General features: G+C 37.9%; 1 long non-coding RNA gene across 3 annotated transcripts; it reads right to left on the bottom strand.

Moving 5' to 3' along the window:
- Window positions 1-27,824: 27,824 nt before the first annotated feature.
- On the bottom strand, window positions 27,825-115,041 carry LOC149169981 (uncharacterized). 3 transcript variants are annotated; one of them, XR_016259434.1, is made up of 3 exons: window positions 114,656-115,040; window positions 114,461-114,559; window positions 27,825-28,080 (listed from the first exon to the last, which is right to left on the bottom strand). It is a non-coding gene; the product is annotated as an uncharacterized LOC149169981 (long non-coding RNA). The 3 variants fall into 3 exon arrangements; XR_016259436.1 differs by lacking the exon at window positions 27,825-28,080 and adding an exon at window positions 39,399-39,421 and having other exon boundaries at window positions 114,656-115,041; XR_016259435.1 differs by lacking the exon at window positions 27,825-28,080 and adding an exon at window positions 62,627-62,742 and having other exon boundaries at window positions 114,656-115,041.
- Window positions 115,042-144,179: the final 29,138 nt, after the last annotated feature.

Genomic DNA, 144,179 nt, shown 5'->3' with positions numbered 1-144,179 from the left:
AGAGCTATTAACATTTGTTTATATGTTTTCCACTCTCTCATGAAGAACATGTTACTTCTAGTCCATGACACATCAATGGAAAATTCGTATTGTTCGAAGTGAACCTTGGTGAAAACACAACGCTTGCGTGCTAACTAGCGTCACCTACTCTAGTCAGTTGTTTTTGGGTTAACCCTTTTCATCTCAGTCAAGTAGAGTAAGGTGAGGGGGAAAACCTTAACAAGAACGTCAGAGGTATATAACATTAAAGATATTGTTACTTCTAAGTTCAAAGAAAAAATGTGGTGTGAGAAAGACTTAGCGGCTAAAAGAAAATTAAGTTATTATAAGAAGGTCATCAACCCACCCTAGAAGATCAAAAGTATCTCTCTATTTTAACTAGCTCAAAGAAGAAAATTAATATAGCAAAGATTAGAACGAATTCTCATGAGCTCCATAGTGAAACAGGTCGTTGGGCAGTTCCTAAAACGCCATGGATGGAAAGGATCTGCCATATATGTGAGAATAGGAACATCGAGGATGAAAACCACTTCCTCTTAGAGTGCCCCGCGTATAACCACATTAGATCTCAGTTTCAAAATCTTTGTTACAATACTGACCTTCCTAGCCTTTTACAATGTCAAAATTATAGTGAGCTCGGGAGGCTTCTCTCCAAGCTTTTTGAGCATAGGAATAAAATCTTAAATCAAAATAGATAATTTGTTTATTTAGGTCCGATAGACCATTATTTGGTCTCAGCGGACGTTAACCATCATCATCATCATCATAATAAAATACCTCTTTGAAGGAACAACCTCTTCTGCTCTCAATAAGTCGGGATCCCTCTTCCACCTGTGAAATGAATAAGTGTTATGCATAGTAAAAATAAAAAATGAAAAAGTGAAAAAATTCAAAAAAAATGAAAAATGAATAAGGTGAAAGAAGAGAAAGGCTTTCTGTGCAGAGAGGTGATGCAAGTAACTTTGTCGGGGTACTGACCTAGCTTGCTGGTAGTGGAGTGATGCTTGTGTTCCTGCGTGATTCTGTTGGGGTATTTTCCATGCCTGCTAGCAGCAGAGCAACACCAGAGATGAAACTAAAACTCTGACGACTATACTACTAGTGCACTAATATACCCCTCATCCCCAATCGAAACAACTGTGTTCGCTTGGCTTGGAATGTGTGTCGACTGACCAAGATTTTGGAAAATGCTACATCTTACAATCAAGCAAGTGTGGAAACCAAGACGAATAGAGAACTGAACAATACTTCTGGAGGTGTTAGACTTGCTTTTCACAAACAAGGTCCATTCAGAGAGTTGGAGTTCTACTAGTGTGTCGCCAAGTGTTGTAGCGGCTACAACCACCCTCCAAAAAAAAAAATAGCTTCATTTTGGAGCCTCCCTACCAACCATCCTCAAAATCATGTCTTGCACTATCAAGCACATCAGCTTCAGTTGTTTCATAGAGTCTTGTCAGCCTATGCATGCAAATTTGTTCCACCTCCTTCATAGGCTGATTTCTGAACTTAGTATCAGTTGTTGGTTGAGCAGCTCCCTCTAGGAATTGCACAATTATGGAGGGGAACCAGCCTTCCCTCCATAAATTGTGCAAACCCAGCTGGGCTCCAGAATTGCGCAATTCTTCTTGTCAGTCTTCCTCTCAAAAATTGCACAATTCATCCCAGGACAACTGCTCAGCCCAAAAATTGCACAGTTTTGGGTAGTAGTCACTTGCCGATCCCAGAAATTATGCAATTCCTCTGGGATAGCCAACCCAGTAGCTAGAAAAAATTGTGCAAATTGGGCTCAGAAATTGCGCAATACAATCAGACAGGATTCCTTGAGAAAATTGAGAGGTCTGACCCAGGATAATTGCTCATCTCAAAAATTGCGCAATCCTGGGAGACAGTCACATGTTCCTCCCATAAATTGTGCAATCCCTATGGGAAAACCATCTTTGCTCAGCCCAAAAACTACGCATATTTTCATCCCAAGCTCGCAGACCGATGCATGTCCCTTCAGGTTGACCGGTTCCCTCTGGGACCGAGAAAAATTGATTTGCATGCATATACTACTTCTCCCAAGGAAACATGCAAAGGCATCCTTTGGTAGGGATCTATTTTCAGCAACTAGAGATTACATGCAAGGATCATTTCAGAAACCTCCCGCTAAGTATCGCTTTTCCTATATTTGTGGCATGCACATCACAACCTCGATTTTATCAAAACTCATCAACCGGACGTTGTAGAGCTCATTACTCACATCAACCTTGTAGCTCTGACATCCCACATTGCATCTAGGAGTCATCGGCACATTTAGCTCAACATTTTCGGGGTAACCCTGCTTTTCATGTCTTGCGCAGTGTTTCTGTCGCTTTTTGTGTTTCGCTTTGTGTGAGTGTTGTTTGCTTGATTTCAGTGAGAGCTTTTTGTCATTTGATGTATGTTAGCTTCTAGAATCACCTTTTTAGTTTTCGTTTGCATCTCATTGATGTCGCATGCATGACACTATTTTTGCACAGACGGTCGTCGTTGCATAGACTTGCTTCACACACATGCATGCTTTCCCATTTCCTGAATCCTGCACCTGATGTTTGCATGTATGATTGCTCACTCTTGTTTGCACTCATCTCATCATGCATTCAAACTTCTCATGTTTTCAGTCACCCGTCGACCGATCTAGGTTGCCTTGGCCAGGACCGTGCCTTGCCTAGCTAGCATTGCGCATTTCTGGAAGTGAAGGCTCTGCCTTCCCTCCAAAAATTGTGCAAGTCTGGCCCAACACTGACCTCCAAGCTTGCATTTTTCAATTCTTGGAGGCAATCTCATGCTTGCCCCGGAAACCGCGCAATGCAGTTTATTGGTTGCCTGTCACTCCTGACTGAAATTGCGCATTGCGCAGTTTCAGTCCTCAGCGGGCTAGCCTGGACTATGTGTTACACAGTTCCAACAGTTAATCAGCCTCCTAATAGCCCGAACTGTGCCCTGCGCAGTTTTGGCAGTCAGTCTCCCGACCTCCTGGCGGAAATTGTGCAATCTTCACGAACAGTCACACAGGTATGTTGCATGTCATTCCTCCATTTTTTTGTGGCTTTCAACTGACCGTTTTCTTTCCATGAGTGTTTCTATGTCTCCAGGTATCACAGGTGTCGTTTTCCTCCCAGCAGCACAAGTATAATGGCTTCCAGGAGAGCAGAGTTGAAGACACTGTTCCGAGCATACTTGGGGATGCAGTCAAGCAAGTGTCTATGAACTTTCCTATCCACAAAGACATCAAGTTGTTCATGGAGAAGGATATCAAGATGAATTCCAACGGAATCACAACGAACAGCACCATCATTAGCAACAGAAGGCAACACACCTTCACATGAAGAATCCAAGAGGAAAGTTGTTGACAGCATAGAGACGGAGCAAAGCTGCAAGTTCAAAGCAGTTCCACTCATGACGAAAATAGCTTTGGATATTTAGGCTATGAGGAGACAGCGCGACACGAATATGGCACGAATTCAGAGAGAGAAATAGCAAAGGACTTGCATGTGCTGAAGTAGCAACTCAAGGAAGAACAAGAGTTGCACAGATGAGAGAATGAGTTGCAGTAGGAACAGGTACAGTAGGGAGTGCAACATGCACAGACGAATGAAACTCTGCACTTACAAGTTATATATCCATGCCAGCAGCTGGCACGGAGTAGACAAGTTGAGCAGTGTTGTTGATCACATGCAAGGAAATTCAACAACATGCATGTCATTGTGCGCATGCATGCAATCCCACCCATTTGACACACTCACCGAGGCGAAGACAAGAAGAAATTCTGACTGGAGCCGAATATGTATTCTGACAAGTTGATGTGCATGGCCACCAGCACATGCTTGGAGATCAGCGCAGACACTATGCAGCAACATGTCGCAGGTTCGATCACACCTAGGACGACCATGCACATGTTATCAGACGAGTTGGATGGAGGAGCCATATTAGTGTACCCCGATGCAATGGAGGCAAGAGTTCGCTTTCAATAGGATGTCACCATTGAGTGCACAGACACCATCATAGACAACCAAGCTTGGCATCACTTCGCCACCATCGACCATCACAAGGGTGTCAAAGAGTTGGTCTCACCACAACGGTCTGGGTGTTAGTGATGTCTTGCATGGCTTGCTCAAGCCATTTTGTCTCACATTGGTACATATGCAAATTGTATGTAACGTCTTGTCAAGTGGAAGTTCAAGTGTCGATAGTTGAATGTAACAGTCATAGAGTAGTTGAAGAGTCATGAGGATAGATGAATGGTCACAAAGGGGAATGTTGAGGGTCACCCCACCCTTTGCTATAAAGAGTCCCTCGTAACTCATTGTAGAGGTTTTCGGTCATCCATGCTTCCAATAGGAGTATCTTAGAGAAAGCTTGGACAGGATTGTAACGAGCCTTGGCTTCTCCACTACGTAGAGCTAGTATATCTCTTTGGAGGAGCAGGCAGCAGTGACTATAACGTTTTGCTATCGGAACTAGTGGTTGGACATGGTTGTATTGTATGACTGGAACTTACACTTCTTAATATAATAGAGCCAACACATTTCATGCATATGTCGTATTGTATTTCAGATATCTGTTTACTCTAAATGATATATGTATCTATTTGCTTACACATGCATGTGTGGCTATTTTCCGTACATGTATGTATGAATCTTACTAAAATGTGTTGTTGGTTTAACCATCACTTTGGATTGCTAGCTAACTTGCCTTCCATGTTGTGATGCATCTTTGCTCATGTATTCCCTTCTTAACGTCGTGCTATCATAGGCTTCCAAGGGGCACACTCACCTCACCCTCCATGTGTTAAAACCGCTCATGCACCTTCCTTGATTTGTCGCAACTATCACACCCTTGCTACCAACAGGGACATCTTACATGCCTATGTGCAAAATTGCGGTCAAGGCGATACCGTACGACCCACTGCTGGGACTCCTACACCAAACGGTTTGAGGTCCAATTGGGACTTCCTACCGGGGAGATCCCCTGACATGTTGGTTGGTCTAGCACCTTCAACCAGCACATATCACTTTTCTCAAAGGCCTTGGTTGGAAGGGAGGAATGGAAACTCATTATTGAGAGAGAGATATGACAAGAAATATTGATCAAGAAATGCATATACTCGAGAATGGATCGGAATTTGTAACAAATCACATAAAGGAGCATTGGAAACTTATCTTCAAGAGAGGTATTTGGCTATAATATTCATAAATAAATCCATAAACATAATGCATCTATATAAGTGGATTAAAATTCCTAACAAATCATAGAAAGGGGGGGATTAAAACTCATCGTAAAGAGAGATCTCTAGTAATAAATATTGACCAAGATAATAAATTTAATGCATATGGAGTGATGAATTAGAATGGATAATAAATTACACAAATGGATCTCTTAATTCTGGAAATCATTGTTAGAGTATTTTGTTGTGATTAGAAGATGCCTATTTTGGTGTGTGGGAATGGCACAGTGGTTCATTTAGGTAGGGATCAAGGACTTGGTAAGGAGCGGGACTTTGATGTGCCAAGGGAGTTTAAATATTTACTACTTTTTCAAGACTACCATATCTTAGTAAATTTGGTTTTATCATCATCCCACTTATCAATGGATAAACCTTAGTTATTCAACAAATCTCTAGATATTTGAGGGGGGGTGGCTATTCAATGGCATATTTTTACTAGCCAATTAATCAATGTTGGGATTAGGTTTGTGGAGGAGGAGGATACACTTTGGTAGTGTGTCTATCTCATATGGGGTGCATACTTAGTTAATTTTGGTTATCACTCATAGTACTCCATTATGGAAAACCATCATAATCCTTGGTAGGTTTGAATTTGGAAGTTCTAGGCACCACCAAAGGTGATACCCTTTTCATGGTTAGCACGCAATAACAAAATATTAACTTGGGATGCATTGTAGTGCAAAGGCTAATAGGGTTCCAACTATTGTCCATGGTATGTGGAGGGTACAGAAACAATCTATCATTTATTCATGAATTTCTCATACTTAGGGAATTATAGAGTTATGCAACTAGGTTAATGGCCTCTGAGGCTATTTGGGATGGCTAGAGGCTGGAGGTGTAGCATTCAAATTTTTTCTTGAACAAGAAAAAAAAGTGACGATAGAGCTCAAAGACTCCTCCTTCACATCATATGGGCAATTTGGTTAGCCAAAAACTAAATGGAACAAAAAGAAAACATTTTTCCATACCAATCAATTAAAGGTTTAATTTACAGATGGAATGATAAGGAAGAAAATGAAGTCCCCAAAGTTCTAGTTTCCCTAATTAGGTACCTTGGAAAAAGAATGGTATACCTTAATGAATTGTCAAGAGATAACCTATGGTAGAGTGACACTGGTCAAGTCCTCCCTCTCACAAAAAATGAGAAAATAACATTCTTATTAGGATTAGGGAAGAGGGAAAACAATAAAGTGGAGCTAATGGTAACTTCTACACTTATCTAGGACGGTCCAAACTATTGTCCATAGTATGTGGAGGGTATGGCAAGCTTTGGCTCTCACATTAGTTTTGTTTAGCCATGATGTGTTCATCATGGTTAACCCATAAATTTATTAGTTTAACGCATCTAGATTTCTACTTCATTAATATATTAACCCAGTTATTTATTCAACTCAACCATATTTTCTATGCCTCCTTGGTTATCTTCATATGCTTTGCTTATTACGTGCACCTATTTATCCAATCAGTTGAATTGTTTATTGGATTAAAACTCCATTATTGTTGTTGCTATCGAACCCTCCATCATTGCATGTGTGTTAGTTCATTAAACATGGCTTATTTGATGTTTAATTAGTTTTAATTTTTCTATCTGATTCAATGTTTGATTAAGTCATATGTTTTAAGATGGATACAATTTTTAGAATAAACAAAGAAAATACGAAATGGTTGAAACACATTCCAAATTTTATGGATTTTACTTCATCTTTTTAAGGCTACCAAGTCCTATATTTTAAGATGGATACCAATTTCATTGGCATGTAAGAAAAATTAGAGCACATACAACTATGTCAAGCTAGGAAATCATGATAGTTTTATCTCCATGAAGATAGAAGATCTAGTCTAGTTCCATTGGAAATTTTTCCTTATCTATCAAAATAAAGATAGCCATGCGACAAAGATTCTAGAGGGAAAAAAATGTATATATTAAAGATACTTATGTGGATGAAATAATGGTAAATATTGACTCAAACTTAGGTTCATTAGCAGTGGCAGATCTTGGTATCCTCAAACTCAAACTTAATTCCAGCATAATGAGGGGTATTAAACAGATGATGATCTACATCATCATCATCTAGACCCTTAATGTCTTGATGTACTTATCTTGATCTACTCGCATCTTCATTAAAATACCTAATAATTGAAAATTCAATACGACATTGTTGTGTACTCATGTTTAGAGTTTTTCTAATCTTCTAATATTTACTTATATTTCCATTTTTGGTATAAAAAAAAATCTATGTTTTGATTTTTTTAGAGATGTTGAAATAGTATACCTTGTTTCTTCAAGTTTCAAAAATAATATTTTGAATTTCTAGTAATTTAGGACTATATTTTAAATCCACCATTGGGGTCATATCCAATATAAAATATACACTAAACAATTTACAAGTAAAAGTATTCCATTTACATAAGCAACTGAAGAAAAAAAAAAAAAACCCTTCTAATTTCCTCTTCTTATTAGACCTCAAGCAACAAAGTACCACGTGGAAATTCATAATGGTAATATTAACTTACTTAAGAAATGGAATTGTAGTAAAATTTGGATTTCACAAAGCCTTTAGTTAGTGAGTAGAAAAACAAATCTAGGTGAGCTCAGGCTCAAATTAGGATAAAGTTTAATGGAGGAAAACCAATGGAAATTGAAATCATTCTTAAATGACTTGTTGGTATAAGTAAAAACCTTATTAGAATTCAAGATTGTTGATTCTCCCTTATTTAGTTTTCTCAACTAGTACCATAATGAAGTTTTAGCAATGGAGGGGATAGAGAACTAAATGTCAAAAGGGCCTTAACAAGTTAACACCTATTTCTCGAAGTCCACGTACCATTATTTATTACCTTTTCAATTTGTGTGAGACGAACTCTAAGACATATGGAAAACAACCTAGATGATCAACTAAGGTCCCTACACAATATCCATCATAGATAGAAGTTGTAAAACTCAAAACAAATATACTGTTGGATTTAGAGGCAACCATCCAAGAGTGAGAAATATCGATTTTTAGTAGCATAAAGTGAGCTCACAGGGAAAACATACAACAGTGTTTTCTTGTTAATTGAAGATAATAATATGTTTAATCTCAAGAAATTTTTAGAACAAAACCAACAATCACATGCCATTAAAAGGAAAAATAACTTTAAGCATTGACATAATAGGAAAAATGAATCAATTGGATGTAGTGAGAGTGTTTGTAAGGATAAAATTTTGTCCTCCCCACCAGAGTTCTAGATTGTGACATGTGTGTCCTTCATGAGCAAGATGTACATATGTGATGATGGAAAGGCACCAACAATTCAACCACTTTTATTAGTGTTATCGTCGAAGGTGGGATGAACCCTTGGGCCTTGATGAATTTAGTTTATCCTAAGTATCATCCTCAAAATGAGGAGAAATGCGTGATTGCTTAAAAAAAATGAGGCAAAACATGCCCAATAAAGTAGTTTCAAGTGGATTAAATTGAAAATAAAATTACCACTCTTCCATAGCATTCCCCAATTAATTAATTACATTTACAAAAACAAAGACTTGATGTTGCAAAATGATAGAAGGTTTTAAATGATGCAGGAGCATCTAGCTCACCATGACCGAGTGAAGTCTCTGCCAGGTTGGAAGGTTGTTGAGTATCTGGATTGTTTTTCTTTTAATTAGTTTATAAGGTCATGAGGTAGGATTTTATTTTATTGTACTCTTAGTTGCTATGTGGTCAAGTTAAATGTCGGTTAGGGGTTGTTAAGGTTCAACAGTAATAAACAGTAGTTTAGGAATTGATCTGTCAACTTAGAAAACAAAAGACAAAATGATCTAAACGCAGATCTTATAATGACAAATGAACTGTAGTTACACAACCAATTGTTTCTGTTCAACTGACAAATAATTGCAGTTTCAATTAACTGTAACCAAAATGTATAAAAGCAGCAATGTAAGACAAGAGAAGGGTTTAGCAATCTCATAACAGAGAAATAAAGAAATAGAGACAGATCTTATTTCCAAACACTGTCCATCTGTATTCATTGCCTATTTACTGTAACACTGTAATTTCATTTATCGAATTACAAGGAATTGTGCTAACAAACAGTGAACGACCATCGGAAGGTTGTATTTTTCTTTGTGTTCTCGTCAAACAAACAAACCACAACAAATTCATGCAACTATCCAAATACAGAGCGAAGGACCAACGAGTGGAACCACAGTCTGAGTAGTGAAATACAACAAAATGACCAAGAGAAAATAGAACCGGAGGGAGAGTGCCGGAGAAGCAAACCACAGCAAAGGTATCTTCGAACGATTCCTCATAATTTTCATAAGTCAAAAAGATATAACAAAACCATGTTCTCATTGCTATTGACCGAGACATAGATGTATTACATTCATTGATAAATAAAAACAAGTGTCGCGTCCAGAGAGTGGACAAACCCTAACCTAGGGTTTGGTAACAGCAACCCCCATAATAATAAAAACGAATAGTTAACCAAAGCAGGAATTACAACCAGGCCGAAGCTTCATCTTCAAAAGTGACATAGATTGCATACGAAAAGCGAAACGACAAACTACAAACCCTACAGGAAACTCAAGACCCTATCAGTGCAACGACGAATGTAAGGACCAGAGCCTACCGGCAGAGCAAGAGTAGCTATATTTGGAAGAACGAACCCAGAAGGAAACTGCGTACCCAGGTCGAGCCATCGACCTGCACATACAATAGAGCATAGTTAATACATTACACAGTGATGAACCGAAGTCTAAACAACCACCGAAACGGGAGGGTTTCAAACATTACCTGAGTAAGCCGGACCAAGGGTTCGAGGAGCAGAGCCATTAACAATTGACAGAGCTGAGATAGAAGGAACATTTCTAGTCAGGGTCAACACCATAAGGAGGTCGAATTGAATTAGGGAAGGGATTAATTACCTATCCAGAGCCGCGAAGGTCTATTAACTTGTTACCTGAATCCAAAGACGACGAAAGTTAAACCATTTTACACACAGAACAATGACCAGAGGAAAAAATAATAATAGCGGAGGTGGCCATACGAAAGCAGAGGCAATAGAACAATAACAAGGAGCGATTATTGGATGAGACACCAGGTTCTACAACCAGACCATAGTAGAACGGGAGGACGAGACTAAGGAGCTTACCGTGTGAAGAGAAGTCGAGCAAGTGCACCTTCAGAACTAGAACAGATTCGAGCCACCTGAGAAAACCACTGACAAACAAATAACCAGGTTTGGGAGGCCAGTATTCACCCACAGTCATACCAGGAGGAGAACTGGAGATTTCCATATTCACCAAAGCAAGAACCATACAGTAAACCCAACAAACCCTCGCAGAAACCTCACCGCAGAGCAGAACCATCTCGAATGACCGGGAAGCCAAAGTGTTTTGGCCAAAGAACAAACGGAGGAACCAGGCCCGAGGTGTGCAGGTAGAAATTGAATGCAGCATTAACTACTCCCAGTTGACAGACAGATATTTACTGACCACCTTGCATGCAACCGCCGAAAAATCTAACACATCGTAAACTCTGGCAACAGGTGTAAAGCCGAGGACACGCGGAGTTGTGGGCCAGTGTGGGTTGGGTTACGTCAGAGTGGTATCAGAGCGGTTGTTTATGTTAGTAGGAGGAATGGAGAGAGGAAGGCGAGGTCGTGGCAAAGGTGCTCGAAGATTGGCAGAGGAAGGATTGAGAGAAGAGATCAGAATTCTTGTTGCCCGTTTGGAGGCATTAGAGGCAGGTAGACGAAGAGATCCAGAAATAGGCGATGACAGTGAAGAGGAAGTTGAAGTAGCAGTAGATGGACCAGAAGGTGAGTTTGCAGAAGTGAGCTTGTTGAGATCTGTTTTAGTAGCAAGCAGTAAACCCAAGCCAGAACTCCCGACGTATGATGGCAGTTTGTCTATTGAAGTTTTATTGGATTGGATTAGTGAGATGGATAAGTACTTTGAGTGCGAGGAAGTCAGCGAAGATCACAGGTTTAAGTTCAATGTGACAAAATTGAAGGGACACGCAACCCTATGGTGGGATAGTGTCCAGAACGAGAGGAAGAGATTGAACAAGGCGCCGATTAAAACCTGGTCAAGGATGGTGGCCAAGTTAAAGGGCAGATTTCTGTCGAGGGACTATCAGATTGTGTTGCACAGGCAGGTGCAGAATCTGAAATAGAAAGGATTGACGGTAAGGGAGTACACGGAGGAGTTCTATCGAGTGAATTTGCGAGCCAGATATACAGAGGATACAGCAGAAATAACAGCCAGGTATGTTAATGGGATAAGTTTATATATTTTGGATGAAATCAGTATTTTGTCTTCGAACAACATTGAGGAAGCATATCAGAGTGCGATGAAGGCTGAGGAGAAAATTACCAAAAGGCAAAATGCCCGGAGAGGACGAGGAACCAATAGAGGGAAAGGCCAGTCCTACGGCAGGGGTCGGACTGCTAATAGCAACGAGGAAGGCAACATTTCTAAAGCTTCTGGATCAGCAGACAGAGGTGGCAGTGCGAGAGGCGGTAGGTCATCCCAGCGAGGCAGGGGAAATGGCCGAGGTAGAGGGGCTGGTTATCAGTGTTATAGGTGTCATAAATGGGGACACCGATCTTTTGAATGTCCAGAAGCAGATCCAGCTAGATAGCAGGGTGCGTATGTGGTGCAACCTGAGGAAGCAGCAGCACCTCCCCAAGAAGCAGAGAATGCTCCGGAAACAGGGGAAGCTCTGGTGCTGCACAAGGTGTTGTTAAAACCAGTCAAGGAGGTCACCGAACAGACGCAGTGGAAGGCTTTATTCAGAACAATTTGCAAGTCGCGAGGTAAGTGTTGTAAGTTAATTATTGATAGTGGTAGTACTGATAATTTAGTGTCCACAGAAATGGTGGAAAAATTGGAGTTGAAATGCTCGAAGCATCCCAACCCTTACAGAGTTTCATGGCTGCAAAAATGCCATCAGTTGCTGGTGGATGAACAGAGCGAGGTTGAGTTTCAAATAGGCATATATAAGGACAAAGTTATTTGTGACATCATGCCGATGGATGTATGTCACATGCTGCTTGGCAGGCCTTGGCAGTGTGATAGGAAAGTGGTCCACGATGGATTGACGAACTATTATAAATTTGTGAAGGATGGAATCAAGCATACGCTTGTACCCATCAAGGAAGAAGGGCCAGCAGGAACTAGTGAATCAAGAACATTTTTGGTCAGCGGAAAACAGTTTTTAAAACAGATTGAGGATAGTGAGATAGGTTATGCAGTTGTAAAGAAAGCAAGGACAGTATTGTTGCATACAGAGGTATCAGATTTACCTACGGAGATCCAGCAAATGTTGGAGGAGTTTACGGACATAGTTGTAGATGACTTGCCAGATAAGTTGCCCCCCAAACGGAGCATAAGTCATCATATTGACTTTATACCCAGAGTTAGTTTGCCTAACAAAGCGGCATACCGAATGAGCCCCAAGGACAATGAAGAAATTAGGAAGCAGGTGCAAGAGCTGTTGGACAAGGGATTGATCAGGGAGAGATTAAGCCCTTGTGATGTTCCAACAGTTCTCGCTCCCAAGAAGGGAGGAGAATGGCGGATGTGCACCGACTCAAGGGCCATCAATAAAATCACTATCTGGTACAAGTTTCCACTGCCACGGATGGATGATATGATGGATTGTTTAAGCGGGGCAGCTTATTTCTCTAAGATAGACTTGAAAAGCGGGTACCATCAAATTTGGATACGAGAGGGGGACAAATGGAAGACAGCCTTTAAGACGAATGAGGGGTTGTACGAATGGTTGGTCATGCCATTTGGGCTGAGCAATGCGCCCAGTACATTCATGAGGTTAATGAATGAGATGCTGACAGAGTACATTGGGAAGTTTGTGATAGTATACTTGGATGACATACTTATTTTAAGCAGGACAAGGGAAGAACACCTTCAACATGTGCGTAAGGTGCTGGAGAAATTACAGTAGAATAAACTGCTAATAAACCTGAAGAAATGTACTTTTCTGCAGAAGGAATTGATTTATTTGGGGTTTGTAATAGCATAGAATGAACTGAAGATGGATCCGGAGAAGGTGGCAGCGATAGTGAATTGGCCATCTCCAAAGAATTTATTTGAGGTACGTAGCTTTCACGGATTAGCGAGTTTTTACAGAAAAATCATAAATAATTTCAGTGAAATTTGTGCACCTATGCTGGACACCATCAAAAAGGCCAGCCAGCCTTTTCGATGGACAGAGGAAGCAGAGAGAAGTTTCTAGTTGTTAAAGAGAAAGATTACTGAGAGGCCGATCCTGAGATTACCAGATTTCAAGAAGTTATTTCAGGTTCGTTGTGATGCCAGCGAAACAGCAATTGGAGCTGTACTCAGTCAGGAGGATAAGCCTGTAGCGTTCTTCAACGAGAAGCTGAATGAGAGTCGACAAAAGTACTCATCGTATGATAAGGAGTTCTATGCTGTCATACAGGCATTAAAACACTGGAGGTATTATCTATTGGGAAATGAATTTGTGTTGTTTTCAAACAATTATGCACTATAGTATGTAATGCAGCAACACAAGCTGAACCACAAACACGCCAAATGGGTGGAGTATTTGCAGAGTTTCAATTTCGTGTTGAAGCATATTAGCGGGCAAGCAAATAAGGTAGCGGATGCGCTGAGTAGGAAAGCTCTACTTCTGCAGGAAAGCACTGTGAAGGTGTTGGGTTTTGAGCACTTACAGGACTTATACCAGACGGATACAGATTTTAAAGAAGCCTATGAGGCATGTCAGAATCCCTTAGCGAGAGATAACAGTCCTTGGTTGGACTACAATCTACAGGAGAAGTTGTTGTTTAAGGGAGGACAGTTGTGCATACTTGACTGCTCGATGATGGAGAATATTATTTGAGAGAAGCATAGTGGAGGTTTGGCCGGAAATTTCAGCATGGACAAGACCCTCGAGCAGCTTAGTCATTTCTACTTTTGGCCTAAGATGAGGAGAGATGTATAGCGGTTTGTGGCCAGATGCAAAGTGTGCCAGTTAGCAAAGGGTCACAGTTAAAACACAGGACTCTATACACCGTTACCTGTTCCAGGCAGGCCATGGGACTCAGTTAGCTTGGACTTCGTCTTAGGTCTACCCAAGACACAGCGAGGATATGACTCGGTAATGGTAGTAGTGGAAAGATTCTCAAAAATGGCGCATTTTATTCCTTGCAGAAAGACCAGTGATGCCACTCACGTGGCCCACTTGTTTTAAAATGAAATTGTCAAGTTACATGGATTGCCTAAATCTATCCTTTCGGACAGGGATGTGAAGTTCACGGGACACTTTTGGCGTACCTTATGGAAAAAACTGGACACACAGCTAAGATACAGTTTTTCATATCACCCGCAAACTGACGAGCAAACAGAAGTTGTAAACAGGAGTTTGGGAAACCTGTTACAGAGCTTGGTCGGAGAGAATTCGCGGATGTGGGATCAAGCGCTTGCAAAGGCAAAGTTCGCTTACAACGACTCGCCTAACCGCAGCACAGGTTTCAGTCCATTTCAGATCCTGTACGACATGCATCCTCGCGGAGTGATTGAACTGCGGGACCTTGGACTGCAGGAAAGGCGAAGCGCAGACGAAGAAGATTTCACTAACGCGATGAGATATTTGCATGAACAAGTAAAAATTAAATCACAGGACAGCAGCTTAAAATACAAACAGCAAGCTGATCTGAAGAGAAGGGAAGTACAGTTTGACGTGGGGGACGAAGTCCTCGCGCATTTACGCAAAGAATGCTTCCCTAAATGTACGTACGATAAATTGAAGTATAAAAAGATAGGACCTTGCAAAGTCCTTCAGAAGTTTTCAACGAATGCCTACGAGATACAATTGCCACCCGGAATAGGCATTTCACCTATCTTTAATGTAGCAGACCTGTTCCCTTATACGGCTGACCCAAAAGGAGAAGGAAGAATATGGAACCACGCGACCAACACGGAGTACCCAAGATGAAGGAGAAGCTTGGAAGAGACAGATGCCTTACGTTCAACCTCCCGAGATCGAAAGCATTCTCGGCACTTAGGTGGTTAAACGAACTCGGCGGAAGGAGTATGTGCAGTACCTGGTCAAGTGGAAGAATCGTCCTATTGAGGACAGTTCATGGCTTGATGCCAGGAAAATTGAACAGACAGGTACTTCAGTCGAGAAGCTCATGGACCGGAGCCATGATTTCTTTTTGCCCCGGGAGCCTGATGCAAGAGCATCTAGTTCACCATGACCGGGTGAAGTCTCTGCCAGGTTGGAAGGTTGTTGAGTATCTGGATTGTTTTTCTTTTAATTAGTTTATAGGGTCATGAGGTAGGATTTTATTTTTTTGTAATTTTAGTTGCTATGTGGTCAAGTTAAATGTCGGTTAAGGGTTGTTAAGGTTCAACTGTAATAAACAGTAGTTTAGGAATTGATCTGTCAAGTTAGAAAAGAAAAGACAAAATGATCTAAATGCAGATCTTGTAATGACAACTGAACTGTAGTTACACAACCAATTGTTTCTGTTCAACTGACAAAACAATTGCAGTTTCAATTAACTGTAACCAAAATGTATAAAAGCAGCAATATAAGACAAGAGAAGGGTTCAGCAATCTCATAACAGAGAAATAAAGAAATAGATACAGAACTTATTTCCAAACATTGTCCATCTGTATTGATTGCCTATTTACTGTAACATTGTAATTTCATTTATCGAATTACAAGGAATTGTGCTAACAAACAGTGAATGACCACTGTAAGGTCGTATTTTTCTTTGTGTTCTCATCAAACAAACAAACCATAGCAAATTCATGCAACTGTCCAAATACAGAGCAAAGGACCAACGAGTGGAACCATAGTCCGAGTAGTGAAATACAACAAAACGACCGAGAGCAAACAAAACCGGAGACAGAGTGCCGGAGAAGCAAACCACAGCAAAGGTATCTTCGAACGATTCCTCATAGTTTTCATAAGTCAAACAGATATAACAAAACCATGTTCTCATTGATATTGACCGAGACATAGATGTATTACATTCATTGATAAATAAAAACAAGTGCCACGTCCAGAGTGGACAAACCCTAGCCTAGGGTTTGGTAACAGCAACCCCCATAATAATACAAACGAACAGTTAAACAGAGCAGGAATTACAACCAGGCCGAAGCTTCATCTTCGAAAGTGACATAGATTGCATACGAAAAGCGAAACAGAAAACTACAAACCCTACAGGAAACTCAAGACCCTATCAGTGCAACGACGAATGTAAGGACCAAAGCCTACCGGTAAAGCAAGAGTGGCTATATTTGGAAGAACGAACCCAGAAGGAAACCGCGTACCCAGGTCGAGCCATCGACCTGCACATACAACAGAGCACAGTTAATACATTACACAGTGATGAACCGAAGTCTAAACAACCACCAAAACGGGAGGGTTTCAAACATTACCTGAGTAAGCCGGACCAAGGGTTCGAGGAGCAGAGCCATTAACAAATTGACAGAGCTGAGACAGAAGGAACATTTCTGGTCAGGGTCAACAACAAAAGGAGGTCGAATTGAATCAGGGAAGGGATTAATTACCTGTCCAGAGCCGCGAAGGTCTATTAACTTGTTACCTGAATCCAAAGACGACGGAAGTTAAACCATTTTAAGCACAGAACAGTGACCAGAGGCAACAATAATAATACCGGAGGTGACCATACAAAAGCAGAGGCAATAGAACAATAGCAAGGAGCGATTATTGGACGAGACACCAGGTTCTACAACCAGACCATCACAGAACGACAGGACGAGACTAAGGAGCTTACCCTGTGAAGAGAATTCGAGCAAGCGCACCTCCAGAACCAGAACGGATTCGAGCCACTAGAGAAAACCACTGACAAACACATAACCAGGTTTGGGAGGCCGGTATTCACCCACAGTCATACCAGGAGGAGAACCAGAGATTTCCATATTCACCAAAGCAAGAACCATACAGTAAACCCAACAAACCCTCGCAGAAACCTCACCGCAGAGCAGAACCATCTCGAATGACCGGGAAGCCAAAATGTTTTGGCCAAAGAACAAACGGAGGAACTAGGCCCGAGGTGTGTAGGTAGAAATTGAATGCAGCATTAACTACTCCCAGTTGCCAGATAGATATTTACTGACCACCTTGCATGCAACCGCCGAAAAATCTAACACGTCGTAAAGTCCGACAACAGGTGTAAAGCCGAGGACACGCGGAGTTGTGGGCCAGTGTGGGCTGGGTTACGTCATTAAATTACTTTCTAAATGGTAATAACTAGAACAAGAAGAGCAGATATTAAATACAGTTAGCATTTCTTTTTTATTTAAGATGATTTCCAAAATCATGATAATAATGAATGAGTGGATTTAATGGTACATTGATGATAGCTTCACTTCATATTTTTTTGTTGAAGTATATGATGATGATTGCAATATGCATTGTCCACTTTCTTATACCTAGGAAAATATATTAAAAGTGAGGAAATGTAAGCTAAACCACTATTATTCTCAACATTTTGAACCACAAGGTGAGGCTCATAGTTAGGAGCAATGTGGTGTTGATGAGCACATTTCCCTTAATGACAGACGCAACTTGGTGGCTGTGTTGCAATATACATGTTGAAGAAGAAGAATGTAAAGATCAAGAACTATTTTGGATTTTGATTATGAGAACGGCAGCATGACTAAACAGGTTTCACAAAACATTGATAGATAGACCTAAACAACTAAGTAAATTAACTTTATGCCAAAATGCACTATGAGAAAACAATTAGTATTCAAATTTCAGACCTAATTTTAGAAGACACATAAATGCAAAGCATACAATACCTCAATAGAAAACCAATACTTTAGAGCAAGAGGATGTGTACCTAGACATTTATGACCATCTTCGTAAATGGTAGAATGCCTATGGGTAGGTTGGAAGAAAATAACCTTTAGAATTTGAAACAACATATATCATTTAAATATCCCCTACAAAGGGTGCCCAGGAGCGACATACCCCCACCCATTCCCCCTCACCTTGATATGATGTTAGCTCGTACGAAAAGGGGTCATGGCTCCCACTATACTTGCACATTTCATGTGCTCCTATCACTTCATTGATCATGGCACGAAGCTTGTGTAAGGATCAACGCCATTTGAATATTGGAGGTTGTATAGGGAGGTACATATGGACTCAGTAGGAGAATTTTGTCAGATTGGAGGATGAGAGTAGTGACCAGCCATCATGGATGCCTGGAGATTATGCTCAATAGTTGTTGCGACTCACTGGTTTTTTTTCTTGCAACACTTAATAGTCTTCTCATGTTGATGTATGTCAAGGTCTAACATATCCAGCCTGTTTGTATCAATTTCTATTTACAAGGTGCTCCAGTTAGACAAGGTATTAGCAATCTCAAGACTCTGAACTGCACTTAGGTTATTGTAACAAAAAAAAATGGGCCTATACCTAACTTCAACAATATATATATATATATATAATCACATGAGATAATGATGAAGAAAGTCAATTTGGAATTGATAGGATTCATAAGGATACATACATGTGTGTCTTGACTCCTATAACCTCAATTGTTTATCTACACAAAAGTATTATCTGTAAAGTTCAAGAATTCACACTTCATTGCAATCTTTGCTTTCTTATTAACTATCCATTTACATATCTTTTTACACTAAATAAAATAATAAATATATGAAAAAATAATGCTAGAAACCAATAAAATATTTGTCATTCTATTAATTTATAAGAAAAATTATTAATATAAATTATTTTACAAATTTAGGAAAAATTCAAATTTCCATAACTTTAATAAATAAAATAAAATAAAACTTTACTTATTTCATGAATCTGCAACATGGAGGATTTGAAATCTGAAAAAGCTAAATAAATTTAATAATTTCATGAATATGGAGGATTTGAAATCTGAAAAAGCTAAATAAATTTAATAAGAAAGAAGTAGCCCAAAAACAACCCAATACAAAAAAGATAATTCTACAGGCAATTCAAGAAAACGCAAAAAGGTGGAGAACCGTAATCCGAATAAAGTAGGTTCCAATGCTTTTGCTTTTCCCATAGTGCTGACGTAACTGTTTGAGGTGGTGAACCGTTGGGATTTAGAAAAGCAGGATCCAATGTGTTTCCCATAGTGGCGAATTATGTAGCCTTTGATTTCTGGATGCTTCAAGAGTTCGCGCTCATGCGTTACACAGAATTTCTATCCGTTGAAGGGAATTGGCTATATATACATCTAGCCTCCCAAATTTAGCATTTTCTTCCTCCTCTGTCCATCGCCTGCTCTGTCTGTCTGTGTGTGGGGATTGGGAATCTGAGTCTGAGTCGAGTCATGTCATGTCATGTCTGTGTGTGGTCTGGTGTCTAGGTTCGAGTTTGAGTCTGAGTCATGTGGGTCTATGTGACAGAGGAGGAAGAGGCAGGCCTCCATTTGGATCATCCCATCTCAAAGAAGAGCCTCCGCTCTACGCAAGGGTTTTTGGTTTGAGGTAAATATATTTGATTTTCTATAATTTGTCCACTGGTTTGCTTCAAATCTTTGGTATAACCATTCTCCAGCTCTATCTTCTTAGGGAAATGTACAAATTGAAATAAGTGGCTCAATAATGCGGCTCTTCCTCTCTGTGTGAATTTGTGTGATTTTAATTTGTAATCCAGGGCTCCCAGGGAAAATTGGGATGTTCAAACCCTGAGTGCAGCCCAACATGCTTTTCTCATTGATTACTAACCTCAGAAAAGCAATCTGATTTCTATTTGTTATTCACAAGTGAGAACGACTCCTAAACAATATTATAAGTGTTCACACTTTCCTGTATTCAAATTGCTCTTCACAAATTTTTGGTTCAGGGCCTCAAGTATTATAATTGTTGTGCTTTTTCTATGAAAAGAAATCTATTATACTATACTGAGACTTATACTGTGCTATAATTTTTTTATTAAACAAAATTTTTAAATCTTCTGTTACAGAGTTCTGTCCATGGAGTTCTTTCCCAGAAAAGAAATTTTTGGTTCAGGGCCACAGGTATTATAATTGTTGTGCTTTTTCCATGAAAAGAAATCTCTTATACTATACTGCGACTTCTACTGTGCTATAATTCTTTTATTAAACAAAATTCTTAGATCTTCTGTTACAGAGTTCTGTCCATGGAGTTCTTCCCCAGAAAAAAGCAGAGTTCTATCCGTGGAGCTCTTCCCAAAAAAACAAAGCCACAACGAGTCTCAATTCCAGCTCCAGGTATGCGCTGGCTCCCTCTCTCAAATGATGTAACCGATTTTATTAAATTTATCATAATTAAAATTGAAATCAGTGCTTGATATTATTAGTTGGGGAATATTGCTCAAGTTAAATTGACCAGAACATCATAGGCAAGGAAAATAACTAAATCCCAGCCATTTAGTTTCCAGACCTTGACTCTTTAAAAAAAAATTAATGAATTTCAATGCGATTAAAACAAACTTTGAACTTTTTTTTTTTAAATGAATTTCAATCTGATTAAAACAAATAAAATCACCAAATCCTACTCAGTACTCCCAGGTTCTCAATTCTTCACTTTAAAAACGTCTGGCTCTTCCTGCGTTATTATTATTTTTAATTTTTTTAATCATGTTTTTAGGGTGATTATATATATTTTTTAATTTTTTTAATTATGTTTTTACAGTGATTATATATAATATTTTTTTAACAATAACTTTGAGTCACATTGCTTCCAAATCGGGAACTCAATCTGCATATGGAAATGGATTTAAATGCGCGATTGAGAAGTTCCTCTGCATCTTTCTATGATTCTATTTATTTTATCATAATTAAAAATGAAATTAGTGTTTGATTTTGAAATAATTAGTGTTTGGTTTCACAATTCAAAAAACCACAGATTTTGAAATTAGTGTTTGGTTTCACAATTCAAAAACCAAAGATTTTGAAATCTGCTCCCGGGCTCTTAATTCACATTAAAATCTCCGGGCTCTCGATTCAAATCAACCAAATGACGAAGAACAGGATCTAAATCAACCAGATGACGAAGGAAGAACAGGATCTAAATCAACCAGATGACGAAGGAAGAACACGATCTCAAATTATTGGTGTGAAATTATATTTTTATCAAATCTGTATAATATGAATCTTAATTTTGATGTTTATTTTTAAATTAATTTTATTAAAATATTATTTTAATATAAATTGAAATATTTCTTATTACTCTTTTTTTCTTTCACATATATAATTTCTTGTGTTTTTTGTTTACCCTGTTTAAAACCTTTCACATTAATAATTTCTTGGGTTTTTTTGTTTACAGTGTTTAAATTATTTTTTTGTAAGCTTGGTAGGACTCTCCCATTTTCATGTCCATTACACACCCCACTACAGGGGAAGGGTAGTCCAAGATTTGAACCCAAGACTTCCGGTTCGGTGGCCATTGCCACTTGAGCTACCCCATACTGACAGTGTTTAAATTTTATATTGCAACGCAGTTTGTATTTATTATTTCTGTATCACCATATTTATCGAATTTTTATAGAACATTTTTAAAAAATTATTTTAAAATTTATTTTATCATAAATTCATATTTTCATTATAGGTAGAAAATAAGAGTTATGTAAAACTCAATGTAAAATAAGAATTATGCTTACAAATTGAATACTTCCCGGTTTTGCAGGTCTACTTCCAGATAGATGTCCAAGAATGGTTCCTAATTATATGTTTATTCAAAATAAATATCAATGTAGTTATATAGTCATTCTCTTTTTCAGAGATTTTCTTTGTATAATGTCAAACTTATGTACATACAAGTATTAATAAAAGTACTTCTCCCAAATGCTCTAGGGAGGATGGGGCCCCATTCTCTTTAGAGTTGTGTAGCATTTATTGTTTCCATGTTTTTATTTTTATTTTTTTAGTAAACTTACACATACCAAAATACATTTCAGGTGTACACATTTACTTTTTCAGATCGTCATTAATTATAATTGAAATATTTAGTTTTATATTTCAATTCATAAAAAAGTGTTATATACATGCAAACTATACAATTTATCAAATAAAATAAAAGTAATGAATAATTTCATAAGCAAACTATTTATATTATTTTAGTTTTCTTTTCTTTTTAAATTTTTTTTTTAAGCTTAACTTTCTTTTCCTTTTTTATTTGTTATTTTTTTATTATATTATATTTTTCCCTTCTCTATTTTATATTATATATTAATTTAATTAAATAAAATAATCATATATTATATGTTAAGTTTGTTTGGCAGATTAAATTGTATGATGTGTATTTATATAATTGGTTTTCATAATGTTTGTATTTTAAGTTGAAATTGTATTTATGTTTGTTAATTTGATTTTTGCTTATTCGAAATTGTAAGTTGTGTTGAGTAGTTCAAACTATTTGAAATGATGTTGCTTTGTATTTGTATGTGTGCTTTGAAAATTTGTATGTAAGTTGTTTTGGCAATGTTTGTTTGTTTGATAAATTAGATTTGTATGCTCATCTGAAATTGTATGATGTGTTTAATTATTTAATCCAATTTGCATATGTATGGGTGTATAGGTGGTTTTCGTAATGTTTGTATTTTAAGTTGAAATTGTATTATGTTGATCTGAAATTCTATGTTGTGTTGAGTTGTTCAAATTATTTGCAATGATGTTTATGTTATGTGTGCTTTGAAAATTTGTATGTAAGTTGTTTTGGCAATGTTTGTTTGTTTGATAAATTGGATTTGTATGTTGATCTGAAATTGTATCATATGTGTAATTATTTAATCGAATTTGCATGTGTATAGGTGGTTTTCATAATGTTTGCATCCTAAGTTGAAATTGTATTATGTTGATCTGAAATTCTATGTTCTGTTGAGTAGTTCAAATTATTTGCAATGATGTTTATGTTATGTTTGTATGTGTGCTTTGAAAATTTGTATGTAAGTTGTTTTGGCAATGTTTGTTTGTTTGATAAATTGGATTTGTATGTTGATCTGAAATTGTATGATGTGTGTAACCATTTAATCGAATTTGCATATGTGTGTGTGTATAGGTGGTTTTCATAATGTTTGCATTCTAAGTTGAAAGTGTATTATGTTGATCTGAAATTCTATGTTTGGTTGAGTAGTTCAAATTATTTGAAATGATGTTTATGTTATGTTTGTATGTGTGCTTTGAAAATTTGTATGTAATTTGTTTTGGCAATGTTTGTTTGTTTGATAAATTGGATTTGTATGTTGATCTGAAATTGTGTGATGTGTGTAATTATTTAATCGAATTTTCATATGTATATGTGTATAGGTGGTTTTCATAATGTTTGTATTTTAAGTTGAAATTGTATTATGTTGATCTGAAATCCTATGTTGTGTTGAGTAGTTCAAATTATTTGAAAAATGATGTTTGCTTTATATTTGTATGTGTGCTTTGAAAATTTGTATGTAAGTTGTTTTTGGCAATGTTTGTTTGTTTGATAAATTGGATTTATATGTTGATGTGAATTGTATGATATGTTTAATTGTTTAATCCAATTTTCATATGTATGTGTGTATAGGTGGTTTTCATAATGTTTGTGTTTTAAGTTGAAATTGTATTATGTTGATATGAAATTCTATGTTGTGTTGAGTATCTGAAATTCTTTGAAATGATGTTTCTGTTATGTTTGAATGTGTGCTTTGAAAAAATGTATGTATGGTTGTTTGGAAATGTTGGTTTGTTTGATAGATCGAATTTGTATTCTGATTTGAAATTGTATGGTGTGTTTATTTATTTAATTGATTTTTTCATAATGTTTGTATTCTAAGTTGAAATTGTATTATGTTTGTTAGTTTGAAATTCTATGTTGTGCTTAAGTATTTGAAATTCTTTGAAATGATGTTTATGCTATGTTTGTAAGTGTACTTTGAAAAAATTTATGTATGATAGATTCGATTTGTATTCTGCTTTGAAATTGTATGATGTGTTTATTTATTTAACTGAATTTCAAATAATGTTTGTATTCTAAGTTGAAATTGTATTATGTTTGTTAATTCGAAATTCTATGTTGTGTTGAGTATTTGAAATTCTTTGAAATGATGTTTATGTTATGTTTCTATGTGTGCTTTGAAAAAATGTATGTATGATTGTTTGGGAATGCTTGTGTGTTTGATAGATTCAATTTGTTTTCTAGTTTGAAATTGTATGATGTGTTTATTTATTTGACTGAATTTTTCATAATGTTTGTATTCTAAGTTGAAATTGTAGTATGTTTGTTAATTTGAAATTCTATGTTGTGTTGAGTATTTGAAATTCTTTGAAATGATGTTTATGTTATGTTTGTATGTGTTCTTTGAAAAGATGTATGTATGATTGTTTGGAAATGCTTGTTTGTTTGATAGATTCAATTTGTATTCTGATTTGAAATTGTATGATGTGTTTATTTATTTAATTGAATTTTTAATAATGTTTGTATTCTAAGTTGAAATTGTATTATGTTTGGTAATTTGAAATTCTATGCTGTGTTGAGTATTTGAAATTCTTTGAAATGATGTTTATGTTATGTTTCTATGTGTGCTTTGAAAAAATGTATGTATGATTGTTTGGGAATGCTTGTTTGTTTGATAGATTCAATTTGTATTTTAGTTTGAAATTGTATGATGTGTTTATTTATTTGACTGAATTTTTCATAATGTTTGTATTCTAAGTTGAAATTGTAGTATGTTTGTTAATTTGAAATTCTATGTTGTGTTGAGTATTTGAAATGCTTTGAAATGATGTTTATGTTATGTTTGTATGTGTTCTTTGAAAAGATGTATGTATGATTGTTTGGAAATGCTTGTTTGTTTGATAGATTCAATTTGTAATCTGATTTGAAATTGTATGGTGTGTTTATTTATTTAATTGAATTTTTTATAATGTTTGTATTCTAAGTTGAAATTGTATTATGTTTGCTAATTTGAAATCCTATGTTGTGTTGAGTATTTGAAATTCTATGAAATGATGTTTATGTTATGTTTGTATGTGTGCTTTCAAAAAATGCATGTATGATTGTTTGAGAATGCTTGTTTGTTTGATCGATTCAATTTTATTCTGATTTGAAATTGTATGGTGTGTTTATTTATTTAATTGAATTTTTCATAATGTTTGTATTCTAAGTTGAAATTGTATTATGTTTGTTAGTTTGAAATGCTATGTTGTGTTTGAGTATTTCAAATTCAAAAAATGTATGTATGATTGTTTGGAAATGCTTGTTTGTTTGATAGATTCAATTTGTATTCTGATTTGAAACTGTGCATGTATGTGACTCGAATAATGTTTCTTTATTTGTTTATTAAATAAATTTAGATATGTATATTTATTAGTTTTATATTTCTATAAGTGTTTATTTATTTATTATATTAATTAAAAAAATATTTATATATCTCATTTTATAAATATTATTTTTTCACTTTTATTTTTTTATTTTTTATATACTTTTATGATTTTCTTTTTCTTATTTCCATTTTATATTTTTATGATTTTATTTTAGTTATTTCTATTTTGATATTATTTTATTTTATTTTTAATAAATATTACAAACATAAAAACTTAATATGAATAATAATATAACAAACTTTTAATAAACTTCATAAAATAATAATATAATAAGCTTTTAATAAATTCCATAAAAATAATATAAATATGGTTAATATATTTTATTTTCAGATCAACATATTAAAAAAAATCACACTTTTTCTTCCACTTCAACCAAATTAATAAAATTATTATTTTCAATCATTTTAACAATATATTAAAAACATTACATTCATCTCATAAATCAATATAATAAAATTATTTTCGCATGTTGATATGTTAAAGACCCCATATCAACAATGCACAGTTTTTGGGGCAAATTAGCTTCCACCTTCCCGTGGTTGACCCTGTTAGTAGAGATGTATGTTTAATATCTCGAAGCAAAGAGAAGCTTGTTTTATTTTTAATACACATTATAATAAGCATGAAGAAACAACTTTAATGAACAATATGGTCAACTATAAACATACATAAATAGACATTAAAAACAACTTTAATGAACAATAGATAAATTAATATTTAAAAGCAACTTTAATGAACAATATGTACCAACCATAAACCTACTTAAATAAATATTAATAAACAAATTTAATGAACAATAATGTCCTAAGCATAAACTTATATAGATAAATAAATATTAAAGGAAAACTTTAATGAACAATATGTAGAACCATAAACCTAGATAAATAAATGAACAATGTACCAAACATAGATGAATAAATATTAAAGACCAACTAATGAACAATACACCATAAACCTAGATAAATAAATATATTTAAAAACAACTTTAATAAACAATAATGTACCAAACCTCATAAATAAATAACTATTAAATAACAACTTTAATGAACAATATGTACCAGCCATAAACCTATTTAAATAAATATCAGAAAACAACTTTAATGAACAATATGTAAACTATAAACCTAGAAAAACCTTTGTAAGAACAAATAATAAAATAAAATAATTTTCTCTATATTTAAAATTAAATATACATGTTATCTTTTCTACTTACATATATCGTTTCATTTATAAATAGCATTCAATAGAAATTCAATACTCCATATGGTAATTTTTCAACTATAAAGTTTTAATTAATGTATTATTATTTTTATTATTTTTAATCTATAATTAATGTATATTACTAAGAGTTGTTTTTATTAGAATTTTCAATATCATTTTGAGTATTATAATCACTAATTATCACTCACACCCAAAAAAAATAAATTCTTATAAAAGACGCATGTGACATTTGTTTCAAATTTCTCCTTCCAAATTGTAACCATCAATTTTAAAGGTTAATTCTATTTATTCCATCTTATTTCTTTCAAATAATTTACTTGTAGTGGAGTTGGGTTTCCATATTGTTTATTTCCAACATAATGTTCAACTTTATAATATTTCTAGTTGATCCATGCTTATCAAATTTTGAGAGCCTCGTCTATTATTATTTGTGGCACCCATCCTCCATATTTCTAGTTCAATATCACAAATCATTAAATTTGGAAAGGATTCCTATGAGTGATGTGATCTAAATTATTGATACCAACCAAGCTACAACTTTCAGCATTTTTGCACTTCGTTAAAAAATTAACAAGTTATTTTGCACTTTATATTTTAATTAATATTCGATTTTTTATTCTCCCTTTTAAGAAGATGATAATTCATAAGATTAGAAATTGTTTTGTCAAATGTATATGAAATTTATTCTAATTCATCCTCGTAAAACATTCTTCAAACCACAAAATATCAATAATGCATTTTTCTAATATATAATCATCATATTAAATTATATAATATTTACAATTTATTTTTAATATTTTTTTATTAATTATATAATATCAAGATTTTTCAATATATCATAAAAACATAACATTAATATCTCTTTATAATTCACAAATTAATACATACACACTAAAATTAAAACGATTACACATTTTCAATTTTTTAAATCGCTTAAAAATACAAAACCACAATAATTGAATTTCAATAATATGGATGGATTCATAAGAAATTTTAAATTAAACAAACTCAAAAGGTGTCAATGTGATTACCAAAATACACAACCATAATAATTGAATTTCAACCACAAAAAAAATGAATGAATTTCAATAATATGGATGGATTCATATTGTAAGTATGATGAATGAAAGAACAAGTCTCAAAGTCGTTAAGGTATTGATTAGAACTTAAAAACAAGTTCGAGGCCATTGGTCAAAACTTATACTTATACAAAATGTAGTTTTTCCTTCCCTCCTCTCCTCTCCTCTCCTCTCCCCAGCGCTCCATAATCTAATATTTGAACTTTCCTTTACCTGCATTATAGATCAACCAATTCAAATTAATGAAAACTATATTATAATTAAAATTAAAATGGAAACTATATACACCACTAAATATTATAATGAAACATACTAAAAATATTTAACAAATTATCAAAGAAAACTAAACAATACCAATCAATCCACTAAAGAAAAATACCAATCAATCCACTTAATTACTTCAGCATTGTTTCTACTCATTACATCATAGGCACCATTAGATCAAATCTCATCATGTCACTTGCAAGAATGCTTCCCAAGTTAATGATCCAACATTGGATTCAAGGTGTGTGAGCTTGGCACCCGTTCTAACCAAAGATTTCTTGCTAGATTTCTTCTCATTTTAGTTCCTTGACTCAAAACTCAACCCATATGCATGAAATCATGCACGAGGCCCTTCAAATACTGAATTTTCAATTGAAAAAATTGCCCACCTAACTTGCCTTGTATACGTGGATTTTTGAGGGCTTCCAATGAAGTTGTGGCTTTTTTCCCTAGTGCAAAATTGCATCCCCTCTAAGGAAAGTTATCTACCATGAATCCTTAGTGATTTTCCCACCCTCGACTTCAATATGGAGTTTGCATTAAGGTTTACGTTTGTCCGACCACAAGGTTTGTTCATCAAAGTTCGTAATCAGGTCAAAGCAAACAAGTTCAATACATCACTTATCCTACATTTTACTTTCACTCTCAAATCATGGACCATGAGTAGATGAAGGTGTCTAGGCTGAAATGTTTTTGAAATCTGTCCAAAGACCACAAGGTTGTTCATCAAAGTTTGTAAAAGCAAACAAGTTCAATACATCACTTATCCTGCATTTTACTTTCACTCTCAAATCACGGACCATGAGTAGATGAAGATGTCTAGGCTGAAATGTTTTTTGAAAAATAAATGTATAGTGCAACAAAACCCCTCACCCCAAAGACAATATCCCTTAGTCTTTCCTCAATTTTACGAATATATGGAGAGCACACTCTCTAGCACCCCCACCCACATAAAGTGGTTAAATGTGTTAGGGGCCCACTGGAAGCAGTGAGACTCATCCCTTATAGTTATTTCCTTACAAAGCAAAGATTACAAGTCTTTAAAGAGTGACCCCATGTGATTTATCGGGTTTGAATGACCCTAACAAAAAAATACATTGCAATGCCATTCAGTGAAAATTGGGGACCAACCTAAAAAGCTTTCAAGGTTCTACAAGCAAGAAACTCTCTAGTGTGCCCCATACTGCACAAGTCATTCAACTTTAACTTGATTTAGAGAGTTTATGATTGAGTAGAGTGGCCCTTCACTCTAATAATTATTTTTGCACTAGGGTTCGGCTTATCAATAGCGTTGAAACACTACCCCGTGCCTTATCGTGTCTTACTGTTAAGATATGTTCCTCAAAGTAGGTTGAAATTTTCTTATATATCCGACAAAGGTGCCCCTTGCCCCAACACGAGTGGTTAAAGCTCTTAGCTATCTACTTAGCTCTAAGGTGAATTGGGGTGTTATTCAAGGAATCCTCTTCCCCAACTAGAGGCTAGGTAATTATTCAAAGGCCACACTGGTGGTGTCGCTTTACTAAAAATCTCAAGAGGCTAGGTAATTGGTCAAAGGCCATAATGACGATGTCGTTATATTGACAATCTCAAAGGACCAAATTTCTAAGGCTTGTACCATGGAGAGTCTTAAGATAGAGAATTTCAGTGGGATAAAACATAGCCAATGGCCTTTGTTGACCTACCTAGTTCATGATCTTTGATGTAATCATTGGTACTCGCCCTAATTACATAATTCTCCATCTCAATTACTCACACTCACCACCACTCCACCCTAAGTTACTTCACTTGTCCACCTCCTAGTTGCTTGTCCATAAACGTAATTAGTTGTCACCCTACTAATTAGTCAATTTCCTATTTTCTCAAATATGTTTAATGAGAAATTGTTGAGCTGCCCACGAGGAAGAAAATTTTGTTGATAAGGGGGTCTTCTTTTCATGGACATGGGATCCCATGAGATCTTTCATTGAAAATGTGAGAGCAACAATAACAAAATATTAGTTATAACATGTATCCAATCATCACCACTCAACAATGAAAATGTAACTAGCATATACCACATGTTATCAACCCATCGCCATCTTGTGGCTGATATATAAATTGCACGCAATGCATAATATCAAAGCATGTCATCACGGGTATTATATCAACATTATTTCATGATCAAAACAGAACAATTATCACAGGCTAATAAATAATATAACATAATCATCACCACTCAACAATGAAAATGTAACTAGCATATACCACATGTTATCAACCCATCGCCATCTTGTGGCCGATATATAAATTGCACGCAATGCATGCTATCAAAGCATGTCATCACGAGTATTATATCAACATTATTTCATGATCAAAAAAGAACAATTATTAGAGGCTAATAAATAATATAACATAACTATATACCAGCCACAATGGTCATGCATGTGTTATTCATAATTATATGGCAATGAAACAAATCATCACAACATCATATCCATAAATTCAAAAATAATATGAAACCATCACATCATAGTAATGACACATATAACATGACCATTGATAATGAATATATGTAAAGCAACAACTTTAATCTTATAGCATAAAACAAGTAATAATGTGAAGTCTTACGCTATGAGAATGGAAATAGCAAACACTCTCCAGCTTGGGATAAAAGAATCATCTTCAAAGGGTACATTTTCAAGATTTTGGTCTCTCAGGTTCATATTTTGTTTCCAAATTGAATAGGGATTCACGTGAGGTTAGGAAGCACTAATCCAAACTGTACTTTCTCCAGTGACCTACAGTTTCAAGCATTAAGAGTTTTGGGAGTGAAAGGAAAAGTAACACTCTCAATCAAAAGGGGAAGGCCCTTGGCAAAGAAATTAGAGAAAGAGAAACTAAAGATATAGTCAACGAATTGGAAATGTTAGATCAAATCATGAAGACAACACTTATGAAGCAAGATTCAAAAGATTGAAGAATTGTGTAGAAAATTTGCTTACAATGAGTATTAAATTGATGAAGTCAATAGAAGAAATTGTGATGATTTTAAAAAAAGTGAAGCTAGTGTCCCTATGTCCTAGAGGAAGATGAAGAAGAAGAGCCTCCACAAAGGAAAGAGGACACAAAACAAGAAAAGTCCAAGGGAATAAGAACATTTAAGATACATACACCATTTAAAACATAGTCGAAATTTAAGTTGTATGCTTATGAAAAGAAAAGAAATAGACTAAATCACTGAACAACTGGAGATGTAGAACCACATCACCATGGAGATAAGAAAAAAATTACATATACCAGATTGAAGATCTCTAAGTTGCATTAATATGGTGGGCCACCCATGTGGATTCTTCAAAGGAAAAATGATGGCTACCAATCAGGAAAATTTAAATCCATGATGAGAAGAAATTTCTACACAATACGTCATGAGCACAAGTAGAAAATAAAATGTTGGATGTATAAGCACATCACAATGGAGATAAGAAAAAAATTACATGTACCAGATTGAAGATCTCTAAGTTACATTAATATGGAGGGCCCTTCAAATAAAAAATGATGGCTCCCAATCACCACTTGGGAAAATTCAAATCCATGATGAGAAGAAATTTCTACACAATAGGTCATGAGCGCAAGTAGAAAATAAAATGGCAATTCAAAAAAAGCAAGGTCAAAACATCCAATAATACACAACCAATTTACTTCACATGGACAAGGGGTATCTACATCAAGTCCCGTATATGTTATCTAGATATATTTGAGGATTACAATTCCCGAGGCAGACCAATCACCAATTGGGAAAATTCAAATCCATGATGAGAAGAAATTTCTACACAGTAGGTCAAGAGCACAAGTAGAAAATAAAATGGCAATTTCCAAAAAGACAAGGTCAAAACATCCAAAAATACACAACCAATTTACTTCACATGGACATGGGATATCTACATCAAGTCCCGTATATGTTATCTAGATATATTTGAGGATTGCAATTCCTAAGGAGGCAGATCAGTCATAATTCATGCCCAGAGGATTTTCATGATGCTTCCATGAAAGCAAGCTACATAGAGAATCAGAATAAGCAAAAGTTTGAAGCAATAAGCAATTTCAAAACAATATTTTTCAAAGGCATACACCTCTAGCATCCAAATACCCAAAACATCATTGCAAATTGTTAAGTTTTGTAGATGTTCTATGCTAAGAGCAATTTCACTTTTCTCACAGCAATCATACAAGTAGATAAGCAAAATGCAGATAGAACATATAAGCAGATCTTACAGAAGACAAATCAGAAACAAGAAAAATGTATGTGATCGTTTCGGCGGTCAACAGGATGCTTCAACCAGCAAAGTCTCCTTTGGTCAGCCAGCCCAGCATGTGTCACAACAACCCTAAGATGTGAGTTTTTGTTGTGATGAAATTCTCTCCAACTTTTCCTGTATATGTATCCATCAATGAGGGTGTGTGACACATCTGTTGGGCATGTGAGCCTACATTACAAAACTGGCTGACCTTGCACATATAATTTATTAAGAATAATAAATTCAAAATATAAGTTCTGCTCATCGGATTAAGACTATTTTTATATGGATTTTACACCTCTCAGAAAGAGGAATCCAACAAAAATATTAGCCTCTTAATCTGAGCATCAGAACATGGAGTTTGGACCTAGTTGTCCAAAATGCAGATAGAACATATAAGCACATATAATTTATTAAGAATAATAAATTCAAAATATAAGTTCTGCTCATCGGATTAAGACTATTTTTATATGGATTTTACACCTCTCAGAAAGAGGAATCCAACAAAAATATTAGCCTCTTAATCTGAGCATCAGAACATGGAGTTTGGACCTAGTTGTCCAAATTTAACACTCCCTCTCAACTAGGGAGAACTCCATCTATTAGTGCAATTAACATCGTGAGTCATCCCGCCGAAACTTGCTTTGCTGGCTTCTTTATTTCAGAACAGAAGTGGGTCAGTCACAAAGACATCATTCCCCGACTGACATAATCAGTCCAGAGGTCCCAGACCTCACAAATCTTGATCCCAGATCAAGTGGTTGGACCATGCCATCCTAGATAGAGAGTACGGCAATCTCTGATGCGTCCATCAGTCTTTGCTAATAGTCTCTAGCTTTTCCACACCTCATTGGCCAAATGAGAGGTACTTCCCATGAGCCCTGAACTCAATGGGTAGGATGCATACGGGGCACAGATTAAATGAGTGGCGAACCAGCTCAATAATCACAAGGGTGGGGCAGAAGCATTATGAGTGCTTATAGCTCTGAGAAGCTATCCCCAAAGCCCCCCAGAGCTCCCAGAGCTCATCGTCCAACAGGACCCACATCATAGGGTCTTTCCACGACACCAAGACTCTCACGGAAGGTTAGGAACTTGACCTTCCCCAGGGGCTTAGTGAGAATATCTGCGACCTGCTCATCAGTTCCTATATGATCGAGCCTTACGGCGCCTCGCTATACCATATCCCGGATAAAGTGGTACCTGATATGCTTGGATCGGTCGTGGAACACAGGATTCTCAGTCATACGAATCCCACTCTGATTATCACAGAGTATTACAGTGGTATCTAGCACATGTTGGAACAACTCACTAAAGAGCTTCCTCAACCAAACTGCTTCACAACAGGCCATACTAGCAGCAATGTATTCGGCCTCCGCGGTGCTCAAAGCCACCGACTTCTGCTTCCTGCTCATCCATGAGATCGAAGCAGAACCAAGATTGAAACAGCATCCAGATGTGCTCTTACGATCCACCACACTGCCAGCCCAATCGGCATCAGTATATCCCCGGAGTATCACACTCCCGGCAGTGTATCTCAGCCCATGGTTTATCGTGCCCCGAAGATATCTCAAAAGATTCTTGGCACCAACCCAGTGAAAATGATGAGGCTCAACCATCTGTTGACTCAAAGTATTCACTGCAAAACATATGTCCGGACGGGTGTTCACTAAGAACATCAAAGCTCCTATGAGTTGACGATACTCAGTAGGATTGGCCAAGATAGGCCCTGCAGTGCTGCCACTCAACTTCTTAAAGTTGAGTTCCATTGGTGTCGACACGGACTTATAGTCCACCATCCCAAATCTTTCCAGAAGCTTCACAATATACTTTCCTTGAGAAAGGAAAATCTCTCCAGGTCTCTGCCAGACCTCCAGGCCTAGGAAATAGTGCATCAGTCCTAGGTCTTTCATCTCGAACTCAGCAGCAAGCTCCCTCTTACATTGATGAATGAGAGGGTCATCACCTGTCAGGAAGAGGTCGTCCACATACAGCACTAGAATGAGAGGCTTTCCTTCCACAACCTTAAAGTAAAGGTTTGGATCAGCATTGCTTCGAGTGAAGCCCAGCTTCATCAAGTAACTATCCATCCTCTCATACCAAGCTCTGGGTGCTTGCTTTAACCCATAGAGGGCTTTCTTCAACCTGCAGACATAAGTGTCTCGATCTTGAACTTCAAATCCCAGAGGTTGTTCTACATACACCTCTTCCTTTATTGCATCATGCAGAAAAGCGGTCTTGACATCCATCTGATGAAGACTCCATCCTTGCGTAGCAGCAAGGGCTATGATGGATCGGATGGTGGTATATCGAGCCACAGGTGCAAATATATCGTCATAGTCAATTTCTTCCTTTTGAGGGAAGCCACGGGCAACAAATCTTGCCTTAAACTTTTCAGCACTCCCATCAGATCCATGTTTAATCTTGTAGAGCCATTTAGCGGTGACAACAGATTTGTCCTTCGGTCTCGGGACCACATCCCAGACATCATTCTTCATAATAGCCTTATATTCTTCATGCATAGCATCCTTCCAGACTTGATGCTTGATGGCTTCCTCAAAAGATCCAGGTTCAGATTGTATAATAGTACTCATGGCAGCTAGATACCCTTGGTATCTACACGGCTTCTTGCTTTCTCGGAATGTTCCCCTTGGGGCAGCATGACCCTCAGCATCTTCGAGGGTGACCCTGAGCCATGATGGCCTCTTTCCTAGAGAAGGGGAAGGATCAATAGGATCCATTGGCCCTTCAACATCAGGCATAGTCTCATCCTGGGGTTCTTCCAGATTTCCAGGTCTTTCTTCATGGTTTTCTTCAGATCTAGGAAGATCTACTACTTTCTTCAGGGAAGCATCTTCGTCAAAAGTGACATCATGGCTTATCTCTACTTCCCTTTGACCAGGTACATAGACTCTATATGCCTTAGAAGTCTCACTGTAGCCCACAAACATTCCTTTCTTCCCAGTAGCATCCAGCTTACTTCTCTTTTCTTTCGGCACATGAAAATAGACAGGACATCCAAAAATTCTAAAATGTGAGACATCAGGTTTCTTACCAGAGAAAACCTCTTCGGGAGTTTTGGAGTCCAAAGCGGAATGAGGGCATCGGTTTTGAATGAGGGCATCGGTTTTGCAGCTTCTCCCCACAGAAACTTTGGAAGACCCTGGTCACATAGCATGGCACGGGCAGCTTCCACAATAGTCCTATTCTTGCGTTCAGCAACACCATTCTGCTCAGGAGTATATGCAGTGGTAGTCTCCCTCTTAATGCCAGCTTCTCTGCAAAAGTCTTTGAACTTATTTCTTTTATCAACAACATTAGACTCCTCATACCTGGTATTTCTGGTCCTGGTATTAATAACCATGACAAGTGTATATATAATCATGACTGCCCGGTGTATATACATGTCCAGCATATATATATAACTTATGTACTATAGCGTATATTGTCCAGCGATTACTGCCCATCGTCAGTACAGTCTACCGTATATATAAAGACCATACACATCAAGACCAGATACATATTAAGACCCTATATACTGCTGGAGCAAGATCATATATATCGAGACCCTGTCATATAACGCTGATGCCATACATCTTGTATCAATTTTCACACCAGAGCAATATCACATATCATCACAGTATCGCGATCATATCATTTGCCATTATAACCAGGGATATTATGCGAATGTCATACCACATCAAAGAGACGAATGTGAGACCATATACCAATGCAATTGTATGAAACCTCCGCAGCCTCGGCGAATATACATAAGGGACATTTGCATACTCTGTTTGTATATATAAGTCTTTGGCATCTTCTGCGTGTATATATAACCTCAGCGATGTGTACAGGAACATTGTATAAAACCTCCGCAGCTAATATCACTCCCCTGCGATGCATACAAGACTTCTGCGACGTGTACAGGACCTCTGTGACCTATATAATATTGTATAAAACTTCTGCGGCTGATATAACTCCTCTGCAATGCGTACAAGACTTCTGCGACGTGTACAGGATCTCTGCGTGCATATATATATCCTCATGTGATGTGTACAGGACTGTCCAGCGAATGTATATAACCATAACTGCAATGTATGACATGACTGCCCAGCGTATAATTGCACAGCGTATACATAACTCCAGCTACACCTCAGGACTGTGGAATTTAGATTGCGGTTGACTGTGTCCTTTTATTACTGCGTCCACTATATCATGTCACTAGGGAGACTACCCTGTCATGGATACTATGTTTGCCATGTCATATATATATATATATATATATATATTGTTAGCCATACCAAAATCCTGTCAGCCATACCGTGTATATATATGTTGTTCACTGTCTGCCATGTCAAAGCACTGTTTGCCATATCATGTTTCAACATGATGTTTGCCATACCATGAAAGAACTGTCTGCCATATCATGTTTCAGCATGATGTTTGCCATACCATGAAAGAACTGTCTGCCATATCATGTTTCAGCATGATGTTTTCCATACCATGACATTGTCTGCCATGTCAAAGAACTGTTTGCCATATCATGTTTCAACATGATGTTTGCCATACCATGAAAGAACTGTCTGCCATATCATGTTTCAACATGATGTTTTCCATACCATGACATTGTCTGCCATGTCAAAGAACTGTCTGCCATATCATGTTTCAACATGATGTTTTCCATACCATGACATTGTCTGCCATGTCAAAGAACTGTTTGCCATATCATGTTTCAACATGATGTTTTCCATACCATGACATTGTCTGCCATGTCAAAGAAACATTGTCTGCCATACGTTGTTTGCCATACCCTGCCATACACAATGTGGTGATAATATATAATGCAATTTGATAACGTGACTGTGTTTTTCAGCGAGTCATCGGTTATTCCATATGCGGGCCAGAGATTGTGACATACACGGGTATACCTTATGCGAAAAGGGATTGCGGTCATATCATATGTGAGACAGTCTTGCGAACTTATATATTCCACGAACAAGTAGATATGCAAACCAATCAACGGAACATTAGACCTGTGTTTAGGTCACTCCCTTGCTGCGCTATGAAACCTTCCTCCCTGACCGCGTATTAGTTAGGGCATCCTTTAGGATAGCGTATCCCTTTTGATCTCTCACACCACCAAAACCCAAAGACAAGTGGAGAGAGATCACAAGAGATGATTGTTATAGATAGAGTTTGTCTTCAACTTGGCTCTGATACCATGTTAAGTTTTGTAGATGTTCTATGCTAAGAGCAATTTCACTTTTCTCACAGCAATCATACAAGTAGATAAGCAAAATGCAGATAGAACATATAAGCAGATCTTACAGAAGACAAATCAGAAACAAGAAAAATGTATGTGATCGTTTCGGCGGTCAACAGGATGCTTCAACCAGCAAAGTCTCCTTTGGTCAGCCAGCCCAGCATGTGTCACAACAACCCTAAGATGTGAGTTTTTGTTGTGATGAAATTCTCTCCAACTTTTCCTGTATATATATCCATCAATGAGGGTGTGTGACACATCTGTTGGGCATGTGAGCCTACATTACAAAACTGGCTGACCTTGCACATATAATTTATTAAGAATAATAAATTCAAAATATAAGTTCTGCTCATCGGATTAAGACTATTTTTATATGGATTTTACACCTCTCAGAAAGAGGAATCCAACAAAAATATTAGCCTCTTAATCTGAGCATCAGAACATGGAGTTTGGACCTAGTTGTCCAAATTTAACACAAATATTGTAGCATTGATTGACATTTGGAAGCTCCATAAGCAAGCAACGATCATTCAAGATTGAAGTGAAGAAATTGAATGCAATTGTGACATGTAAAATTGGCATGTTTGGCCTTGAAATAGATAAAATCAGGGAAGTCTGTGAAAAGGAATTAATCACAAGCAAAAGAAAATCAATCTTGAAAAAGAAATAGAAATCGGCTAGCAAAGAGCAAGAGAAATCTCCGAGTGAACAAAAATCAGCCTTACAGGTGCAAAAAGAACAAGGAACATTCTTCCAATTGAAGATTAAGATCAGAGGTTATCGACTCTTATTGATCCCATTTATTAGAAATATCTAATTTCCAAATCATTGGTGCAGCAACTTGGCTTGGAGACTCATGCCTATCAGAGGTTATCGACTCTTATTGATCCCATTTATTAGAAATATCTAATTTCCAAATCATTGGTGCAGCAACTTGGCTTGGAGACTCATGCCTATCTTCAGACATGTTTATCATATGACAGTGATAAATGAAAATATAAGTTCAGATTTGCTACTATTTCCGAGTATATCAATAAAATCAAATGTGTTGTGCCATTAGTCATAATTCTGTTTTATGATGCTTCCAAGAAAACAAGCTATATAGAACTAGGGGGGTGCCATTGGATCAAGATAAGCAATTTCAAAAACAAATTACAATCACATAGTTTTGGAAGGCAAGAAAAAACATGTGTACGCTTCTCAAGCATGACTCAAAACACCATTGTGAGCCTTGTAGATGGATATAAAAAGATGACATGTTGGAAGCTCCATCCTTGTATCCATCTAAAAAATAAAAACAAAGAAGAAATTTTAAGCAATTTAGAGGTGCAAAACTTACATTTATGGACATAAAACCAACCCCATGCAAAATAAATAAATAAGCAATTGGAAGCATGAAAAATCAGCTATGGCTAAAGAAAAATCATTAATGTATGAGCAAGAAAAACTATGAACAAGCCAAAAAAAAACAGTGCTGAAAAAAGAAAAATAAATCAGCTAGTAATGACCAATATAAATCTGCCAATGAAGAACAAAAATCAACCTTGATAAAATCAAAAACTAAGGGAAAAAGAAAAAAGAATTAAGGAGGAAAGACAAATACTCATCTTACCAAAGGCTTGAATAATCGACTCTTCTTACTGAAGGCGTTGACTCTTGTTGATCACAATTTTGCGAAAAAAAAAATGATTTCCAAATCATTGGTGCAACAACTTGGCTTGGAGACTCATGCCTATCCTCGAGCACACACCTTGGATTTGTTGATCAAAGACACCAATATGCAAGTGACAGAAATGTGAGTTCAGATTTTCTATTATTTCCAGGTATATTGATGTAAACAAATGTGATGTTGTGCCATTAGTCATAATTCTTCTCCAAGGAATTTAGATGATGCTTCCATGAGAAATTATATGGAGATGACAAATAAGCAAAACGTATGAAGCAATTTTGAACAAAAAATTACAAGTAAAAAAAATTAAGGCAAGAAAATGCATTTGCAACATCTCAAGTTGGAGGTGAAGCAATCGAATGCAGTTTAGAGGTGTAAAATTGGCATGCCCAACCCCAAAATCAAAGCTAAATATCCAAATTAATGGTTGCAAGTATTAAAAATCAGTCATGTATGTGCAAGAGGATCTATCCACAAGCAAAACGTATGAAGCAATTTTGCACAAAAATTACAAGTAAAAAAAAAAAATTAAGGCAAGAAAATGCATCTGCAACATCTCAAGTTGGAGGTGAAGCAATCGAATGCAATTTAGAGGTGTAAAATTGGCATTGCCCAACCCCAAAATCAAAGCTAAATATCCAAATTAATGGTTGCAAGTATTAAAAATCAGTCATGTATGTGCAAGAGGATCTATCGACAAGCAAAAAAAAAATCAGTCTTGAAAGAGAAAAACACATCATCTAGCAATTAGCAAGAGAAATGTGCCCAATGGTGAACAAAAATCAGCCTTACAGAAGGAGAAGGAAGGGAAAGAAAAAAATTGAAGAGGAAAGAGACACTTTTCCTACCAAAGATTCAGATCACAAATAAGATGTCAACTCTTGATCCCATTTATAAGATAATTTGATTTCCAAATCATTGGTGCAAAAACTTGGCTTGGAGTCTCATGCCCATTCCCAAACATATCCATTGGATTCGAAAATCAATGAAACCAATATGCAAGTGACAAAGAAATACATGTTTATATTTAATACTAAAGTATACTGATGAAATTGAATGCCAAGTTGTGTCATTAGGTGCCAATCAAGCCAGAAGGTTGGTAACTGTGAGTAAAAAGTTCTTCTAATGGTGTTAAGATCCAAAGGAGGAAGCATCAAAGGAAAATTGTTTAAAGGACATGAGCATAGATCAAGATGTTTCAAGGTATGTTAGTGCAAGCACACTTTGTGATATAAGCAAACCAACGACCTCCCTCTTGGGATTGTATACACTGTTACACCTTCCTTCTAGAACACAAAACGCATTTCCATGGATTTCTCGAGAGATTTTCCAAGGACAAAGAGTGCAAATGACTATTTTATAGTGGCAATGGATAGATTCAATAAGTGTTTGCTCTTTCTCATTGTAAGAAGAGCATCAGAGCCCAAAAGACAACTGAAAAATTCCTTGAGAAGGTGTGGATACAAATCCACTCATTCCATACCCAAGTAAATGGATACACAAAACTTGTAAACACAATACTTGTTCATTTATTGAGGAGATATAATCACGAGCATCCCAAAACATGGGATGAAAGCTTACATTCAACGTGAATACAATAGGGCAGTTCAATCATCTACTCACATGAGACCATTTGAAGTTTGTTGTCAATTCCTTCCACAATCACCAATTGACATGGCAAGACAAGCAAATTACAGTTACAAATATATGAAATTATCTCTCACAATGAAAATGATATATTGGGCAACGCTTTTCAATGAAAAGAAACACAAAAATATAAATTTAATGTAGAAATCACAAAGACGAAATTCATAAACCGAAGAAATACAAGTAAATTTAGTATATTCATAAATTGGAAAAATTCAATATTAATTACTACACTCATTATTGATATTCTTGCATAATGAAGACAAATTATCGTGAATTGGTTGATCATTGAGACCATAATTAGAGAGAGAGGAGTTATAACTTGAGAGATTGTGTTCCTTAGGGTGGTTGAGTAATTACGCAATTTTATAGCATTAGCTCTTCTCATTGTTCTGTTTAAATATAAACTTCTCGAGCTAATATGGCCTCCACTAAAAAATACGTCGTCATTTTGTCAGTCTAGATAATGAAGAATCAAGGCTCCTCAAAATTTTGTTCCAAGAATGTAATCCATTTAACAGTGGGCTCCATTTTGAATTACTTCAATGGAAGGGTGCTTGCTAAGTCGTTGATCCAACACTAGATTTGTGTGGGGGCTTTGCACCCATCCTCATTCTAACCAAAGATTTCTTCCTAGATTTCTTCCTATTTTAGTTCAATGACTCAATACTCAATGGTCAACCCATATGCATGAAATTGCATGAAATCGTGTTTGAGGCCCACGAACTATTGAGTTTTCAATTGAAAAGATTGCCCACCTACCTTGCCTAGTATAGGTGGATTTTCCGTGCCTGCCCTAGAGCAGATAGCATCCCCTCTAATGGAATTTATCTACCATTAGTCGTAGTGATTTTCCCACCGTCTGCCTCAATATGAGGCAATGTTAGCAAAACCAAACAGTTCACCAAACAATAGACCCCCCAAGCAATCAAAATTGGACCAAAACCAATAAAAAACCAAACCAAAATTCCAGTTGGCCAAAGAATATATAAAATATTTAAAATTTAAAGAAAAATGTATATATTCATGTGCATCTATATGAATCCAATCCATTTATACACAAATATGCAAAAGTTCTCAATTATATAAGGGTGCATATAACAAAAATAATATTGAATGCACTCCATCTCTAAAACAAAAAAGATGGCCTCTAGCATCCAAAAAAAGACATGCCACAACAAATACCGACATATCATCAAAACCGTTGCATTAAGATAAGAGAGACAAAGCTTAAAATGTCAAGTCAAGATGATTATTAAATGAACCTAAAACATTGAAAATGGGCATGTGGACATTCACTAATCAATAATAGTGGGATACTAAAATTAAAATTGTAACCACTATCTAACATTCTCTTCTTTCACACATGTCAACGTTTATCCCAACATCTATTTTTGCTCTCAAATCATGGATCATTGTAGATGTGACCATTTATGACCTAGGTCAACCAAGAGGTGGCTTTGCCTTCCCAAACCTCTTCCACCCCAAAGCTCCTAGGCAATGAAAATAGATGTAGCTCATACAAGTATTTCCATGAGCGTATCTACTTATGCAAATCTTCAATAAATGTATCTTATGCTCTTTCTAAATGTTCACGTTATTAATTAACAAAGTGAACATTTTTTAATTCAAGTGACTTTTAATTAATAAAGTGATTAAAGTGGGTCATTTAATGATTTAATTAAAAGAGAGTCATTGATTTCACGATTAGATCTTAAACATTGAATATTAGGTTTTTGGCTTATGACAAAGTGATAAGAGAAAAGTTATAAAAGAAAGAGGGGGCAAACGACAAAGACACACAAAGAGCATTCATTTCACAAGTCACATGAGTGAAGAAAAAAATCAGTGGTCTGATTTTTAACAATTAGCAAGGAGTTTTAGCAGTAGTTCAGCAAAAAGAAGACATCCAATCAGTAGCAAGGAGAATTGAAGTCGTACAACCCAGCAAAGGAGAACGTACAGTCATTTGTACAGATTCGTACAGTAATACGGACTACAGAGTAGGTCGAACAAAGTGCAGCGCATACCACACATTTCATGTAGATATGCCTTGATTTTTGTGCAAACTAAAATTTTTTCGGGTTTATTATTTGTTTTTTAATTTCTCAGAGCTATTTTCCATGTAAGGGAGCTCTTGTAAAAGTTCTAAAGATATTTTGAATGATGAACAAGTCCAGAAGAGCATAAATAATCGTGCACTATGTGATTGCTTTTCTTGTTTTCAATGATGAACTGATCTAGAAGAGCCAAAACGATTGTGCATTATGTGTGATTGAATTTCTCGTTTTCCGCTAAATGCAAGAGTTAATAATTCCAACTAGATCTGATCTATTTTCTTAGATAGTTGATTTTAGGATAATTTAACATGGTGTCAGAGGTTTTGTTCTGAGAGAAAAGTATATCTATTATTTTCCAAGATACTTCAACAAGCTTGAGAGACAAAGCTCAGGACAGCCATGTTTGTAACCAACGTGAAAGTTGAGGATCGACTTGATGGGGTTTCAAATTTCCTGCCATGGAAGGCAAGAATCTCAATGATCTTGAAGGAGCAACACTTCTGGGAAGTCGTGTTTGACCCTCCTGCTCAAACATAGAACTTAGGGAGCATGCAGACACCAACAGTAGTAGACCCTATAGTGTAGGCAGCATGGGATAAGGACATAAAGGAAAAGAGGTTGATCCTTTACGTTATTAAGGATCATCTAATTCCACATGTTGCAAAAAGACCAAATATAAGGAGATATTTGATGTCGTAGTATTACTTTTTCAAAGTGATAACATGAGTCAAAAAATGGTTCTCAAAACTAAGCTCAGAGTGAAAAATGAACCCCTCCAACAATGTGACCAAAAACTGCCTTATGAGAATCACATAAATCCATGACCAGCTTGCAGTTATTGGAGAGAATGTACTAGATACAGAGCTAGTGAATGTTGATCTGAATGGGTTCACCAAGCCTCGGGAACCATTCATCATGCGCATTTGTGCCCAAAAGTATCTTCCCAAGTGGGAGATACTTTGGGATGACTACATCCAAGAGGATACTCGTAAAGAGTCCAGGAACAGCAAGCGGAGTCCAGGAACAGCAAGCGGAGACGAGCAACAAATGAAAACCTGGTCCTGGTCAGTGAGATGAAGAAGACCGAATGGAAAATTTCATCAAAAAGGGTGACAATTGTTGAAGAATGTGACTAATGCCAGTGTTCATAATTGTATTTCATTCATGATGCATTGTATGTCAAAAGAAAGAAAAAGAAATTTTATTATAAATAAAATTGACTTATTAAAGCATAGGTTTCATGCTTGGGTCAATCATTTATAGGTCAGCCTCAATTGCAGGCTTCTAGAGTTTATGTCAAATGTCCTTGTCCATATCACATTGTAAAAGACCCTTCTTGGGATTTATTTGTTAAGAAAGAAATTTATTTTATGTAAAATTAGGTCTCCTAGGCCTCCTCCATCAAGTTGTCCTCAAAGAAGGGAAAGTCAGCCTAACTGAGGAGCAGAAACTCTTATATAAAAAGAAATTTTATTATAAATAAAATTGACTTATTAAAGCATGGGTTTCATGCTTGGGTCAATCATTTATAGGTCAGCCTCAATTGCAGGCTTCTAGAGTTTATGTCAAATGTCCTTGTCCATATCACATTGTAAAAGACCCTTCTTGGGATTTATTTGTTAAGAAAGAAATTTATTTTATGTAAAATTAGGTCTCCTAGGCCTCCTCCATCAAGTTGTCCTCAAAGAAGGGAAAGTCAGCCTAACTGAGGAGCAGAAACTCTTATATAAAGGCAGCAACCCGAAGTCACTCATCAAGTTCGATCTGCAACTTTTGGGACCAGAAAAAGTGTGAAATTCAAGGATGAAGAGGAAAGGGCTAACGATGGAGAAGGAGGTCTCTATCAATTACAAGAAGTTGAAATTCTCCCTATCTCATGTGTGAAGTTGCTAGGCTACTGGAGGGATCGAAATTGTAGTACTAAAGCTGGGCCGAAATTCTGTGTCGCTGGGGACCAAAATCTCTGGGTTGTTGTTGGGCTAAAGTTGTTGGACAAGAAGAGACTACTAACGATTGTTGAATTTAATTGGAAGGTTGACTTGGTGGAGGAGAAAGGTTTGTTGGTCTTAGGTCTTGGTCTATCTCATTTTGAACCGACTGAAGAAAGAGCTTTTGACTGGGTTTTCCCCTATAGAGGGGTCTTAGCCCTAACAGAGTGCCTACATCTGGTGTACTTTATCTTTGTGCTCTGCTTTTGGTAATTGCTTGATGAAACTAAGATAAAAGAAGAACATAAAAATGATGATAAGAACTCAAAGATATCACAAGTAATTATCAAAAAGAGAAAAGATTTTTTCCTTTCCGATTTTATAACAACAATGAAGGAGAGCAACAACATTCTAGGCAGAAGAGAAATATGAACAAGATCAAATGTTATATTTGTTATAAGAATGGCCATTTTGCTTCTCAATGTCCACATATGAAGAAGGGCAAAGGGAAGTCACAGAAAGTTGCAGCAACAATAGAGAAATGGTTGAGCAAACTTGCTTCCATGTTCGAGAGTGACTTTTTCATGCATGTCTTACCTTTCTACCAGTGTTATTGCTAGAAGCGTCTGGTAATTGGACAATGGTGCCTACTGCCTCAAAGGCTAGAGAGATATTTGGTGGATTTGCATAAGACGACTCAGAGACATATTGAGCTTGGCAATGATGTCAAGTATGCAGTGAGGGGGCAAGGGATAGTCTAGTTCCACTTGAGTTAGGAGGGTCCTTTCATGCACAGGAGGTACTCTATCTACTTGACCTAAAGAATAACCTTTTGTCCATCTCAATCATGGAGTACGAAGGTTATGAGATCAACTTCTGAAGGGGGCAAGTGTTCATTTTCCTAAAGGGAGCCAATCCAGATTGCAGAGACTGCAATAAGGCTTAGAATCTGAGAGAGAAACCAACCACAGCATCTACGAGCTTTGTCATAGGAGGGGATGGGGCATCTCCATCACAGGGCTTTACCATTACTTAAATGGATAGGACATCTCAGAATATTTGGTTGTCCAGTCTACATCCACATACCTATGGAAAAGAGGGCAAATTTGCAGCCCTCCAGTGAGAGGAACATCCCCGTGGGATACAACAAGAATTCCAAGGCTTATAGAGTCTTCTTAACATATCACGAGAAGACAGTGCTGAGTTAAGATGTCGAGTTTGAGGAGAACTTGGCATCTAAGAAATCTCAAGACCTACCAACAATTGCAGAAGGGCCTCAAGAGGAGGAACCAAAGGAGAAGCTGAGAGCAGAGACTTCCAGTGGCAGAGATAGCCAACCTTCAATATAGGAGGAGCAGTCAACTCCTTCAACATCAATCAAGAAGCCGAGAGCAAAGACTTCCAGTAGCAGAGATAGCCAACCTTCAATGTAGGAGGAGCATTCAACTCCTTCAACATCAGTCAAGAGGCTCAAGTGGGCAAAGAAGACCTTACAGGATGCTTGAAAGAATGTCAACCCTTTCAAGACCAAATTCAAGGAGAGCAAATCTCTGCATAAGTTTCTGATGTACATGGCTTTGATTACCAACATCATTATCTTAGAGCCTTCTAACTTTAAGGAAGCAGCCAACCAATAGGTGTGGAGAGATGGCATGGTGGAGGAGCACAACTCCATCATGAAGAATGATGTCTGGCAGATTGTATCGAGACCAAATGGGAAGTCAATTGTGACTTAAAGTATGCAGCATATGGCAATGTGGAAAAATACAAAGCTAGGTTTATTGCTCGTGGATTCTCTTAAAAAGAGGGAGTAGACTACAACGAGACTTGTGCTCCCATAGTTAGATACTTCTCTATTCGAGCAGTTCTTTCGACAACTTTTGAGATGGGATGGAGCATCCACCAGACGGATGTGAAGAAGTCTACATTGAGCAACCACAAGGGTTTGAGGTCCATGTGGGAATGACTCGAAATTTGCAACGACTAATGAATTCGAACTGAAAACAATAGACACAAATTTCTTCTACTCAATATGCAGAAGGGGAAACATACAATAGAAACAAATGCAATCAACCACAATGAACACAGTTTTTATTGGGGAACCCAATTGGGAAAAACCCCTCCTATATTTGTATTATATCAAATGAGAAAATTTGATCTATTATAATGACAACTTCAATATTGAAGCACAACATGCACTACAATACGATCTCCTCCTCCTGAGACTTCTTTGCAAAATACTTAGCCAATTATTGGCCTCCTTCTCCTCCTATTTCCTAGCGCAAATTAGTTCCTAGAGAATAGGAGAAGCCCCTATTTGCTTGTGCAATTCCCAAGAGAATAGTCTCACGTGCTACATGCAAACAACGTACACTCACTAGTATACAATAATGATTACATTGATGCATTTTTCCTCCACTCAACTAGGCAATTCGAATTCCATGCATGACTAGGCCTATTTTTAGTAAATTGACTAGTTAACTGAGAGATCAGTGAATTAACAACAGTTAAAACTCAACTAAACTCCTACTGACTCTATTTATGACTAAAGCTCAGATAACTAAGTTCAACTAACAATAACTCCATCAGATTACTAGATCTTAACAATCAACCCATGCACAACTCTACTTCTTGCCCACAAACTAGAATTGACTGACTTAACTAAGTGACAATGCCATGTCACTCCTGCTAATTGTAACTCAAGTCATCTTGTTGATGTGGAAATTTGTATTTCTCCATTTCTCCAATCCTCTTTGGGAATGGACTATAACACAAATAACACTCCCTCTCACTATTGTTGTCGATATTGCAACAACTACAACTGAAAAGCATCAGGAATATTGAATCAATTGTGTCTCTGAGTTGCAACTATCTCCGAAGTCTCTGGCTGCTACTATCCTCTGCAACTGTCGCTCAAGACCTGACTACAACGACTAACACTAATCCTTTTGCCACTAAATACTGTAGGCCCTGTAGCAAGGGTAATGATCCATAAGAATAGTATATTGCAACTATTGTTGCTCTCCTATGGACCCTACCGAAATCTTTGCAACTCAGGGACTAAGGCTCTACAGCACCCCACCTCCCTCTTGGAGTTATAGCTACATGCAAGGCCAAATCTACCTCTAGCTTGTAGATATATTTAACTCGAACACCAATTTGTTTTACTTGTCTATTAGCAACATGCTTTAGATAAGCTTTCCCCCTACTAAACATCACATCATATCCTTTGTCCTCAAGTACATCTATAAAAACTAGATTTTTCTTCATGCCAGCCACATACATTACATTCTTAAGGTGAAGATGAGAGCCTGACTCCCTCTTATAGGTGAAAGTGTTAATCCCTTTGGTACTATATCTCCCATCATCTCCAAGCTCTATGTAATTGAAGGTCTTTCTCCTCTAGGCTGCTGAAGAACTCCTTATTTAAACTGAACGCAACAAATTATAGAGATAACCATAAATACAGATATGCAGCGGAAATAATCTTCATTTCATTACTGTAAAATACTGAAATATGTTTACAAACAGAAATGGAAATAAGCCAGGTAGGGCGATGGTAGCTTATCTCTGAGAAGAGATGTGGCGACTACATGCCTCTGAACTCTGTTACAATGAGGCTTGGAGGCCTATTTATTGTTGAGAAACAATGGAAAACCCTAAACATCCAAAAACATGACCCTAGAAGATGAAAAGCCAAATTGTGGGCCCTGTTTGGGTAAATTGGTACAACAACTTCCCCAGGTCGTAACTTTGGTATACGATCTTCGTTTGACGCGCACAGTATCTCGTTAGAAAGATCTATCCGAGAACTACAACTTAGGGAAGAGCAACATTGGTCCATGGACCCATGTTGCACCCAGTTTTCCAAAAAAACGTTGTTTACGGCCTCAAAACGGCTCCGGAAGTTTAGGACCCGAAAAACTGCTAAAAATAGTAAACTATGCTACGTAAGGAAACTGAAAAGCTAAAAGAAATAGTGGTGGGCATCCAAGTGGACTTGTCAGGTGGCCACCAATATCCCCCTGGATCATCCTGTCATATGATATGAAGCAACAAAGTCTAGGTACTTCCTCTTATTGTGCTTCCCATGCAAGCACTGAGGGTGAAATCCAACTCGAGTTGTGATGTAAGAGCATCTACTCCTGTTGTTGTTGCAAGTTCCTTACTGGATTTCTTATGTGGACACTTGATTGCATATTGTCCATACTCATGGTAGTGAGACCATTTAATTTGACTGAGGTCTTTCTTCTTGCCATGGTTCTAGTTGGATTCTGCCTCGCCTTGGGCCTTCTTGCCTTTGGCATTCTTTCCTTTGCTTGTAGGAATTTACAGGGTAAGTTCCTTAAATAGAACACCAAAGGACACTGCTCACAAACAGATCACAGATCAGTACACCAGTATTCTTGACGTGGTTAAAACCCTCAAAGAGGGAAACAGTCCACAACCTGAGCCAACGCGGCCACTTCAAGGAATTTATTAATGTAAAAGAAAGAAAATTTACATAAACTTCCCTCATGAACAGTCACCTTACAAATGACCCTCCATGCTCTTTAAATAGAGATCATAGACCAATCAGGTGTTAAGCCACAAATCAAGTGTCGGAAATACCAAGGAGAGAAGGAATCATCGAATTATAAGTTACAAAAAGTACATACTAAAGAAACACACTTACCTAACTATACACTAGACCAATTTATACTTAAGTATTTCCTATGTGTCGGAGTATCCTAACACCCCCCCTTAAGAACAACTTGGAATAGGATTGAAGGATGTACAAAGATGACACAATAGGAGAAGAAAGGAGGCATTAGAGCCTATCCCCCCTTAGTGACAACTTCCTGAACTCCAACCCCAAATCGAAGTTTAGTAAACTTCGCCTCTGTAAGAGCCTGTCTAAAGATGTCTACAACTTGATCATCGATTGAACAATATTGCACTTCAAGAACACGGTCATGAATGAGCTTTGTGATGAAGTGCATGTGTAGTTCAATGTGTTTGTTGCACTGATGTCGGATGTTGCTGCTGAAAACCAAACTCTGACAGGATCTGACGAAGCCACGGGGCTTCCTTACTAGCTTCAACAACACCACAATACTCTGCTTCTGTTGAAGAAAGAGAAATGGCAATTTGTTTCTTGTTTCTTCCAAGAGTGAAGACATAACCTGCAGTAGACTTCCGATCATCAGGGTCAACAACCCAATCAGAATCAATGAAACCAACCAATAGAGGAGATGCTTCTGCAATGTAATGAATCCCAAACTGAACTGTACCTCGAACATAATGAAGTATTCTTTTAGCTGCTTTCCAATGACTTTCATGTGGGTTTTGCATAAACCAAGCAACAAGGCCAGCAGCAAAGGAAAGGTCAGGACGGGTATGGGTCAAATAAAAAAATTTTCCAACAAGCTAAAGGTATAAGGTAGCATCAACTTCAGGGGAAGTACAAGTAACTAAAAGTTTGGCTCCAGACTAAAAGGGAGAAGGGGCTAGCTTACAGTCTTCCATGTGAAAGTGGCGTAGAAGATCACAGGCATACTTGGACTGGGAAAGGGAAATACCTTCTTTGGATTGCAAGACTTGAAGACCAAGAAAATAATGTAAGTGTCCTAAGTTTGTCATTTCAAACTGCTTTTTAAGGCTGGACTTCACATGGTTTATAAGGTTGGGATCACTACCAGTAAGGATAAGATCATCAACATAAAGAACAAGAATGATAAGAGACTTACCCACTTTCTTGGTGTAGACAGTATTGTCAGAATGACACCTAGAAAAGCCAGTATCTAAAAGAAATCTACCCATTTTGGCATACCAAGCCCGAGGGGCTTGCTTGAGACCATAAAGGGAATTCTTAAGCCGACATACAAGGCTGGAGTCTGTTTGTATAAAGCCAGGAGGTTGTTCCATATAGATTTTTTCATGCAAGTCCCCATGCAAGAAGGCGAATTTAACATCCATCTGATGGACTTCCCATTTGAAAGAGGCGACAAGGGAAAGAACAAGGCGGATAGAGTTCATTTTGGCAACAGGGGAGAAGGTTTCAGTATAGTCAATGCCTTCAACTTGTGAAAAACCCTTAGCAACAAGACGAGCTTTATGTTTATCAACTTTTCCATCTGGTCCAAACTTGGTTCTGTAAAGCCATTTGCATCTAACAAGTTTTCGTCCCTTTGGAAGAAGAACAAGAACCCACATATCATTTGCCAATAATGAACGATATTCTTCATTCATAGTTGTGTCCCAATCTCGATGGCCTGAAGCTTCTGCAAAGGTGTCAGGATCATAATTCGCTAAAGCTTGAGCCAGTAAAGATGAGGCTCTATCAAACTGAGAACATGTACGACGTTGATCTATAGGATCACCTACACGAGCACTTGCTGCATCTCGAGTAGCGCGGACCCATTTTGGAAGCTGAGGAGCTGAAGGAGGATCCCAAGAATGTGGGGGAGGATTGTCATCCTCGCTATCATCATCTGAAGAAGGAATATTTTTAGAAGTAGAAGGGATAGAGAGAGGTGGCACATTCGCTGAACTAGGCACGTAGGCCGATATATTTTCAGCGAACTTTACATCTCTTCTAATGATAACATTTTTGGATTTAGGTTGAAGAAGTCTATATCCTTTGACATCTTCAAAATATCCAACAAAAATACATTTTTCACTCTTAGGTTCTAAGACTTTATGTTTCTCATCTGGAATATGCTTCACTTCCAAAAACACAAAAGTGACATACATTTGGTTTAATTGAGCTCCATGCTTCTTCTAGAGTGATATTATTTAAAACCTTAGTAGAAGTGTGATTTACTATGTAATTTGCATAATTAATTGCTTCTACCCAAAAATTAAGACTAAGTCCTTTGGATTGAAACATACAATTAGCTATTTCCTTTAAGGTGTGATTCTTCTTTTCAGCTACACCATTTTGTTGTGGAGTATATGGAACAGTATGTTGCAATTGAATTCTACGCTCAGTGCAAAAGTTGATGAATTTGTTGTTAACATATTCTCCACCATTATCAGATCTTAGTTTAAGAATTTGATGTCCATATTGTTTCTCAACAAAGGCCTTAAAGGCCAAGAACATGTTAAAGACTTCATCACTCTTGAGTTTTAAGAAGTATACCCAAGTGTGTCTGGAGAAATCATCAATGAAAGTTAAGAAATAATTGTAACTAGAGAATGAAACAATTGGAAGTGGACCACATAAATCACGATGCACAAGCTGTAAAGGGGCTGAGGCGTGCCAAGAGGCACGTTTTTCAAAACTATCCCAATGATGTTTTCCAAGTACACATCTGGAACAAACACCATCTCTACAAGATACCATAGGAAGACCTATCACCATATTTTCTTTACATAGATTTTGAAGGAAGCGATAGTTTAAGTGACCAAATCGCTCATGCCAAAGTTTGCTCACTTCATCATTATGAGCAACAAATACCGAGGGAAGAGTTGATGACCCAAAGTTGTTAAACTTATACAACCTTGTAGAATCATGAGCAATGCCAATAGCTAAAATCTGTCTAGGATCTCTTAGGTCTTTAATTACAACATCATGAGGTGAAAATTCAATAGTTTTACCTTCACTTGAATGAGTTGTCTGATATACAAATAGAAGGTTGCAGGGTAAGGTAGGCACACATAATACATCATTAAATTGACCATTGTCTAGATGAATAGTTTCAGTCCCTACAACACTAAGAGATCTATCATCACCAACATATATATTTTTGGTGTTACAATCATTTAAAGAAGAAAACATGGTTTTGTTTTTGGCCATGTGATAAGAAGCTCCAGAATCAATGAACCACTCATGAGAATGAGAAGAAGAAGATATATTTAGTAACCAGACCGAGATGCTTGAAAACCACATGCAGAAAATGTTATTCCTTAAGATGAAGTTGAAGTTGAAGACTGCTCCAAATGGATGTTATGCTTCTTCATTGCTGCTTCCAAGGCTTCCATATTCTCAAAGCATTTGGATTCTATGTGGCCATCACAATTACAAAATTTGCAATGTCTAACAGTCTTCTTCTCTTTGTTTTTAGTTGTCTTATCATTTTTTTAAGTAGATTTTTTATTGTGAGACTAAAATTGCTTAGGACCCTTGTTTGGTTTAAGGACCATTCTTTTTAGGATGCTTCTTCTTACGATTCTTTGAACTTGGTTATTGTTGGGCTGCTAAGGCTTTCTTAGAAGAGTTTCCAATGTTAAGAAGACCAAGATGTAAGATTTTTTATTACTCTCTTATTAAAGAATCACAAAAGGCATCAAAAGAGGGGGACTTGTAGTCTTGTCCTTGAGAAATAAAGGTTTCTCTAGTAGAATGGAAGGTGGAAACAAACACATAGTAGATTGGTCCTAACTTAGCAAGAATCGAATAGATAAGGCTACCATCTTCTTTCTTAACCTTAACACCTTCCAAGAGAAGTCTAAGGGTCTTGAACTTGGACAAAAAATCTTTAATGGAAGAAAAATTATTGGGGTCCAACGTAAGCAACTCATTTTTGAGTTAATGGGCTCTAATTTCATTTTTAATTCCAAAAACTTTATTGAGTTGTTTCATTGCTTCAATGAAGGTATCAATGTCTGCGATATGGAATCTAAGGTCTGGAGAAATAGATATCTATATCAACCCACGTGCTTGATCTTTCTTATTTTCCCATTTGGCTTGCTTATCTTCATCCTTAAGTTTAGACTCTTGGCCTGAGGCTATTCTATAAAGACCTTGACTTCTAAGTAATCTGCAATGTAGGATAGCCATTGGAAGTAGTTGATGTTGTCAAAAATAACTAGGCATGGACTTTCCATTTTAAGAGAAACTGAAGCTGTAGATGTTGAAACTAAGTGTTCCAATAGAAAGATCTCGAAAAATTAGGCCGATTAAAAAAACGGCTTCCAGATGAAGAAGTTATGGCTTTTTGAAGAAAAGTTGTTGAAGATGCCGACGAACAACATGAATGTTGGGAAGTGAATGATAATGTTATATAAAAAAAATCCCCCCATTCCAAACTTAATCTAATTAGCTCACTTTTAAAAAAAAATTACTTTATTTGACCCACTTTTATAAATAAGTGAAAGTCACTTTTACAATAGTATTTTATGAACTATCCACTAAATTGTAACTTAAATAAAAGATAAAGTGAACTTAGAATTATAAGTGACTCACTTTTTATAATGAGTGAGAACACTTTTACATTAAGTAACTTTAAAACATAAGTTACATGTGCTTTTTGAAAAAGTAACTCAACAAAAAGAAAGACTTGAACCCAAGACCTCTATTCTCATAAAATAACTTTAAATCAAGTGAGGTAATTTAAAAGGTTAGTAATTTTTGGAAAGGAGGAAGGGTGTTTTTTTTTGCTCTTTGAAGCTTTGGAGTGTGTGCTTACTTTAAAAACCTCTTTTTGCCAACAAAACAAAAAAAACAACCACACAAACCAAACAAACAAGCAAAAGTAATCCAAGTCTTAGGACTTAAAGTTAGACTTCGTCGGAAACTATATATTTTCCTCAGTGTTTCTGATTTTCTGAGATCACACTAAGGTGCAGCAGAAAAGAGCATACGCATGAGGAAAATCATTTCTTTTTGTTTCTGGTTTGCCCAGATCGCACAAAGTCACAGGGCAAAGAGCATACGCAGAAATGAAAGGTATAGATCTGATAATAAAAAAAATTATAGAGGATTATAAACCAAAATAAACAGAGAGATAAATAACTATAATTGCAAATAAAGACTATATACCTCAAAATCTTAAAAATGACGTAGCTAGGGCTACCGGAAACCTTTTCGCATGAAACGAAAGGGGTTCATCATTGGAACAGATGCTCCTAACACAATAGAGCAATCCTCTCGGCCCAAAAGCGGTCAAAAACAACAGATCTAGGAAGCGACAGTCGGATACAGTTGTACCGGCTTCATATATGGATCACCAACAGATGTGGTCCTCAAATAGCTTTGATACCATGTAGGAATTTACAGGGTAAGTTCCTTAGATAGAACACCAAAGGACATCGCTCATAAACAGATCAGTACACCAGTATTCTTGACGTGCTTGAAACCCTCAAAGAGGGAAAGAGTCCACGACCTGAGCCAACGCGGCCATTAATGTGAAAGAAAGAAAATTTACATAAGCTTCTCTCATGAACAATCACCTTACAAATGACCCTCCATGCTCTTTAAATAGAGATCATGGACCAATCAGGTGTTAAGCCACAAATCAAGTGTCGCTAATACCGAAGAGAGAATGAACCGTTGGATTGTAAGTTACAAAAAGTACATACTAAAGAAGCACACTTTACCTAACTATACACTAGACTAAGTTATACTTAATTGTTTCCTATGTGTCAGAATATCCTAACATTGCCAACTAGAGCACAGTCTTCTTCCTCATCAAATCTGTTTGAGACTCCATATTTAGTGTTTCTTCTAATCTCCTCCTACACAAAGTCAAACCAAAGTCTCTCCCAATTTGGGAGCTTGTCTCTTCCATTCACTGAATCCCAATAGCTATGCTAGGACTTCAAAAGACAAAGGAGTGTTAAGCTCACAAGCTCAGATGGTGGCACAGTATCTCTTATTCCTCCAAGTTCATCTCTGACCTGACTGAATCTGGATAGGTACTGAACAATGGTTCCATTTTTTTGCATTCAAATGTTCATGAGCTTATCTTTCAATGCCAATTTCATGGCATCACTGCTGCTTTCGAATAGGTCTGTAAGGGTCTTCCATATTGCATAAGCATTCTGCTTGCCATGCAAACTAGAAACCACATGGTCTCTGACTCACTCCAGAATAATCATCCTGGCTTTAGTTGTACCTTTCTTCCTCTGATCCAGTTGTTGTGCATCGGATGTTGATGGTTTTGCAATATCAGTTTTGTGTATTCCAGTACTCCATTGTCATCCAGCACAAATTCCATTATGTCCTTCCAGACAATGAAATTTGAACTTCCCTCCAATGCATACTCAAGTTTCAATCCATTGGAAGGCATTGTTCCAACACTGAAGAAAATTCCTGCACCACAAATTTGCTATTTGAAATTTCTCTGAGAGAAGATCAGGAAGTTGGTTTCTATGTAGTTTTCAAGGCTCTGATACCATGTAGAAATAACACGAAATTTGTAGCTGCTAATGAATTCGAACTGAAAACCATAGACACAAATTTCTTCTACTCAATCTGCGGAACAGAAAACATGCAATCATTCAATCACAATCAACGCAGTTTTTACTGGGAACCAAACTGGGAAAAACCCCTCCTCTATTTGTATTATATCAAATGAGAAAATTTGATATATTACAATGACAGCTTCAATCCTGAAGCACAACTTGCACTACAATATTATCTCCTCCTCTTGAGACTGCTCTACAAAATACTTAGCCAATTCTTGGCCCTCCTACTCCTATTTCCTTGCGCAATTCCTGAGGAATAGGAGAAGCCCCTATTTGCTTGCGCAATTCCCAAGAGAATAGTATCATCTGCTACATGCAAACATTGTACACTCAATATTATACAATAATGATTACATTGATGCATGCATGACTGGGGTTATTTTCAATAAATTAACTAGTTAACTGAGAGATCAGTGAGTTAACAATAGTTACAACTACTCAATTGAACTCCTACTAACTCTATTTATGTTTAGAGCTCAGATAATTGAGTTTAAATAGCAATAACTCTACTAGATTGCTAGATCTTAGCAATCAACCCATGCAAAACTCTACTTCTTGCCCACAAACTCGAATTCACTGACTTAACTAAGTGACAATGCCATGTCACTCCTGCTAACTACAACTCAAGTCATCCTATTGATGTGGAAATTCAAATTTCTCCATTTGGCCAAGGCACAAGTCAAATGAAGCCTTTTCTTGCTACAATTTAACAGTCCGTGACAGTGAGACACATGTATGCATGCCTAAGAAAGCCCTATGTCAACTCAAACAGGAGCCCAAGGACCGATATGCTAGGATTTACAGTTCTTAGCAGGGCATAGGCTTCAGTGTTACTTGGGAGCGGGAGAGGGAGCGAAAACGGGAGCGGGAGCGACCATTTTCAGAAGCTCTCGGTTTGGGAGTGAATCCGGGAGCGATTTTTTAAAAATATATATATATTTTATATTTTTTAATTTTTGATACATATATGTCAACAAAAACATGTAGAATGATTAATTAGATATAAAAAACATACATAGAAAAAAAAAACATAGATTGATCATTGAACCATATCACATCAATCATCTAGATTCTAGAAACTATAATTTTCATCAACCATGTCCACAAGTTAGTAAAATACATATTACAACTGCAACATAATGAGTCTCATGAATCATGATTCATCAAATTCAATATTAAAGTTTCAACTTCAAGCTTTCAAAATTGAAAATTCAATATATAACATTTATCATCATTGATCACTAAAGTTGTACTTGTAAGCTAAGTTTAACGGTTAACCATTACAAGAAGTAATATCTTAGATATTTCTAAGTCCTAACTTCTAACTATTAACATGAAATGAAATGTTATAAAATGAAACATGAATAATGAAATGAAATGAAACAACTTTAGTCTTTCACGAAGTATCATATTGGGGAAGATATTGTTCATAACAGAGATCTCATGCTCCTCGCTCCTCAGCACTTGCTCCTGGCTTCTCCTCGCTCCTTTGCTCTTGCTCTCCTTACTTTGGCGTTCATACAAGTGATAATGAAATGTTTGTTTGCCCCATTGGGCTTTTAAAACAATTTTTTTTAATTGGAAAAAAAATTCGCGTCTGCGGCTTTTTTTCCGCTCGGATCGCTCCCAACGTCAGGCGATTCGCTCCCGGAGCGACTTTTTAATGCTCGGGAGCAATCGGGAGCAATCAAATTCGCTCCGGGAGCGACGGGGGCGACGCTCCCGATATCGCTCCCTAAATTGGCAGGGAGCGCAAACTTTTTTATCGGGAGCATGCTCCCGACCCGCTCCCGCCCGGAGCGCGGATTGGGAGCGGGAGCGGGGGGGGGAGAAGTGCTCCCCCGCAACACTGGGCTTCACCAAGAGCAAAGCAAATCCCAACCTATACTTCTTGTTGGTTGGACATGAGCCCCTCATTTCAGCATTGTATGTGGAAGATCTCATTCTAATAGATGAAAGGAGATTGATTGTAGGTTGCAAGCCAAACCTAATGTTAGAATTTGAGATGAAGGATATTGGGTCGATGCATTACTTTCTAGCATTAAGGTTTGGTAGCAATTGAGCGAGATCTTTCTCGCACATGGGAAGTACACTCTAGAGATACTAAAGAGATTCAAGATGGAGGACAAAAGACTCATGGTCACTCCGATGGACCAATTTCAAGAAGATTGATTCTTTAGTTTTAGAGTTGGTAGACTCCAAACAATATAGGCAATTGATTGGCTCATTGATGTATCTGGTCAACACTTGACCAAAAATTAGTTTTCCTATTAACACCTTGACTCAATTCATGGTAAAGGCAAAGCACATGCTTAGATATTTAGATGGCACAGTAGGATATGAATTACAATACCTTGATGGAGATGGTGTGAGTTTGTAGTTCTCAGATTCAAATAGGGCAGGCAATGATACAGATCGAAAGAGCACCTCTAGGTGTTGCTTCAATTTGGGGTTAGCCTCCATTTCTTGGTTCAACAAGAAGCATACCTCAATAGCACTGAGTTCATGTAAGGCAGAGTACTAGGCGACCAATCTAGCTAGTTATGAGTCCATTTGGCTTCGCAAGCTACTCAAATGATTGTTTGGTAAGAAGCTTCAGCCAACAATGATCCACTACGATAACCAGAGTTGTATCAAACTCTTGGAGAATCTAGTGTTTCACGATAGGTCAAAACACATTGAGATCAAATACCACATCATCAAAGACAGGGTGTTGAAGGGAGCAGTCAACCTCCAAAATATTTCTGATGAGGAGCAATTGGTAGAAATTTTCACCAAGCCCTTGTGAAGGGCAAGTTCGTCTGGTTTTGAGACAACTTTGGAGTGGTGGAGAATACCTTCCTCACTAAGGAGTGTTAGTGTTTGTAGCACAAACAAGTATTTCCATGAGGGTGTCTAGTTACCGAAATCATCATTAAATGCAACCTATGTTTTTTACAGAACTTCACTTTCTTAATTAATTAGGTGAATTTTTTTTATTAAAGTGACTAAAGTGGGTCACTTAACGATTTAATTGAAAAAGAACCATGGATCCCATGGTTAGATCTTAATTGTTGAAGATTAGGATTTTGGCTCATGGTAAAGCTATAAAAGAAAAAGAGGGCAAAGGGCAAAGACACAAAGCATTTCACATGTCACGTGAGTGAAGAAAAAAAATCAAAGATCTGATTTTCAACCGTTGGCAAGAAGTTCAACAGTAGTTCAGCAAGGAGAAGGCAATTAGACAGTAGCAAGGAGAAAAACAATCATACAGCCCAGCGGAGTAGGTCGTACAGCCATCAAGACAGAATTCACACAATTGTACAAATTGAAAAGGGACCACACATTTGGTGCAGATATGCCTTGATTTTTGTACAGACTAAAACTTTTCCAGGTTTGTTGTTCTTTTGTTAATTTATCAAATCCATTTTCCCTATAAGGGGCTCTTGTAAGTTCTGAAGATATTTTGAATGGTGAACTGCTCTAGAAGAGCATAATTAATTGTGCATTGGGTGTGTTGCTTTTCTCGTTTTTCGCTGCATTCATGAGTTAATAATTCTAGCAAGTAACTAGATCTTATGTGTTTGTTTCGATAGTTGGTTTTAAGATAATCTAACAATGGATCTAGATGAAGGTTTCTAGACAGAAATGTTTTCTAAAAATAAATGTAATAGTGCAACAAAATCCCTCACCCCAAAGACAACTACCAAGGTCATAGTCACCATTAAGTCATTTCTCAACAAAGGTTTCCAATGAAACTTCATTTAGTGCCATGAATCAGGAAGGTAGTGAGTGCAGATGATGCTCTCTAGCACTTAAAATAAGCCTAATAATGACGAACAGAATATTTTGCTTGACTAAAGTCTAAGATACATCCATGATTGTGAATTTTCATAAGCATATTGAAAACAATGTTTCAATTATTAATGACAAGACATGCTTAAGGGAGCTTCTCAATTAGCCAAGCTCAGGCTTGGGCTCAAGATGGCAACAAGTGTTGAGAAATCTAGGGCATTCAAAGTTAAAATTTCTCTGCTTGATAATTGCTTGTAATGCACTTACACTTCTTTATCTTATAGTCTTTTCTTTGTTAGCTTATTAATGTGTTCTTTCATCAAGACAATTACCAAAATGCATAATCAAAAGACAAGTGATACAGCATGTAGGCTTCTTCTCACCTCTTGAGAGGAAAACCAGATCAAAATTCTTCTTCTAGATCTTCAATTGTTAAGTACCAAGACCATGACACGGACCCTTGACTCTAGTATCCTCCCAAGAACCTTGTCACCAACCTTGATGCTCTGCCTCTTCCTTCCTTTGCCTTTTATTCTTGATCTTGAACTGCTCTCCTTGACTCCTTCCAGAGAAACTCGGCCTCTATCCTTCTTACTGCTCCTTCTCAACTTCCCCTAGAGAATCTCGATCTCTAGGTCTTTACTTCGACCTTTCTAGAAGAATCCTTTCTTGCTTGCCTAGAAGAAACTTCACTCTCCTATCTTTGCACTGCCTAGAAGAAACTCCTTTTTCGTTGACCTAGAAGAAACCCTAACTTCGTATTACCAAGAAGAACCCTTCTTCGCACTTATGTTCTTCTTTCTTTTCGTACTTCTACTTCTTCCCTTTCTTCGCACTTCTTGTCTCAAAACAGATCGAGTTGCTTGATCGAATTGTATTTCTTCAAGTGAGGCCGAGTAGGCTATATATACACTTCTCAAGTTCTTAGGGCCGACATGACAGTTGGAGGTAGACCGACTTGTTCTAGAGAGTTCCTTCATCGTTGTAGGCCGACTTCAAGAGGATAGATAGATGACAAGTTCTTGGAGGATACTTTACATAGACAATATTGACCTTTCACAAAGTGTAACATGACTTCATTTACATGACAATGACTCTTACATTTTATGACTAAATGACACAAAAATCAGAAAGACTCTCAATAGGAGTCTTGACTCAAAAACAAAATCCTTGCTTATGAAACCCATGAAGCAAGTTAATAAAATAATTTCTTATTTCTTATTTACATCTCATTACATAAAAACATATTTACATGTCATTATGAAAACAGAACCTAGTTACGCTTTTCAACAACAAGGGGATATCCTGCATTCCCTAGGCGAGACCTGCAATCAAGGGTTTAGACTGAAAATTATCCAACTCCTCGAAAGTTTGGACACCTTAATGACATTGAAATGTGTTGAAGAAAAAGGTACCAAGGAGGTGTTTTCTAGTGCATTTGCCTTTTTGCCTAGGAAGACACTTCAAAACACGTTTTTAGCATGTAACTTTATGAGTTATATTAAAGTCATGATAAAGTCACTTTATAAAGTACTTTATGTACTATGTACTTTTAAAAATTAAAGTTACTTTATGTTTTAGAGTTAACATTATGTGGAGAAAAAGTACATGGTACAAAATATAAAGTGATAAAATGACTAGGAGTCATTAAAGAGGGGGACCACATGAAAAGGGGGTCAAGTGAGGGAATGATCTCCACCATTGATCTAGAGGACTGAGATCTAATCTCAGCACTTGATCAAAAAGGGTTAGGGTTTCCTAAATTAATGAAGCTGAAAGGAAGAAAAAAGGTAGAAGGCTATTCTATTCTTCATGTGCATTTGGAGAAGTTATGAGGAGCCAAAAAAAAGGGAGAGGAGTATGTTGGGATTACAAGGCTACGCAGGAGAAAAATGTACAGAAAAAGTCGCCATTAATCTGAGTTTTATGCAGAGGTTCCTGGCATGCAAATCTAGGAGTTCAAGCTGTGCTGACAGCCCGAAATTCCTGGGTGTTTTGCACTGGTTATTTTGTGGAGCATTGAGAAAGACTCTCAGCGAAAATCCTTGGAGAACACAGTTGTTTCCAGCTCAACTTTCTGATAAATTCAGTCTGCTGGCCCGAAATTTCAAGAGAGTGATCAGATATTCTTGCACGCAGGTTGAGGTTGATATAGAGGGTTTTCTGCACCAGATTTGAGGCACACTGGAGAAGAGGCTGTCTTTAGATCTGAGGTCGAATTCTTAGTAGAAAAGTGACAGTGATTTTGTCAAAAAATTTGGAACAGTGAGGCAAATTTCAGATCTAGAGTTGAAGCTTTGTCACAAACTTCAGGGAAGCAGGCTTGATATTCAAGGGAGATAAGTACCTTGATGTGTTAAAATCTCTGTAATTATTTCCTCTAATATAAGCTAATATAGTCCTCTCCTTAGTAGTGGTTTTCCCAACTGTGGGGTTTTCCAGGGTCACTGTTGACCAAAATCACTGTGTTAAATTATGTGTGTTTGTCTACTTATTTTTTTATAAGCTGAAAAGAAAAATGAAAAGTGTATAGTCGTCCTGTTGTGTTTCGAAATAATTTGCATTATCAGTTTTTATATCAGCTAACACTTGGGGATGTGGGCATTAAACACTATGCAAAACACTTGAAACTGGGAGGGGCCACAGATTTAATAATTTCTACATAAATTCAATAATTTAATATGTGAGACCATTGGTTTCCAAGTCAAGAGAGATAAGTACCTTGATGTGTTAAAATCTCTGTAATTATTTCCTCTAATATAAGCTAATATAGTCCTCTCCTTAGTAGTCGTTTTCCCAACTGTGGGGTTTTCCAGGGTCACTGTTGACCAAAATCACTGTGTTAAATTCTGTGTGTTTGTCTACTTATTTTTTTATCAGCTGAAAAGAAAAATGAAAAGTGTATAGTCGTCCTGTTGTGTTTTGAAATAATTTGCATTATCAGTTTTTATATCAGCTAACACTTGGGGATGTGGGCATTAAACAATATGCAAAACACTTGAAACTGGGAGGGGCCACAGATTTAATAATTTCTACATAAATTCAATAATTTAATATGTGAGACCATTGGTTTCCAAGTCAAGAGACAAAATTCAGTAAATCTAAAGGTTTGTTATTTAATATGACGAGCCTAGATCTTAATAAAGAAAACCCATTGATCAATCTTAGTGGAAAGCAACAGGTCAATACAGTGGTGATAAGCATCCTTTTACCGCCCAAGTCTGTTGCAGTTTTAGATGGTGTTCTTGACCATGTTCTGATCACACAGCGGGCTGTGACCATGTTCAGTTTGGATCAATCATGTGATAGGAAATGCAAAGTTACAGCTTCAGGGGTTGATTTGGATATTTTTCAAGACTACATCTTTCAGAACATGTTATTCCCAAATCCTATCATAGAAATAAAGCCAACATCCATCTCAAGGACATTATTTGAAAAGAAAGTGAAGCTTTAAAAAACTATGATCTCACTGCCTGACAGGTATGGTTTTGGGCTCATAAAAACATTCAGCTCTCAATCGTGAGCATCTTCTCTAAATTCTGTTAATAAAATGGGATTGTATATGGGCTTTACTGTTAATGCTGCCAGAGAACAAAATTCAGTGTAAGTCAGAGTATCTCCATCGATCTGAAGTATTTTGAAACCACACCAGATTGTTGGCATATGCTTCATGTGGGAGAATTGTATCCAATCAGTAAACAAGATCAGATCAAGAGACAAGGGTCTGGATTACATATTGGCCATAATATGGGACTTGGGAAGACGTTGCAGGTTATAATTTTTCTAATGTAGTCCGTAAATCTCAGGTTGAAGATTGCCCTTCTTGTAACATCACTGAATGTACTGCATAACTGGAGACAAGAATTTGCCAAGTGGCAACCTTTTGATTTAAACCTATGTTGCCAGGAAACGTGGGTGCGGGGACGGGGACAGGGACGGGGACGGCATTTTTGGAAACAGGGTGCGTGGGTTCGTCGGGTAATATAATAATATTAAATTTTAATAATTAAATTTTATAAATTATAAATTTATAATTAATAATATATATGAAATTTGAACATGCACATCATTAGAAGGAAATGCCCCATGCATGGTGTGCTCTGTGGTAAAGCAATCCCAAAAAGTTAAAAGTTAAAACAGTGGCAGCCTTACCCTTCCACAAAACACGCTTATTCATTTAGGCATATTTTCCTAGTTTTAATCTTAACATGATGTTATCAGAATGCTGTGAGAAATTGGCAGATTTTGATACTTAATTTAGCCATTGTCCAAAATAGCCCTTCGCCATTTAACAACATCAGCTGATTACAGCTTATGGCTGGTCTCGACTCTCAATCCTACTTTCTATTTGACCGAAAATGTCTGAACCTGTATGTGTGCATTTACAGTTTATAATTTGAGGGTTATTAACTTATTAACTTATTTGGCTTGGGAATGAATGTTTCATAAATTATTAAATTCATTCCAAATTGATTTACAAGAATCTACAGGCTCAAATTACAGAGTAAGAGGTCTCTTTTCCAGTTCTGGTTTCGATGCCATATAATATTAAAGGCATTGAAGATCCACAAATACAGGAGATTCATAATTTACATTGAGACTCTAACAAACCTTGGGCATAAGTTTTGAAATTGTTTTTATAGCATAAGACTAATGGAGAGACTGATCATAAGAGTCTCCTGTGGTAGGAAGGGACTCATGAATGTGCAAACAGCTACCCTTTTTTTTCCAACTATGGTCATCACCTTATTAAATATTTCCACAAAGCTACAGGCAATATGATATGATATTCTGCTTGTGGGATTGTACACCCATAATGTTCCTTTTATAATATTGAGATATCATAATCATATATGATTTCAGAATACTGTGTCGCTCATAAGTTTTGAAAAACTTATCACTGTTGATAAATTTTTACAATGATTCATTACCCTTGAGCAGCACGTCATGCCCACAGAGCAATGCTAAGGCATGTGAACAAAGACAGTCTTCGGAAACTGTAATCTTTGGAAATGAGAACACGGGTCTACAGAGAACAGAGAACACGGGTCTACAGGCCTGGGTTTTTGGTTTTAAACTTTTAAGGAAAATTGAAATAATAAAATTGCAAAGGAAAACTTGTAAATACACGGTCCACTGCCGTTGAAGTTGCTCTGTCCATTGCCGCTGAAGCTGCCCACTGCCGCTGGATTTAGGGTTTCTTAAGTTTACCTTTGTTATAAGTTATTTATTAAATTTCAATAAAAAAAAATTAATTGAAAATTAAATTTTTAACATAGTTTTTTATGAAGAACCCAAAGAACCCAACCCGAAGAACCCGAAGAACCCAAAGAACCCAACCCGAAGAACCCAAGCACCCGAAGAACCCAAGCACCCGAAGAACCCAAGAACCCAAGAACTCATTAAAGGAAAAGAACCCAATTTTTTTTTTTGAACAACACGGTTCTTCATGGAAGAACCCGTACCCGAATCTGGTACTTAGGTGCGGGAACCCCGGACGGGTTCGAGAACCCCACCCCCGGGTGCGGATACCCGTGCAACACAGATTTAAACCCTTTACCAGCTTTCATGTTTGAGGATGTTCCAAGGAGAACATAGAGAAAGCAAGGTTATTAACAAAGTGGAGGAACAAAAGGTGGAGTTCTACGGATAGCTATGTCGCATTTCAAAACATATCTTGAGGAAAATATGTGAAAGGAAAGGCTGTCACAGATGACGAGGCTTTGCAAAGTGGTCCTCATTTACTCATTTGTGATGAGGCGCACATGAATAAAAGAAAAAAAAACACACAAACGTCGATATAACATAGGCATTAAAACAAGTGAAGACCCAACATAGAATTTCATTGACATGTTCTCCTTTACAAAATAATTTGATGGAAAGCTATTGTATGGTAGACTTTGTAAGAGAAGGATTTCTGAGAAAATAACCAGAGTTCAGAAAACGTTTTTCAAAATTCAACGGAAACTAGGAAGCATGCTAATTCAACTGCAGATGATGTGAAAATAATGAATTAGAATGTAAAAATTTCTCATTTCCCACCCCGGTTTTCAGTTTCACCTTATTTCTCCAAAATAGTTAAATGCCCTTTCCCATATCCATACATTTAACAACTGAAAAATAAATTTTGCTGAAAACACAAATTCTGGAAATTTTACAGAATGCTGGAAAATGCAGAAATATAAAATCAACGCATATAAACAGCCATTCAACACATTTAAACACAGTAATTTTCGGTCAAGGTGACCCTGGAGAAACCCCCTACAACTCTTGGGGAAAACCAGTTCGAGAGCTCCTTATTTCTGAAAAACGCTTTTTACAGTGAGAAATATTCAACAAAAAATCAGCAAGTAAACTTTTACAACTTATCTCGTTTTCCGTGCCTCACAGCCAACTGGAAAAACTTGCAAACAGCAAAATCTGAACAACAATAAATGTTGTACGTCCTCCTCGATTTCTGTGCCAATTTTCAGCCTTAAATTTTGTTGTACAGCCTGCCTAGAAAATCGTGCAAGCTGCCATAAATTCTGTTGTACGATTTCCTCGATTTCTGTGCCGAAAACTGTTGTACGGCCTTCTTGAAAATTTGCTATACGGCCTCCTTGAAAATTGTGCCAGCAAACTTAGATTTCTACTCCTCGATTTTTGTGCAAACTGTTGTACGGCCTCCTTGAAAATCATGCCCAAAAATCTGCCTTTCACTGTATGCTAACTCAACTGTACGGACTTGCTGCAATGCTGCCTTGGAATGTGTGCCAAGTTGTTGCCTCCTTCTCCTCCCTGTCCAGAAATCTCCCTTGCTCTCTTGATCTCCTTCTTCCAATCTGCTCATGAAAGAATGAATGACCTTTTCCTCCTTTTCCTCATTTAATCTAACCCTAAGTGACTTTTGGGTGATCCCTAAATCCAATGGCTGAAATAGATTGAGATCTAGGGCTGAGATTAAATGCTCATTTAAATCTCACTTTCTATTTTTTAGTTCACCCCACTTTAATAAAGACCCACTTAGTCATTTATTTCCAAAGTCACCTTTCCTTTCTAATTTTACATTGACCTTATTAAAGTCACTTTAAAATTAGACTTTAGTAACTTTATCACTTAAAGACACTTTTAACTTAGATTTGACTTTATAAAAGCCGCTTTAGGAGAAAAATTATTTTCTTTTGGACACTTTTCCCTAGGCCAAAGATCAAAGCCTTAGGGAACCACCTATCCTCCGATACCAAATTTCAACACTCCCTCTTACCGAGGAAGGTGTTCCTCACCACACCCATCTTGTCTCTGAAGCAGTCATGCTTGCCCCATGGTAAGGCTTTGGTAAGAATATCTGCAACCTGCTCATCAATGGGAATATACTCGAGCTTCACAGCGCCCTTCTAAACACAGTCTCTGACGAAATGATATTTGATCCCGATATGCTTTGACCTGTCATGAAATACTGGATTCTCCGTGAGTTTAATGCAACTCTGATTATCACAGTAAATCACTGAAGGTCTCAACGGCTGACCAAATAAGCCAAACAACATCTTGCGAAGCCAGATGGCCTCACAACTAGCTAGACTGGCTGCCATATACTCTGCTTCCGCTGAACTCAATGCTACTGACTGCTGCTTCCGGCTAAACCATGACACTACTGTTGAACCCAACCCAAAACAGCACCCTGAAGTGCTCTTCCTATCAGAAGCACAACCTGCCCAATCAAAATCAGTATAACCTGTCAGTCTCACTCCATCCCCCTGCCTGTAGTCCAGACCATAATCCACTGTCCCCTGCAAGTACCGCAAAATGTGTTTTGCAGCCACCCAGTGAACCTTCCTAGGCTCACACGTAAATTGACTCATCGTGTTGACTGCAAAACAAATATCTGGTCTAGTGTTGACCAAATACATCAAGGAACCAATCAGCTGCCTGTACAATGTGGGATCCACCAACTCGGAATCCGAAGCATGAAGTTTCTTCCAGTTGGTGATCATCGGTGTCGACATGGGTTTACAATCCTCCATGTGGAATCTGCCAAGGATGTCCACAATATACTTCCCCTGCCCCAGGAAGAAATGCCCCTCCTCCTGCCACACCCCCAAACCCAAAAAGTAATGCATCAAGCCGATGTCCTTCATCTCAAACTCCGCCGCAAGATCTCTCTTGCAGTGCTCTATGAGTCTCTCTACACCTGTAATGACCAAGTCATCCACATACAGCACCAGAATGAGAGGCTCCTCACCTATCACAATAAAGTAAAGGTTCGGATCTGCCTCACACTTTGTGAAACCCATCCCCTGCAAGTATGTATCTATCCTGGAGTACCAAACTCTGGGAGCTTGCTTCAGGCCATAAAGGGGCTTCTTCAGTCTGCACACATGGGACTCCTTCCCATGCACCTCAAAGCCCTGTGGCTGCTCAATGTACACCTCCTCCTGTATGAAGCCATTGAGAAATGCAGTCTTCACATCCATCTGGTGGATCTTCCAACCCATCTCTACTGCTATCAATATAATGGAGCGGATCGAAGTATATCGAGCCACGGGAGCGAAGGTCTCCTCATAATCAACTCCCTCTACCTGGGAGAACCCTCTAGCCACAAACCTCGCTTTGAATTTCTCAATGTTGCCATCTGCAGCATGCTTTACCTTGTAAAGCCATCTGGAAGTAACCACGGATTTGCCCTCAGGCCTCGACACTACCTCCCAAACATCATTCTTCATGATAGAAGAATACTCCTCCTGCATGGCCTCTCTCCAGACCTGCTGGCTAGCTGCCTCCTCATAGCTAGAAGGCTCAGAGTCAAGGATGCTGGTAACCATTGCCATATAGCTACAAAACCTCTCAGGTGGTCTACTCTCTCTGACCAGCCTCTTAGGCTCAGCAACAAATGTGGCATCTCTCAAGGTGTCCTGAAGCCACTTGGGCTTCCTCTTCCCTAAGTGTACTTCTCCATAGGAGAATGAAACTCCTCCTCCCCATCATCATCAGGAGCCTGAACTCCTGACTCTCTGTCTGTTGTCCTCCTGCCTGCACCTGAACCTGTAGAAGCTGAGGTATCGTGTGAACTGTCCATCAGTGGACTCCCTAGTGAACTGCTCTGTGAACTGCTCTGCATGCTGCCCGGAGCACCACCCCTCTGGCTCAGTGAGCCACTGCTCACTAACGAACCTGACATCCTCATAGATGTACCTCCGGATCCTCCTGATCCCTGCCCACTGGATCCTTGCGACTGACTCAACTGCTACTGAGGGTCTCGCTGATCCAGATACTCTAACTCCCATGACCTCCTAAAGGCCATGTCCTCCTCGAACTTCACATCCCGCCTGAAAACAACTTTCCTCTGTGCAAGAATGTAAATCCGAAAGGCCTTTGAGGTCTCACTGTAGCCCACAAAGATACCCTTCTCTGCGGTGGGCTCTAGTTTGGTCCTCTTCTCCTTGGGTATGTAGGAGTATGTAATGCACCCAAAGATACGAAGATGACCAATATCAGGCTTCTTCCCAGAAAAAGCCTCCTCTGGAGTCATGTGCCCCAAGGCACGATGCGGACTCCTGTTCTGCAAATAAACAGCTGTGTTGCAGGCCTCTGCCCACAAGAACAATGGCAACCCCTGATCATGTAACATGGCTTTGGCAGCCCCTACGATGGATCTGTTCTTCCTCTCCGCAACCCCGTTCTGCTGGGGGTTGTAAGGAACAGTGAACTCCCTCCTAATGTCTGCCTCCGCACAATAGTCAACAAACTCTCCAAGGGTGTACTCTCCCCCATTGTCCGACCTCAGGGACTTGATCTTCCGACCTGTTTGTGTCTCCACAAGAGCTCTGACTCCTGAAACCGCTTGAAGACCTCACTCTTGGTCTTCAAGAAATAAATCCAAATCCTCCTGGAGTGATCATCAATGAATAAAACATAGTACTCATATCCACTCAAGGAAACATAAGACATCCGACCGCTCACATCGGAATGAATCAAATCAAGTATCCCAGTCGCTCTGCTGTCACTGCTGGGAAAAGGGTATTTGGCAAACTTGCCCATCGCACATCCTCTACAAGTATCAAAGTGATCAATACTGAAATCTAGCACACCTGTAGTGATCTCCCGCAAGGTCCTCAAGGCTCCATGATACATATGCCCCATCCTACGATGCCAAATCTCACACAGCTCAAAACTGCTAGCTCTGCTGTCGGTACTACTACTCAATGCCAAAAGGGACTGGAATGCAAACTTGTACACATTTGCATGGCGTACACCTATCACTCTAGCTGAATCAGCTGGAGTGCCCCCGGGATACATCAACACCTGTCCTCCCCTAAACAGTACCTCATATCCCCTGTCCTCCAAAGCTGAGACGGATATGAGGTTCTTCCTCATCCCTGGCACATAAAGAACATCTGACACCTTCAAGGGAGGTTTGGACTCCCTCTGAAATGTCAGTGTCCCCACACCGACTGCTCTAACAACTCTGTCATCACCGAGTACTACCTCTATATCAGTGCCACTCTCTGAAAGCTCTGAGAAGTACTCACGGACTCCTGTCATGTGACATGAAGCCCCACTGTCCACATACCAAATACCCGAAGATGCTCCGCTAATCGAGGGAAAAGCATGCTCCCTCTGAACCTGTGTGGCGGGTGATCCTGCACTAGAGGAATCATACGCAGTGAACCCAAACTCCCGGTCAAAACAAACTGCAAAGTCCTCAACCTCTGTTGAAGCTGCCACGCTCTAATTCTTCCCCTTCTTCTTATTCTTCTCCGGACACACAACTGCATAGTGTCCCATCTTTTGACAATTCCAACACTTCACCTTGGAATAGTCCTTCTGTGTGTTACCCTGTTTACCTTTACCTTTGCCTTTTCCCCCACCATTGCTTGTGGAACCCTGCTTCTTCCCTTTGCCTTTCTTGCCTCCTGTCGACAGTGCTACATCCTCATCCTGCTCAACTGGCTTGGCTGCCCCAGGCTGACCTTTCCTGATCTCTGTCTGAATGCAATCATCCCAAAACCTCTCCCATGTGGGAAGGGTCTCACGTGCACAAACCCCATCAGCAAAGTTCATCCATGAATGGGGGAGACCATTCACTGCAATCCGCACCAACTTAGTGGGTGGAATGTCCTCTCCAACTGCTGCCAACTCATCTCTCACGTTAGTAATCTTTGTGAGATATCCAGCTGCACTGTCATTACCCATCTTAATGGTCTTCAGCTCCTCCTTCAGGACCATTTTCCGGTTCTCATTGGTACTCTGGTAGAGATTGGACAATGTTGTCCACATCTCATGGGCATTTCTCTTTCCTCTCACATGAGGAAAGCAATGGTCTTTGACTCCATCTAGAATCAGTCTCTTACCCTTGTTGTTCATTTTATTATACTCAGCCAACTGAGTAGCATCAGTAGGCACAACAACAGGGTTCTGTGTGGTATGCACCATGATGTCCCAGACTTCTGCCTCCTCAAAGATACTCTGCATTCTCTCCTTCCAAACGTTGTAATTTGTATGCCCATCCAGCCTATCCTCCACCCTCAATCCCAATGACATCCTGTTGTCCTAAAACTGAAAAATAACACTGCTGTAGTAAAGATAAAACTGTTGTTCGTGAAAAATCAGCAGGCTTTATTTTTCCTCCTTGCCATCCCAAACTGCACTTCAGCACTCAAGCTCTGATACCATATAAAAGTTTCTCATTTCCCACCCCGGTTTTCAGTTTCACCTTATTTCTCCAAAATAGTTAAATGCCCTTTCCCATATCCATACATTTAACCACTGAAAAATAAATTTTGCTTAAAACACAAATTCTGGAAATTTTACAAAATGTTGGAAAATGCAGAAATATAAAAATTAGCACATATAAACAGCCATTCAACACATTTAAACACAGTAATTTTTTGTCAAGGTGACCCTGGAAAAACCCCCTACAACTCTTGGGGAAAACCAGTTCGAGAGCTCCTTATTTCTGAAAAATGCTTTTTACAGTGAGAAATATTCAGCAAAAAATCAGCAAGTAAACTTTTACAACTTATCTCGTTTTCCGTGACTCACAGCCAACTGGAAAAACTTGCAAACAGCAAAATTTGAACAGCAATAAATGTTGTATGTCCTCGATTTCTGTGCCAATTTTCAGCCTTAAATTCTGTTGTACGGCCTGCCTAGAAAATCGTGCAAGCTGCCAGAAATTCTTTGTACAATTTCCTCGATTTCTGTGCCGAAACTGTTGTACGGCCTTCTTGAAAATCTGTTGTACGACCTCCTTGAAAATCGTGCCAGCAAACTCAGATTTCTACTCCTCGATTTCTGTGCAAACTGCTGTACGGCCTCCTTGAAAATCGTGCCCAAAAAACTGCCTTTCACTGTATGCTAACTCAGTTGTACGGACTTGCTGGAATGCTGCCTTGGAATGTGTGCCAAGTTGCTACCTCCTTCTCCTCCCTGTCCAGAAATCTCCCTTGCTCTCTTGCTCTCCTTCTCCCAATCTGCTCATGAAAGAATGAATGACCTTTTCCTCATTTTCCTCCTTTAATCTAACCCTAAGTGACTTTTGGGTGATCCCTAAATCCAATGGCTGAAATAGATTGAGATCTAGGGCTGAGATTAAATACTCATTTAAATCTCACTTTCTATTTTTTAATTCACCCCACTTTAATAAAGACCCACTTAGTCATTTATTTTCAAAGTCACTTTTCCTTTCTAAATTTTACATTGACTTTATTAAAGTTACTTTAAAATTAGACTTTAGTAACTTTATCACTTAAAGTCACTTTTAACTTAGATTTGACTTTATAAAAATTATAAAGTCACTTTAGGAGAAAAATTAGATTCTTTTGGACACTTTTCCCTAGGCCAAAGATCAAAGCCTTAGGGAACCACCTGTCCTCCGGTACCAAATTTCAACACAGAAATCACACATGAACAATTAAAAAGTTTTGTACAACATATGGGCATGAATGTGATGAAGGATGAGCTTTTCCAAACATTGTATATATAATATCTGTAAAATTTCTACATTACAGTGGCAGATATACATCAGATTCTTAGAAGTTCACAGGTTAATGAAGAATGACAAGAATGCCTGTGTCAAAAAGGGGACAAAGGAAATGCTTCTTCAATGCATATCATTCTTTAGCCACGAATTTGAATCATCCAAGACTACTGCATATAGCCAAAGAAGACAGAGACTTTCAACAAGGCAACAACACAGTTGAAAATTTCATTTTGGATGGTAACTTTAGCGATGATTACATGAGTCAAGTCATCTTAAATGGAGATATGATGGAAGGTATGATGATGATCATGCAGGATAGAAATGTCTGGAAAGGTGAAGCATAGGGAACAGGAGGATCGAGATGCTCCAAAACAAAGCCATGAGTCTGGCATAAGTTCAATGATCTTGTTACAATCCTGAAACTTCCAGTAGGAGCCTAAGGATACCAGGAAACAGTATTACCCAAAACTATTGGTAAATTTTGACTGTGCACATATCTAAATGCACTGAAGACAATGCATAAATAAGGGGGAGGAATGTAATACCCCCAACCAGGACACCTAACTATAATGTATATGTACATATGATACTTGGGTTGATGAGCCAATGCATGCTAAATAGGCTAGTGAGACAAGTTTTATTGAGGCCTCCGTGCATGTGTGTGTATACAATAAATGTGTTAGGCCAGTGGGCCAGTGTACAGATATCTTTTAAGGCTAGGGTGCTTGAGTGGTCAGGCCAGAGAGTCTGTGTTAAAAGGCTAGCAAGCCTAGTCAATATATGTAAACATATTGAGATTAATAAAATAACATCATAGTTGCAGACCAAAAAACAAAAAAAGGTATGGGGGGTTACAACTACACAAAAAGAAAGGTGAGGGGGCTAGGGAGCTTAATAGGGGGGCTAAGCCAAGAAAAAAATATTTTATTCCTAGCCAGTGTTATAAAGGTAAAGTGGCTTGATGTTAAAATATATTCTAATATTCTAATCTATTATTGAAATATAAAGTAAAGGGCACCATGCCTATAAAAGGTGATTTCCACCATTCACTAGGAAATATCTACTAGCATGGCTTCTATTATTGTCTAAGGAGAGCCAAAGTGTCTAGCTAGCATACCTTGAAGATCCTAGGTGAGTCCAGGTATGAGAGCACTTCTTCATGAGTTGCCTTCGGGAAGGCTAGAGCCCTAGAGGGAGAACTGTAGGGACAGGTGCCCCTGTGTGAGGGCCTAGAACACATGAGAGTAGTTGGAACTCACAGAAGCCACAAGGCTCCGAGACATCCCTAACCGACTCGAGTTAGAAGCCTCAAAGGGTAGTGGTACAACCCAATGGAATGCAGGTGCAAAGAAAAGGGTGCACTACCATGGTTTGTGTGGGATGATGGGGGATGTGAGACTATTGGTTAGAGGTTGTTGGGATTTGGTACCTTGGCCCTGCTTATGTTCAATATTGGTTATGTACTATGTCAAGCTTTCGGTAGGCCTTGGTACTTGTAGAGTCATAGCCCCAGCTCTGTAGTGGCCCAACGTCAAGAGATTGTGAGCAGCACGACCTACGGCAAGGTGGAATGTCTAGGGTCTGCAGCTAGTCGGTTAATTTTATTAGATAAGTGGTCAAAACTGTTTTATGTTGCTTATGGTTTATCACTCTCATGCATGTTAGTATGCTATTTTGGTTATGTTATACATGTTATGTTTTTATGGTCATAATATCCATGTGGGTGGCATCACCCTAGATGGGTGCCTAAGGAATGTTACACATACCCAATTGCCTTCCACAAAATGGTTCGTTACAACCATCTTACCCATAGCTAACTATCTTCCATGAAAAAAATCTACTTCAACAAGCCTTGAAGTTGCACTAAACAATCCAATTCATCCTCTAAGTTAGTTGTTTGGAACTATCGCATCTAAAACACCATCTTAGATTCAACCACTTCATCCATTGCATGAACAAATGTCACACCCTCAAATTATCCAACGCATGAACAAAATATGTTCTCCACCTCCAACTGTATTCCAAATGAACTCTCCAGTGGTTTTTTATACCAAAGATAGTTATTCATTTGTTTCCCTCTATATAGGTTGATTCTCGCATATTTTCTCAAAACATGGCTAACTTGATTCCTCTCTAGCCAATTGGGTTATCCTCCCACATTTTCAAATAGACAAATTCCTTTAAGACAGACCTTGACTTGCTCCAACTCAACAACTTGAAGCCGATTCCAAGTAAATCAGAATAGGAAGACATCCAAAATTCTATCTCTACAACGAAAACTCCATTCAATCCAATGACACCCTACACAAAGCATCCCAGTGATTTTGTCGATTAAGGCACCCCAATATGATGCAATGTGCCATGTCCAATACATTGGGCTAGCGTGCCAAAATTGTTCTAAAGATCCACCTAAGGCAATAACCAAAGTTGATCCATCTGGTCCATCATCCATCCACGCACCATGCATCATCAAGTTGAGTGAATCATGCCTTAGCCAAAATTTAGGCAAGGTCAAACATCTATCCCAAATCTCACTAAATCATTTCATGTTGTCCCAAGGTTTGCCTACAAAAGGCATATGCACTTCAATTCACCCACACACTTATCCCAATTCCAATTGAATACTAGTAAATACACACCAAATCATAAGGCCTATTGGGCCAACGTGTCCAAAAAATAATTTCGATCATCTAGTTTTGTTTAACGTGAAAACTCCTTACAAGTCTAAAGGGGATTGTTATTAATCTACTATTAATGTAACACCCTCCCTTAATGGTCGATCTAGCCACAACAAGCTTATCTCAAAATTTTACATATTTTTTAAGACCCAAAGACTTGGTAAAAATCTTTGAAGGGGACAATATTGTAGCTCAATAGATCCATCCACTACAAGTTATTTGATGAAAACATGTCCAGTACACTTGTGGAAAATTGGATCCTTAACTAGTTTGAGTACCCCTTCATTGTCATACAATAGGGATGTTGGCCCTATTTGCTATATCTTCATGTCTAAAAGCATCCTCCTAAGCCAAACTTCCTCACATGGTCCTTTCACTACTTAATATTATGCTTTCATCCATGAAAGAGATGAAAGATCTATTACATGCTAGCTCTTGTTAGTCCATGTGACTACACCAGTGCTAAGGCTAAATATATATCTAAAAGCTTATTTTTTGGCATCCACAAAACCTACTCAATTTAAATGTGTACCCACACAACCTAGGGTCTTTGCTTTATACACAATCCCAAAGTCAAATCCCCATTTCACAAATCTTAACATTCTCTTTGTTGCAGTCCAATGTTCTACTTGTGGTGTGACCATGAATTTGGAAATGAAGCTCACAGCATAGCTCAAATCAAGTCTAGTCGCGCTATAAGGTATATCAAGCTCCCCACAAGCTACCTACAGGCTAACTCGTTAAATATGCCTTAAAATCGGTCTTGGTTGAAAGCTTCAACCCTTTCTTTACAGGTCTAGACAAGATTTTGCAATCTATCATTTTGAACCTGCCAAGAAAACTCTTCGCATATTTTGTTTGTGAGACCAAAATGTTGCTAATTCTTTGCCAAAACTCTACACCTAGGCGATAATTTATGAGACCTAGATTAGTCATGCCAATAGCTTTATTCATATTAGATTATATGTTCAATAGCACTTGACTTCCAACCTATAATAAGATGTCAGTTACATATATGAATAGTCCAATGATATCATTATCAATGGTTTTGATATATAAATTGGAATCCAAAGGACTCCGTTGAAACCGCTATTCACCCAAATACCTATTAGTTTTAATGTAATACCATGCCCTAGGTGCCTACTTCAAGCCATATAGAGCTTTCTTTAGTCTACAAACAAGATGCTCCCTCCCCTGAGACCCTGAAAACCATATGATAGATACATGTAGACTTATTCCTCCAAATTTCCTCTGAGGAAGGTACTCTTCATATCCAATTGATGGACCTTCTAGTAAAACTACGTTGTCATTGCCATAACAAATTAGATGGTGTTCATCTTCATTGTAGGAGAAAAGGTATCCTCACAGCCAATGTCTTTTGTTCAGAGAACCCTTTCACAACCAATTGTGCCTTGTAGTTATCGAGTGTGCCATCCACTTTGTACTTGACCTTGAATACCCATTTGCAACCAATAGGTTGCTTTTCTAGTGGAAGACCTAGAAGCTCTAAAGTTTGATTTTTCAATAAACTCATTTTTGGTTGTCATGGCCTTCTCCCATCCAGTTTCCACTATTGCTTCCTCAAACAACTATGACTCATAAACTCCTTGAACATTGGCCATAGGAGCACAGTTAATTATTTTTGGTTTCTATTTGCTCTTACCTTTCAATTATCATCCCTCAATCATTTCACTCACCCAAGCATCTCTAACGGTGTTAGGCCACCACTTTGGTCTCTTATTGAGATCCTCCTCATCCAAGTTGTCAAGCGAGGATGGTGACTCTCGAATTGATCAATTCCATTAAGCTAAACATCAATATAAACAATCAAAATGGTGACCCTTGGGATTCACATTCTAGGGTCTTTTCCTATACTAAGTTTTCTATTTACATATTTACATAATTTCACCCAATCCCGAAGGATTAGGTGTCTAACATCCCCCACCCCACACCCCAAATCTAAAGGGATGTTTGTGAGTCCAAGCATCATTATGAATCTTTGAAACTTTTCTCTTCCAATTGCAGATGTCTACAATTCTCTCATTTGTGGAACAATGTCATAGGTGAATAGTCTTGGCCTCAACATGATGTCGAATCAAATGATATTTTGTATTGATATGTTTGGTTCAATCATGGAATTTTGGATTCTTGGCCAATTTAATTGCAGAAGTGTTGTCAATGAAAAGAGGAGTAGAGTTCACTTGTTTCTCTTGCAAATCTTCAAGAATTTTCCTAAGCCACATAATCTCCTTGGTTGCTTCTGCAACTACCGCATATTCTATCTTTGTTGTGGAATCTTTTGGAACTGACTGTTTGCATGACCTCCAAGAGACAAGTCCTAATCCAAGACACATAACATAGCCTAAAGTAGATACTCCATTTTCCTTATCTCCATCAAAGTCTAAATCAAAATATCCAACAAAGTTGAAGTCATACACCTATGTATATTTGAGTCCATAGTCTTCCTTTCAAGTACTTTAGAACTCCTTTTGCAACAGATTAGTGTCCCTCCTTTTGCATAAACTTGGAAAGGATTCCTATAGCAAATGAAATATTTGGTATGGTAGTGGTGAGGTAGATAAGGCTTCCTACAAGTTGTCTATACTTAGTTGCATCATCAAATTCATTTCCTTCTTTAGATGTGAGCTTTAAATTTTGTTCCACTGGAGTGGACAAAGAATTGCATTCAGCCATGACAAATTTGTTCAATAATTTTCCAATGTATTTATTTTGAGAGAGGAATATATACTTCGAATGTTAGGTTACTTCAATGCCCAAATAGTAGTGAAGATGTCCCAAATCTGTCATCTCAAATCCTTTCTTCAATTCTTTCTTTACGAATCAAAATAACTTTCAGTGTTCCTTGTCATCAATAGATCAACTACATATACCACAGGATAGACGACAGTTTTGCCAACTTTTTTGGCAAATAAAGTTGCAGCATCAAAATTAAAGTGTTTGAAATTTATTTTCAGAAGATGCTTGATTAATTTTTCATACCAGGCTCTTAGTGTTTGTTTTAGGCCATACAAGGATTTGAGGAGTTTACATACTTTATGTTTTTGTCCCTTCACAACAAAACCTTCTGATTGAAACATGAAAACATTTTCTTTCAAGTCTCCATTCAAGAAAGCAGCGTTTACATCCATTTGATGGATTTTCAACCCATTCTGAGTTGCCAAGGCAAGGAGTATTTAGATGGTGGCCCATTTTGTTGTGGGGGTAAAAGTCTCCTCACAATTGACCCCTTCTTTTGGTGCAAATCCTTTTGCCACGAGCCTTCCTTTGTGCTCATCTGATTTATACTTGTTCTTGAAGAACCACTTGAAGCCAATTGGTTTGGTTCCAAATGGAAGCTCTATCAGCTTCCAAGTTCCATTCTTTATGAGAGCATCATACTCTTTTTGCATTGTTTCTTTCCATTCATCATTAGAAGCGGCTTCTTTATAAGAAGTTGGTTCAAAATTAGTAAACAAATTTAATTCACAATCATAAGAAACATCCATATGAACAACTGAATTAGAATCATCTACATCACCTCCATTTTGTCTGTGTTGAATTTTGTAGCTATGGTCGGTCTTCATAATTTGTATTTTAGTCCTTGAAATATATAATGAAATTGTAAAATGCATTCTTCATGTCATTTTCATTGTTTAGCCCTTGAAATAATTATTATAAGACATGTTCTTCATGTCGAGACTCGATATCAAAAGAGAATTTCGAAATTTGAATTTTAAAGTTTTGGTTGTTAAATTGGCAGCTTAGTGACAAATTTCAACCATGGGACTAAATTCCTCTTTTTGAGAAGACCAATTTTGACTATTGAAGCTCTCAATTTGGACAAGGGAAAGTGTATTCTTGAAGTAAAGCCCACATGTGCACAAAAGGACAGGTCGGCCCTAACCGGAAATTGGACACCCTTGGAAGCCTGTAAATACAAGTGACCTCAAGCTCATTTGAACATCACCAAGCAACTTCTTCTTCTCTTCTTCATTGATTAGTTCGCACAAGTCTGAGGTTGGTTTGCAGATATTGGTTCGTACTAGTCTAAAATCGCAGGGTCCGAAACTTGCACGTGTGTTTAGGGTTAAGGTTTTCAGCTAGAGGTTTGACACAAGCAAATTTCAGTTACAACTGCAGGCTCGCAAGCTCATCCATGCGGTTGGAAGCTCTCAACTGCACGCATAACTCTTCCTCCATGCAGTTGAGCTCCAGGGTTTCAACTTGACATTTGACCGCAATTGACCACAGTTGACTACAAACGGAAAAAGTTCTCTAATAAATATTGACACTGGGAACATATTTTTGAATGTTGTTCGGTTAACTTTGATGGACGATTTTGTATTAGCTCATTGTACTCTATGTCGAACATTTTATGGCAATGTAATACAAGAAGAATTTCAAAGGGTTTTCCCCGTAGTGGGTTTTTCCTTGGTCTTTGACCAAATCTGATGTCCTTTATTAATGCGTTGATTATCTCTTTTGTCATTGCATTCACTGTTTTATCTTCAATTACTATTGATGATTGGAAATATTAATTGTTATTTAAAAGATTGCTAATTGAATAATTGAATTGGGCTAAAGTAATTGAAACAACATAGAGCAGTGGTAAAAATTAACATGGTCTCAGAGCTAAGGTGAAGGACAAGCCCAAAAGGAGACAAGAGTTGAAGCAATCATATTTGGAAAAGTTGAAGGAGTCTATCTAATCCAGTCAATATGTCTTCCTCTTTCTTCAAGGAAAATGAGAAGTTGGGTAATTCATCTAACTTTGTTGCATGGAAAATCAGGTTGGAAATCATAGCTAATAACAATGATGTTTTGGAATACAATCAAGGAAAGGTACCTGAGCATCCGGAGAATGCTTCCACTGTTGCCAAGAACAAGTACAAGAAAGGTGAGTTAAAAGCAAAGCAAATTATAGATGATGGTTTACAATATAATTTACTTACATATGTTGGAAATTTGAAGAAGTCTAAGGATATGTATGATAAGCTAGTTGGCATGTATGAAGTCAACAATTTGAATGAAATCATCTCCTTGAAAGATCAATTCAAAGATATGAAGATGGATAAAGTAGAGCCTATGCAATCCTATATTATGAGGATATCTTGTCTTAGATATCAATTACAGAGAGTTGGGGAAAGTATGCCTAATAGGGAATTGGTGATTGTAACCCTTAGAGGTCTCCCTCCTATTTGGGAAACCTTCATTACCACTATAAGCAATAACAACAGTTTTTCATCATTTGATGAGATTGTTGGAAAGCTCACTCAAGAAGAATCAAGGATGATTTCAAGAGGCATGATTCAAAAGCATGAAGGAGAGCCCACTGCATTCGTCACTCATAACAAGAAGAAGAAAGGAAAAGGATGTCCATCAAATTCAAGGAAGCCGCCTCCTCGAAATGCAAAGAAAAGGAATGAAAGAGAATCATCACACATTGAATGTTACAATTGTCACAAGAAAGGTCACTATGCTTGAGATTGCCCTAAGAAGAACAATGGTCCACGCTACAACACTAGAAGCAACAATAATGGGTTTAATGATCGAAGAAGAAGAGATGATTGAAGGAATGATCGTAATGGAAGAGATGAAAGAATAAGAAGAGATGCTCCTAGTGATCATGAAGAAGATCATTGTCCACAAAGGAAGTCAAGATATTCCAGGTATGAAAGTAATGTTGCCAATCAATTTGAATATATTCTTATTTATGCTCTCACTAGTTCCTCTCCTCTGGATCCGTGAGATAGTTGGTTGATTGATAGTGGGGCCACTCATCATTTCTCTGGATATAAGGAAGTTCTTTCTAATTTGGAAGAGGAGTCAAATTTGAAGATTATTCTTGGAGACAACTCCACTCATCCCGTTAAAGTCCTTGGGTCTATCAAATTTCATTTGGATTTCTGGGAATCTGTTTTGCTCCATGATGTGATGTATGTGTCGAGATTGAAGAAGAATTTGGTATCAATATCTGTTAAATTGGCAACTAGGGCCAAACTCCATGTGGGTCATCTTATTTATGGCAGCTGATATTTTTCTTGGATTCCTCTCACCGAGAGGTATAGGATTAATCTAAAGATTATCTGATGCCGACATGTATTCATGGAGATATGAATTTATTAATGTTATTTGACAATTTGTCAAGGTTAGCCAACAACCAAATTACCCCAACTTATCCTCAACGTTGCACTATAAATAGAAGAGGTCTTCAAGTCATTTCATAAACTCATCCCTTGTGATCTCTCTCTCCACTCGTTTGGGTTTTGATGGAAAGAGAGGTCTTAAGTAAGAGCCCTAATTGCAGCCCTATACGCAGTCCTAAAGGGAGAAGACATAGCCGCAGGAAAAGAGAGAGATCTGGCCACAGTCAAGAGGAGAAATCTACGCAGTCAAGGAGGCTTTTATATGCAGCAAGAGGAGGCTCTTCTACGCAGCAAGGAGAGACTTTAATCCGTAGCCAAGAGGAGCTTCTATACGCTGTCTAAGGGAGCTTCAATACGGTGTTAAAGGAAGCCCTAAAGATCCCTCGTCGCAGGTCTAGAAGAGACCTTAATTCGTTGTCAATTAAGAAGGCCTAAAGACGTTGTTTGAGGAGCCCTAAACATAGCTTGAAAGGGACCCTTAGACGCAGCAAGAAGTGTGGACCTAGCCACAGCAAAAAGGAGTACTACAACAACGTGAAGAATATGTGTTAAAGCCACATTGTTGTAGGTGACAGTGTGGTCTAACTCAAGGCTGTTTGGGCATGATAAGGTTGTTCTTGAGCTCGATTTGCAGGGCAGTAGAAGCCGCTTAAAGGAGGAGCAAGGAACTGTTGTTTAAGGGTTGTTTGGGTCACTGTTTGAAGGGACCAAAGTTACAGTCCACTGCTGGGCTAGGCCACAGGCCATAGCCAACAGTTGGAGGCCTTTAAGTGTTGCGTTCAGAAGGATAACAGCCCTATAAGGCAGCATGTAGTTGGAGGGACGGTATGAAGGCTAGCCGCAGTCAATAGGTGGACTGTTGGATGTGTTCAGGGTGTTGTGGCACTGAGAACTTTTGCCCTAACCAGTGACCAGGTCTGCCATGAAATGCACCAGTGCTTGCAGCATATGAAAGGTGTCAGATTAGCAGCCTTGTCATGATCAGTGAAGTAGCAAAGGAAGGAGAGTCTTATTGAAGGAAAGCCTCAGTATTCTAGGTAATTGGTTGAGTTGTTCTAGGCCTATCATCTGCTGCATATCTTCAGTCCTTGGTATCAGAATTGCAACCTCATTGTGTCATCGTCACTGAGAAGATCTTTGATCTCCTATTTGGCAAGTCAAGTATTGACTTCTAATAATTGTACTCTTTCTCTCAGCTGAACTATTAAAGAATCCAAGAGGAATTGATCAAGGGTTTCCCCACATTGGGGTTTGTCCCTGGATGGTGCCACAGCTTGTGTCCTCTTGTCTTGGCTTGTCTTCTATTGTTTATGTATATGTTCTATCTTCACTTTACTATCATGCTGATGTGATTGCTACTCTGAATATTGTCATTGGGCTAATATGAAAAATTGAAGTAAATTGCTCTAAGCATAGAACATACCTAAATTTAACAATATCTGCTTTGGAAGACAAAGGGATGAGGGTTGCTTTCATCAAGGGAAAGGTTCTTACTTGGCCTGTTGGATCCTCTATGAGAAATGCATTCACATTGGGATCGAGATTTGAACGACTCTATATAGTCACTGGAAGGCCTCTTCTAACATTGGTCAAGCATACTAGTCATCTAAGTGAACTCTGGCACCGAAGATTGGCCCATCTACATTATGATGCTCTTACAAAATTGAAGAAGTTAGTCTCTGGAATTCTCGATGTTCAAGCCCAACATGATGGAGTATGTACAGGCTGTGCCAATGGAAAGAAGACTAGGGGACCATTCCCCTCTAGCGAGAATAAGACAAATGACATCCTCCAACTCATTCATTCTGACATATGTGGACCAATGCTCATACATTCTATTGGTGATCATCTCTACTACATCACCTTCATTGATGATTTCACAAGGATATATTACTTGAAGCATAAGGATGAAGCTTTCGAAATGTTCAAATAGTTCAAAGCTTTGGTCGAAAATCTAACAGGGAAGAAAATTAAACTCTTCAAGTACAACAACGGTGGAGAGTACATTTCAAATGAGTTCATAGATTTTTGCAAGAAGAAAGGGATTAAGAAAGAGACGATTGTGCCCTATAATCTAGAACAAAATGGAGTAGCTAAAAGAAAGAACGTGTCTATTGTAGAAGTTGCATGTGCCATGCTCCATGATCAAAAGTTGTTGAAGTTCCTTTGGGGAGAAGCAACGAATGTTGCAGTTTATGTTCAAAATAGGGTGCCTCACCAAGCATTGGACAACAAGACTCCCGAAGAAGTATTTACAAGTGTGAAGCCCGATGTTAGCCATCACCGTATCTTTGGTCGCCACGTATATTTCCATGTGCCGAAGGACAAAAGAAACAAGCTGGAAACCATGGGAAGAAAAGGTACATTTTTTGGATGCTGTGAAAATTCTAAAGCATTTAGAATATATATTCCTAGTCAAAGGAAGGTTGAAATTAGTAGGGATGTAACATTCGACAAATATGTTGCCCTTGGGAAAGCAAGGGACATTCCTTTGTCTCCTCCTCCTGAGAAGAAGACTAATGATATGGATATCTTAGATTGGAATAGAAAGGCACCTCAAAGTATATAAATAAGAATCCCTTCTCTAAGTGAGCGTCATACAACTCGATTTTGGTCCTTTGATTATATCGCACTTGGTCATCGATGCTTTTCATGGCTCGTATTATTTGGTCACTGCAGCACGTATTATTATCTGAGGCTTGCAGATTCCTACAGATGGAATGTTGAGAAATCTAGAGGGATATGGATTAGGTGATTTCTCTTACTTTGATAACTGCTTGTGATGCATTTTTACTTAACTTGATTAGCTTCTTCTTTCACTTGATTATTATTAGTGTTTTCTATTATCAAACAGCTACCAAACAATGAAGATCAATGAGACAATAGGACACAAGATATAGGCTATCAGCCAAGGCCAAAACCTCTCCTCTTGAGAGGAAAACCCACAAGAACTCTTCTCTTCTTATAGAACTTCAAATGACAAATTCCAAGACCTAGGACCTTTGTCAAAGTCCCCTCCAAGACTAAGACAATCCTTCCTCCTTGATGAGCTTTCATTTTCTCTAGCAACCTCGACTCCAACAACTTCTGCAACTTCGACCCCCAGCGGTTTCTTCGGCAACTTTGACCCCCAGCAAATTCTTCTACAACTTCGACCCCCACATTAGGGGAATTTTGAGGTCTAAAATGGGCCTCCTAAGGAAATTATAAAATAATAGTGGAAATAATAAAATAAGATTGGATTGCATCACCAAAAAAAAAACTACTTTTCAACTCATTTTTTCAACTTATCTCCCTATGGGTTTACTCAAATTTCGGGCGGGAATACTCGTTGGATGCAGAAATTGATTCCTCATGCAAGGAGTACCCATGTTGCATACTTTCAATGGACCCTACTACACAAAAAATGAGAAATACATGAACAACTCGTATTTTCAACTTATCTCCCTATGGGTTTACTCAAATTTCGAGCGGGAACACTCATTGGATGCAGAATTTGATTCCTCATGCAAGGAGTACCCATGTTGGATCCTTTCGATGGTTGCATACGCTTTTCATGTATTTCTCATTTTTCGTGTAGTAGGGTCCATTGAAAGTATGCAACATGGGTACTCCTTGCATGAAGAATCAAATTCTGCATCCAACGAGTGTTCCCGCTCGAAATTTGAGTAAACCCATAGGGAGATAAGTTGAAAATACGAGTTGAAAAAGTAGTTTTATTGTTTTATTGTTTTATTATTTTTTAATCTTTTTACTTTTTTACTCCAAAAATGGTGAATCATCCCCCATGGTTGACATCATCATCTTGAATCCTATTAGTTCTTATAAAGTTTAGTTTGGTTGTACATTTTTCTTAGGAGGCCCATTTTAGACCTCAAAATTCCTCTAATGGCAGTTTCTTCTGCAAAAACCCTAGTTCTTGCACGTGTGGAGAAGATGATGATTTCTTCCTCTTTTGTTCTTTGCTTGAGTTGGTTCTTCCTTCTATGGAACTCAGCTTGCAACGTATACCTTAACTCAACTTCTTGTAGCAAGTCTACAATTCAATCTAGCTGCTGCAATAGGTGCCCTAATTCACTCGCACATGTGAAGGATATTAGCCCAAAAACAATCCCAAAACTTCGCTTTCTCCTTTTCCTTCTTTGTTAGTTATTCGGCTTCCTTTTTTATCCTCTTCTCTTCTTAGATCTTGAGAGCTGATTGGATGATGTTCAAATGAGGTTGAAGTCTTCTTAGATATAGGCTTCTTTCTAGGTCGAATTGCTGCCTTTAGTTCGACTTGTCCACTCATGAAGGTCGACTTGTTCTTTTGATGATGACAAGGTCTTGGAGGGTCTATTTGACACTTTTGACTTTACATAAATTTTCTTTACAAGACGTAACATGCCCAAAAGGGTCTGCCATACATGACAATGAATCAATAGACTTGTAGACTCAAATTACAATGAATCAATTGACTTGTAGACTCAATGACAAGCCCTAGAAGGGCTCAATGGGTGCTTGAACTATAAATAAATTTTCCTTGTGCATGAAACCTATGCCTCAAGAATGACAATAATAAATTTATTTTTCTGCAGATCAAATACATAAAATAATGATTACATATGTCATTATGAAGACGGAAATTAGTTAAATATTTCAACATGGAAGTCGTTTTTTGTGGATCGCATAACTCATTTCAGTGGCCCGTATCCCAATCAGTTGCTCGCTTCTTGTGTGACTCGCTCTGTAGCTATCATGGCTCGTTCAATAGATCACGACATCGCATATATAATGCAGAAATATGGTTCTTATATAATTCAACGGTGAATGGTCATCATTTTGTGAAATGGACAACACACAGTCTTTTATATGGGTCACATACAGTCTTTTATATGGACAACGCTCAGTCTTTCATACAGGCATTGCACATATATATGGCACATCGCATACAGTCTTATGTATGACAGGCACCACACATGTATCTTGCCATCACATAAAACTTTTGTCTTGGCATCGCATTTATATTACAGGTCCAGGAATCCGATTTATATTACAGGTTTTGGCATCGCATTGACACTATGGCACATCGCATACAGTCTTATGTATGACAGGCACCACACATGTATCTTGGCATCGCATTTATATTACAGGTCCAGGCATCCCATTCATATTACAGGTTTTGGCATCGCATTGACACTATAGTTTTGTGATGACACCACGTTATAGTCACATCACAGTTTGGCTCTATCCATGGTTTGACATTCATCGCTCTCTGTTTGCCTCAACACATACGTACACATGGCATAAATCGTATGGTCTCTTTTGGCATATAAGAAATTGTATACAGCATTTACATATTGGATCTCAATTGTCTTAACGATAAGGGCACTAATCTATTACATATTCTCTTTGAGTTATGAATCAGTAGTATAATATATGCATGGAACAGTTAGGGTTTGCAGTTTCGTTTGCAGGTCTAAGGCCTCAATGATGGGCAGTATTATGACATTGAATGGCTTCCTGTATATATTATAGTCTTACAGCATCTCTGAGACATATGCAGCAACCTCAAGTGAAACCCTAATGACAATACAACCTGCCAGTGATCTAATGACCTATCTTCATGATGACAGTATTGCTATGTCTGTAATGATGATATTGCCATGACATTATGATTGCAGCACTGATGATTTATCAAATGTCAGTTCACAAACAAAGTTGTGAACTGGCCTGGGTAGGCCCTAGATGGTCTGTTGTAAAGATGTATTTCTCCATGGATGTACTTTGTATCTCAGCTGAACAGTTGATGAAATCTAATAGAAGAAGAAGAATTGAATTCCAGGTTTTCCCCCTTGTGGGGTTTTGCCCTAGTCTCCGACCAATCCTGGTGTCTCTATGTGTGCTTGTTTTTCTTTTGTTGTTACTTTATGTTCTGCTGCATTGTTGTTGATATTGTTCTTGCTACATAATTGCACATGATGTAATGATGTTATAATACTGTGGGGTGAATTTTAAATATAAATGACGTAATGCAATTATCAAAGCAAAGAACAATATATCCCTAAGGAAAATTAACAGCATGTGTTAGTTTGCAAGTTGTTTCTCAGTTCAGCAAAAGATGGCGCGTGCAGTTGCATGTGTTAACTTTATTTTTACTTAGCAGTTTTCTAATTATTAGCTCAAGTATAAGTTTAGTTAGTCAGATTCAGTCTAGTAGGTAAGGTGCATGCTTACATGCCTCAGATCATCTACAGCCAAGGCATTGTTGTGCATGTGTCTAGATTCATTGTACCTACTCTTCTTCTCAGTCTGTAAAAAAGAAGATAGGGATGTAGGTTTATTCTTCAGTTTTTGAATGGCAAACAGTGTATTTAGTTTGCTTCTGTTTTCCTGTAGCAGATTTCATTGCAGAATTATGAGCAAGCAATAACAAGTCTTCACTGTCCATCTACTGAGTTTCTGTGTTTTTCTACTTTTAACAATGATTTAGCAAGTATTCTGCAATTATGTTTTTCTTCCTGCTTAAGAACAGTAAAGAGATTTAAGACAGACCCATGAGTTCCTTCTCTAAGTTTTTTGCAGCATGTGCTTGTATATTTTAGCAATATGACAACAGCAGTTGTGTGTAACTTTCAGGTTTCAGCGGTCTAGTAATTTAGGAATTATTTTAGTGCTAAGTCTGCTGACCATCATTTAGAAAATCTAAGGAAGCATTCCAATCTGGAATAGCCAAGCTATTCCATCACTAAAGGAAGCATTCATATAAAACAAAGATGAAAACAAGAGAGTAAAATGCAAAGCAAAGCAAAAATAAGAGACCCGACAAAGGTGACACAGCAAAATAAAATGCAACAAGCTTACAAACCAGCACTAGTGACAAGAGGATGTAAATCTAGCCAAAAAAATTACCTTCATGAGCAAAAGGTGCAATACTACAAGGAGGAGGACGCTACCAAGTTGCTATCATCCAAAAGACTCATAAAACTTAAAAAATTAAAATAAAAAGGGAGCAGCAAGTTGTCGTAGGGGATTTCCTAACAAAAGGGAAAAACACTAAAAAGAAAGCAAGGCAGGGAGTAACGAGGAATGCTCACAAGGAAAAGGCCAAGAAATGAAAATTGGACTACAGGATCCAACACATCAAGGAAAGGGAAAAAAAAGTACCACAACTGACAAGGGAGTCAGCATAGGAAAATTTTAGGCAATAACAATGACAACTAAACGAGAGAGGGGCCAGAAGGAATGTGGCACACAGAGGAGGTGGAGGGCAAGGAGACAACGTCCTCAAAAGGAGAGGAACAAGGTCCATTGAGCAAGAGGACTCAAAACAGACCAAAGAGAGGATCCACAAAAGCTCAATGAGATAAGTGCGGGTTCACAATTGAGAAAGGAAACGCGAAGAGAAAAAGGGGAACAATGGTTGTTTTATCTCCATTCAGTTTTAATATAGAATTTTCATCTTAAATATGAACAATCAGGCAATAAGATTGATGGTATTTTGTTAGTTAGGATGGCTCAAGTGTTTGATAGGAAGAATTGTTATTGTTCCCACCCAAGTTTAAAACTTGTTAGTGACACGTTCACTCTTCATAAGCCAACTGTTGTTGACGCTCTTTGTGAACCATGAGGATATCTCACCATTGCCTATGAGCTGGAGGGTAGGGTGCATCAATAAATGTTTTAAAATAAAATTTAAAAAATCATAGATGACATTGGGATGGGCTAATATGTATGAACAAGAAGTAACACAAACAGTAAGATTGATGACATTTTGTCAATTGGGATCGATAGAGTATTTGAAAGGAAGAATTGTTTTTGTTCCCACCCCGGTTCAAATCCCGTTAGTGACATGTTCACTCTTCATAAGCCAATTGTGGTTCAGGCTCTTCGTGAAGCATGAGGAAAACTCACTGTTGCCTACCAGCTTGAAGGTAGGGTGCATCATTAAATGTTTTTAAATAAAATAAAAAGGATAGATGACAATGAGATGGGCTAATATGTATGAACAAGAAGTGAACAAAAACAGTATTTTCATGGATTTTTTTGGTTCTGCATTATTAATGGCTAACTGATATAAAACCCAATTATTTTTAACTATTGGCTGAAATTATATCTGTTCCTGCCCTAGTGCAACACCAGATTCAATATTTAGAGGACAAAGTTTATTTAATAGACCAGGATCATTAATTAAATCTAATATCACAAAGAAAATGGACCCTATGAGTTGACCTGGCCAACCTGCTGGAAAATAGATGATTTAGAAACATGACCTTTTCAATCATTTCAGCAGTTTATATTTTTAATAGAAGATTCCGAAGTAGACCCTATGGATCTGTTTGGCCAACTTGCTGGCTGAGTGAGGGGCAATTTAAGATCCCATGTCACAAACTTATCAACTTTCGTAGCAATGTAAGCTTTCAATATTGAATTTGATTCTATTAAAGACAATAATGACTGAAAATTTGTTCTACATGTACAAACTGTGGATAATCATCAAGGCCCCTATAATATTCAATATACCATCTAACTAAATTCAGTCTACAAATTAAATCCAGCACAAATTAAATTCAGCTCCAAAATTTAATGATTGAAACATAGTGTGACGATGTTAATGACCCTAGTTTAACAATAGAGCCAAAATCATAAATCAGACAAGCTAATTTAACAAATTAGAAAAAACAAATCATTCATTGACTATACACTGTTGATTTGGGGTAGCATCGGATGTGCTCTAGCCATGAAATTTGGTGGAGAGGTTGGGGCATATGAGATCTCCAATACCCAGAAAGGGTTTGGGCAGATTCTAAACAGTTCAAGAGATATTAAAATAATTAATATTTTTAATGGAGTTCCTAAGTCTAAACTTAGGGAAAATAAAATATTAATGTGTATTAATATGAAACTGTGTTAAAATGGTCCAAAAGATATGGATCAAGCCAGATCTAATTTTAGCCGTTGATTAGGGACTTAATCTCGGTCGTTGATATGTCAACAGGAAAAGTATAAAAGGAGGCTTGAGGGTCACTTGGAGAATACACCAGAGTGATTAGTCATTCTATTCTCTAGAGTGAGGTTTGCTAAGAAAGATAGAATTAGTGATCGAGAGTTGCAGCTGAGGGGCATTGAGTACAGAGAGACAGAGAGGCAGAGATAGTGTCGGGAGAGCAGCGCAGTAGCTTGGGAGAGTGACGTAGAGCTAGCCAGGGCTCACGCAGGGCCACGCAGAGGCAGTTGGGAGTTGCGCAGAGCCTCAGAGAGGCCAGCGTTGCTGATGCAGAGGGCCAAAGGGCTAACGCAGGGCCTCCTAAGGCTGACGCAGACCCATCCGAGGTGACGCAGGGCCAGCGTTGGGCAAAGAGGGGTTGACGCAATCCAGGAAAGGTTGACGTTGGGGTCTCTGGGGCAGATTAGTGCTGAGGAGCTGCCGAAAGGATTATCCGGGGTTTCAGCCAGGAGATTTATCTCAAACTGAGAGGTATTACTGCTAAGGAAATTCTCTGTTGGGTAGGCCAGTTTCGGCACCTAGATTGTACTTTGATATTGCTTAATAAGAAAACCCTCAAACAGTTGCACTGGTTTTCCCACATTAGGTTTTTCCGGGGACATTGATCCAAAAATAATGGTGTCATATGGTGTGATTGTTTCTGTTTCTTTCAGTTATTGATCTGTAATATGTTGAGCATGCACTAGTGTTTATTTTCAGTATTTACATTGTAAATAACTTGTTAAGTAACAGAACAAGTAGGTAAGAATAAATCAGATAAAGTACATGGAGGGTTTCTAACTAAGTAGACTTAGAAACTTCAACATAGACATAAGACAAACCACTTATGGTTGAACATGGTTACGGAACAGGGTTACGGTCCTTCCTAGTATTACATTATTTGTGCAGGTCTCCTTATACCTGCAACTCTCCCAAACTACTAGATACCTCTACAGACATAAGACAAACCACTTATGGTTGAACAGGGTTACGGTCCTTCCTAGTGTTACATTATTTGTGCAAGTCTCCTTATACTTGCAACTCTCCCAAACTACTAGATACCTCTAGCATAAGAGCAATCTGCATTGACCTGCCTGAAACGGGTGATCTTTACACACAAGAATATGAAACAAAGAATGAAGCTATAAAAAGTTGGCTATAATGTAAAACATTGATGCCCCTATATTCAATCTACTGCCCAACTAAATTCAACCTACTAATTAAATTCAAACATTTAGGCCCCCAAAGCTAATAGTTAATACACAATGTGAAACAAAAAAAATACAAAACTATAAACAACTAACTACAAAATACAAATAATAAACTTGGGGGACAATGGAGCTCCAGCGAACGGGGAAAAAGCGAAGGGGAAGGGACTCAAAGCCGGATCCACTCTTGACACCACTCTCTCTCACTCAGCGCTAGGGTTCAGGTAAGAGCGTGGGTGGTTACAGTGAGAAATAAGCGGAGCAGTCACGGGATTCCCCTTGTTACAGCGCGAAGCAAGTGTCAGCATTAGTTTTCAAAGGTGGTCAGACAGTTTTACCACCGCAAACACTTGCAGTTCCCCGGTCAGAAACTTTCGGCCCCTTTTCTCTCTGCCAACGTATGAGTAGTGGTTAGTGAGTCCTTACCACAAAGCAGCAGGTTACCTGGGCGATACCTGTCACGGCTTAAAGGTTTGTGGCTTGTGCTCTACCCGCAACGGTTACACGGGTTCGTTGCCCTGCGGTTTCTGACCCGTTTCCCTTCGGTTTTCGCAAAGTTGTCGGGGATGGAGGAGGGTTACGAGGAGGAACTTGTTGACTACACCTTAGACAACTACTCTCAAACCGAGATTTTCGTGACATCCTATCCACAAACCCATGAGGGTGCTTGTTAAGTTTAGGTATGTTCTATGCTAGAGCAATTTATTTAAATTTTCACAGTTAGCAATCACATCAGCATTACGATAAACTGCAGATAGAACATAAATATAATATGCAGAAGACAAGCCAAGACAAGAGGACACAAGATATGGCGCAAGCCAGGGACAAACCCCACAATGTGTGGGGAAACCCTTTGATCAAATCTTCTTTTATCTTCAAAGTTCAGCAGAGAAAGAGAGAGAGAGAGAGAGAGTACAATTACAACAGAAGTCAACACTTTGACTTGTCTAGATCTAAGCATAGATCATCTTCTATAACAATGAGATCGGTTGAAGACATTCTGCTTCATCTGATACCTATCATCAAGCGGCATCTGATCCTCTTTCTGCACCACTACATACTACACCATGCTTCACTAATCACGTTGCTCATGTCCATGATCTTATCCATCATCATGCTGCCCTTCATTTCCATGATCTCATGCTGCCCATGTCCATGATCTTATTGCTTCATGTTACCCATGCATCAAATCAAGCTTCATGTTGCCCATGCATCATATCAAGCTTCATGCTGCCCATGCATCAAATCAAGCTTCATGTTGCCCATGCATCATATCAAGCTTCATGCTGCCCATGCATCAAATCAAGCTTCATGTTGCCCATGCATCATATCAAGCTTCATGCTGCCCATGCATCATATCAACACTGCTCAGCGAATATATACCCATGATTGCCCAGCGTGACTGCCCAACGTATATACAGTCATGAAGTCCACCTGTGTATATATATTCATGAAGTCTACCTGCGTATATATATTCATGAAGTTACCTGCATGTATATGAATCCACCTACGTATATACATTCCTGAAGTCCACCTACGTATATACATTCCTGAAGTCCACCTGCGTATATATATTCATGAAGTCACCTGCGTATATATATTCATGAAGTCCACCTGCGTATATATATTCATGAAGTCACCTAGGTGTCCACCTGTGTATATATATATACATGAAGTCCATCTGCATGTATATGAATCCACCTACGTATATACATTCCTGAAGTCCAATTGCCTGAGTGACTGCGTGTATACCTGAGTGTGAAAGTTGTGCGTGTATATATATATTGATTGCGTGTATATATATATTACCTAAGTGATTGCGTGTATATATATATATATATGCCCAGAGTATATGAAGCTATTGCTACGTTGAACAACTCTTTATGACTGCGTTGAATCCGGATGTCATCACGTTGACTGTATTTATCCATGATTAACGTGTAATGATTCCGGATGGCATCACGTTGACTGTCTTGTCTTCATGCAGTGCGTATGTACTCCATTATAGCATATAAGTTCCTACCCTTACTGCGGCTAGATAGATGACCTACGTATTAATCTTATGCCCTGCGTAACCCTAGACTGCGTATAACCATGAACAGCATATTACGATGGCTGCAATGTACAACGACTTACCTCTTCATCACTGCGGCTTGATGACTTTGGCACTCTTGACTGCGTACGTGTCTTCTTGACCAGCATATCTCTTCATCATTGCGGCTTAATGACTTTGGCACTCTTGACTGCGTACGTGTCTCCTTGACCAGCATATCTATATATAACCATGAATAGCTTCATGTCCAACGTATATATAACCATGAACAACTCCATGTCTAGCGTATATATGTCTCCATCATCTGCATTGGTAGGTTTTCATGATCGTTGGTAGGGCATCATCTTTGGGCCAGCGTGTGTTTCTCTTGGTGTCTCACTCCTTCTCCAAAAACCCAAGACGTGGAGAGGAGGAGATCACTCAAGAATTGTGTCCTCAAATGACATCAAACCTCATCTATTTATACTAATGTGTAGATGATGAATAGACACGACGTTTGGGCTTCTAGAGCCTACATAAGAGCTGGTCGGCTTCATAATAATTACATAAACAAAATAAATTCGTATCTCCATAAATACTTATCGAAATCGGATGATCTTTGGATCAATCCTACACCTCTCAACGAGAGGGATCCAATAAAAATATCAGCTGCCATAAATAAGCCGACCCACATGGAGTTTGGCCCTAGTTGCCAATTTAACACTCCCTCTCAACTAGGGAGAACTCCATCCGCTGATCCATATGTACAACTGTACTATCTCTGCCATTAGTGCCTTGCACTACTCTGCCTAGCTCTGCTGGCTCTGCTGGCTTTGCTCTGCTCTGCTCAACGTTGCTGGCTCGGCTTTGCTCTGCTCAGCGTTGCTGGCTCTGCTAGCTCTGCTCTACTCAGCTCTACTGGCTCTGCTCTGCTCAGCTCAGCTCTGCTAGCTTTGCTCTGCTAACTCTGCTCTGCTCTGCTCATCTCCAAAACTATGAAGAAGAAGAATTGATCGAGAATGAGTCATATCATTCTCCACTGACCTGAAGTCAGTCTCAGAGTGCATACCACTAGTCCCAGACCAGTCTCAACTGACCCGAAGTCAGCTTCATAGTAAGTACCACTCCTACCACTGGTCCCAGACCGGTATCGCAGTCTCAGAGAGTGTACCACTGGTCCCAGACCAGTCTCAACCGACACGAAGTCAGCGTCATAGTATGTACCACTCTCACTGGTCCCAGACCAGTACTGCATTGACACGAAGTCAGTCTCGGAGTATGTACCACTGGTCCCAGACCAGTCTCAGCCGACCCGAAGTCAGCGTCATAGCATGTACAACTCCTACCACTGGTCCCAGACCAGTATCATTGATCCCAGATCAATGGAGGACATCCTAGCGTAGGGAGTACGGTAGATACAACGATGCGTCCATCGGTACTACTATGGTCCCTAACTTCATTTCCCTGCTCATTGATCAGATGAGAGGTACTTCCCATGAGTCCCAGACTGCATGGGTAGGATGCCTCGACAGGAGAACTTAATCAATCCTGTCCTCACAGGAGAACACATCAATCCTGCTACAATCGCCATGGAGAACACATCAATCCAGGTTGCCATGGAGAACACATCAATCCAGGCCTCACAGGAGAACACATCAATCCTGCTACAATCGCCATGGAGAACACATCAATCCAGGCCTCACAGGAGAACACATCAATCCGGCTACAATCGCCATGGAAACACATCAATCCAGGCCTCACAGGAGAACTAATCATCCTGCTACACAAGAGAGCGAATCATCTTGTCCCACAAGAGAGCGAATCATCTTGTTGCACAAGAGAGCGAATCATCTTGTTTCAGTGCGCACCACCAGGGGAGGGTGAGTCACCCTGTGGTCGTATGTTGCTCCAATAGAACTGCAAGCCCCCCAAAGCTCCTAGAGTTCAATGTATGCAGCATGCAGGACCCTTTTACAAAGGTCTCTCGACGACTCCAAGTCGTTCGGGAAAATCACAAATTTGATCTTTCCTCAGGGCTCTGTCCTGTACATCATCTCAGTGTGATGGAGCCTCCTTGATCATCGACTTACCATATCCCAGATAAGGCAGTATTTGATGTCTATTTGCTGGAGCAATTGTCGAATATGAGATTCCTCAATAATCAAATCCCACCTCTAGTTGTCACAGAGAATCACAGTGGTATTCATCATGTGTACAAACAGCTCACTGAAGAGTTTCAACAACCAGACTGCCTCACAGAAGGCCATGCTATCAGCAATGTATTCTACTCAGAGTCACCGACTTCTGCTTCCTGCTCATCCAGGATATCGAGGCAGATTCCAAAGAGAGACAGCACTGGGAAGTTCTCTAGTGATCCTCCATACTGCCTGCCCACTCATCATTCGAATAATCATGTGGTTTCATATTTCCACTAGTGTATCTCAATCCATGAGAGATTGTGCCCTGAAGATATCTCAGAAGATTCTTGGCACCAATCCAGTGAGGCTCAAATATGAGCTCACCATGCTAACTGCAACACAGATGTCCGGACGGAGGTTCTCCAAGAACATCAACGCGAATGAGTTTATGAAACTCAGAGGCATTTCCCAAATCTGGTCCGACATCATTACCATATAACTTCTGAAAGTTAAGATCCTTGAGGCAGTCACAAGCTTGCAGCTTATCTTCTCACATTCAAAATCCAACTCCCTCTGTCTCCTATAAATGAGAGGGTCTGCACCTGTCAGAGAGGTTTATAATCCACAACCTTCGAGTAATGGTTTGGATCGGTTTCACTCCTAGTGAATCTCAGCTGCATTAGACAGCTATCAATCCTCTCATATTATGCCGGAGGTGTTTTTCTTCAAGCCATAGAGGGCTTTCTTCCATCTGTATACATGAGATTCCTTGATCATGATTCTCAAACTCCTCGGGTTGTTCCAAACCTGTGAACCTGCTGCTTGAGGGGAATGGTACCCTTATAATATTTTCCTTTGGTACATTTCAGACATGTACCTTCATGCTTCCTTTTTGAATTCAGGCATCCTAGTCACCATTTGACTCACAGACCTCTAGAGCTGAGTCAATGGACATGGTCCCCAATGGACTTCCTGCAACTTGATACAACCCTGAACTCAAAAACATCTTTAAAAGATCTATTTTCAAACACGTACCTTTCCATCGATAAGTGCCACCCTGCAACCTTTGACTTCCATTTCCGAGATGGACATCGGGTTCGATCAGGTACATAAAAGAGATTTTGGGGTTCCTTGCTTTCGTGGAAGAGTCGACCATTTCCTTGATGACTTGCATTACCAGTCATTCTTTTGATCATTGAAGATGTCCCAGGAATGATTGTTATCTTCATCAAGAGATGTGTCTCTGCCATTCGGACACTCCTGCGCATAACGGCCGAACTTATTTCAACAAGGCATCCGCCTTTCCTTCCACCCTTAGATCCGAACTTCCCAATGAAGTGATCTTAAGATGGACCATCAGAATCTTCCGCTGCGCCATTCTGATAACATTCTCTTCTTTGACTTCACCCTAGGTGAATTATGAGGAACCCATTGATCCTTCTGTCTTGTCCCAACTATCTTCGGAGATTGCTCTTTCACTCTTGCTTGGGCATTGTCTTCACCTCAGCTCTGATACCATGTTAAGTTTAGGTATGTTCTATGCTAGAGCAATTTATTTAAATTTTCACAGTTAGCAATCACATCAGCATTACGATAAACTGCAGATAGAACATAAATATAATATGCAGAAGACAAGCCAAGACAAGAGGACACAAGATATGGCGCAAGCCAGGGACAAACCCCACAATGTGTGGGAAAACCCTTTGATCAAATCTTCTTTTATCTTCAAAGTTCAGCAGAGAAAGAGAGAGAGAGAGAGAGAGTACAATTACAACAGAAGTCAACACTTTGACTTGTCTAGATCTAAGCATAGATCATCTTCTATAACAATGAGATCAGTTGAAGACATTCTGCTTCAACTGATACCTATCATCAAGCGGCATCTGGTCCTCTTTCTGCACCACTACATACTACACCATGCTTCACTAATCACGTTGCTCATGTCCATGATCTTATCCATCATCATGCTGCCCTTCATTTCCATGATCTCATGCTGCCCATGTCCATGATCTTATTGCTTCATGTTACCCATGCATCAAATCAAGCTTCATGTTGCCCATGCATCATATCAAGCTTCATGCTGCCCATGCATCAAATCAAGCTTCATGTTGCCCATGCATCATATCAAGCTTCATGCTACCCATGCATCATATCAACACTGCTCAACGAATATATACCCATGATTGCCCAGCGTGACTGCCCAATGTATATACAGTCATGAAGTCCACCTGTGTATATATACTCATGAAGTCTACCTGCGTATATATATTCATGAAGTTACCTGCATGTATATGAATCCACCTACGTATATACATTCATGAAGTCCACTTGCGTATATATATTCATGAAGTCACCTGCGTATATATATTCATGAAGTCCACCTGCGTATATATATTCATGAAGTCACCTAGGTGTCCACCTACGTATATATATACATGAAGTCCATCTGCATGTATATGAATCCACCTACGTATATACATTCTTGAAGTCCAATTGCCTGAGTGACTGCGTGTATACCTGAGTGTGAAAGTTGTGCGTGTATATATATATTGATTGCATGTATATATATATTGCCTAAGTGATTGCGTGTATATATATATATATGTGTGTATATATATATATATATATATATTGCCAGAGTATATGAAGCTATTGCTACGTTGAACAACTCTTTATGACTGCGTTGAATCCGGATGTCATCACGTTGACTGTATTTATCCATGAACAACGTGTAATGATTCCAGATGGCATCACGTTGACTGTCTTGTCTTCATGCAGTGCGTATGTACTCCATTATAGCATATCAGTTCCTACCCTTACTGCGGCTAGATAGATGACCTACGTATTAATCTTATGCCCTGCGTAACCCTAGACTGCGTATAACCATGAACAGCATATTACGATGGCTACGATGTACAACGACTTACCTCTTCATCACTGCGGCTTGATGACTTTGGCACTCTTGACTGCATACGTGTCTTCTTGACCAGCATATCTATATATAACCATGAACAGCTTCATGTCCAGCGTATATATAACCATGAACAACTTCATGTCTAGCGTATATATGTCTCCATCATCTGCATTGGTAGGTTTTCATGATCGTTGGTAGGGCATCATCTTTGGGCCAGCGTGTGTTTCTCTTGGTGTCTCACTCCTTCTCCAAAAACCCAAGACGTGGAGAGGAGGAGATCACTCAAGAATTGTGTCCTCAAATGACATCAAACCTCATCTATTTATACTAATGTGTAGATGATGAATAGACACGACGTTTGGGCTTCTAGAGCCTACATAAGAGCTGGTCGGCTTCATAATAATTACATAAACAAAATAAATTCATATCTCCATAAATACTTATCGGAATCGGATGATCTTTGGATCAATCCTACACCTCTCGACGAGAGGGATCCAATAAAAATATCAGCTGCCATAAATAAGCCGACCCACATGGAGTTTGGCCCTAGTTGCCAATTTAACAGTGCTAGACCGGCTATCGCCTCTACACTGGAAGAACAGGTAAACCAAAATGATATTGGGTTGGCAGACATGGAAGTTTCACTACAAGGGTTGGATATTGCTCAACCGACCGTGGTAGTTACAAAGGGCTTTATAGCCTAGTAGAGGGCACCAGCTCTTCCTTCCTATCTATTCTGTCACCTTCAGACCTTCTTGCCTGGAGCGGACAGCAACTGCAAACAGAGGGACTCCAGAACAGAGAGGGTTTTGTTGCATCTGCTTCAGAAGACCTGGGGTTTGGCAATATAGCGTTGAACGAGGTAAGCTTGAGAAAACTTCTTTGTGCATGATTTGTCTGTGCAAGGTGGTGAATTGAATGGCATTAAATTGAAAAACGAGAGTAAAAGTCTGCCTGTGCATTGAGAAAAAGTGAAAGTCTACCTGCATATTTCACCGAGTTTACCCAGTTTTTTCCTCTGCATTGGAAATCTCCTCAGCATTTTTTAAATTCTCCTGGAAGGAAGAGACATGCAACAGTAGAGGCCAGCCTGTGTGCGTGAAAAAAACTGAATTTACATATCTATCTATGTGCTGAGAAGAGAACCTGCATCCTTATGCTCTGTTCTGTAAAAACAAAATTCTTCTTTTCATAAACAGACAGTTAAATTCTGGGTGACAGCAGTCTTAAAACAGGAGAATTATTGCTATTTGATATTGTAAGGAACACACGAGAAATTCCTTCTTGGGTTCAGAAGAAACCGAATTCAGTTATCCTCTGTTTCAGTGCTTGACTGTTTATTTTCCTGAGCATTTTCTTTTCTGGTTAAAACATAAAAAGAGCACTCAACACCATGCCAGGAGGATTCATAAGGAAAGAACCCTCAAACTCTAACAAGTTGCACAAGCACCCTGAGGCGGTAGACCTTTTCACCCGGGCAAATTGGAAATCCTTCTTTGACAAAATTCAGGGTTATGATGAGGAGATAACTGAAGAGTTTTTAATGTCCCTGAGACCACATTCAAAGACACATGCCACAGTTAGTTTTAGGGGTTTGACCCTAGAACCTACCCCTGAGCTCATCAGTAGAATTATTGGTCTACCATTAGGGCTCCCTTGGAGCAAAGAAGAGAGATCATTGGGCCAAGTTGCTAAGAAAACATTTTTTCTGCCCGAGGAGCATCCTGTAGAAGACAAAAACGGAGTTAGAAGGACAAGCTTGCCTCCTCTTTGGAGTGAAGTTAGTTATCAAATTATGAAGTATATCACATGTGAAGGGAGGTTTAGCATCATCTATGGATATCATTTCAGGTTGTTACATGAATTAAGGCATGGGATGGACTTGCCTCCAGCCAAGAAACTAAGCATCCCATATTTCCTTCTTCAGTCCTTAATTGAATGTGGTACAAAACTAAGTGAAGGGATCCCAGATCAGTTGGCCCACCATGGGCTCATCAAACTGTTGGTGAAAGATGCTTTACACACCTACACTGTCCCCATATCTTGGGAAATCTTCAGAAACATGTCCAGGGATGATAACATTAGAACTTTGGCTACGAACATCACCCCATCCAGCAGTGAGGAGGGGGAGCAAACTGAAGAAATTCAGAAGAACAATGATGAGGGAGCACAGGACATTCAAGCAGAGGGCAAAACAGAGGAAAAACAGAAAGAAAAAGAAGAATTTGGCAAGACTGTTGAGCCTAAAACAGAGGAAGAAACAACAGCAAAAACAGCAAGGGAAAAGAGGATACAGAGTAGAAAGGAAAAGTCCGAGAAAGCCCAAATGAAGGCTGCCACAGCCAAAGCAGGCACCCAGAAAGAAAAGGGAAAGGCACACCCTAAGATATCAATCATACAGACAGAAACAGTGGACACAGAGATTTCTACAGGAAGCGAAGAAAAATAACAGCAGGAAGAGAAATCCCCTGAGGCGTTGGCAAGGGAGGCAGCAGTTGTGCTTGCTGCATTAAGCACACCTACAAAACAAAAAGGAAAAAGAAAGAGGCAAACCTCCATGTACTTTAAAGCCAGGAGAAGCAGAAGGATCAAAGTGAGCAAGCCCTAGCCACAATTAAAGGAACCAATTGTCGTTGAGGACACAACCACTAAATCGAAAGAAGAGTCTCCTTCAAAGATATCTATCACTTATGAAAGGGGAAGCCCAAAAACCTCCACCTGGAGAGAGAGAATTAGGATGATGGACTCAAAGGCAGCTCTACAGGAAGCTAAAACATCTCTACAAGAAACTCTAGCTAAATTAAAAGAGACTGAGAAATTGGAGAAGGCAACCAAACAATCACAGGGAGAAGAAAAGATCGAGGAGATACTGGAACCAAGCCCTCAGCCTAACTTGGGATGATATTACAACCAGTTAGAAGGTGGGAAGATCATCCCACAGAAGTTTGTTGTACCACTTTTCTTTGCATTGGAACAAGAACAGGTTAGGACTCACACTTGGATGAGAATTGCCAAATCCAAGGGTGTTGCAGACATAGGCCACCTAGAAGAACAACTCAAAGAGTCAAGAAAAGAGTTGGCCATGGTGAGGCACATGGAAAGCAGTCAAAGAGCCAAATTACAGGAAGAAAATGAGCTGTTGAAAAAGCAGTTGCAGGAAGGTCATAAGGAAGATAGGCCGTCCATTTTGGGAGAGCAGCAGCAGCAAGAAGGACCTCCAGCAAACAAGGAAACAACCGAGGAACAGCAGAGAGAGGAAAAGTTGCAAGCTGATGTTGAGATGCTAACAAAACTGCTACAGGAAAAGGAGTCACAGGCAACAGAAGAAATACAGGTTTTAAAACAACAGGTGCAAGAGAAAGAAGCCCAAATGGTCTGCATGGCCAGCGGGGCAGTTGAAGCCTTACAATGTAGGCAACCTGCTAAGTCATATGCATTATATCTTAAAGATCAATGGTTGCAATTTCAAATTAACACATTGACCCAAAGGAGCACCATTCCATTCCATAATTACAATTAGTTCATGTATTTGTGTGACAGTAGCTCAGCTGAAGATAATGCCAAGTTAGCAAAATTCTATTTACACAACTTGGCACTTTCAAACATGAATCTATGGGACCCCAATGCCGCATTGGGAGATGTGCAACTCATGGCCATGGCTTCCTGGTTAAGCCATGAGGAAAAGAGGGCAGCAAAAATTCGGAAAATTATGGACAGGGAGCTAAGTGAGCCACTCATGATCAAAGCAGAACCAAAAGATCCCTCAGCTTTAGTATATGCCCATCAACACCTTGCCAACAACCCTCAGGTTCTCCCAGACTAAGTTGAAAGGCAAGCTCAGGCCACTGCTCACTTTGAAGACATGGAAAGATTGTTGGGTGATAACTGCATTCATGCTTGCACAAGGAGATGGAACACATTGTCCCACAGTCTGAAAATAAGAGAGTACCACTCCCCAACAAGGATGAGGGAGGCTTTGACAAGAGTGCCACTTTATAAACAGTCAATGCAAAATCTGAAGTCCAACTGGATTGGCCTAAAGTTCAGTCCTCCATTGCTTTTGGGACTACTGGAAGGGGTCAAAGAAGAAGAAGAACACAGGCAATGGGAGGAAGTAGAGAGAAACACAGGGTTTCATGACCAAGAAGAGGACATCACCTCGGAAGCCTGGGATGTCAGAGAGGCAGTCAAAGCAATCAAAGATAATGAGCTGGATTAGTTGCTCAGAGGATGAGAACCACATTCAGCAGGGGGGTGATGATGAGCCCCAAAAATGAGTAACTTTATGGGCTCATTTTGCCTGTTATTCTCGATTAATCCACCATTCTTCATAGTTTTATGCATGCTTTTGAATATATTTATGTTAATTGAATGAATGAGAATAGTCACTTGACCACAAAGTCTAATACGTGCTTATTGCATATTTTTGGACATCTTTTGGACCAAAGTCAAGCATTTATGAGCAAGTTGACAACCAAAAACGAAGGAACAAGGCTGAGGATTTGTAGGAAGGGTGTCTCCTGCACTAAATGACCCCTTTCTCGAGTTCTCCACCATCAGCTCGGAGTTCAACAACCCACCAAAGACGATTTCAAGGGGCAGCCGAGCAGGTTTTGTGAAGTGGTTGATTAACTGCAGTTTTGGCAGCCAAGCTCCTAAAGTTAAGGAGAACTGTTTGGGAGTCCTCGTGTTGCATAAGTAGGAAGGCTTCAAGCCTTAGTAGTTTAGCTATTGAACAGTTGTTTTTCGCACTTTAGTGCAACTCTGCATTTCAGCTCATTTTCGAGCTCTTGCTGTAAACAGTTTTGTGACATGATTATTTTTTGAGTAATGGAGATAAATTTCGCTTTGCAACAGCTCTGAGCTTTCTTAGGAGGCCGTAGCTCTTGGGGATGGGCCCAACCCAAGTGCCAGTACCTCCTTCGTGTATTTTTATGTGTTTTCCTTGCATTCATAGAATAATTTCTGTTATTTAGGTTAAGATCTTGCTTTGTTACTTAGGTTGTTTTTTATTATTAAAATACCTTTTCATGTTTCAGGTTGATTTGACAGTTTGGTAACAGAAAAGATCTGCAAAAAGGCCATCAAGCAATCCTTGATCTCATCTCTCCCTCCTTGGGACCATGAGCTGAGACCAAGGCATACTTGCTGCCACAAAAACACTGTTTTTGCCTTTCCATGCGATTGCTAGTGTTAGATTTTTAGGTGGAAAAGTTGATACCAGTTGTACTTGCATGTTTAGATCTGTTCTTGCTTAGTTTCCATAGTTATCTTGCATGATTTCCTGTCTATAAACTTCTATTCATCATGTTTTTGGTTTTTGGGTCAGATTAGGTCAAAATAGATAGCTCTCTGGTTTTTCTAGTCTTTGTTCAATCGGTTTTGGAAAATAGTGTGCAGAACACATGTGATACATTGCCACCTATCCTTCCTCCATCATACCACCTGCTCCAACCCCTAATTCCAGATTTCTTTCCTTCATTCACCACGCTTTTCCAATTTGACCTAATTTCTACATTCTTGTGCAACATTGCTCCCTCCATCCTTGAACAAATCCAACCACCTTCATCACTCCTTAGCTTCATTCACCAGGTCCTAGACCCCTTCACATCCTCATCCATCCTCCATTTCCACTTTCCCACCTTTTTCCCACCATCAACCCTCCAAAATCCTCTTTCGGCTCTTCCTGTAGAACTTCCTGTAAAACCCCTGCAGACTTCCTATAGAAGTTCACGTGAGCAGTTTTTCGAGATCTGATCACTGTGAAACTCTCTGGAAGGGTGCTAGGGACCCCTTAGGCCCTCTTCTCACCTTCCCGACCTCCTGCAAGCGCCCACTCCATTTCCTTTCGCCAATCAACCTCTGCACAATCAAAAACAGTTAAAGCGCATGCATAATAATTCTGCAAGATTACTCAAAAGTACAAAAAGATGTTTTTTTCCATATTTTTCTTCAGAAGTAGCTTAGTCACATGCATTTTACCTTTCCAAAAGTCAATGGCATCCATTTCCGCAGCTTTCATCTCTTTTCTTGCACTAGTAAGGTTAGTCGGTAAAACTAGGGTTTGCTAGGGTTTGCATTTCCTTTCAGTTTTCAGCTTCTTTCTACAAGTAGACTAGCCTCTTTTGAGTTAGCTTTCGTCCATCACAGTTAAAAGCTTCTTCTAAGAGCTCATAGAAGTTGGCTTAAGCTCCTAGCGAACTTGTGCCAGTTGATCAAGTGACAGCCTGCGGCAAGAGCTAGTACTTGTGCATATAGCACCATCGCTTCCAAGTTTGTTACGAACAACCGAGTTGATAAAAGTAAAGAAGGGAGTCCCAGGAGTTGCAGCATCATTGCTGCAATACTAGGGCCCACCAATTACCTCCAAGATTATTGCCCTCCGCATAAAGCCAATCCTCTCCAGGATGATCTCAAAGAAACAATTTGCCTTCCTTAGACACCGCCATATCCAAGAGGCCATAGGCACCACTCATAAAATGCTTCACTCCATCAAAACCCATTCTAAAAGAGTTGCCATACTCAAGATTGACTTATCTAAGGCTTTTAATAGAGTAAATTGGACTTATCTTCAGCTCATGTTCACACACATTGGGTTTCCTCACCAATTCATCAAATGGGTGGGAAGTTGTTTCACAACTGTTTCTTTTAGCATCCTAATCAATGGGGCAGGATCTAACTTCTTCCAACGCTATTCCTTCTGACTATGGAAGGTCTCAGTAGGCTCATAAAATCAGCAAGAATAAATGGCACTCTAGGAGGCATGGAAATCAATGTCAGGACCATTATTTCTCACCTTCTTTTTGTTGATGATGTTCTAATTTTTCTAAATGGCTCCTTTAGAGATACCTCTAATTTCGAGTCAATTTTATCTCTTTTCTATAAAGCAACAGGAATGGAGCCGAACTTCGACAAATTAGCAATCATTTTCAGCTCCTGTCTCCCAAATGAACAAAGATATGCCTCCCAGCACTTCGGGTTCGTAAGGCAGGAGCTGGAAGCTGGACTGAAGTACCTGGGTTTCAAGCTTAAGCCAAACGGGTACCACATTGCAGATTGGGCGTGGATGCTTCCAAAAATTGAAGCCCGAATAAATATTTGGCAGTAGAAGTAGCTCTCTAAGGCTGGTAGACTCACCCTCATAAAATTAGTCCTTGAGGCATTTCCAGTCTACTGGATGTCTCTGGCTTGGATCCCTAAAGGCATTCATCGCAAAATCAAGCAGATCTGCTACAGATTCCTATGGCGTGGCCAAACAGTAGGTAAAACTTTCGCTTGGGTCAATTGGGAAAGGATAGCAAAACCCAAGAAATGGGGACGTTGGGGATTCAAGGATCCCCAGGACTTTGCAAAGGCCCTAGGAGCAAAATTGTGTTGGTAAATCATTACCTCGAGCAGCCTCTGGAAGGATGTAGTTTACAAGTACATTTATCCACTATCAATTTCAGATTGGAATCATAGCCCCAGCCACAGTCCCATGGGGGTCTCAATCATCTAGAAGGCCATCACGCACTCAATTGATATCATAAAACAGGGCCAAGCATGGAAGGTGGGGGATGGATCCCAAATCAGAATTGTAGGAATTTACAGGGTAAGTTCCACAGAAGAATACCAAAAGGACACCGCTCACAACCAGATCTCAAATCAATACACCAGTATTTTTGACGTGGTTAAAACCCTCAGAGTGCAAGGAGGGAAACAGTCCACGGCCTGTCCCAACGTGGGTACAGACAATTTATTAATCAAAGAATGAAAATTTACATAAGCTTCTCTCATGCACGGATTACCCGAACAATGACCCTCCATGCGCTTTAAATAGAACTCATGGACCAATCGGGTGTCAAGCCACGGATCAAGTGTCGGTAATACCGAGGTGAGAGTGAACCGTCGGATCACTACATATCGTGACCGTCGGATTGTAAGTTACAAAATGTACAACGGTAAAGAAACACACTTTACCTAACTCTAACCTAACTCTATACTAGACCAAGTTGAACTTAACTATATCCTATGTGTCGGAATATCCTAACATCCCCCCTTAAGAACAACTTGGGATAGGATTGAAGGATTTACAAATATGACACAATAGGAGAAGGAAGGAGGCACTAGAGCCTATCCCCCCTTAGTGACAACTTCCTGAACTCCAAGCATATATCGAAGTTTAGTGAACTTCGCCTCTGTGAGAGCCTTTGTGAAGATGTCTGCAACCTGATCATCCGTTGGACAATATTGCACTTCAAGAACATGGTCATGAATGAGCTTTCTGATGAAGTGCATGTGTAGTTCAATGTGTTTGCTGCGCTGATGCTGGACTGGATCTTTGCATAGCTGAATGGCACTTTGATTATCACACCAAAGTGTGGTTGGATGCTGCTGCTCAAAGCCAAACTCTGATAGGATCTGACGAAGCCACAAGGCTTCCTTACTAGCTTCCACGGCACCACGATACTCTGCTTCTGCTGACGAAAGAGAAATGGCAGCCTGTTTCTTACAAGCCCATGTAATAGGTCCTGAACCAAGAGTGAAGACATAACCGGCAGTAGACTTCCGATCATCAAGGTCACCAGCCCAATCAGAATCAGTGAAACCAACTAACAGAGGAGCTGCTTTGGCACTGTAATGAATCCCAAACTGTATTGTACCTCGAACATAACGAAGTATTCTTTTAGCTGCTTTCCAATGACTTTCACGGGGGTTTTGCATAAAACGAGCAACAAGGCCAACAACAAAGGAAAGATCAGGACGAGTATGGGTTAAATACAAGAGTTTTCCGACAAGTTGACGGTATAAGGTAGCATCAACTTCAGGAGAAGTACAAGAGACTGAAAGTTTGACTCCAGACTGAAAGGGAGAAGGGGCTGGCTTACAGTCTTCCATGTGAAAATGACGAAGAATATCACAAGCATACTTGGACTGGGAAAGGAAAATACCCTCTTGGGATTGCAAGACTTGAAGACCGAGAAAATAGTGTAAGTGTCCTAAGTCTGTCATTTCAAATTTCTTTTTAAGGCTGGACTTCACATGGTTTATAAGGTTGGGATCACTACCAGTAAGAATAAGATCATCAACATAAAGAACAAGGATGATGAGAGAGTTGCCCACTTTCTTGGTGTAGACAGTATTGTCAGAATGACACCTAGAAAAGCCAGATTCTAAAAGAAAGCTATCCATTTTGGCATACCAAGCTCGAGGAGCTTGCTTGAGGCCATAAAGGGATTTCTTAAGTCGACAAACGAGGCTGGAGTCTGTTTGTATGAAGCCAATGGGTTGTTCCATATAGATTTCTTCCTGCAAGTCCCCATGCAAGAAGGCAGATTTAACATCCATTTGATGGACTTCCCATTTTAAAGAGGCAGCAAGGGAAAGAACAAGGCGGATAGAGTTCATTTTGGCAACTGGAGAGAAGGTTTCAGTGTAGTCAATGCCTTCAACCTGTGAAAAGCCCTTAGCAACTAGACGAGCTTTATGTTTATCAACTTTCCCATCTGGTCCATACTTGGTTCTGTAAACCCATTTGCATCTAACAAGTTTGCGTCCCTTTGGTAGAGGAACAAGATCCCATGTATCATTTGTCATCAATGAATGATATTCTTCATTCATAGCTGTTTCCCAATGTGGATGGCCTGAAGCTTCTGCAAAAGTGTCAGGATCATGATTTACTGGAGCTTGAGCCAGTAAAGAAGAGGCTCTTTCAAACTGAGAACGTGTACGTCGCTGATCTGTAGGATCACCGGCAAGATCACCTGCTGCATCCCGAGTAGCACGGACCCATCTTGGAAGTTGAGGATCCTGAGAAGGTGGGGAAGGATTATCATCCTCGCTTTCATCATCAGAAGAAGAAATGTTTTCAAAGATAGAAGAGATAGGAAGAGGTGGCACATCCGCCGGACTAGGCTCGCAGGCCGATTTATTTTCATCAAATTTTACATCTCTTCTAATGATAACATTTTTGGACTTAAATGGAATAAGTCTATAGCCTTTTACATCTTCAGAATATCCAACAAAAGTACATTTCTCACTCTTAGGTTCTAAGGCTTTATGCTTTTCATCTGGAATATGGGCCCATGCTTCACTTCCAAACACACGAAAGTGACTTACATCTGGTTTAATGGAACTCCAAGCTTCTTCTGGAGTGATATTCTCTAGAACCTTAGTAGGAGTGCGATTGATTATATAATTTGCACAATTAATTGCTTCGGCCCAAAAACTAAGACTGAGTCCTTTAGATTGCAGCATACAATTAGCCATTTCCTTTAAGTGCGATTTTTCCTTTCAGCTACACCATTTTGTTGTGGAGTGTATGGAACAGTATGTTGCATTTGAATTCCATTTTCGGTGCAAAAGTTGATGAATGCATTTTTAACATATTCTCCACCATTATCAGTTCTTAGCTTAAGAATTTGATGTCCAGATTGTTTTTCAACGAATGCTTTGAAGGCCAAAAAGGTGGTAAATACTTCGCTCTTGAGTTTTAAGAAGTATACCCAAGTGCGTCTAGAGAAATCATCAATGAAAGTTAAGAAGTACTTGCAGCCAGAGAATGAAGCAACAGGAAGAGGACCACATAAATCACTGTGCACAAGCTGTAAAGGGGCTGAGGCGTGCCAAGAGGCACGTTTGTCAAAACTGTCCCGATGATGTTTTCCGAGTACACATCCGGAACAAACACCATCTTTGCAAGATACCATAGGAAGACCTGTCACCATGTTTTCTTTACATAGATGCTGAAGGGAGCGATAGTTTAAGTGACCATACCGCTCATGCCAAAGTTTGCTCACTTCATCATTATGAGCAACAAATACTGAGGGAAGATGGGATGACCCAAAGTTGTGAAACTTATACAACCTTTTGGAATCATCAGCAAGACCAGTAGCTAGAATCTGTTTAGGATCTTTTAGATCCTTGATTACAACATCATGAGGTGAAAATTCAACAATTTTACCTTCACCTGAATGAGTTATCTGATAGACAGATAGAAGGTTGCAGGATAAGTTTGGAACACATAATACATCATTGAACTGACCATTGTCTAGATGAACAGTTCCAGTCCCTACAACATTAAGAGATCTATCATCACCAACATATATATTTTTGGTGTTACAATCATTTAAAGAAGAAAACATGGCTTGGTTTTTGGCCATGTGACAAGAGGCTCCAGAATCAATGAGCCACTCATGAGAATGAGAAGAAGAAGAAGATACATTTAATGCATAACCAGACTGAGATGATTGACGATGACATGCAGAAAATGCCGTTCCGGAAGTTGAAGTTGAAGTAGGCTCCAGATGGATGTTATGTTTCTTCATTGCGGCTTCCAAGGCTTCCATCTTCTTAAAGCATTTAGATTCTAAGTGGCCATCTCGATTACAAAAGTTACAATGTCTTTCAGTCTTCTTCCATTTGTTTTTATTGGGCTTATCATATTGCTGAAATGATCTTTCATCTTGAGGCTGAGTTGGTTTAGGACCATTCCTTTGAGGATAAGACTTCTTAGGATTCTTTGAATTTGGATGCTGCTGGGCGGCTAACGCTTTTGTGGAAGAGTTTCCAAGATTAAGAAGACCAAGGTGTAAGAGTTTTTCTTGTTCTCTTATTAAGGAATCACAAAAGGAGTCAAAGGAAGGGGGCTTGTAGTCTTTGCCTTGACAAATGAAAGCTTCCCTGGTAGAATGGAAAGTGGAAACAAATACAGAGTAGGCTGGCCCTAACTTAGTGAGGATGGAATAAATAAGGTTACCATCATCTTTCTTAACTTTAACACCTTCCAAGAGATATCTAAGGTTCTTGAATTTTGACAAGAAATCTTCAATGCAAGAAAAATTATTAGGATCCAAAGTAAGCAGCTCATTTTCAAGTTGATGGGATCTAATTTCATTTTTAATCCCAAAAACTTTAGCAAGTTTTTCTAATGCTTCATGAGGAGTTTCAATTTCTGCAATGTGGAATCTAAGATCAGGAGAAACAGACATTCCTATCAAGCCACGTGCTTGATCTTGTCGATTTTCCCATTTTTCGGCCTTGTCTTCATCTTTGGGTTTCTTCTCTTGGTCTGTGGCTATTCTGAAGAGACCTTTACTTCTAAGTAAATCTCCCATGTAGGCGACCCATTGGAAGTAGTTAGTGCTGTCAAGAATGACTTGGCATGGACTTTCCATTTTTGAAAAACAACTGAAGCTGAAGATGCTGAAAGTGAGTGGTCCAATGGATAGATCTCGAAAAAATAGGCGGTTTTAAAAAAAACGGCTCTGAAAAAGGCTTCCGGATGAAGAAGTTATGGCTTTTTGAAAAAAAAATTGTTGACGTTGCCGGCAAAGTGCGCGAATGTGCGGGAATGAAAAAATCCGCCCCCACAAAATGGAGACTTGAACCCAAGACCTCTACTCTCTTAAAAGGTCTTTGAACCAATTGATCTATACAAAAGATTTGAGAGAGAGAGAGAGAGAGAGAGAGAGAGAGAGGGGGGGGGGGGGGGGGGGGCCTCGATTTGCGTGCTTGCCTTGGGAAGACTCTTTTCCCCTACAAAACACAAAACACAAAACCCAACACGAATATCCAAAGAAAAACGAACCTTACGGCTCGAAGTTAGCTTTAGCCAAAAAACTAGAAATTTTAAAAAAAATCTCAAAGTTAGCTTTTAGCCGAAAAACTAAATATTTTCCTCAATGTTTCTGATTTTCCGAGATCACACTAAGGTGCAGGGAAAAGAGCATACGCATGAGAAAAATCCTTTCTTTCTGTTTCTGATTTGCCCAGATCGCACAGAGTCGCAGGGCAAAGAGCATACGCAGAAATGAAAGGTATAGATCCGGGAAAAAAAAAGGCTAAATAAACCGAAACCGAAATAAGCAGAGAGAAAATGACAGTAAACTGCAAAAAAAAACACTGTATACCTCCCGATCTGAAAAATGACGCAGCTAGGGCTACCGGAAACCTTTTCGCGTGAAACGAAAGGGGTTCCTCACTGAAACAGATGCTCCGAATGCAACAGAGCAGTCCTCTCGGCCCGAAAGCAGTCAGAAACAGCAGATCTAGGAAACGACAGCCGCATGCAGTTCTACCGGCTTCAGATTTGGATCACCAACGGACGCGGCCCTCAAATAGCTCTGATACCATGTAGGAATTTACAGGGTAAGTTCCACAGAAGAATACCAAAAGGACACCGCTCACAACCAGATCTCAAATCAATACACCAGTATTTTTGACGTGGTTAAAACCCTCAGAGTGCAAGGAGGGAAACAGTCCACGGCCTGTCCCAACGTGGGTACAGACAATTTATTAATCAAAGAATGAAAATTTACATAAGCTTCTCTCATGCACGGATTACCCGAACAATGACCCTCCATGCGCTTTAAATAGAACTCATGGACCAATCGGGTGTCAAGCCACGGATCAAGTGTCGGTAATACCGAGGTGAGAGTGAACCGTCGGATCACTACATATCGTGACCGTCGGATTGTAAGTTACAAAATGTACAACGGTAAAGAAACACACTTTACCTAACTCTAACCTAACTCTATACTAGACCAAGTTGAACTTAACTATATCCTATGTGTCGGAATATCCTAACAAGAATTGGCTCCGATGCCTGGGCAAGAAGCAAAAATGCCCATATTTTGCCACGAGAGATGAGACAGGAACTCACAGCAGCAGGGTTCTCACAACTTGCACACATCTCGGCGGAGGAGCAGCATGAGAGGCCAAATATACAATGGAGGGATTTTGAGCATCTGGGCATAAGTGGCAGATGGAGCAGGGAGTGGATGAGGTTCGTTGGGGCGCTGGAGGAGGCAAACATCAAGATCTCAGCAAAAGAGGATAAGTTGATATGGGCCAAGGTCCCCACCGGCATATACTCTCCAAAGGTTGGATTCGCATCAATCATGGAAACTCGAGCAATGGGAGTTATCTGCTGGTGGTGGCGATTCATTTGGAAGCTGAAAGCCCCCCATAAAGCTCGGCTACTCATTGGGACTATCTTTTCAAATAAAATTCCCACAGACCAAAACCTGAAAAATCAAAATTTCCATGGCCCTTTCATATGTAGCCTATGCAAAGCTGCCATTGAGGACACCGATCACCTCTTTCTCCATTGCTCAGTACCGGCTAATATCTGGAATATCATTACCACAGCGCTCTCAGTTCACCTTCGTTGGACAGGCCACAATGTAAATGAGGCTTGGCAGACATGGTAGTCAAGCACGGCCAACCAGAAATTAAAAAACTTACCTCTCATTATACGCTGGGGCATATGGATTATCCGGAACCATGGAATTTTCCAGGATAAAGATATATTGGGAGCGGCAGCCTGCAATCATATGTTGGCCATTTATAACTCAATCCCCGAGTATCCAATCCAGCATCCCCCTCGGGAAATAATCCCAGAAGTAATAGACAGAAGTCAGCCATGGGTGTACTTCGATGGCTTAGCCCAACTAGAGGGTTGCGAGGGAAGGGCAGTCCTATATCTAATGATTCAGTGAGCTTCAAAATAAAAGTGGGATTAGGGAGAGGCACAAACAACTACGCGGAACTAAATAGTCTTAGACATCTCCTCCTCTTTGCCAGGGTAAAACACTGTCATAACCTTCAAATATTTGGAGACTCTCAGCTCATCATTAACTGGATAAATGGGATCTATAATTGTCACTTGCACACACTCAGAGACTTAGTGGAGGAAGCTATTGAATTAAAATCTCAGTTTGAGTCTTTTGTCTGCTCTCATATCTACAAAGAAAGGAATGAAGTCGTTGATCTTCTTTCCAAAGAGGCCACGCAGCTGACCAGAGGACAGTGGTTGATTCAAGAGTACAGGGATGGAGACTTTTTCCAGATCTACCATAGGCCTTTCATCGAAGAGACGGTTCATTTTCAGGACTGATCAATATGATCATCCTAGTTTTTTGTTTTTTGTTTATTTCTGCTATACAGTTTTTAACATTGCAAATACAGACCTGGTTTATTTTTTATCCTTCAAGTTTAATGAAGGAAGATATGGAAATATAATGCTCATAACGTCTGGACTGACACTCTGCTGATAGTAGTGAAAGCATTTCTCAAATGCTGGCTTACAACATGTAATTTTCTTAAATTTCTTAATGAAAATTACGCTTTTTCCTTGGAAAAAAAACCTACAAAATACCAGCATGAACGGCTTTATGCACAACACTGCTAATACAAAAGTAAAATTATAATTAAAAGCTATACCATGACTGGCCAACGTAATCATCTAGCTAGCTCTGGATATTAACCACTAGATGATTTCGGATTTTCTAAATATTAACCACAGTACCTTACGGGGTTAACTAGCCGTTTTCTTTTCTATATTAATGAAAGAATATACACCTAGTTCATACTGTCAACCACGAGATGACATCAGATTTCTAAATATTAACCTCATTATCTTCTGGGGGTTTACCTAGTTGTTTTCTTTTTCCGTATCGAAAAATAGGTAATGACAGAATGCATACATAGAAAGAAAATGACAAATGTATACCAACCTGATTCCAGACGAAGAATGGGGCTGATCCCTTAGACTTGCACAAACCACCCTCGTTTCACCTTCTTCCACGATGGTGAACCCTCTTCTTTGCATTCCCCTGTTACAGAGCAAAATTCCTTAAAAAATTACTGGCCATGCCAAAAACCAATAAAAATGAAACTGACAAAAAAAAGAAAAAGCAGAAAAGCTTTACCTGGAATATCTCTATCAATTCAAATGCCAATGATTAAAACCTTACGAATTCCCTTCAAATGACAATGTTTAAAACCCTTGCGATGTCCTGTGAGATCTCCAACTTTTCCTGATTAAGAGCTTGGGCTTCTCCTTCTGGAGCGGGCTCCTCCTCTCGGGCTCTTGGACCCTTCATAGCTTCTTTCGCTTTGGTTTTCATGATTCTCTAGCTGTCCCCCTGCTCTGAACGCTGAACGCTGTCTTTATCTAATGGTCCAACCCAGAAGTGTGTCGATGTTCACCAAATACCTCATTCTTTAGAGTTGGAAATGGGGCAATGTTCCCTAAATACTTCGTTCTTTAGAGTTGGAATATGGCTAGCGACTTAGAATGGCTGTTGCAAAAGTCTTTCACATTAATCCCAGAAATGTGTGTGCTTGAAGATTTTAAAAAAAAAAGAAATCTTCGTCATGACAATGTCCCGTTAAAATTTTGAAAACGTCCTCATGGGCAATGTCTCGTTAAAATTTACAAAGTTTTAGGTCTACTTTATTTTAAGTGAAAGTTGTTAAAATTTAACATTAATAAAATTAGCAAGGCTCTCAAAAGTGCCTAGAGACGATTATAGGATTGTTAAATTATGATCATTTTAATCATATATGTACATTTTATTCAACATTTTTAAATTTCAGTATCTTGATATTATGTGAGCTTGAAGGGGAACACAACATCAATTAATAAAAAAAAAACTACACTACTCAAACTATGAGAATATCAACTCATTAATTGATTAACTTTACAGTGAAATTATACCAGCGAAAATGAAAATAGCACAATCAAATTGAAAATATTGTGTAACTTCCTCAAATAAATAAAATGTTTAAGTGAAATTGTTAGTTTGATTTTAAAATATATTTTTAGTTGTTTATTCATTAAGTTTAATTATAAATGGAGTAGTCTACGGAGGCTGTAGAATGGCCCTTTTTCCGGCATCGGCGGGAAAATCGTCCGGTTCCGGCGATCGGTAAACTCTCTGCCCTCCACCACCATCTCCCCGCTCCGCCACCACCTTTCTCCGCCACCCTCCCTGACCGCCCTGACATTCCCTGACACCCTGACATCCCTGACCGATCGCCTGACATCCCTGACCGATCGGGGAGTAATTCCTGCGGCGAGTAATGAGCTGGAATTCGGAGAATTCATGCGGGGAGTAATTTCCACCCGCGCCCATTCAAAATTTCCTCCATTCGAAATTTCCACCCGCGCCCATTCAAGCTCTGATGCTCTGCGCTTTCGCTACGGCAAGAGGGATACGCTTTCCTCCAGGGAGGTGCAGACTGTTGTTAAACTTGTTCTTCCGGGTGAGCTCGCTAAGCATGCCGTCTCTGAGGGCACGAAGGCTGTTACCAAATTCACCTCTACCTGAGCCGAGTTCTTTTCCTCTGTAAATATTTTGTCACGGTGTCTCTTGACACCACCTTTTCTTGCAGAATTTGGGCCCTTCTTCTCCTTGATCTGTTGATTAGGGTTTTCCTTCCTATTTTGGGGGAAATATTTCTTCGATTGTTCAGCTTTTGGTAAAAGGTTGTATTCTGCTTCTTTTTAAAGTGTTCTATATTCTGGCTTGAGGCAAATGCTGTATCCAATGCATAGCATGTCTTAAGATTCATCGTCGCTGTTGTTTATAAGTTGCAGAGGCCTGCTGTAAAACAGTCGTTAAGGTTCAATGCTACGTGTGATCAAAGTTTGGTTGGGTTTGGCCTGGAGCACACTAGGTACATGATGGCTCTGTTTCTTTTTTATTCTGTGTTTGTATTTTGATCTATATTATTATGTGTTTTGTCTTTTAATCTATATTATGGGAATTTTTTAGTATTGAATTGGTTATAGATTTAATTGTTGATTTTTTTAGGATTAGGTCATATAATTCTTGAGTAGACTATGTATGTGATGGCTCCGTGTGTTTTTTTTTTTTTTTTTTGGGGCGGGGGGTATTCTGTGTTATGTTTGTAAATATTTGGGTATTAAGAGTTAATTAAGGTATGCATTGGCTGGTTCTGTTCTGTATTGTGAGATTTCTTCAGTGTTGAATTGGTTATAGATTTGAATATCTCGATTTTCTTATGATTACTCTTTATAATTCTTGGGATTAAATGATGCAAAATATTTAAGAGGGTATTGATCTAAGAGGGGCAGATGAGATTGAGTTGTTATAAGAGGTTTCAGTTTTTTATTTTGTTCCATGAGCTTAAGACTGTAATTGGTTTTGAATAGCAATGGGTATGCCGTTGTGTGCAGAAGGTTTTAGTTTTTGATTGTCTCAGGAGGTAGAGACATAAAGCTGCTTGATTGGTTTATTGGTTTGGGTGTGCTCTTTTTAAGTGTCAAGAGGCTTCTTTCATTTCGTTTCAGGAGAAATTGCTTGTTTGATTCGTTGTCCAGAGGATTTATAATTGGTTTTTAATGGTATTATGTATGCAAGTGTTCATGTGAAACAGTACTGGTTTTCTTGCTCTTGGGGATTCTTACTAAATGTTTCTGCAAATGCAGCTGTATTCTCGTCGCTTACCTAGCAACTATTTTAAAACGGAATGCAAAATGCCATTAACAACATGCTTTTTCTCTGTTAGTTTGATTAATGCATTGTTCTATGTAACAAAATGGAAACTGTTTTTATTTGTACAATTCAAATGCTATTGGCTACATCTTAACAACATAAGTAAGAAATCCAGAGACTACGACATTCACAGGTAGTTACGCTAGTTTACGACATTCATGCACAATCATGTAATGTGGCATGGTTATTCCATTCTGTCTGTTTTCTGTAGTTTGGAAAACACTTCTTGGTGTTTTTAGACTTTCAAAACTCATGTTTTTAAATGAGAGTTCTTTATTGGGTTTGAAACATTACTTACTTTGAGTCGTTCATTACTGAAACTTTCAATTTCTGTACGATTAAATTGTTTTTAGAATCTTCTGAAATTAAATTCTTAAAATTTTATGACGTTTTTCATAATTTCAGCTCTAGATTTAAAAACTACAATATAGAACATAAAATGGCGGTAAACGCATTACTCTTTGCAGTCATATATAAATTTATGAGTAAACTCTCGAGTATAATATACTTGTATTATACTCATTTATACTTGTATTATCTCTCTGAAACTTACATGGGATGTTAAATATCAAAATACCTATTTTATTTTATGGTATATTCAAAATTTGTGATATCCTGCATATGGTTAAAGTTGATTTATTTATTTGTAAAAAATAATCAAATTATAATTAAATTTTATATTATAAATTAAAAATAAGTATATAATGATTTAAAAAAATTACCATTTATTTCCACTCTTGTTTGTTTTATCTGGGATAAAATATGGCAATCATTAATCTATCAACAACCAATCTATCAACATGAAAATACTTCTTATGTACCCTAAATCTTCAAGTTGTTGAATCAATTTGAAGTAGAGTAACTCAAGTCTCAATTCTAGAAGTTGTTGAATCAATTTGAAGTAGAGTAACTCAAGTCTCAATTCTAGAGACTTGAGAAGGAAGAGTATCTCCAAGTCTGTTTTTATTAATTAATGAAGGTTGTTTCTATTTTTATAGAAAAAAAGCAAGAGTATCTTCCAGGAAACTCTTTCAATTCAAGACTTTGGAATACCTTTTAGCTTTGTACTTCATAATGCCCCCATTAGTTACAATCATGGAATTAATTTCAACATGTTTGAATCAAAGCATTACACTTTTCTATTTAACAATTGAAGTTCACGGATGGAGGAAACCATTGCAACATAATCAACATATCTCTTAGGAGGTATGCCTCTGAAATTATATAATCTAACGAAACCAACTGTAGTAAAATGACAAGTTTATTTAAGAAGCAAATTGGGTCCTTGGAACATAGAACAATAAATTTCAATATTTTACATAAACATGAAGAACTTGGCTACAAAGACATAAAACAAAAACTGTTTATATAACCCACATAAATTGATAATTCAAAAATAAAAGACAAAGTACCCTTCTTCTGTAAGGGAAAGATTAATGTGGCATCTTTGCCTCATTTAAACTTAGATAATCTGGGTAAGAATACCCATCCAGTGAAACCCCCAAAATTTATGCTAAGACAGAGAAAAATTGGTGTGGGAATCCACATTTGCTGAAAGTTGTTGTCGTCGCAATGCAAGGGAGAAGAGCAGATTAACCCTGGCCATCAACCAAAAGAAAAATAGAATGGCGGAATTAGACGAACAACCAGAATCGATTAAACATGAGAAAACTTGGAGAAAATTATTACATACGTCGGCACCATCAACTGTGTAAGGGAAAAGCCAAAAATAACCCTCGACAGAACTCAGTAGTGACTCATATACTGATCCAATGGCAACCTGAAACAAAACACAGAATACCCCCCGCCCCAAAAAAAAAAAAAAACACACGGAGCCATCACATACATAGTCTACTCAAGAATTATATGACCTAATCCTAAAAAAATCAACAATCAAATCTATAACCAATTCAATACTAAAAAATTCCCATAATATAGATTAAAAGACAAAACACATAATAATATAGATCAAAATACAAACACAGAATAAAAAAGAAACAGAGCCATCATGTACCTAGTGTGCTCCAGGCCAAACCCAACCAAACTTTGATCACACGTAGCATTGAACCTTAACGACTGTTTTATAGCAGGCCTCTGCAACTTATAAACAACAGCGACAATGAATCTTAAGACATGCTATGCATTGGATACAGCATTTGCCTCAAGCCAGAATATAGAACACTTTAAAAAGAAGCAGAATACAACCTTTTACCAAAAGCTGAACAATCGAAGAAATATTTCCCCCAAAATAGGAAGGAAAACCCTAATCAACAGATCAAGGAGAAGAAGGGCCCAAATTCTGCAAGAAAAGGTGGTGTCAAGAGACACCGTGACAAAATATTTACAGAGGAAAAGAACTCGGCTTAGGTAGAGGTGAATTTGGTAACAGCCTTCGTGCCCTCAGAGACGGCATGCTTAGCGAGCTCACCCGGAAGAACAAGTTTAACAACAGTCTGCACCTCCCTGGAGGAAAGCGTATCCCTCTTGCCGTAGCGAAAGCGCAGAGCATCAGAGGGTGAATGGGCGCGGGTGGAAATTACTCCCCGCATGAATTCTCCGAATTCCAGCTCATTACTCGCCGCAGGAATTACTCCCCGATCGGTCAGGGATGTCGGGCGATCGGTCAGGGATGTCAAGGTGTCAAGGAATGTCAGGGCGGTCAGGGATGGTGGCGGAGAAAGGTGATGGCGGAGCGGGGAGATGGTGGTGGAGAGTGGAGAGTTTACCGATCGCCGAAGCCAGACTATTTTCCGACCGATGCCAGAAAAGGGGCCATTCTACAGCCTCCGTAGACTACTCCATTATAAATTGAATGAGTTTAATTTATATAATTTAAAATTTAAATAATTGTCAAATTTAATTATTTGTGAAATAGTCCATAATAATAATAAAATCACTATTACATTGTGAATTCATTTAAAGAACAAATTAATTAATATATATTCATCTTAATTTAACATTCATTAAGTTTCTAAATATATATATATAAAAGAAAAATATGAAATAATTAACAAAAATATATCTTCACTTATATTTTGTTAAATATTTATTGGCTTCCATTAAAATATGTCGTATATTTATTAAATGTAAAATCTATTAAATACATTGTACAAAAAGATGAGATCACGAGTAAAAATTGAGCTCAACCTTATTTTTATTTGCCCCAAAACCTAGGGCAACCCCAAGGTTAGTATAAACATGCAACAACTAGATGATGGCTGGAAGATTAGCAGTTGCTGGGTCCCTGCCTTGTCTTCCTAACTTTTTTTCCCTTTTTTAGGTCGTAGGGTTTCTGTATTTCCCCCTCCTTTTTTCTCCTTTGGCAGGTTTGTCCTGTTATTATGGGGTGTTTGGGTCATTATTTTGCTTTGTTTGAGTTTCGGGCTTATTATTGTATTAACCTTACCTACTAGTGGGCATATTTGTTTTTTCCATATTTCTTTATTTTTTTACTTTATATATTTCTTAGCCTTAGAATTAAAATTCCCCTTTAACTAATAACTAGAAAAGACCCGCTTTATTCCTCCCAATATTAATGGCATAGTTAACTGTAATAATTTTGGAATAAATATATATTGATTAAATAATTATTATTTGAATTTTGACCATTAAGTTTTAAGGATAGATTTTGATATATCAACCCTAGATTATGACATTCATCTTATAAGTAATAATATGTTTACCTATAGTCTTAGTTAACCTCAGTATTTTATTGGAATAATAAATATAGTTCTAATATTGATTATTTGACCATTAGGTTTAAATTATTAGTTATGATATTAATAGACCTAGCTTTAACGACCCTAGATTATGGATTTACCTAATATAACTAATTTCTAGAAATATTAATGGTTTAACAACTTGTTTGATAATATTAATTATTAGTAGATATAGATGATTTAATAAACATATATTGTTTATAATTATTTTTATATAACTTATCATTTTAATGACCAATTAATTTAAACAATATATATGATTTATTCTAAAGAACATGATCTATCTTACCATTAAATAATTATGACTCAATTACCTAGGATAAATAAAATTCTAAAAATATTAGTAATGGATTATCTTTACTTGTAATTTATATTGGAATAATAATGGATTATAGATTAATTATTATATATTATGACCATTATAATTATAATATTAATTTCTCTTAATATTTGGGATAATATTAATAATATTCTTATTTTTAAATTAACAATTGAATTTCCTTGATGTACCTAATTTTACTTTCTTCGAGAAATATTAACTAACTAATTTAGTGGTTTGACCTGGTCAAAATTAGCCGTTAGGATTTAGCTGATGGAATCTCTGCACACTCTATTTATTCTCGCTAAGCCAGATCAGTTCTTCAACTTGTCCTGACGATGAACCACACTGGTTGGTTCGAAACGCGTCGACAAAATATTGGTTATGTGATTTTGCCGAAGATATCTAAACAATGTTATGGATCACAGAAGTCTAAATTCCTTAACTTATTTTCTAATTTTCAATTTTTAAAGTCTTTTATTCTTTTTATTCTTCAAATTAAGCTAGTTTTACTTGGGAATATGAGATTTCTCTCCCCTAGATTGTTCGCTTAACAATTGATAAGTCGTAAATCAGGACAAAATACTAAATTTCTAGTTGGTGTGCTTGATCCAAAGAAAAATACATGCAATCACAATTTCCAATGAGTTAAGAACTTTTAATAGCAAAGAATTTAATGCCAACAGCTTATTAAGAATTTGGATTCATTTTCTTGTTGTTAACTAAAATGAAAGTGAATCAGAAATCACCACCGAGTCCCCCAAGCACAACCATCATTTTAACCTAAGGCAGTGATTTTCAGCAATTTGCTCAATATTTCATGTGCGTGTTTTTCTTCAATACAACTCATATTTGCAGTGCGATAATAAAGGGGAAATTATAACACTTCCAAATTTGCTCTTCTTCATGTAATATTAACAACAAAGAAACAAAGCACTTGAGTGCATTGAAGAAGACAAGACACCAAGTAAAACCCATAAATATGGAAATGAATGAACAAAAGGATATCAAAATACAAACGTGTTTATAAGTATAAATTTATCTACAAGGTTACTTGCTGCAATCTAAATTTTTCCTGTGGAATATTGTTAAAATGCAGGAAATGATCAGACATTGTTGAACCAGGGAACACATCCCCACAATTGTGATATTTGCGGGAGTTTAAGGTTTCCAAAGGATGTGAATTACTGGGATACTAGTAGGTTTTCAAAGGATGTGACTTATATGGATATTGGAATCTATGCAGGAAAAAAAATCTCCCCAAGACATGTTACCTGATGTTCACGCAGCCAACAGAGTTAACTACACCATTCAAAGCAAAGTGGAATTTTTGTCGACCTTAATAACATAAGGATGTATTATATCTCAACAGATGAGAGACAAATTTAGGATGGATTTGAAAGAAAATGGCATCTAATCCAAAGATGGAGGCCCTCTTTGTTAACAAAAAAACCATTTACAAACTAAAAAACAAATAGGTTTATTGTATTGCAAAGAACTAGGAATAAAACAGTGACAAAAGAGACAGGCGAGGTTCACCAAAATCTTGTCATTTGGGAGCATTTCCAGAAATGGTAATGCCTTTAACTTCTTCTCAAAACCATTGTTATTGAAGTAGTAGTTGTTACAATTGATGACATGCTTTATGTTATAACTGCCATGTACAGTACCAACCTTGGCTCCAACTTTGACAAGTTTCCAAATTAGGTTAAATTGGTTATCGTTAACTTCCTTAAGCTTCCCATTTGATTCCTCTCACCTAATTTAACTTATAAGTAGGAAGTTTTAGGCTCCCGACTACAAATATTGTCACCTTTCGTTAGAGAGTAATGCTCCAATGCAAATAATTGTAATAGCTATTATGTAGGGATTGTGTTATAGAGTGTAGACAACTCTAGGTTTAAGAGTGAAAATATCGCAGTTGGTTACTATAGAGGATGGAGCCTTCCAGTAGGAATTTACTAGCTTAGAAATGGATGTATTTGTGAATAAAAAAAGGTACTTGTGTTGAATTTCTAGTCTCTTGTTTGCTGCATTTGCCAGTTTACATCCTAGTATCAAAACTTGGCCAAGACTAACTCCCTTCAAAGAGGAGCATGGATCATGGATCTACCGGAAATGAAATCCTCATCAGAGTAGGAATAGATTAGAGAGTTCATAATAGCATAGGAGTGCGTTGATTTCTACTCTTAAGGTTTGCAAAAATAAGTATGCATTGTTGTTTTTTTGTGCAAATAAATCTATGTGTACTTTGTAGAAATCAGTAATGCATTGTTGTTGTTATTTTTTGTGTGCAAATAAATCTATGTGTAGTTTGCAGAAATAAGTATGCATTGTTTTTGTTATTTTTTGTGTGCAAATAAATCTATATGTAGTTTGCATAAGTGTGGTTTTCTTGGGTAAGTGAAGCTAAAGTGTAGCAAATTATGAGTTTCTATTGAGAAGGATTTAAAGACAATAAAGAAGCTAGTTGCATGGAAAGCTACAAAGTTTGTTTTCTCTTTTGAGCTAGAGTGTAAAGAGCACTCTTAGAAAATTTTGGACTTTGTTGCAATTGCTAGGTGATTCACAACATCCAGTGTAGAACCAACAAGTGATGGAGATATGGAGCATCCATTGCATAACCAAGAATATGTTGCTCTGTGTTGAATCTCTAGTCCTTGATTTGTTGCATTTCCTAATTTGCAACCCTTATCCACTTATTTGTTCTAATATAGCAAAATTTGAACTAACCCGTGTCCAATTTTCATCCTCTGACCTTAGGCATTGATGCTCCTCCCTAAACCATACGAGAAAGAGTCCACCATCTTAATTCAATAGATGAAATATCTAAGTTGATTCAAGCCCCTAAAATTAGGATATCGAGATTCCCGCACCCTAAAGTGAACAGATAAATCTTTAGATATTGCAGAAACCTTTAATAAATGGAAAACAACCTGAGAAATAAAAAGAGACCATTGTTACTAAAATGTCGCGTGTTCATCGAAAGCTTCTTATTTCCAAAACAACTCAAAAAATGATTAAGCAGCAAAGAACCCAGGCTTGAAAATTTTGCTAGGTCAACAAATCACTATGAATAAAGCCCCAAGTACAAAGTCGTAGAGTGCCAACTATAACTATAATAACGAATCTCTCAATAAATATCAACATAACCGAATCCAATTTACACATGGTGATGGGAAAATGCAAACGAAGCAACGTACAAGTTTCTAACAAATACCCATTTGGAAATTGTACCTAAGAGATAAATGAAGAAACAGAGAGACATGAGGGTGGAAATGATGTTGGACTCATTGTTTGTGGCACGCATTCAACGAGTCAAAGCATTGTTAGTTGAAGCACTCACAACTAATAATGCTTAATTCCAGTGGACTTTTTTAGAAACTTAAGCATAAAATGATGGAAAACATAAATAAAACATCGGGATTCGGAAAATCCTTTTCCTAAGACGAAATCGCCAAACAAGAAACCCAAGAAAACAAGACAAACTTATTGATATCATGTATGGTGCTGCTAAACGTTGTGGAAACAAAGTAGATCTATAATCCAAGACCAAACGAAACAAAATGAAACAAAACCCTGTAGATATGGATCTCCCTACCAAACTATTTGACAAATAGCTTCATGAGAAATTGTTAGATTCCCTACTTACGGAACCAACAAAGAATGTTGGCAAGAAAAGAGAATAAACGCAAAATGCATGTCAAAATCTACTCAAATTCGCAATGTTGCAAAGGGGGCATGCAAATTTAGTCAAGACATTTGTTAAAAGTAGGACCAAAGAGAAATAAATGCCAACAACCCGAGAATGGATCCAAAACATACCAAAAGGCTCTAAATTCGACAACATTGCAACCAGTGAAAAGAATCAAAATATTGTTCAATGCAGACACACTTTGCATGCTCATCCTTGTTTATTTATTTACCATAACTTAAGATTCCAGGTCGAGGAGACACAATTCAGCTCAGCCCATCAACGCAAGTAATGTCTGCCATTTCCATTACACAAATTCGTTATCTTAGAGGTGTCTGCCATAGCGGTTTCATTGAAAGAATAATCTCCAACCATCATATAATCACTTTCCGAGAAGACAAAAGTAATTTTTTTCCCTGAAAAAATAAAATAAAATAAAATAAATAAATAAATAAAAAATAATAATAATAATAATAAATAAATAAAAATAAAAATAAAAAATTAAATTAAATTAAATTAAAAATAAAATAAAATTAAAAAAATTTTAAAAAATAAATAAAATAAAAATAAATAAATAAATAAAATAAAATAAAATAAAAAATAAAAAATAAAAAATTGGCAATTTCAATTTAAAGATAGAACCAAAATTTCATTCTTCATGTGTTGAACCATTTTTGCCATTATAAATCAAGCACTTAGTTTCAAAATAAGAAACTTTGTTTACCTTTTCAACAACAAAAACACTTGAGTAAATCATAATTGTGTCTAAAAGGATCAGCTTAACTTCTACAGAGTTGTGAATATTACAGATTTAGATGGAAACACAAAGCTTGATAGCATCTTCATTTAATTCGCTATAAATATGAGTGTGTGAAAAAAATTCAAAGAAGAGACAACACTATCAGTTGATCTCCCTAAGGGAATAGAGTATAATCCTAAAGTTGGCATCTCCCATTCATGGAATTTATCACCAAAGATGAGTCTCCAATACAATGGAGGATAGTACATTACTTTTCACTAACAAGAGAAAACAACAGCCTTAATTCCATTAATTCAGCTATATTTTTTGTCCTTCAACCCAACTCATCTTTCTACCTTAGGTATGGGAACTTTTGTCAATTGCTACATTTTACCGATTTCATCATTCCCACTTCTTCATGAATTTCCTTTTCTTGCTTTTCATCTTAGCTAAGTATCTATCCATGAAAAAGCTCCTTAAGTTTTGGGTCACCCTATTTCAAATACCATAACTGAATAACTTTTCTTTGAATACCATGAGAGGGTCTTTCTCAATTAATTACTCCCCTCTATATGCATCTTTCAAAAATATTGTCCAATTCATCTCGGTGCCTTCCAAATAAAAGGTACGAGACTACTCCTTAAGTGTACGGTAGGTGTCTTTTCCCAGCTTTAAGTCCTCCTTGAACTCCACTAGATGATGTATGGAGGCCTTCTTCTCTGGGGTCGAGCTAAGAAACTCATGAATCAAGCCCACTCTATACTTCTTCCCCTTCAGGGACTGCAAGTTCAAATTGGAGTTGTTAAAATACCGTGAAACCAGAGGAAGTGTATTGCAAACATTCAATATCTACACGTCATCCTTGCTAGTAGGGAGACGCTTAGCATACTTTACAGGAAACACAAATGCCTTTTTAACTTTCTCCTCATTACCAATATAACTAGCCTCCAAGGTTGTAACTACCTGTTATCACTCCAAGAAACTCTCCTAGGTTGCAGCTCAAAGATGCCTGGTAACATATAATCTTCAATATTGTTCTCAGAACAATTGGAATGGATGATGGTTTGGATCAAGTCAAATAATCATTTCAGCTCTATTCTCACTCAAGACATGCATGAACACCCTCAACAAAACAAGGCTTTAGACCACTAATGCTCAATAATTTATAGACTTAATGGATAGATGGAGAATACTAATTGTACCAGCAGATTGCATACATCAACACATATGAATGGCTAGCTACAGGAAGTAAATGAGACTTGCAAATCTAATTTATCAATGCAGAGATAAGATGACAGTTATCTGGCATTAGGCATAGCAGAAAACCCGAATAACCTATTAAAGTGCAAGCATAAAACAACAGAGAAAATGGACATTAAACATATAATAGCAAAAGAAGTTTATATTGCTAGAATGAAGAAGAGAAGCTTGAAGGAACAAAGGAGGAACAATCTCCAGAAGTTGAACCCCTATTACATTTTGCTTTCAAATATTTATAGCTTTTTACAATGATGTTGAGTCTTCTGAGGCTTGAGACGTCTTAATCTATCCCTCTGTCTTGTTTAACTGTTTGATCTCTGACTAGGCAACCATGGCTCGAAGGTTTCTTCTTTTGACAGAAGAATAACCGCATTTAGATATTTTGGGTAGTTTGTTGCGTTGTTTGGGAGCTCTCTCATGCTAGAGATGCCCCACAATCATTATGTTTATTCTGGTTATGTCGTGTTGTAGCTCCACGATCGCTTTGGGTTGATTTAGCCTCTACTCTATGGTGGAATGGCTCTTCGGGCCTATGAAATCCCTTTAAAATGTGGACAATGACTTCTTTCTGTTATAAACAGAGAAATGATGCAGCAGTGGTGGCATCTTCGAAATCCTTAACAAATTATTCTCTCGTTCTTGTAGCAGTGGTGGCATCTTCGAAATCAGTAGCTGTGAGGGACCACCAGGACAGACGTTATGGGTTTTATGGACAAATGAGGCCCCAATAGAGCAAGGGATACAACCACAGATCGTGCAGCATGGAATTTAATTCACACAATGGAAAAAGGCTTACAGCTTCGACGAGACAAATGTCATTCTCACACCACAGGGACAGATGTCAGCTCAAAGGTAAAAGTGTAGACAAATGTTTGGGTTGACCATTTTCAAAAGAGACGTCTATCGGCGTAATAATCAAATGAAATTTGTTGATATTTAATACTAATGAAATAATGAAGGTCATTATGTTACAAGTAACATTAGATTAGTAGTTTCATCACTTAATTTTTATTTCTTTTGCTCTTGTTGTAATTTGTGATAACAATGATAACATTTGGAATATAATTCGGTAGAGAGACAAATATATAGAGCTTTATTAAAATTAATTTTATTCTTTTCTCAATTGTATTTTTACATTTTTTTATTATTGTTTTTAGTGTCTCATGAAATTAAATGTGTGCTTTTAAGTTAAAAGTTAAAGTAGGTACGAGGAAGAATCCACCAAGTGAGAAAAACAAGGTTAGATAAAGCATATAGATAATGTTGTTTTTCCTCACACAATGTGCCTTTAAGTAAATTATGTACAAAGTTAGTGAGTACAACTTATAAGGCCATTGGGTATCTAGTTTATTGCACTTCTGAGTGAAAGTTGCTATACAGTCATTAAAATTTAATAATGGAGAATACCAGTGCAATGATAATCAATACCAAAGGAAGACCACCATGCTACAAGCAACACTAGGCAATGTATTCATTACTTACATCATCTTTTATTTTGTTCTTCTTATGATAGCATTTGGGAAACAACTTGGTATGAACATATATGGGATGTCCATTGTTGTCCAAACACTAGCTTCTAGGGAATAATTATCCCCTTCTAGTGCAAGTGGGAAGCTATTGTTGATCTTGGGCATTGCAAATCCCTTTTTTTTTTATATCCACATATATGTACAATTTTGTTAAAGAGAAAAGTGTTTAAGGCCCATGCATTTTTCTTACATAGGTGGGGCATGCTTGTAACTTGACTTTTTTCCTTTCATACAAGAGGTCATTAAGGAGGCACGTGTAGAGTTTTGTATTGCGAATAAGAAGCATTGTGAGGCTTAAGTATATCAATTTCCAAATGCTCATTAAAAATGGCTTACTTGGGCCCATGTTTGAGAACAACATTTTTCAATATTCTCACCCTACTTTCATGTTGCCAACATAGTTGTAGTTCTTGCATTTGGTAGGGTTTGTTGCCCAAGTGGAATCTTGGACTCAAAACAACACATGAAATAGAATCTTAGGGTCAAGACAAGCAAAGGCATGCATCAATCTTTGAGGTACAATTCAATATTGTGATTATATTTTCAATAGTTGTTACATTGTTTATGTTGAGAAGCCAAAGTATTTATTGTTTTTAACCATTTGCCTTTTGGATTTAAAGGTCCTAAGAAATATTATGATAGAGGGTTCATATTGATATTAATATTATGATTGTTTTTTGAATACTTTGATCGTGTCGTCCTTATTATGTGTTTTTAAACTAACAATTGCCCCCAAAGCTACAAAGATACATGATAGAAACAATGAACAAAAGTTGAAATTCAAAAAACACATATATAATGATAAGATGATGAGTATATGGAAAATGTTTGTTAAATTATTGGAAAAGTATGTGTAGAATTCGAGCCAAAAAATGTGAATATATAGTAGGCAAACATATGTGTAGAATTTAGGGCAAAAATTGTAACATATTTAGCACGCAACATTAAATCAAGTAGGCATATTTATTATACACAAATCTTCTTCCATCTAAACTATAACTTCACCCAAATGCATGTGGAAAAGTATAGCATGTTGAAAGCTTTCACCCAAATGCATGTGGAAAAGTATAGCATGTTGAAAGCTTCCAAATGCTTACAAGAAGATTTGTGTACAATGAATATGCCTACTTGATTTAATGTTGCGTGCTAAATATGTTACAATTTTTGCCCTAAATTCTACACATATGTTTGCCTACTATATATTCACATTTTTGGCTCGAATTCTACACATACTTTTCCAATAATTTAACAAACATTTTCCATATACTCATCATCTTATCATTATATATGTGTTTTTTGAATTTCAACTTTTGTTCATTGTTTCTATCATGTATCTTTGTAGCTTTGGGGGCAATTGTTAGTTTAAAAACACATAATAAGGACGACACGATCAAAGTATTCAAAGAACAATCATAATATTAATATCAATATGAACCCTCTATCATAATATTTCTTAAGACCTTTAAATCCAAAAGGCAAATGGTCAAAAACAATAAATACTTTGGCTTCTCAACATAGACAATGTAACAACTATTGAAAATATAATCACAATATTGAATTGTACCTCAAAGATTGATGCAAGCCTTTGCTTGTCTTGACCCTAAGATTCTATTTCATGTGTTGTTTTGAGTCCAAGATTCCACTTGGGCAACAAACCCTACCAAATGCAAGAACTACATCTATGTTGGCAACATGAAAGTAGGGTGAGAATATTGAAAAATGTTGTTCTCAAACATGGGCCCAAGTAAGCCATTTTTAATGAGCATTTGGAAATTGATATACTTAAGCCTCACAATGCTCCTTATTCGCAATACAAAACTCTACACGTGCCTCCTTAATGACCTCTTGTATGAAAGGAAAAAAGTCAAGTTACAAGCCTGCCCCACCTATGTAAGAAAAATGCATGGGCCTTAAACACTTTTCTCTTTAACAAAATTGTACATATATGTGGACATAAAAAAAAAAAAAGGATTTGCAATGCCCAAGATCAACAATAGCTTCCCACTTGCACTAGAAGGGGATAATTATTCCCTAGAAGCTAGTGTTTGGAGAACAATGGACATCCCATATATGTTCATACCAAGTTGTTTCCCAAATGCTATCATAAGAAGAACAAAATAAAAGATGATGTAAGTAATGAATACATTGCCTAGTGTTGCTTGTAGCATGGTGGTCTTCCTTTGGTATTGATTATCATTGCACTGGTATTCTCCATTATTAAATTTTAATGACCGTATAGCAACTTTCACTCAGAAGTGCAATAAACTAGATACCCATTGGCCTTATAAGTTGTACTCACTAACTTTGTACATAATTTACTTAAAGGCACATTGTGTGAGGAAAAACAACATTATCTATATGCTTTATCTAACCTTGTTTTTCTCACTTGGTGGATTCTTCCTCGTACCTACTTTAACTTTTAACTTAAAAGCACACATTTAATTTCATGAGACACTAAAAACAATAATAAAAAAATGTAAAAATACAATTGAGAAAAGAATAAAATTAATTTTTATAAAGCTCTATATATTTGTCTCTCTACCGAATTATATTCCAAATGTTATCATTGTTATCACAAATTACAACAAGAGCAAAAGAAATAAAAATTAAGTGATGAAACTACTAATCTAATGTTACTTGTAACATAATGACCTTCATTATTTCATTAGTATTAAATATCAACAAATTTCATTTGATTATTACGTCGATAGACGTCTCTTTTGAAAATGGTCAAGCCAAACATTTCTCTACACTTTTACCTTTGAGCCGACATCTGTCCCTGTGGTGTGAGAATGACATTTGTCTCGTCGAAGCTGTAAGCCTTTTTCCATTGTGTGAATTAAATTCTATGTTGCATGATCTGTGGTTGTATCCCTTGCTCTATTGGGGCCTCATTTGTCCATAAAACCCAGAACATCTGTCCTGGTGGTCCCTCACAGCTACTGATTTCGAAGATGCCACCACTGCTACAAGAACGAGAGAATAATTTGTTAAGGATTGGAGAAAACGAGAACTGTATCAACCTTTTTTCAGTAGAGGTGAAATGGGTTTAAGCGATTCGTCAGTAGTAATCTGTTTGATGGAACATAGATTCTGTTAAGTTACTGAAAATATGTGGGCTCTCAACATGGGTCTGGGCTTTCCTGCAAAAAATTATTACTTTGTGCCTGGAAGCCAATGGGTTTTGTTCACAGATCAAACTGGAGTTTAGCCCTAGAAAACCACTATGAAAACACAACCTTGCAACATGTCTTTATGTTGACATATGCTCTGCACATTAAGAGACCTAAGAAGAAAAAAGAGGGACCAACTATCACTTGTTCATGCGGGTCACGGGGATGAAAAGTCAAGATCATATTCTTGGCTACCCCAATTTGCTAGCATATCAGTTGCCTTGTTCCCAGACCTTCGCGAGTGAGAGGTGGTTATATAGATGATGGGAAAAACAAGGTTAGGTAAAGCATATAGATGATGTTGTTTTTCCTCGCACAATGATAATGTTGTTTTTCCTCACACAATGTACCTTCAAGTAAATTATCTACAAAGCTAGTGAGTACAAATTGTAAGGCCAACGAGTATCTAGATTTACAATACCTTTGAATGGAAGTTGCTAGAGAGTTGTCATAAAAAAATAATAATGGAAAATACTAATGAAATGATAAACGATATCAGAGGAAGATCACCATGCTATAAACAACACTAAATCAATGTATTCATTACTTACACCATATTTGCTTTCGTTCTTCTTATGATATCATTTGGGAAACAACTTGGTATGAACATATATGGGATGTCCATTGTTGTCTAAATACTAGCTTCAGTTAAATTTTGTGGAATATTTATCCCCTTCTAGTATAAGTGGGAAGTTATTATTGATCTTGGGCATTGTGAATCCCAATTTTTTTATGTACACATATATGTACAATTTTGTTTAAGAGAAAAGTGTTTAAGGCCCATGCATGTTTCTTGCATCGCTGGGGTAAGCTTGTGACTCAACTTTTTTCCTTTCATACAAGAAGTCATTAAGGAGGCAGGTGTCGAGTTTTGTATTACGAATAAGGAGCACTGCAAGACTAAAGTATATCAATTTCCAAATGCTCATTAAAAATGGATTATTTGGGCCCATGTTTGAGAACAACATTTTCAACATTCTCCCCCTATTTTCATATTGCCAACATAGTTTTGGTTTGTGCATTTGGTATGGCTTGTTGCTCAAGTGGAATCTTGGAGTCAAAACAACATAGGGAATAAAATATTAGAGTCAAGACAATCAAAGGCATGCATCAATCTTTGAGTTACTCAATATTGTAATTATATTTTCAATAGTTGTTGCATTGTCTATGTTGAGAAGCGAGAATATTTATTGTTTTTAACCATTTGCATTTTGGATTTAAAGGTCTTATGAAATATTATGATAGAGGGTTTATATTGTCATTAATATTATGATTGTTCTTTGGATATTTTGTTTGTGTCGTCCTTATTAGGGTTTTGAATGAACAATTGCCCCCAATGGTGCAAAGATACATGATAGAAACAATGAACAAAAGTTGAAACTCAAAAAGTGCATATACAAGGATAAGATGATAAGTATAGGGTGTTAAAAAATTCATTGCCATAAACACAAATTAGTTACTGAGAGGAACAAACATAAATTAATTACCGAGAGGAACAAACATAAATTAATTACCGAGAGGAACAAACATAAAATAACCATAAACACAAATGTTTATCCGGGAAAACCCCAACTTCAGGGAAAAACCCAACCCAATGAAATTTCATTAGCCTTGGACAAAACCCTAGCCAACCTGGCCAAGTGAGCCTTCATCACTCACTCCTTGGCCTCATTATAATGAAGTCTTCCTAGCCTTTTATAGGCTCCATTACATGCAATACCATGGGCAGAAAACCATGGGTATGCTAAACCACGTGCTCAAAACCACTACCATTTGACCCAATCAAATTTGACTCTTTTCACCGAGTCAAGTTTACCTAACAATCCCCCCTTAAACCTTGACTTGGGATTCCTTGACTAAATCCAACCAACCTTGCCAAGTGAGTCAGCCCAACCCTACTCACTCTGGCCCTTACCCCTCTCAAAGTTTTATACATGGGACATGAATTAACCCAACATGTCCCTTATCACCCAGGTATAACCCATACTTTACCAATGATTACCCAAGGGAATGCATGCCTTACCAATTCTTACAGCAGTACACCCATTTACATGCACATTTTTTTCCTCCATTATAATCATAATTTTTATTTTTATTTTGCGATTGTCCTGAGCTATCCTCTCCTCTCTCCATGAGTAATACACTCTTGTTGCCTTGTTTCCTCATAGACTTCGACAATAAAGCCCTTTGCAACCAGTTTTGCCTTGGTCATCCATGAGGGAAATTTTGTCAAACATTTTGTAAGCATCCTTGACACCCATCCCTTGGCATAACCATGATTCTCCATAACATGCTTCGAGACCATTTTTGGAATGAAAGCATATATAACCCAACTCCTCTCATCTTAAACCACACATTCGATCATACATGTAATTGTCATGGGCCTTTATGCTCATTGTTGCATCTAATATCTTCACACACCCTCTACATCCTTCACGCATCCAAAGTCGTCCACATAACCAATCCACTCATCCAAAGCCCTCTGTGACCCCATCCACACAATAATCATTCTCAATCGAGCCAACATTCTACTAGAGCTAACCCGTAACCTCCATGGCACTCCAGATCGACCTTGCTCCCATCAAATTCAATTTGCAACCGCTCCACATAGTTGGTAACCTACGTCAAGTTATCCCCCTGTGGAGCCTTGCAACATTGTACCGCTCCACCAAAACAACTACCCGGTAACCTCTACTGCACTCCCAGGTCGACCTTGCTCTGGTAGCACATCCTTTATTCCTTTCTAGATCCTCTATGTCATGTGTGTGATCCCTCTAATAATGATCTGAATATAAGCCTAGTGGATATGCCCTCAATTATACTCAGGTCGACAATCACTCTTGATGGTTATGCCTGGGCCTACCTGCGTGCCTCCACAATGGTATGAGGGCTACAATTTCTTAGCTCATCCTCTGCTACCACGGCTCAAGCTCTTCGAGCATAGAATCTGACCATGCCATCTGGATCATGTTCTAGGTCATCACTAGCATTATGATGCAAAAAGACCATAATTTGAATAGTCATAAAACTAAACACCAACATCAACACACCTTTTTTCCAGATCTATACTTTGTGCTAGATCCACCTCTGCACATTTTACGCTGACTCTTAGCCATAGATCTGCAATCTCACTCTCCTTCGCACAGCTCCAATGCCTTCATCACGATTTTCAGTATGGAGTATGCCTCTTCCAGGTGGGAATGTGCGCTAATGCATCATGCCTCCTACCTTGCCTTAGAGCTCACTTGGTACTTGTGGCTATCATAATTTGCATTGATCTCTCCATGCACCAGGTCAAATAACCCCTGGAAACAAAAGCGTCCTTCTGAAGCCAAAGCACAACCTTCGGCTCTAATACCGATTGTTAAAAAATTTACTGCCAAAAACATAAATTAGTTACCAAGGGGAACAAACATAAAATAACTAGCAACAATCATAAATCATAAACACAAATGTTTATCCGAGAAAACCCCAACTTCGGGGAAAAACCCACCCCAATGAAATTTCATTAGTCTTACAAAAACCCTGGCCAAACTGGCCAAGTGAGCCTTCATCGCTCACTCCATGGCCTCATTACAATGAAGTCTTCCCAGCCTTTTATAGGCTCATTACATGCAATGCCATGGGTATGCTAAACCATATGCCCAAAGCCACTACCATTTGACACAAACAAATTTGGCTCTTTTCACTCAGTTAAGTTTACCTAACATAGGGAAAATGTTTGTTAAATTATTAGAGAAGTATATGTAGAAATTGAGCCAAGAAGTGTGAATATTTAGTAGGTAAATATATGTGTAGAATTTAGGGGCAAAAATATGTAATATTTAGCAGGTAACGTTAAATCAAGTAGGCATATTTATTGCACACAAATCTTCTTCCATCTAAACTATAACTTTGCTCGAATGCATGTGGAAAAGGATAACATTTGGAAGCTTTCAAGATACATTTATGTTTGAAGTCGTTAGGTTCTAACAATAAGAAATATATGAATTTATTTTGATCAAACAATAAATTTGTGTTGTATTTTAGTGTGTTCCTTAGAAGAGCAAGTTATTAAAGCATATTATATACGTGATTATATTAATGATGATTTTCAACAACTCATCTTGTGTTTGTGTGTAAATACCTTCTTCAAATTTAAAGAAAGTTCATAACAAAAAATTATAACTACAAAACCATCTCCTCCCTCCATTTCTATAACTTTTGAGATATTTATTTTTCAAACAAGGAAATTAGCAACTAGAACATATAATCATCCACAGTGTCAAGGATCACACCACATTCCTATCTCTATAACCTCTGACTTGATGTAGCCACATCCAAGCCATATCAAACAGGTTAGCCATGATTGGAACCAAGGTGGGCAACATTAACACGTGGTCTATTCCTCACGGGATTTGTAGATTTTAATTTAAACAAATCTATAAAATACAACAAATGAAGTTATAATAAACTAAAAAAATAATTGTAAGTCAAAGAGATTCTATTAGATCAAAAGAGATTTATATATTTGAATGAAGTTCCTCAAAATTCTTCCAACCTCACTCCTACCAAATTTGTTGGCCAAAAGAAAACAACCAAAACGTATAGCGGGTTTCTAGCACAATCTCATTAACTAGATCTGACATGACGAGTGAAACTAGAAAACACTTAAGACCAGAATACGACCCATGACCATCAAGGATCATAAGAGTTGACTGGAGCTGCCCCAGTTCACCACCCCCATCGGGGACACTTTGTTTTCCTCCAAGATGTTATTCAACTAGGTGGTCCAACTTTCACTTATTCATCGGGGCCATGGGGATGAAAATTCAAGATCAGATTCTTGGCTACCACAATTTGCTAACAGATCGGTTGCCTTGTTCCCAAACCTTCGTGAGTGAGAGGTGATTATATAAGGGAACGATAATAATAACTTTTGAATTTGGGATACCAAGAGCTCAAAACGCTAGTTAATGAGTACTTGTGAGACCATAGATCCGTTGATTAACTTCTTCAATGCAACTATTACCAATTAGGAGTCTCCATCTACTTGAATCCTGACAAAACCCTCTTCTCTTGCTATTAACATGCCTTTTTCTAGCTTTGTGAATCTAACTACATTATATCAATAATTCTTGTGTCTTGCAATGTTGGTTTACTGAAACTCATAATGTCATCAAAAAATTGTTGACGTGTAATGGGAAAATCTTGACCCAAAATGCAAATTCATTTAAGGTGCCCTTGATTCACTATCGTATTTATGTATCTCACCAAACTTTCTGCAACTATAATGAATAGAAATGGGAATAGTAGATATCCCTATTACATACCTCTAGATGCTCTCAAAGTAGATTAGGAGAGTCATTCAACAATGTGGAAAAGAAAGGTGTGGATATAAGGGATTTAATCCATCTAATCCATTTGGGAGAAAATGCAAAAGCAACTAAAACATTCAGTAAATGTTTCTAGTTTAATCTATCATATGCCTTTGATAGATCTAGATTGATAACCATCCCACGCCTTCTGATATTTTTGACCAAGTGGACTACTTCATGTGTCGTGACAATTCCATCCAAGATCTGATGGCCCTCCACGAACCCCATTTGCTTTGAGGCAATGATATGTTTTAACAAGGGCTTAATCATTTTGACAATGACTATTGAAATAATTTTATACTTTACATTACACAAGGAGATTGGGCTGAAGTCACTTGGATCACTTGAGTTGTTATTCTTAGGAATTAAAGTAAGAAAAGTAGAATTTAGTTCAGACCATACTTATTAAAGGCACCTAGATTCCTCCACTAAGGGATGCACATCCTTGCCGATAAATTACTAGGAAGCTTTGAAGAAGTCAATCATGAAATTATCTGGTCTTAGTTCTTTGTTGTTAGGCATCTCTTTCATTGCTTCCTCCACCTCAGAAAATGATATTTATGTCATAAGAGTTATATCTTCTTTTGAATTAGTCAACTTGGGGATGTGTTTGGTAATTTTGGTTATGGATTTTACTATGTCGAGGTCAACTTCCATCAAAATCTCCTTATAGAAGGACACAAGTTCCTCCTCCATGTCCTAATGTTGTAACAACTTATTCCCTTCCCTTGAGATTATGGGGAAAAATCCTATTGTTATGCTAGTGCTTGATCATGGCTTTATGAAATAACTTTGTGTTTCTTTCCCCCTCCCTCAACCACTGGATTCAAGATTTATGTCTCCATAGGGTCTCTTCTTATTTCCTACACTACTCTAGTGCCTAAATTACTTGACCCTCCTCCTCCACCAATGTTTCAGATAGGTCTTCTCTTATGACCTCAAGTTGGATCTCTTCCATGCACGCTTCTAATTTTCGCTTCTGAAAGTGAATATCCCCAAATTTTGTTTGGTTCCATTGTTTTATCCTTGATTTCAATTCCTTCATCTTCATTTGGAAGGTCTGCATTTGATTTATACTTTGGACTATAATTTCTTGCCACTAATCCTCCATCTTTGAAAGGAGATCAGAATTTTGGAGCCAAAAGCTTTCAAATCTAAAAGGCCTATTGTGAGGTGCCATTTTCAGATCTATCTCCAATTTTATTGACTAGTAGTCTAATCCAAAACTAGATAGAATGGCTTCTTCCACGAACACATCTCTTCCTAGTAATTCTTTTGGATAATCGGAAACGATCAAGACAACAAGCAACCTAGTGACAATATCCTTGGCGATTATTGTTGAAAATGCGACAAGAAAATCCTAATTTAATTTTGTCCTTAAATTAAAATAGGAATTAAATTGTAATTCTAAATCTCATAGCAACTTGTAATAGTTAACTAAGCTAATTTGACTTAGTTGGCTCAATTAATTCGAGTTGGGAGTCTAACTAGAGTCATGTAGAGTATCTCCTACTTTTTAGGAGCCCTCATTGAGTTTATTTTGAGTTGTAATTATTTAATTCAGTTTAACTAAGTTAAAGTTAGTTACACTAGTTCCAAATGATGGAGGAATTAGTGGAAGATCCAGTAGTGGGGTGTAACCAACACTGATCAACCATTCAACTGAAGATTCACTCATAATTAACTCATGCATGTCAGATCAGAGAAAGAACTAGTTGAGATTAGAGTTAAGGGACAATGTACTATTAGTTGTATAATCATCTGAATTATATAGGTGGTGCATGCAATAAGAGGAAGGTGAGGATTGCACAATTCATATTTTTGGAATTTCCCAATTAAATATGGGCTAATTCTGTAGGAAACTACGCAAGGAAATAGGAGCTTGGTAGGTAGTTGATTGGGCTAAGTATTGGTTGGAGCTTGTTTGCGAAGTAGTGAGATAGATCGAGATAGTGCAGAGGTTTCTCAGGCTTGAGAAATGCATTGTAATCTTCTCATATTTTTTTATTAATGCAATATACAAACATGGGTTTTTAGTCGTGGCTTTCCTCATAAAATTATTATGTTATGTGTGATTGAATTCTTTCTCTTTTATGCTTCATCATTTCATTGATCGTTTATTGTTTCCGCTGATGAGTAGAGTAGATTCAAGTCAATTGTTTTAGCATATTACAATTTGAAGTTTGAATCTACAAGAAATTTCTACATGGTATCAACATTGAAATCACTAAATAAGAGGAGAATACGAGTTTGTGTTTTGCAGGAGAAATTGAATTTGCAGTATCATACTTCAATGCCAGCAGGATGTCGTTCTACGGATTGAGACTCGAATATGCCCTCGAGGGTAGTTCTTACTATATTACTTGGAAGGACAGGATGGAGGCAGTGTTGGAAGACAACGGGCTTAAGGAATTCATAGAAAAAGATATTCCCAAGCCAATTGATGCTCAAGATCTGGTAGAGTGGAGAAAGTGTGTGGCAAAGGCGAGAAGGATTATCCTAGAAGGAGATCGAGATCATATTGTCTCGAATCTCCATGGCAAGGAAACTCCATTTGCAATGTGGAAGGCCTTGGCAGACCTGTTTCAAAACAACAGTGACCATAGGAAGTTGACACTGGTGGACAATCTCAGAAAGATCAAGATGGAGAAGGGCGACACAATACCGAAGTACTTGACCAAGTTCACCCAATGTCAGGGTGAGCTTGGAAGTGTCAGTGTTATAGTTGCTGAAGATGATCTGGTGAGCCTAACACTTCTAGGACTTCCCAAGAGCTGGCACAACTACCAGGACTCAATTAATGGGAGGGAGAAGGTACTAGAGTGGGAGCGATTGTGGTCCAACTTGGTACAAGAAGAGATTCAACAGAACACCAGAGATGGATCCTCATCCAAGCATGATGATGAGGAGAATTGTGCCTTAGATGGAAAGGTGAAGAAATGGAAGGGGAAGTCATCCCATTCCAAATCAAATTCCAGTAAGGGTAGCAAGAATAAGGACATGTTGAAGATTAAATGTTTTCATTGTTAAGCTAGGACACTATGCTACAAAGTGTTCACACTGGAAGGCCGGTAAGAAGCCATCAGGAGGAGCGGCAGGTGAAGCTCTTGCTTCACAATTCTGACTAGGTTTCACCCTCATCGCTTGCATGGTGACATCGGTGATAGGTAGTGTGTGGTACCTAGATAGTGGAGCTTCAATCCATATGACCAACAACAAAGAGTTTTTCAGTCACTTGAAGGAAAAGGACCTCCAGATGCACATTGAGATGGGATATGATGGGAGGTATGGTGTGACCAACATTGATATTGTTACCTTTCAGATGGATTATGGTTCTCCTCTCACATTAAAAGATGTCCTGTATGTTCCGGGTTTGAAGAAGAATTTGGTTTAAGTTGCCATGTTGGAGGATCGTGGATACAATATGATATTTAGCAAGGAAAAGGCTTTCCTTCGTCACATAGCCTCAAGACAGGTGAAGCAGATCGGGGTTTCGGTGAAGAACCTCTAAAAATTGGATGTAGAAGATTGTGCTGCTTTGAGCACAAAAGCAGAGAAGGTGCAAAACTAAGACATCAGTGAGTTGTGGCATAGAAGATTGGGTCACTTGCACCATGGAGCTTTGAAGATCATGCATCAAATTTGTACAGGACTTCCCAAGGGTACAATAGAGCAGAGATACACATGCAAAGGTTGTACGTTGGGGAAGTACACCAAAGCTTCCTTTCATGATAAAGACAATCGAGCGCAAGCGGTCCTTTATAAAGTTCACTCAGATGTGTGTGGATCATTCTCGACGACATCCACGACCAAGCACATGTATTATGTAATATTTGTTGATAATTTTTCTCATAAGCGCTGGATTTTCTTCATGCAGAATAAATATCAAATGTTCGCTAAATTTCGTGAATTTAAAGCACTTGTTGAGAAAGATAGTGGTAGGAAAGTTAAAGCTCTTAGAAGCAATAACGATGGAGAATATGTGACTCCACAAAATGAAGGTTTGGATCCCTGTAAAAATAACCCATTATAGAATCAATGCAAATTTTTTAATATAGCATTTATATTAGGGAGCATCAGAAACTAGATTAAAGGCTCACCCTGAGAGCTTCCATGCCAAGTACAGGAATGGCTTCTCAAAGTTGTAGTTACTTTTTGCAGATATCTCATAGTACTGAAGATTCTTCTTTCTGTGAAAAGTAACTTGCTTAGCTTTCACTTGCCTATTCTTCACATCAACCTTGTTTCCGCAAAGAACAATAGGAATGTTCTCACACACCCTGAAATTCACAAAGATATTTAGCTAATCAGTTAAGGCAATTGTGCCACCACACAATTAAGAACCTTCATTTCTACTTAGAGATCAAACCCCTCTGCAAAAGAGATACTTTCAAAGTTCTTTGTGCCACGTTGGGACATTCTTGTAAGTCAATTGTGCAGTAACATGAAACATGATAACAACACATTGCCCATGAATATTGCAACAAACAAAATCCCAATCAGTAAATAAGAAGGAAACAAATAAATAGAAGTGGAAAAATACGGAACCCTCACCAATTCAATCAGGAAAATGCCAACAGAAACAGGAAAAGCAAACCAGTATTGATCAAAACAACCAATAATACAGTCTATCTATAAATTCAAAATTAAACTAAATTAAGATTCAAATGAATATAGGTGGAAAAATACAGAACCATTGCCAATTCAACGAGGAAAATGCCAACAAAAACAGGAAAATCAAACCAATATTGATCAAAACAACCAATAACACGGTCTATCTATAAATTCAAAATTAAATTAAATTAACTTTCAAAATAAAGAGACATAAATGAGTAAAACAGAGCGTTGATAAAAAGGAACCAAAAAGGGGCTCATAGTTGCTCCATTGTCATTGATATTGAGGTTAAAAAGTGTTGCTACTGAGCCCACACTACATACATATCAACACGGGAAAATAGAATTGATAAGTCAAAAGTTCTCTTGGAATCGATCCAAGTTTAAATCCATGTAGGACCTTTTTAAGCAAAAAGTTGAAAAGGCACCCCAAAAGCTCAAATGTACAGTGCTCCAATCAACAGGTGTCTACTACACCTGTAGAGGATGACAAAAAACACTACTTTCGTAAAATCCCAAGAGACCGCTCCTCTACTAAAGGATCCAACAAAGAGAATTATGACAATGCATGATTAAGATTCTTCGTATCAAGGAAACATTCAGTTACTAGAATCCCAAAAAATAAGTATATGCAATTAATGGTGGTTGAATCTCCTAGAGTGATTTAATTAGAAAACTGATTGTAAGAAGGTAAGGAGAAAGAAAGGGGAAATGGAAAGATTTTTCTTAAGGCTTAAGGCATTATATTATCTTTCTAATTTACACAACCCAAGATCTGCCTGCTGATGAAGAAAATCATATTTGAAGTTTTGTCCATGGGCATATTTATGGTAAAGACTGTAGATCAAACTGCAGAACCACTAAAAATAGGATATGATATTTGTAATTTTTTGTTGGGCTGCAAACTGGAAAACACAACCCAGTAAACCCTGAAACGAAGAGGGACATGACTGAAAACCTTTACAACACCGATCCATGGGGCGACCTAGTGACACTGTTTATATCAAATCTAAAAGCCAACCACATCAACATAAATTGTGATGGGATTCAAATGTGTCCAAGAACAACAAAAAAATGGAAAAAACCTCCAAACAAAATACCATTTATTGTAGAAGACAGTGCATACAGAAGCTTTGTAATTATAAAAACAAATCATATTATACTCACGCTCGTATTTCTTCTCAAACTCCCCGGTAAGATGACGCTTCACGAAGGTTGTCTTCCCTGATTCACAAAATATATTACGGTCAATCTAACCGATTTAAAAAGAAAACAGACAAAAGTGAACATAAACCCTATTTAAAGCGCATCAATTCCTCCATCGCCAACAATAACGAGCTTAAAGCTAGGGCAATCAGTGTGCTAACCGGGTAGAGCCTAAATATAAGAGAAAGCCAAACAAATAAGCACAAAATAAACATACTAATGTTATCAGAATCCAACCCAACAAATAAAGGGTTTAAAAACAAGCACGATGAACCATGAAGATTTGTGGCATACCATTTAACAAGATTAAGAGCACTTCAGACACCCAATTAGAGGACGAGACCACTGAAGGTGAGGCCTTGACGATATGAGGAAAACAAAAGTTGCACGCGAAGAATGCAGAGCGCCCACGGAACGCAGAAAGCGGAAACAGGAGGAATAGAAATGGTCGTGGAAGAAAACAGGAAAAGCAAAAAGCTGAAGAGGAGAAACAGAAACGAATTGCACGACAGATGTCAACTATATGGCAGTTGAAAGTGCACGCCACCTGTCAAGCATAGAAACAAAATGTAGACGAAAAGCTCACTCAAAGGAAGGTCTATCGGCCTAAATATAAGCCCTACGTAAAAAACATAAAAATAAAAATGGTAAGAATTACCATTCCTTATCATAAACGAAATATGTGACAATTTTCTAGAATTAATTTAAAACAATTTAATCATAAATTTAAAAATAATATATTATAGTGTTAGGATTGCAACTTTGCTCTAAGCTTGCTATTTATTTAATAGCTTATATAATATTATTTAATTTAAAATAATTTAATTTTAACAAATATATATAATTTTAGATATCATTATTTTCAATGTATATATTGTAACAAAAAGGGGTGTATTATATTTATTTTAACGATTTATTTATTTTATTATGGGAAGCAAAAATCGTTGATAAATCTAATTAAATATTTTATTTTTTTCAAACATATATTTAGAGGCCATATAGAGTTGAAAACGTTGTGATACCATATGTAACAACCCCAAAATTAAAATGTGTAACTAATTAGATCAATCATATAATTAATAATCAACACATAACTATTCCATTAATTCACATAGAATTTCCAAAAACACGAGCATAAACGACTTACCTTTCAAAGTTGAACGCTAATTGAATCCCTCTAACCTCAACAAAGTTTTGGGGAAAACTCTCAATCGGCTTAGTTGCACAAAGGTAAGTCGATAATATTCCTTACTTGTGATTTCAGAGTTGAATGCTATTTGAATCCCTCTAACCTCAATAAAGTTTTGGGGAAAACTCTC

Source organism: Pinus tabuliformis, chromosome 4_2, assembly GCF_031772625.1.
Source record: "Pinus tabuliformis cultivar Carrire ecotype Pingquan chromosome 4_2, CPIR1, whole genome shotgun sequence".
NCBI classification, from domain to species: domain Eukaryota; kingdom Viridiplantae; phylum Streptophyta; class Pinopsida; order Pinales; family Pinaceae; genus Pinus; species Pinus tabuliformis.
Note: the sequence above shows the minus strand (reverse complement) of the source record. Positions and strands in the feature narration are given on the sequence as shown.